Source organism: Salvelinus sp. IW2-2015, linkage group LG1, assembly GCF_002910315.2.
Source record: "Salvelinus sp. IW2-2015 linkage group LG1, ASM291031v2, whole genome shotgun sequence".
Lineage (NCBI taxonomy): Eukaryota > Metazoa > Chordata > Actinopteri > Salmoniformes > Salmonidae > Salvelinus > Salvelinus sp. IW2-2015.
This window is the reverse complement of record NC_036838.1, coordinates 25,408,194-25,536,003: the sequence shown is the minus strand read 5'-3', so window position 1 is coordinate 25,536,003 and position 127,810 is coordinate 25,408,194. Positions and strand designations below refer to the sequence as shown.

Here is a 127,810-nt window from a genome sequence, read left to right as displayed (position 1 = left end):
TGGGAATGAGCGTTGTGCTTAAATACAGCTGTCTGCTCCTCTGGGAATGTAATCCATGTGTATGTGTCTGTGTGTGTGTGCACCTTGCCTTAGCTGTGTAGGGAATATAACCCATGTGTGTGCACCTTGCCTTAGCTGTGTAGGGAATATAACCCATGTGTGTGCACGAGTTCAGCTCAGGGAGAAAGAAAAAGATATTAGCCGCAAAGGAACGATTGTTTCTGCTCTCTGCCCTGTTTAAATTCCATTCATACTGGCCTCTGGACCCTGGCTCTGAGTCAACTGTCTGCAGAGAGGGAGAGAGCGAGAGAGAAAGAGAGCGAGAGAGAGGGGGAGAGGGAGGGAGGGAAGGAGGGAGGGAGGGAGGGATGGAGAGTGGAGAGAGCGAGAGAGACAGAGAGAGAGAGAGAGAGTGGAGAGAGGGAGAGAAAGTGGGAAGGTGGAGGACATTGTGAGTTAAATAGCGAGGGGAGTAAGCGAGTGATAGAGTGAGAGAGGAGGGTAGAGTAAGTGAGAGGGGAGGGTAGAGTAAGTGAGAGGGGAGGGTAGAGTAAGTGAGAGGGTAATAAGAGAAAGAGAGGAGAGAGGGAGAAGAGAAAATAGTAGAAAGAGAGGGCAGAGCAGACTGCATTTCCAGACTGCGAGATAGGTGCATTAGACGGACAATCTACTGAGAGAGTTCAAGAGAGAAAGGAGGGGGATCATGGAGGAGTCAGCAGTGAGGTAGGTCTGTCTTCATTCTGCTCTTGCACTATATATACAAAAGTATGTGGACACCCCTTCAAATTGGTGGATTCGGCTATTTCAGCCACACCAGTTGCTGACAGGTGTATAAAATCGAGCACCCATCCATGCAATCTCCATAGACAAACYTTGGCAGTAGAATGGCCTTACTGAAGAGCTCAGTGACTTTCAACGGGGKACCGTCATAGAGYAGGCTGGAGAGCGTAGATTTAGGAGGACAGGCTCATCGTAACGGTGGGACTGGAATTAATGGAAAGATACTCAAGACAATTATTYCACKATTTAATTTATTCCATCCCAGTCATTACAATGAGCCTGTTCTCCTTMATCTCTGCCCACCAGCCACCKCTGACARAAACACATGTAAACCCCTAATCACCCGGTCACGTACAGTCATGAAGATACTTACATGCATACCTATYCACACTCACACGTCACYGATGCACACACAGACAAAACAAACTGTATCTGTTTGTGATGCAACCGTAGCCACGATAGAGGAGACCACGTGGACTCAATGAGAGAGAGGTGTGTGGGTATCTATGATAAACCAGGTCAGCAGTAGTGAGTGGTAGAGCATGTTAATAGTTGACCAGGTGATTGTGAACTTGCCTCCTATCTAGCTGTTCTGTRCAAGGTTTCCTTTGCTATACCTGCTCTGGCCTTCATGTCAGCAGATATCATGGTAGAGTCTGTGTCCCCAATGTACTACCAACTGTTTTTAGTCGGGACACGGATCTGGTTCTGGATCCGGACCCCCAGTCTGCCTGTTGAGTYCGGCTGGACGAGGTCATCTGTATGGAGATCTTACAGTAATAAAGTGACCAATCAATGGCTAGCGGCCAGTCAATAGCATTTACTGAGTACCAATGGGCTTCAGTACCAAGAATCATTGATCCATTGGTCTTTCCTGGAGATCCATTGTGACCACCCCCTGTCAGACTGACTAGTGATGTTACTGAGGGTGATAAGATAGTTATTCTCCCTGACCTCTTGTTTTTGTGGCTGGGTTCAAAGGTCAAGGGAAGGACTCCTGCCTGACTGAACCTGCTGTGAACCTACGCACAACACGGAGGCACAGACGTGCACAGACACACTCACACCAGTGGAGGTTTGTGCCGTTTAAGATGAGGGAAGATMATATTTTTTGTTTCTATTACAGCATGTTGGATGACTGCCATTCATATTCCATTCACACAGTTCAATGTAACATCGATAGGTTTAGGCTACTACACGATACTAGAATATTCCCTGTACCCATCATGAGGTTGCGGCGACCTAGCCTATGAATGACGTTTACAACGTAGGTGCACAGGTCGAGAACATTTTGAGTAATCAAGGTGACAGACTGTGACACGTTCAATACCACCTTGCACACTCTTGCCTGCATATAGCTGATCTAGGGTGTAATCATTAGTCCAACAGTTGTAAACAAGTATTTCCATTGGACAAATTCAGGTATGTTTATTCCATTTACTTCCATTTAAGAAATGTTTTTCAACAGAATCGGCGCAATGAATACACCCCTGATCACACGCAAACACAGTTCACTTTCATAGCAGCCACATGTAAACAGCTCATTGTATATATAATTCCTTCTTGSATCTATTTACGCGCTCTCCTCCTCTCACCCTTTCCCATTCGCTCGTGGACTTCAGTGCACAACACATCAGTTGTCTGTTACCAGGAAGAAAAAAAAATTCCAAGCCAAACCTTCATATCATGAACGCTAACCACTACACACAGCCTACATTGTTGGCACGTCATAGTCAACATATGTACTAGAACTAACGCGTTAGTAAACCCACTACATTCATATAGTAGTATAGTATGCTTACTTACTTARTTTATTGTGTACTTCATATTTCCTATTCTATTTCTAGTGTTTTTTTTATAGTAATACATTGTTATTGATTATTGCATTGTTGGGTTTTGAGTTTGCAAGAAAGGCATTTCACTGTACTTGTGCATGTGACTAAAACTTAAATCATGCAGTACAGTGTATAGTCAGCAGCAAGCAGTTTAGCAGTTATACTGGCGAGCCCCAGTGGCAATAAATTACTAAAACCAAAAGCTTACCTTGACTTGGAGGAGTTACAGTGTTGGATAGCCATAGCCAGCTAGATAACATTGTATAGTAGTAGTATCCCTCTCTGTTTGAGCCAGGTTTTTGAGTAGGCTAGTAAGTGAAGAAATATATACTACAAAATATCTCTCTCTCTCTCTCTCTCTCTCTCTCTCTCTCTCTCTCTCTCTCTCTCTCCTTCATTTTGGAAGAAATGAGTTTGTTCAAAACTTTTCACCTATTTTCTAAGTACTAGATTCATTCTCTGATCCTTTGATTGGGTGGACAACATGTCAGTTCATGCTGCAAGAGCTCAGATAGGTTGGAGGAATCCTTCGGAAGTTGTCATAATTACTGTGTAAGTCTATGGAAGGGGATGAGAACCATGAGCCTTCTAGGTTTTGTATTGAAGTCAATGTACCCAGAGGAGGACAGAAGCTAGCTGTCCTCCGGCTACACCATGGTGCTACCCCACAGAGTGCTCCTGAGGCTACTGTAGACCTTCATTGCAAAACAGTGAATATGCACTATGGAGGGTGAGAGTGTTTTAGAGGAGTGGGTGAGAGGAGAGGATGAGGGCTCTAGGGGAGGGTTGAGATGGGAAGCTGGGTTGTCAGAGATGAGGGAGGGAGTCTCTCTTCKACCAGGACGTTTTCTTGGCAAACAGAGAGAGGAGACCGGCCTGTTTTTCCTGGAGGAATTCCTCTACTTCAAACAGAGAGAGAGAGAAAGAGCAGGAGAGAGGGAGGGAGAGGGAGAGGGAGAGAGAGAGAAGTAAGGGAAGCGTGTGATAAAGATAAAGCTTAGACTCAGTTCACCCACAATAAAGTTCAAGAAGAGGAAAGGGTGACAGACTTTTGACTTCTCCAYGTGAAACCAGGAATTCATTTTAATTCAGCTCTATTTGCACTGTGCCTCAAGTCATGTATCACTCTATGACTAACAAAGGGCACATGCCTGTTTCCTTCAAAGTGAGGCCAAACACAACAATGGTATAGTACAAAACATATAGGCTGAGAACTGTGAGAAACATAGAAAAGACCAGATTCTATAGGTGGAACCCGTCCTTCTCTCAACCAATCCAGGACAAGTATGGCGTTTGATCTCTACCTTCCTTCTCTTCTATGGGTCAGTGCTCTGCCTGGGACTGTTTGAATGATTTGTTGACAGGTGAACAGGTGAGCAGGAAGCTGACACATGATCACATGTCACTTCCTGTTCAAATCTCACCTGAGGGTTCAGAGAGACATTACACCTGAGCAAGTGGAAGCACACACACACACACACACACACACACCACACACCTCTGTCTCTCTACAGTAGTAGTTAGTCTGTGTATGTGCTGTGTGGGGCTCTCTGGCGTTGTGGCCTCAGTATTCTCGTCTGTGGAGTTAACGAGAGCCTGAGTGTGCCGATGGAGAAGAGAAGTGGAGACAGAGTCAGAGTAGAGAGACGGATGGGGGATTTATGGCCTGGAATGTTCCGGCATGGTCCCTCTTCAGCTGGAATGTACCGCAACGCCCCTTCGTAGCTGGAATGTGTGCTTAACGGGAATATTCCCTCTGCAAAACCGGGAATGGGAGAAAATAATCCAGCCTTTGAGAGTTTTGGGACTTTAAGGTTCCATCTGCCAAATGAGGATTCTGAAATAATTGGTTTTAAAGTTCCAAACCCTCATTGTTTGAATGGTGCCAGCAATTGTTATATTGTATTCTTTTGAACGTAACCACATGAATCGTTATTCAGAGTAATATGTCATAATTTGGATCAAAATGCAGCATAACCTGATAGTGCCAGGCTCTCTCGACTTCTGGCAGGATGTATTAGCTTCCAAGAGAGCATTCTAGAACTTGATTTTGATCGTAGAAGAACTTCATGAGACTGTGTGTGTTCGGATGTCGTAGACAGCGTGGCCTCAGTCTATTGGCTCAGTCTATTGCCTCAGTCTATTGCCTCAGTCTATTGGCTCATCTGGCTCAGTCTATTGGCCTCAGTCTATTGGCCTGAGTCAATGCTGTATGCTGTGTGAAACGGTATGCTGTTGAATCCCTCCTGGAGGCCTGGGACTGGGGTTGGAGAGACGTGTTATGCACTGAGCTCACTGTGGACTGCGGAGGTCAAACAAGGAGCCAGGAAACTTGACGGCTGAAGAGTAGGCTGTCGCTTTGAGGTATTGCTGATATCCCAGTATGTACTTACTATATGATTAGAAAGGTAATCTCTCCATGTACATTATCTATGTCATAAATACATAGATTGTTGAAGTCCCCGTGTAACATTGGAAGCTTGCTATGAGCATTTATTTACTAGCCACTGGGGTTCCCCTTGAAAGAGTTTCCACTGTGAGACGCCACTCATTCAGACCAGTGCCAGAGGAAAGTCACAAAATGCTCACACGCGCGTACGCACGAGCGCACACACCATAGCGCACCCGCACACAATCTTGCATGCACACACACACACACACACACACACCACACACACACACACACACACACACACACCACACACACACACACACACACACACACACACACACACACACACACACACAACACACACACACACACAACAATTGGGCACAAGTGGGTCACGTTTGTTTAAGAGCCTCGCCACTGTGACCAAGCTGATTAGCTAGTGTGGTTGTGTCGGCGCTAGTAGCTAAGCTGTGCTGGATAAGCTTCTAATTGTAAAATGAACAGCAGGGGAATTCCTAAGAGACCCGCAAAATCACTCCTTTGTTTTAGCGCTCACTGAAACACATTGGGTCAGGAGGTTTACACATTTAGATGATGGAGGGGCCAATTTCCTCCAGTTCTATGTGAACGTAATCAGGGAAAGATGCTTCACGCTAGTTAGCCAGGCATTCAGCTCTGGAACAGTGGCCAAAAAAAGGAACCTCTGACTGATGTTATTCACCACAACCTGAGTTCAACTCTGACTCAAAGCAGCTCTATTATAGACTCCCATGCAACATCTAAATATCAAAGCCATTAATGGCTCCGGGAATAGACTTTGTACCAGAGTGGTTTGTGTAACGAGCACAGTGGAGACATTCTGAAGTGAATGTTACCGTTGACCGGTTTCTCTGTATTCATGCTATTTTTTTTTTCATCCTCATCCTCATTCTCATTCCTGGGTTGTTAGCAATGAGTTGAGTGTTCCACATGTTATCAGTGTGTTTGTTCTCTGTGTATCAGTGGCAGTGCAGCAGGCGTCTGGTTTATGTTAGCGGTTAGCTTCTATTGCTAACAGGGACGTTATACACTAATTAGCCTGCCTGAATGCATATCTGGCTGTCTTTAACTAAAGGCCAGGGCCAGGGGCCAGCCTCTCCTCCGAGTCCCCCTATCCTCTCCTCCGCTTCCCCCTAGCTTCTCCTCCGTTTCCCCATCTCTTTTATCCGAGATGGAAGATGCCTGCCTCCTCACTCTAGCTGCTGTTTAATCAGATCTGTTTCTTTCTCTCTTTCTCGCTCTCATCTCCATGTTGACACAGGGCTATAATTGGAAATGGGAGAGATTGAAGGGAGTCGGATATCCTCGTCACCGAGAGGAAGAGGGAGCGGAGCTAAAGAGGAGGCAGATTATATGCAATGTTCCTTTGCAGCCTTCTGATTTAATGTCATGTGGTGTTTAGAGGATGGAGGGATCATATGGTTTAGGTTTGACAGACAACCAACAGAACAGATGACTTGTTGTTGTACGTTCTATTCAGATACAGTATCACAGAGCCAGATACATTTTACAGATTAAAAGCATGTTTAAAACCTCTTAAACGTTAAGTCCCTTATTTTGTGGCCTTTGAGCGGTTCTGGACCAATTCCGACTGACATTTTTGTGTACGGAGCGCTCTGTGAATGGCGCGACATCAATTGCTGTACACTCCGTGAACTCGCTGGTTGRCCCGCTTCGCTCGTCGTTCTTTGCTCTCATCTGAGATGCAGAACGTGAAACCTGACACCTCATTTGCATAGGGACCACCACATCACATTTTCTGGCCWATCCAGACAAAGGATCGATATCCACTGCCTGTGAACCTCGCAGCTCCCCTTACAATGCGGCATATGAAACGGGAGACCCTAGAGATTGCAGCAAAAGCAGCCTCGCTGTGATCTTCTCAGAACCTGAAAAAATACAAAATAATTTKGTCGAATTTAAACAAGACCACGCTCTGCTTAAAGCTGAAGTTGCAACGAGCCAGCAGACATTTGAAGGACAGTGGGCAGAAAATACTCTGTCGTCAGTTATTAATGGTGCCAATTTTGTACTGTCACTAAGTATGATCATATTTATTTTACAGTTATAAGAAATGTGAAATATTATATATGTGAAATGTGAAAATGTAAGTCATTTATTATTTGATTGTTACTATATTTAGAAAGAATTTCAATCATTTCAAGCCCTGTTCCCACAATTTTGTTGAATAGGAAAAAAATATTTTTGTATCATATTTGTACTGTGTTCTTGAGCTTGTGTCTTCAAAAGTGGCTACACCTCAGCAATGTATAACTATTTTTGACCAAAAAGGTGAGATCTTAATCTTTAMGATAGTATAAGCATGACTAGGTATTGTTTATGGCCCTCTAATTACTTTGGGGTATGTCTATTTAGGTGGAAATCGACATTTTTAAATCAACTCCCCTTTGAGTCCGGGAGTACAGTTCATCTGTGAAACTACAGAGTAYACCTTAGCCTTTCACACAGAAAAAGTAGACAGACAAATAATCCTTCCGTCTCGRTGATAGCCAACACGGTCCCAGCGTTATATGAGCTCTTTCTCATTTTCTCTGGCAGTGTGAGTCAGCGCGGTGAATAGGATGGGTCAAAACAGTAAATGTTCATTCCTTCATGGTTCTGTTTTGTCATGATGCTTCCCTCCTCCTCAGCCTCCCTGTCATCTTATCTAGGACCGTCTTGTTAGCTCTGTGAGGAGGTTGACAAACTCCAGCTGCGTTGGTCCAAGGAGTGATTTGTCAAAAACATTCCCAAGCCTGACCCTTATCCCTCTCTTAATCCATCTCTGCTTGTCAGAGATTAGCTAGATCGCTTTGTCTCGGTGGTATGCTGCCTTCCCGCCCCACTAACTAACTGGCCTCTAGATTTAGAGGATGAACTTGACCATTGTTAGCACATTTCTGTGCCCAAATCAAATGGTAAAGTTGTGTTTGAGGATACTGAATCCCTGGGCCTCACTGCTAAACAAGGCAGAAAGCTGCATGTTAGCCAAAACAAGAATGGGTTTCGGCAATGGGTTTCTGGCTGGTGTGTGTGTGTGTGTGTGTGTGTGTGTGTGTGTGTGTGTGTGTGTGTGTGTGTGTGTGTGTGATGGCTGGCATGACCCTGTCAGGGTAGGGCAGCTTAACGGTGGCCTGACTGTCAGGATGTTAGAGGAGGATTCCACTAGATGCTTAGCGAGGTCATCGGACAGACATGATCTGGAGGAGGTGACATACTGTATATAATAGACTGTACATGATGGACTGCTAAACTGATGAATGTCCTTGAATCATAGTGTATTGACAGAACGTGTTATTTAGTATACTTTAATAGACTGACATCACAAACAAAGTTATCTTCTAATCTAATCTTCTCCATTCTATTTGGCATCAAGAAAATAGTCTTCAAATTGTCTGTTTCTCATTTAAGGTTGCTACCCCTCTCTATTAGAAAAATMATCATTATCCGTGGTTATTTTTGCTCCTATCGCTCATTATCTGACATAATTCAGTCAATACTACACATGCGGCATTAATACACTTAATAAAGGATATTATCTGGTAAACCTGACTGCTTTTTGGATACATCTARAGAGACTGGTGTTTGAAGTCCACCTAAGCCATGATAGATTGCTGACTCCTGTACTGTACTGAAATCCAGCCAGTCCACTCCTGTGTTGACGCCGCTCTGCATGCTGCTGGGCCTGCAGTTTAGGAACTCTACCCTCAAGTACACACACACACCACACAATTGAGTTACTCTTGTAATTAGAAAAGTGTGTGTGTGCGTGTGTGTTTTGTATGTCTCTCTCTCTCTGTAGAGAGCAGCTTTCACTGAGTTTGTGAATGCACTGAGTGACACATTAGTCTATGATCTTAATCTAGCTGCCTCCAGAAACACATTGACTGCCGGGAGGGATTTGCATTGATGTTAACATCGCTGATCAATAAAGTTAATTTAGATTAAGGTTTGGTGCTCCAGAGGTTCATCTACTTAGGTCATCAGTAAATGACAATGTCGACGGCGTGTTTGCAGTAGTTTGTTGCTTGTAGGCTACATTTTACACTGTTGGTTAACTCTTTTGAAGGCAGTGTGTGGTCAAAAAAAAAATTTGCTTTAGTACAGGGCTGTTCACTTCCGGTCTTGGAGGGCCGAAACACATCTGTTTTTTGTTTCTACCTGGTAGATCATTCCACTCACCTCGTGTAGCAGGTCGGAATCAGTCTCCTGATTAGAAGGAGGGGATGAAAACCAGAGGTTTGAGCTGTGAATGACAGTCAACCACACACTCCAGGATCCTATTCATTCATAATCCCACTCACTGTTATCGGACCTAGATGGCTTTCAGCTTTCACAGTCATATCATGACAGTAGCAGTCGCAGTAGTGTATCGGATCACTTTCCTCACAGCGTCCCGTTAAAAACACTCTGTCTGACTCACAAAAATGAGATGACACGGATACGTTGCTTGTTATGCTCTGCTCTGGACATCTACAGCTGATACTCTCTCTGAGACAATGGGACAGGAGCCTCGTCTCTCTCTCTCTCTCTCTTCTCTCCCTTCTCTCTCTCTTCTCTCTCTCTCTTCTCTCTCTCTCCCTCTCTCTCCTCTCTCTCTCTCTCTCTCTCTTCTCGCCTCTCTCTCTAAGCAGAGCTGGGTTCTGTTTCAGTCGTGCTGCAGTGGTGCTGATTCAACACTAGAGGGCGCTAGTCTGCTCTAGAATGAGACGGTTCCACTCACTTGGTTAATGTTCCAGTGTTGATATCAAAACCATTGGAATAGGTGAATCATTTCAAAATATGAACAGTTGACACATAGAAAATAGTCTACAACATCTCATGAGCAAGACAATACAGAGTTCGACTTGAACATGGTCGTGTAGTTGCAAACGCCATCTCCCCAGCTAGAGCAGTGTTGCACTACTCTTCTCTCCTGTCCTAGTGTGTAAGTGGATAGTAACCAGGCTGCGGTGCAGACTCACTCACCAGGGATGTTAACATCGGTGCAAACCTCCCAGCAGTTAATGTGTTTCTGTTTCCCTAACAAAAAGGATTTCAAACACCACATAGGAATAGGGTGCCATTTGGACTCTGTTGTCATCTTTAGATCTTCATATCCTCCTGCTATCAGATACAATATTGTGTTGTCTCAGACTTGGCACTCGGCACTCAGCTGCTGCCTCTTATAACTGTTGGCAAGCGGGCTGTGGTCACGTGAATCTTATTTGAATCTCAATGATCTTATCTGCCTGCGTGTGTGTGTGTGGTGTGTGTGTGTGTGTGTGTGTGTGTGTGTGTGTGGGTGTGTTGTGTGTGGTGTGTGTTGTGTGTGTGTGTGTGTGTGGTGTGTGTGTGTGTGTGTGGACTTGTTGCTGTTTGCGAATATATGTGTAGCCTACAACCACGTGTGTGCATACGTGCCTGTTTGTGAGATACTCTTGATGTGAATGTGTGACAAACCAGCAACAGACTAGCCTAGTTCCCCTCCAGCCATAATGAAGTCCCACACTATGAAGTGTTTTGGAATAGATTATATGTTATTCATATGGTCATATTTCTGTCAGCAGTACAGCAATCCCATTAAAGAATCATGCAATTACCATTACTGTATTATAGGCTTGTGTTTGACCATGTCTACTGATGGCGGTAATGTCTGACCCAGCTTACTACAGCAGAATACATTTGGTGCACAGCTCTAATATTTTTGTAGGCCAAATGTCATTTTGAATAAGGTTGCAGTATATGCTATGAAAGCAAACACATCCTCATGTCAGAGCTGGGTAACTGGCTATCTGTTTGTGCTGATTGAATTGATGTCTTATTATTCTGCTGTGCGGCCAATGGCCAGGCAAAATAAAACCTCCAATAGGGGATTGTTTGTGCACTGGCTTTTCATACGTTCATCCGTCATTGAGGGTGAGACTGACGGTCAAATCCTCAACCTCCACAGAGAAAGCCTTCTGTCGAGTGACAAGGAAATCGTAGGATCTCAGAAAGTGATACTGACAGGCAGAAATGTGGTGGCAGATAGTCTCTCTTTCTCTCTKTCMCTCTGTCTCTCTCCATATCTCCCTTTCTCTCTCTGAGGAGACATACACATGTTTGCTATTAGACATTTCATTTCTCTGACAGCAGAACTCCCTTCAGACCTCCGAGGCTATCTGTCATCAGCTTGATTAAGACTCCAACCATGCTATAATAACACACAAACCTGGCCTACACGGACAGGTCTCATTCCCTCTAGTCCTCCTCCTCCTCCTCCTCCTAGAGAGAGAGAGAGAGAGAGAGAGAGAGAGAGAGAGAGAGATCTCTAGACCTGGCATTGAGCCCCCATCCATCTCCCTGGGGATATGATGTCATCAGGGTGCGTCTGATAGATTTACAGCCCTCTGGGCACACGATAATGACCTGTACAGAAAATGCTACATCCATAACCGATACATTACATCCAGATCTGCCGGATCGTGTTTCATGACGCAGTTACGCAACCCTGCAACCTGTTTACCGAGATTAGGGACCGGTTAAAAGCCTGTGATTGGTTGACTTTCTGTGGATTTCTGTTTATTGTTTCARATTGTGGATGGGGCAAGGGGCTGTAAAAACTCGGAGACCAATAAATACCTTGTCACAATGTTTCTCAAGGGATTTTTCAAGGGGATCAGTTTTCTAGGGCAAGTCAGCATGTTATCATCTACAAAAGTAGCATTTCTTGTGCTTGTTATCTGGTAGTGTGTTAGTACTGTAAACGGTGCTTAGCTGTATACTGTTAGTGTATCTTGGTGAGATGCAGTGTGTACATTTATATGTGTTTTTTGAGGCATTTGTTGTCCTGTGATCTGTGCCATGTTGTGATGCTATTGTATATCGCATTACTGTGCTGCCCTGCATTGTGTTGTGTTAATGTGTYATTGGTAATTGTGGGGGTTGTTCCGTGGAAGGTCCAGTAAGGCCCAGTCAGCAGTCTCTGCCCAGGCTTCATTGATCTGTTTGCGGGGAGTCTGAGGCCAGAGAGCCTCAGTCTCCAGAGACCCAGAGATCAATACCCTCAACAGCCTGCTGTCATACATTAGACATGGATACACTCAATACACAATACAACTAAACCCAACACTCCTTCCATCTTTTTTTCTCTCTCTCTCGCTCTCTCTCTCTCTCTCTGGCTCTCTCTCTCTCTCTTTCTCTATGGCTTTCTCTCTGGCTCCCTCTCTCTCTCTCTCTCTCTCTCCCTCCCTCACGCAGTTAAATGGTGGCTTAGTGCAGGGCCGCCCAATTCTGGTTCTGGTTTTCTTCTAATCAACGACTGATTCAGACCTGGTACGCAAGGTGAGTGCAATTTTTTTCAATTGAACCTTTATTAAACTAGGCAAGTCAGTTAAGAACAAATTCTAATTTATAATGACGGCCTACCCCGGGCCAAACCCGGGTGACGCTGGGCCGATTGTGCGCCACCCTATGCGGAATTAACTACCAAGTAGAAACAAAAACCAGAGGTGTTTGTGGTTCAGTCAGCTCCGTGTATCTAATTAAGTAATTGGAGGCCTTGAGGAATATGAGAGGAATTAGGAAGCCTTTTCATGCTGGACTGTACTCTCGTCTTTCTTACACAACCAACCTAATAGGGTATTTTTCATATGTGTGTGCGCGTGCTGGTGGACTTTTATGTCAGTGGAATATTCCCGGAGAGGACCCCTTTAGTGTCCAACTAGTTTGCCTACATCCCCTCAGGTTCACCACAGCAGTGACGTGATCACACCCTGCATAAAGTCATGATAACTAACACTTCCAGGCAGGCCTACATTACATTACTATTCATTTATGTCCCTATTTACCTATCTACACGAAGCCTGCAGCGACTCTTTATGGGTTACATTCAGATAAAATGACCATAAGTCAGATAACATTACAATAGCAAACGGTCTGTTCGGGTCACTGCTGCCTCAGTCCTGCAATAAGGAAATACTGTCATTATTCCTTCATGTAATGCCCAGCATATTATCAGGTTTCAGCAGGGACGGGAAAGGCAGAGTTTTTTTGTATGGAGCTGAGATTTACAGATTTGTACACAGAGATTGCGGTCGTGTCCATGTGGTAATGGATTTAGTCTTACCTCTGGGTAATGTACTGTATGTTGTTCGAGAACGGACGGACAAATTGATTTTTTGCTGCTTCCCTCAAAATAATGTTTTAAATGAATCGTATGCTAGTTACAATGTTTTCGATGTTGGTCTTTGCCAGGTTCTGGGTAATAACATCTACTGGGTAGTCATTACCAAACTTCCTCCTTCTCCTCCTCCTTCTCCTGTCCTCTTCTCTTCTGGTCCCTGGGCCTTCCTGTGTGATGTGGTTCGGGCCGTGGCCATATTAGGAAGGCAGAGTAGATGTTACATCACTCTGCGACAGAGTTTTTACTGGAAATCTTTGTTTACTGAAATGTTTATATGATTCATCATTTGCCRACCGTATCATTAGCACCAGAGCACACAACTCGTAGTTATGTTGTAGGAGTGAGAAGGGAGTTATGCAGTTTCAGGGATTACATGTTTGATAGTCAGAAGGCTAGCTCTGCTCAGTTGTTATCAGAGACTCACTGGCAGATAGAGAGTCTAATGAAGGAGTTTGAGGTTTTGGAACCCGACCGGGTCGCTGCGCCCCTGTGCTGAACGTTTGCCAGCTAACTACCTGCCAACAAGTAGGAGCGATCACAGAATGATCACAGAATGATCAGAGAATGATCACAGAATGATCAGAGAATGATCAGAGAAGGATCAGAGAATGATCAGAGAATGATCAGAGAAGGATCAGAGAAGGATCAGAGAATGATCAGAGAATGATCAGAGAAGGATCAGAGAAGGATCAGAGAATGATCAGAGAAGGATCAGAGAATGATCAGAGAAGGATCAGAGAAGGATCAGAGAATGATCCCAGTGGTCGCAAGACTGTGAACTTGACCGCATGTCCAAACTCTCCCCGCTGGTTCCCTATCAGAGAGCTAGTCTGCCAAGTGACCCGACGCTGGATTAAAACAGACCGCTATGCTTGACTTAAAATAGGTCTTTATAGCAGAGTATTGCAGTACTAGTGAAATAACCCTATGTTAGTTATTGGAACGGGCTTGTAGGTACATGCGTTGATCCTGCACTTAGGCCTACTTCTATTGTTGTACACGTTTTAGTATTAACTTGGATTAAAGTCATTAGCAGTGGTAAGGACTATGAAACTACCTGTACTTACATACAGGTACAACATGATTAAAGCAGTTATTACCTACAGTACGTGAGGTAAAGCATTTCCATTCAGGCTTACACAGTCATGTGTTTTTAATAGATTGCACATGAGTACGGTGAAAGACAGAGGCTGATACTCATCAGAAACTCCAAATGAGCAATTTAACATTTTTGATGAGGAATTCTAAATTGTTAATGAGCAATTCCAAATTCCAAATGAGGAATTACATATTACAAGACCCATTACCCACCCAGCCACCCACCCGGCTCTGACATTCTAATCTGAGGTGCAGTGTAGCTGTAGTTTCTCTACTTCTGTCTACATCTCTGTAGGTTCGACAAGGACTACAATACCCYAAGACCATTCTCCTGCTATATATAAAATGGAGTGATCAAAAATGCATGGAGAAAATCTCTTATAGGCCATTAACTATTCATGAGACTGAATATTCATCAATTCACACTGAGCGAGGAGACACTATTCAAGAAAGCCATTTGACAAAATATAGCATTAATGCTCATATGAATAATTCAATAAGGACATTGAAGATGAATAGAAAAGAAGGGGGAAGCCTTCGTCTCTTTCTCACGCACAAAGAAAATGTGAGACATGTCTGGGTACAACTCAGCATCGACTTGCTTGTAAACATTTAGCATTTGAGAGAGGCTTTGAGAAAGGTATTCAAAGAGTTTGTGAACGGTTGCGAGGTTGACAACAGTATAACTGAAACACAATTATCTATATGAAGAACTAGATAGGAGTAAGAGGAATTATTGCATTTTGAGTTAGAAAGCCAAAACCGCCCACACACACACACACACAAACGCTGACTCAAATTGTACTCTAGGCCTACTGTATACACTCTCTCTCTCTCTTCACCGACTCGCTCCTTGTGTTTGTCTCTGAGTGATAATAGAAGTCTTCCTCCTCCTAAGGCTGCTGTTAACACACTGACCCTCTGGCTGGCCCTGATACTGCACCCTGAGTACTGTGTGTACTCAGTGAGAGAGAAGGGGGGTGTGATTGGAGATACTCAAACATAGTAGAGAAAATACATCCATACAGTGTCCACGCAGTGATTTTTGTGGCACTCTTGTTTTCTTCACAAAAATAATTGACGTTATTTAACTAGCTCTTAAGGTACGGGATTATCCTCTACGTTCGAACACTGTACATGATAGAAGAACAACTGACACGGGTACCCTGCTCCACCCACCCAGCATTGCTACTATATCCTTTGGGTTTTCGCCAGACATCGTTTTGCGTTCAGGCCAAAAAGTTCAATTATGGTCTCATTTGGCCGCAGCACCGTTTGCCACTTGGCCTCGGAATCTACAATGTGCTTTTTGGCAAAGCTCAAACGAGACTTGATGTGGCTTTTTTTGAGGAGTGCTTTTTTTTCTCGCCACCCTCACATAGAAGCCAGATTTGTGGAGCGTTTGTGATATTGTGGTCACATGCACAATCTTTGCCATACAGGCCTGAAGCTCCTTCAAAGTCGCCATTGACTTCTTGGTAGCCTCTCTGATCAGTCTCCTCCTTGCCAGGTCATCCAGTTTGGAGGGACGGCCTGATCRATGCAGGGTCTGAGTGGTGCCATACGCCTCCCACTTCTTAATAATGGTCTTAACTGTGCTCCGTGGGAGAGACAAAGCCTTTGAAATCTTTTTATATCCATCCCCTGACTTGTGCCTTTCCACAACTTTTATCTTCGTCGAACTTTTGAAAGTACTTTTCCGCCATAGTGGATTTTTGCTTTGAATTGCACTACTAAGCAGTGGAGTCCTCTATGAATAACTGGTTTTATTCTGAACTAATCAAAGTCACGACAAGTGATCACAGATGGAAGCCAATTAGCTTGATTTGTGATCTGGAAGGTGGTCGGTTATACCTCAGCAAGTTTGCAATTGCAATTCTAAGGGGGGGGGGGGGGGGGTATTCATTATCCAAATAGGGTATTTAACTGTTTCAATTGTAAATAATCTTCAGAGTTTAAAAAAAGTTTTTTTTCACTTTTCACTTGGATATTGTGGGTTACTGTGTGTACATAAAGCTGGAAAAAMTCACATTTTATGTGTTTTCATCTCAGGCTGTAAGGCAACAAAAGGTGAACATTTTGAAAGAAGGTGGTGACTTTCTATACCCACTGTATATGGAAAYATCTATGTAATTGAAATAAAAGTATAGATCTCAGCCTGGCTTTCTGCATCAATCCCCAATACATCTCTTGTTTCATCTGTGTTGTCACACACACGRGCCCACACGCACTCACACATTAAATACAACCCAGGCAAAGCAGACCGATACATCAGCAACCCAGTCACTTAACTATCTCAGGTTAAGTGTGTGTTACGTAATACAGCGACTTCCTGATAGTAGAACACCTTCAATCCATCAGATTACAAATGTCCAAGCCTCTGCTACCATAGGGAAAAACTGCCATTAGGGACGGATGGTGGACATGAAAAAAGCAATGTCTTACACGGCAAATGGTGACATTCYCTGCATGAAAAGGCACATTTATGGGTCAAACACTCCAGTGSACAAGTCCGAAAATGTACCGTATCTGGAAATTTGCGAGCACGTGTCCAGCAGTGTTTGGCCCTGCACACGTCCCGTAAATCTCTAGTAAAGAACCACTTTTGTGCACAGACGTGTACATGCCCCGAAACAGTTCAGTAAACCACCAGAAACGACCACACAAGTCTACCCACTTACTAGGATACATCTTGAAATTCCAATGCACGTCTTTGACAGTTACATTTTAGTCATTTAGCAGTTGCTCTTATGCAATACATCTCTGTCCATGTCTGCCCACATCTCTCCCATAAATGGCAGTAAATGTCTGTGCACTTGCTCAAGGTTGTGCAAGCTTCGCCCCCCACTGAATGCTAATGATAGTCATTGCTAGCTTGCCTCAGTGGCTGGTATGTTAAAAACATAATTAGGAAAAATGTATGAATGAATTACATTGAATTAGGAATTCATGAATTAATAAATCACTTATTTTTTGGTATTATTATCAATGTCACACAAGTTCCTACACTTTTTCAGAAATAACATTCAAGCACCACTATCACGGTTTTTCCAGCACCCCACAACATACCTATACTAAAATAACTCTTAGTTCCTTGAATAAAACACACAAATAAACTTCTTGAAGGATGACAATTCATTTCATTAGAGCAGGAGAAAGCAGGTAATTGCATCTGCATTTAGGCTAAGCAGGGCCTAAAACAAAACTACATCCCATGAAGCCCTGGGCCAAGCTGGATGACTACTGCCTGTAAGGACCGACACCCGGGATGAGAAGCAGGTACGGGGAGTCAAACATTTAGGAACAGCGTCAGCACACGGGTAAACAAGGACATATGACAATCAATGCAGAAGCAGGGAACAGAGCGTGGAACCAGACAGATATAGGGAAGGTAATGACAGATGTGATTGAATCCCGGTGAGTCTAATAATCGCTGATGCGTGTGATGGTGGGAAGGCAGGTGTGCGTAATGATGATGGCAGGAGTGCGCAATGCTGGGGAGCCTGGCGCCCTCGAGCGCCAGGGGGGAGAGCGGGAGCAGTAATCTGCTCGATTCTTTTCATATGGAGGAATATGAACGAGCCTGTCAAAGATCAACAAAAGTGTTTCCTAAAGAATCAAGCACAGTACTAAAAGGAGTCATCCAGCTTGGTCCAGGGTGAGCCTCCATTGTGTTCAGGGTTGAGAGGTCCGTGGAATATAGGTCGCCTTGATGAAAACTCCCCAGAAATTATCTGTGTGGTGTGGCTTGCCAAGTAGCTCTGTTGTTCTTGACTAAGGGAAGTGAGCACCTCATTCCAGAAGTAGAGGGACTTGACGAACCTCACTGGTTTGTTGTTTTGCAGGCCATCCTCCTAATCMCTCATCAGGTCCATATTAACTCCTCTCCAAATGTCTCTCTCYTCCTCTGCAAGCACTCTTGACCGTGCAACTAGAACCAATAGAATACAGTAAACCAATACATCAGTCTCAAGTCCCACCAACCCCAGATTGATAGTAAKGCAGAATTCCAACCTTTGACCTTTATCACTTGCCTTGATTATWGTTCCCCCGAACAGTGTTTTATATCTTGTGAAATTACTGAGATTATTGGTATTATTGTGAGAGAAAAAAAATTGAATTCTATCCACTAAAGGGACTCTGCATGCCTTTGGCTACATGCACTCGCAGTATCACCCAACAACAACCTACCCAAGGTCGTTATAATCAAACAAGCTACAAGTTTTGTATTTAATACTGTCAGTTCACAGAGCTACAGGCAAGTGGACTATAGTAGGAAACATAATTTTTGCCAAAATGTGTACCAAGCTCATGATTACTGTTATTTTGAGTAAAACAGTCAATTCAGTTCTGAGAAAGAGGCAATTAGTGTTCCAACAAAGTACCATAATTGTGAGATAAGGAACTATGGGGGATAAAGCAGCAACTCTTGATCAGGTGGGTGGAATTCAACGTTTGTTTTCATTGTACTCATCTAGAGTCAAATATATAACTTGAAACATGTAATAGGGCCATGTATGAACTTTGTATTCCAAGGGCCGGGAGTAATACAGGAGTAAACCCAATTAAATAAAACAATCTCTAGAAGAATCTACTTTACTAGCTAATTGCCTTTGCAAAACATTTATGTCCTACCAGGTGTGTATGTATGAGGCATCAGGATTTGAACAGGGTTAGTTAGCTAGTACTGTTAGCTAGTTTATCACTGCAGATGGTGGTGGGCAAAACCCCTAAATTTACACTCTTGTATTATATGGGCAACAGTACAAACAAATTATAGAAGAGGCCTGTGTATTAAATGTAACAAAAACCCATGAACAGCTAGCCAACTACAACATAAACTAAAAGTGGCTAGCTAGTAGGGAGAAATGGTAGCTAACGTTAGCGGTTAGCAATTAGCATGCAACTGTTAGATACAAATTTCATAAAAAGTACACCTAAAAAGTACTAGATTTACTTTTTAGGTGTACTTTTTAGGTGTATACATCAATCAAATTCAATTCAATTCATCAAATTCTTACATCAGCTGATAACCCAGCCTAAAATGCCTAACGGCAAGCAATGCAGGTGTAGAAGCATGGTGGCAAGAAAAAACTCCCTAGAAAGGCTGGAACCTAGGAAGAAACCTAGAGAGGAACCAGGCTATGAGGGGTGGCCAGTCCTCTTCTGGCTGTGCCGGGTGGAGATTATAACAGAACATSGCCAAGATGTTCAAATGTTCATAGATGACCAGCAGGGTCAAATAATAATAATCACAGTGGTTGTAGAGGGTGCAACAGGTCAGCACCTCAGGAGTAAATTTCAGTTAGCTTTTCATAGCCGGTCATTAAGAGTATCTCTCCTGCTGTCCCTAGAGAGTTGAAAACAGCATTTCTGGGACAAGGTAGCACGTCCGGTGAACAGGTCAGGGTTCCATAGCTGCAGGCAGAACAGTTGAAACTGGAGCAGCAGCACGACCAGGTGGACTGGGGACAGCAAGAAGTCACCAGGCCAGGTAGTCCTGAGGCATTGTCCTAGGGCTCAGGTCCTCCGAGAGAGAGAGAAAAAAAGAGAGAGAGAGAGAGACAGAGAGAGAGAGAAATTCACACAGGACACTGGATAAGACCGGAGAAATACTCCAGATATAACAGACTGACCCTAGCCCCCCGACACTTAAAAACCTCTCTGGGATAGGCATCCCGCAAATGATGGATATTAAACATTTAGGAATATACAAGTGTCTTATATCAGCTAAATGCTTAAATTCTTGTTAATCTAACTGCACTGTCCAATTTACAATAGGCTTTACACCAACAGCATGCCATGCAATTGTTTGAGAACGGCGCCCCACATCAAAATATTTTTCCACCAGCACAGGTTACATAAATTCACAAATAGCGATTAAATATTCACTTACRTTTTGAAAATCTTCCTCTGATTTGTCATCCAAAGGGTCCCAGCTACAACATGTAGTGTCGTTTTGTTAGATAAAATCCTTRGATTTGAGTAATCCACTCGTTCAACATGCAGAGAAGGGATTCCAAAAAGCTACCGCTAAACTTTGTTAAAACAAGTCAAAATCCATTTCTATTTAATCCTCAGGTACCCTAAAATGTAATTAAACTATAATATTTCATACGGAAAGAAGTATGTTCAATAGGAAAACAATATTAGCAGGTGCGCGTCCTCTCCGTCGCGCGCGCACAGACTGATTTCCAAGTCTGTATCCCAGTACTAAAACTCATAATTCTTCCTCTTTTGGGAAGAAACAAGCCTAAAATCTTGAACAAAGACAACTGACATCCAGTGGAAGCCATAGGAATTGCATACTGGGAGCTGGATTGAAAATTTTCCCTATAGGTTCTAATGGAAGAGCATGGGCTCTCAAAAAAAAAATACATTTCCGGTTGGTTTTTCTTTGGATTTTCTCCTACCATATCTATTGTGTTATAGTCTCCTACATTATTTTAAAATTTCTACAAACTTCAGAGTGTTTTCTTTCCAATGGTACAAATTATATGCATATCCTGGCTTCAGGGCCTGAGCAACATGCAGTTTACTTTGGGCATGTCAGACTATTTTCTCAGGAAGTTGAGAAAATAGGGGCCTAGCCTTACTATTGCAGCATAAATACTGGAGGCTGAGACAGAGYGGTCGGGAGGCACTGTGGCCACGTCCGACAATACCCCTGGACAGGGCCAAACAGGCAGGATATAACCCCACCCACTTTGCCAAAGCACAGCCCCCACACCACTAGAGGGATATCTTCAACCACCAACTTACTATGCTGAGACAAGSCCGAGTATAGCCCACGAAGATCTCCCCCACGGCACYAYCCCAATGGGGGGGCGCCAACCCGGACAGGAAGATCACMTCAGTGACTCAACCTACTTAAGTGGCGCACCCCTCCTAGGGACGGCATGGAAGAGCACCAGTAAGCCAGTGATTCAGCCCCTGTAATAGGGTTTGAGGCAGAGAATCCCAGTGGAGATTCATTAGTGTTGTTTATATGTACAAACGTTTATAACAGAAATAAAATAATCTGAGACGCCATCTTGTTCTCATGAATTTACATACAAAGTGTGAGCGAGTTTAGCTTGGCTACACTCATATGAATGAGAACATTCATTCATATGAATGAGAACTGGTTTTTCACTCGGTCAAAACACTGTCACGATCGTCGTATTGTGGAAGAGAGGAGGACCAAGGCGCAGCGTGATAACTATACATCTTCTTTAATAAATGAAGACGAAACTAACAAAAGTGCAGACACAGGCAACTTAGACATAGAKAATCACCCACAACCTACCTAATGACTATGGCTGCCTAAATATGGCTCTCAATCAGAGACAACGATAGACAGCTGTCTCTAATTGAGAACCAATCTAGGCAACCATAGACTTACATAAACACCTACAATGAACACAACCCCATGAACTCTACAAACAKCCCCTAYACAATASAAACACCCTAGACGAGACAAAAACACACAAACATCCCCATGTCACACCCTGACCTAACTAAAATAATAAAGAAAACAAAGATAACTAAGGCCAGGGCGTGACAACACTTAAATTAAATTAAACATCAAAATGAGTTTAGATAAACATGTAATCTCTAGACTTTGAAAAGAAACCAAACTATAAATGCTACAAACCTGAAAACAGGATAAATAAGGAGACACAGAGAGTTGGCTTCTTTTCACTGGGCTTCTCTTCCAACAGCTGAGGTAGAGAGGCACCCGCCTGTGAYATTTGAGAGTTTACGTGATGTGCACAGTCCGGATTATTTGAGGTAGATATGTGGATATAACTGGAAATAAATATACAGTAGCAGCAGCTTATGTGATGAGTCCAAAAAAGTTAGTGCAAAAAGGGTCAATGCAGATAGTCTATGTAGCTATTTGGTTAACTATTTATTTAACAATTTAACAGTCTTATAGTTTGGGGTAGAAGCTGTTCAGGGTCCTGTTGGTTCCAGACTTGGTGCACCGGTACCGCTTACCGTGCGGTAGCAGAGAGAACAATCTATGATTTGGGTGGCTGAAGTCTGACAGTTTTTAGGGCTTTCCTCTGACACCGCCTGGTATAGAGGTCCTGCATGGCAGGGGGCTTGGCCCCAGTTATGTAATGGACTGTATGCTCTACCCTCTGTAGCYCCTTGCGATCGGATGCCAAGCAGTGTCCATACCAAGCGGTGATGCAGCCATTCAAGATGCTCTCAATGGTGCCGCTGTAYAACTGAAGCTTGAAGCTCTCYACCTGCTTCACTAAAGCCCCATCGATGTGAATGGGGGCGTGCTCGGGCCTCCATTTCCTGTAGTAGTCCATGATCAGTTCCTTTGTCTTGCTGACGTTGAGGGAGACAAAGGACCTGATCGTATTAATGCATAATTGGGAAGTTACTATCCCAGAAATTCCCTTATCAAGCAAGTGTTCCGGGATGCACAAAAGTGTACAGGAGTCCGCACACTCACATTGGGAAATTCCCAGCCATGACCGTGCATCTTACATTTCACAGGAATAGGCCAGATCTGATTTCACACAGAAATGCTGCTTTCATGCAGTGATTGTGAACTTTTAATATGGCCGCCCCTCCCGGGGCCCTTGGCTCTGTGCTTTTATGCTGAACTTGTCTCTTTGTGAAATATGGATCTAATTATGACACTATGAGTGACAGAGAAGCTACGTCTCTCTATTAGGGGGAGGGAAGGAAAGGAGTGGCTGAGATGGGGAGAAGGGAGAAGAGGAGAGGGTGGGGAAGGGAGGGAGTGGCACTGATGTGCTGTCTGTTATACCTGAATGGCAGACGATGTACGTCCTTTGTTTATCCTCCACTCACTACCCCTCCAGCCGCTGCATCCCCCTCCGCTGTTCCCTGTGGAACAATGCTCATGACTCTCCCTGCCAGACCTACACCAACGCTGGGGATCATTCAGACCTCAATCTGGGGCCCGGCAGGACGCCACATGGGTCTCTGTTATACCGTCTCCCCACTGGGAGAAAACAATAGCGAGGGAGAAGGATGGAAAGATAAAGAGAGAGTGCGGGAGAGATAAAGAGAAGGAGAGAGAGAATGAGAGCGAGATAGACAGCCAGATCCTGGGACTGAATAAGCTGAGCCTTGCAGTTCTGTTAGGCAAGGGAGCATGAGAGAGAGAGTGCAAGAGAGAGAGGAGGGGAGATGCAATGGACAGTGATAGAGAGTGGGTGAGTGTGTGAGAGAGAGAGAGAGGAGAGAGAGAGAGAGAGGCTGGTTACAGCATGCGTTCTCAAGGAGAGAAAGGAGGACAGCAATTACTATATCCAACACCCCTACAGCGACAGCAATAAAGCGGCTTTCTCCTGGCAGTGTGTTAGCTAGCCAGCTGCTCCTCTCTCTTTCACTCTCTCTTTCTACCTCTCTCCATCTCTCTTTCCATCTCTCTCTCCCTCTCTGTCTGTCTCATCTGTTATATGATTGATCCGGTGAAGGATGCTGAAGTTCCGCGCGGACCGGAGGGTGAGGTAGGTAGGGGGACAGCGGAGTAGCCGAGCCTGGGGGGAGGTGGACTGTGCTGGGGCTGGCTGGCAGTGTGTTGGGGAGAGAGAGAACCAGAAGCTGGAGGTCAGAGAGGACTGCAATGCAGTGCTGCTGGAGAGAAAGAACAGGGAATCTATTTTATGGCTTTTATTTGGCAGTTGTGTGAGGAAGGGACTGATACAGTAGATAGGATATGTGTATAGGATTGTGTGTGTGTGTGTGTGTGTGTGTGTGTGTGTGTGTGTGTGTGTGTGTGTGTGTGTGTGTTGTGTGTGTGTGTGTGGTGTGTGTGTGTGTGTGTTGGGGCTATGGCTTGACTTTCATGCTAGTGTGAGTAGCCTAGCAGTAATGGCTAAACATTGCTACCATACGTTTACCCTATATAACGTGAGGGCAGTGATTGGAACTGGTCCATTGTTTTTCAAGTCATTTTGTAGTCCAGTTTGTGGTCATATTAAGGACACTGATGTTACTGTTTAGCCATTTGTTTTTCCAGAAGCAGAAGCAGGCAGCGATGTGGTCTCTCTCTATATAGGTTTGTAGGTTACGCATGAACAGGCATGCTCAGTCGCCGGACCCTCTGAGACCAAGTCCTACATACACGCACACACACGTTTGGACCCCAGGAAGAGTATTGGAAGACTACATAAAAACACACACACAAACACACACACACACACAGGTCAGCAGCAGCTGTCCCAGTGCCCAGGCAGGCTGTAGGTGGTTTGTCAGTGGTTTGTCGGAGGTTTGTTATGGATAGCTGCACACAGGCAGAGGGGTGTGTGTTTTGTCCCTTTGGTGTCAGGAGGTGCATGCCTTCTGCCTGACTGTGCTCTTGGCTGGCCACCATCATCCTCTCTACCTATCACTGTGTGTGTGAGTTTGTTTGTGTATGTGTGTGTGTCAAGTGTGTGTCCAGTGTGTGTGTGTCTGTGTGTGCAAATGAGTATGGTTGTGTGTGTGTGAGAAGGAGGATACACAGACTCTCTGCATGGCAGAGTCTGGGCCAGATGCCACACACATATTATCATCCAGTAGTGCGTAGAGCCAGAGCCAGAGAGAGAGCCAGGCTGTGGGGGTGGAGGTGTTCGGCCCTGCCTTACATAGAGCGTTGTTCTTCAACCTTGGTTCTGGAGACCCCCAGGGTGGCCAGGCTTTTGTTCCAACCCAGCACCAAATCATCTGATTCAATTAATAAACTAATCATCAAGTCGTTGACTAGCTGAATAAGATGTTTTCAGTGCTGGGACAAAAGCCTGCACAAGCTCTGGCCCTAGGAACAGTGCCTTAGTGTAGTGTACGGCAAAAGACTACCATACAGTATGCTGTCTGTCCTCGTTAAAGGGTCAAGGCCCTATCTAGTGATTTAAAACCTGAAACTTGGACCTGATATCTACAACCTAAAATGGTTATTTGGCTGTCCCCATAGGAGGACCCTTTGAAGAACCCTTTGTGGTTCCAGGTAGAACCCGTTTGGGGTCCATGTAAAACCCTTTCCARAGAGGGTCCTACGTGGAACCCAAAATAGTTATACATGGAACCAAAAAGGGTTCTCCTATTGGGACAGCCGAAGAACCCTTTTGGAACTCTTTTGGAACCCTTTTCTCCCAAGAGTATAGTATATCTATAGGTAAGAAGGTTCCGATAAACATCTTTCTGACTTCAGGCCTTTCCTCCTGTCCTAACAATCTTACCATCCCCTCCTTTGATAAGGCCCTGATGTCTGCAGTCTTTCTTTCAGACTAGCAGCAGGGGAATTCCACAGTCAGCTTTGAGCACACTCCTGTATGTTTTGTAAATCCGCTTAAGAAACAGTCCCTGAGATCAAAAGTTTTACACCGTTATCTTTCACTATACAAAGCACTGTCAGTTTAACTCCCGTAATTGTACGTCTATGTGTACCCGATGTGTGTGTGAGCATGTATGTTTTGTCTGTGTATGCATGTGTGATGTGAGTGTGCATAGGTATGCATGTAAGTATCTTCATGACTGTACATGACCGGGTGATTAGGGGTTTACATGTGTTTGTGTCAGTGGTGGCTGGTGGGCAGAGATCAAGGAGAACAGGCTCATTGTAATGGCTGGGATAGAATAAATTAAATTGTGCAATAATTGTCTTGAGTATCTTTCCATTAATTCCAGTCCCACCGTTACGATGAGCCTGTCCTCCTAAATCTACGCCCTCTAGCCTCCTCTGGTTTGTGTTAATGTCAGCGAACCAAGTTGTGTTTGTAATGAATCCAGTCTACAGTGGGGTTGATCAGATGGATTATTGAATATAGTCTAGTARAGCTCTGGTGAGGAGAAGGGGAGGCAGGGTACCACACTGCACCACTCCACCTATAAAACCACAGCTATTTACGACTGGTTAGATTACACTGTGCAGCAGAAACAGGAAAGACGTGCACACACCAGCCCTTGCCTCGGTCCACAGCGGGTGTAAAATCAATAGCAGGGAAGGGACACCGACACACAGATCACAGAAACACTTGTACATCCAGACAAACAGAGAAAGCCACACCACACCACTCCAGGCATGGACCTATTCCCTATATAGTCTGTCTAACTGAGTGCAGACATAATGTTTTAGCGTGCTGTCTGATGGACAGAGGAGCTGAGGGAGAACTCATATTGTGGTGTTGTTTCTTGATCATCTCGATCATCTTGACCATCGTATTGGGGGAGGTGGTTGAATAGGACCCTGATTGACCCCGATGTCATGTTGACCACTCGCCACACACTGATTCTGGATCAGTAACTAATCCCCTCTGTTGATAATGAAACTGTTCTGGTTGCCGAGGTGCTGTGTTGCTGCTGTGATGTCAGGGATCAACAGATCAGCCATCGATCAGCTGCGCTCATCATGTCTGACAGCTTGACAGCATGGATCTCCACCATAATGCCCTTCTCTCTTTCTTTTTCCCCTCTCCTCTCCTCCTCTCCAGCCAAAATGACCCGAGCGGACCAGCTGGACATCCAGTGATCCAGATCCAGCTGAAAGAGACCGGACCGATTCACACCTACATAACGTGAGTGGAACATTAATCTTACTTTTAATACAACCTTACCCTAAGTAAACCTGGACCACTACATGATTACCTGACGTGTGTACAAGCCAATTAAAATCTTATTATAAACTAATCTTAACCTTAAAGGGATAGRTTGAGATTTTGGCAATTCTACTTACCCCGAGTCAGATGAACTCATGGATACCATTTTTATGTCTGCGTGTAGTTTGAAGGACATTGAAGGTCGTTTCCGGAGCACTTGCTAACTAGTGTTAGCGCAATGAATGGAAGTCTATGGGATCAGCTAGCATTAGGGCAATAAGAGTAGAAATAAGGGCTTACTGTCCAAATCTCGGACTATCCCTTTAAACCAACATAACCCTAAWCAGACAGATACACACATATTTGACAAGAGTACAATCCAAACTCAACCTTAATCCAACTTTACCCTAACGTAAACCGAACCGATACACACATACCGGAGTCCTGACGTGACTACCCCCCCCAATCGTAACCTTAATACAACCTTATTTAGTGTTGCTGTATTCAGAAGAATGAACAAAACATCCCATTCACTCAGCTTTACAGCCGACCTGACACTATAGCCTGGCACCAGACAAGAGAACACTTGAGACACATCATTGTGTCATGCAGACAGACGAATGGGCTGTTATATAGGAGAGGAAGAGACAGTGTGTGTGTGAGAGAGGGTACACTCTTAGAAGAAATGGTTCCAAAAGGGTTCCCCCGGCTTTCACCATAGAAGAACCATTTTTGTTTCCAGGGAGAATCCTTTTGGGTTGGTTCTACCTGGAAACAAAATGGGTTCTTCAAAGGGTTCTCCTATTGGGATTGCCAAAGAACCCTTTRAGGTTCTAGATAGCGCCTTTTGTAGAGAGATGGAATATAGTAGCAGGTTTTCACTGAGTCCCTTTGATCACACCTGTCACTATGAGGTTTGTCACACGGTCTCTACACAGGAATGCACYGTGGTGGAAAAAGRACCCAAATGTCATACTTGAGTATCTTARTAATAGAAAATTACTCAAGTAAAAGTGAAAGTCACCCAGTAAAATACTCCTTGAGTAAATGTCTCAATGTACTTGGTTTTAAATATACTTAAGTATCTCAACTAAATGTAATTGCTAATGAACTCAGCGYAAAAAATAAACGTCCCCTCACTGTCAAGTGCGTTTATTTTCAGCAAACTTAACATGTGTAAGTATTTGTATGAACATAACAAGATTCAACAACTGAGACATAAAKTGAACAAGTTCCACAGACATGTGACTAACATAAATGGAATAATGTGTCCCTGAACACAGGGGGGGTCAAAATCAAAAGTAACAGTCAGTATGTGGTGTGGCCACCAGCTGCATTAAGTACTGCAGTGCATCTCCTCCTCATGGACTGCACCAGATWTGCCAGTTCTTMCTGTGAGATGTTACCCCACTCTTCCACCAAGGCACCTGCAAGTTTCTGGACATTTCTGGGGGGAATGGCCCTAGCCCTCACCCTCCGATCCAACAGGTCCCAGACGCTGTCTCTTATACACATCTAGATGTGTATAAGAGACAGGCTCCAAGTCTGCTGGGTCAGTCATGGCCAGTTCGTACTATCATGTTTCAGGTAAGACCCAAATGCAGACTGTGTTGAAGTAACAATGTTTAGTAGAGCAACAGGGACAGGCAAACGACAGGTCAAGGCAGGCAGGTGTTGACCTGTCTCTTATACACATCTAGATGTGTATAAGAGACAGACCTGTACCTGTCCCACAGGTGTGATGTTCGGATGTACCAATCCTGTGCAGGTGTTGTTACACGTGGTCTGCCACTGCAAGGACGATCAGCTGTCCGTCCTGTCTCCCTGTAGCTCTGTCTTAGGCGTCTCACAGTACGGACATTGCAATTTATTTCACTGCCCACATCTGCAGTCCTCATGTCTCCTTGCAGCATGCCTAAGGCACGTTCACGCAGATGAGCAGGGATCCTGGGCATCTTTCTTTTGGTGTTTTTCAGAGTCAGTAGAAAGGCCTCTTTCGTGTCCTAAGTTTTCATAACTGTGACCTTAATTGCCTACCGTATGCAAGCTGTTAGTGTCTTAACCACCGTTCCACAGGTGCATGTTCATTAATTGCTTATGGTACATTGAACAAGCATGGGCAACAGTGTTTAAACCCTTTACAATGAAGATCTGTGAAGGTATTTGTATTTTTACGAATTATCTTTGAAAGACAGGGTCCTGAAAAATGGACATTGCTTTTTTTGCTGAGTTTATATACTTAAGTATTTAGGGATGACCAGGGATGTTCTCTTGATAAGTGCATGAATTTGACAATTTTCCTGTCCTACTAGCCATTCAAAATGTAACGAGTACTTTTGTGTGCCAGGGAAAATGTATGGAGGAAAAAGTACATTATTTTATTTTGGAATGTAATGAAGTAAAAGTAAAAGTTGTCAAAAATATAAATAGTAAAGTACAGAGATCCCCCCCCAAAATTACTTAAGTAGTATTTTAAAGTATTTTTACTTAAGTACTTTACACCACTGGGAATACACAGTGCAATTGTTACAGGAAAGCACTTGAGCTGATGTGGCCCAGCAATCTACTCATATGCAGAGAACTGGGGTCTGCTTACTGTCAAACTGTGTGTGTGCGTTCTGGTTACCCGGGCTTATCCAAAAAGCTGGCACAAGAAAAGACATTAAGGACCATGACATTGAGACCTACACCCCCCATCCCCCTGCTCATACCCCCCACACACACTCACAAAACACTTCATACACTCACACATTGCAACACTGTTTTGATGCTAGCATATGGGATCCAGMCTCCTATTGGATTTTGAGGGTGGTATTATAACATTTATACCAATAATTACACATTCCTGTCAGGAAGATAAATGCCCTGGTGGTGTTAAGACAATACACCCACCCCCTTCGTATTCTGTTTCTCCACCACAATCAATTCTGTATCGAGCTGATGATGCATTGGACATTAATAAGATATGATGGTGCCAGTAAAGAGGCAGGGTTTTACAGCAAGTTATTGTTCAAAGCTACAATATAAAATACTGTAGCTAAACGTTACAATGGGGATATTTACAATATTCAGTATTTACCTTCAGTTTGATAGGGGAGTTGCTCTTTTGCTCTTTTACAGCAAAAACCTGAGGAATAGCTGAAGTGGAAGGGGAATGGTTAAATGATTGAACTGGAAGTAGTTTAAAGGGTTAGGTTGGAAACGTAGTCAGGATACTGCAGTGTGAACACCTCTACTCTCATGTTAATTGTGTTGGAATCTGGGTGAGGAGGGGTGCTGTGGGATTATTTAAAATACTCACACTTGGCGAAAAGGGCCAATATCAGGGGATAACTTTATCYCTATATATCTGGATATGTGACATTTTATTAGATCAAAGGAGTAGACATGCTCTAGATACACATGTTATCACGTTTCCGGTAAGACCCAAATGCAGACTGTGTTGAAGTAACAATGTTTAGTAGAGCAACAGGGACAGGCAAACGACAGGTCAAGGCAGGCAGGTGTTGATAATCCAGAGTAGTGGGGCAAAGGTACAGGACGGCAYGCAGGCTCAGGGTCAGGTCAGCCAGAGGTCGGTAATCTAGCTGAGAGAAAACACCAGTTGACTTGACAAACAAGACGAACTGGCCACAGACAAACAGAGAACACAGGTARAAGTACCCAYGGGATAATGGGGAAGATGGGCGACACCTGGAGMGGGGTGGAGACAAGCACAAGGACAGGTGAAACAGATCAGMGCATGACAGTACCCCCCCCTCTAGGGACGCCACCTGCCGTCCTACTTGGATGCATACCTGGTTGAGCGGGGTGTCAGCATTGGAATTCAGGGATGAGGCCTGGGTCCAGGATGTCCCTCACTGAGACCCAGCACCTCTCCTCCGGGCCATAACCCTCCCAGTCAACCAGGTACTGGAATCCCCTGCCCCGAGGTCGAACCTTCACGAGACGTCTCACCTTGTACTCCGGTTGGCCATTGATGAGACGGGAGAGAGGGGTGGGCCTGGAAACAGGAGACAAAGGGCTGTGAGACATGGGTTTATATCTAGACACATGAAAAGTAGGAAGTATACGGAGGGTACAGGGCAACAGAGGATGAACAGCAGAGGGGCTAATGATTTTGGAGCAGGGGGGAAAGGTCCGGGCCTTACTGTCCGGCTTCCYGGAGTGTAGCCGCGGGGCTATAGTGGTGTGCCAGCGCATCCAGCTTAACATCCTTGGGTACCGGTCGGTGCTGTGGAAGRGAAGTGGCCCGGGCCTTACTGAACCCCTCCCGGAGGTCCTGGTACTCCYCGGGAATGGCGGAGAGGTTCGGGGCAATTTCCACGGCGCTGCTACCAGCCGGGTTACTGAGGGTGCCTCGTAGGCAACCCACGGAATTGGGTGCGTCCAACGTTAGGTCGTGACGTTCGGCCACGTCCTGGAACCATCAGACCGRGAAGCAACTCCTCGTGCTTACCAATGGTGGCTCCTTGGGAGGAGATGGCATTGCGGAGCTGGTCCAAGTCTGCTGGGTCAGTCATGGCCAGTTCGTACTATCATGTTTCAGGTAAGACCCAAATGCAGACTGTGTTGAAGTAACAATGTTTATTACAGCAACAGGGGCAGGCAAACGACAGGTCATGGCAGGCAGGGGTCAATAATCCAGAGTAGTGGGGCAAAGCTACAGGACGGCAGGCAGGCTCAGGGGCAGGCAGGCGGGCTCAGAGTCAGGACAGGCAAGGGTCAAAACCAGGAGGGCGAGAAAAAGAGAGACTGGGGAAAAGCAGGAGCTGAGACAAAATGCTGACCACAGACATAAGTACCCAATGGGAAAGATGAGCAACACCTGGAGTGGGGACAAGCAAAACAGATTAGGGCATGACACATGTCKTTAATTGTACCTTTATTTAACTAGGCAAGTCAGTTAAGAACACATTCTTATTTTCAATMACYGCCTAGGAACYGTGGGTTAACTGGCTTGTTCAGGGGCAGAATGACAGARTTTTACCTTGTCAGCTCAGGGATTTGAACTTGCAACCTTTCGGTTGTTAGRCCAACYCTCTAACCACTAGGCTACCCTGCCACCCCAATTYTATATRTTGAGGTAGAATATTCTCCTTAATGGGACAGTTTCTACATACATACGTCTATTCCGGACCTCAGAAAACTCCCTGCTGCCGTATGAGTCCAGGGAGATATCTGGGGTGAGATCCCTCCAAGACACGCCCCTGATGCGCGTGCACCCGCTTATAAATGTTTTTKCTATTTTAACTCCGGAAAAGGTATGTGTCAACATGCTGACATATCTAAGCCTTTATACTAAGGCATGAACATATCCATGTGTTTTAAAAAATCTATCATTTCTGTAGTTATTACCTGATCTTTATGGATCCGTATAAAAAAAAGAATAATCATAATTTCAATAGATATACTTACATGATATGTAATATTCATCCTCGTARGTCTGATCGAGAATTGGCMAAATCCAACGACTGATCAATGTCCAGCGGCCAAATGATTTGACCTGTTCAGGAGCCGAAYATCATTGTGCTCCTTCACATGAAGGTGACATAACTGAGCACACATGTGCACCATGTTCAGTAGTAGGCTACAAGGCACGGGAAAGTKAACATCGTCATATTTAAACCGAAGCACATCTCTGCTATGTCTGTTTAAAAAATGCAGCATAGCAAATCAAGAGCTCCAATCAGAACACGTTTTCTGTAAAGATGCAAACGCCAATCTTTGCTGAAAAATGCATTTTATTTATTTACTGGAAAATAACAGTTGCATACTCTCAATACCCRTGCCTGCCCTGTTTGTTATGGATGATGGATGGGATCGAAATCTAATCAAATCAAATGTTATTGGTCACGTACACATGGTTAGCAGATGTTATTGTGAGTGTAGCGAAATGCTTGTGCTTCTAGTTGCGACAGTGCAGCAATTTCAACAAGTAATCTAACAATTTCACAAAAACTACCTAATACATGCAAATCTAACTAAACGGATGGAATAAGAATATGTACATATAGATATATGGATGAGCAATGACCGAGCAGCATAGGCAAGATGCAATAGATGGTATAAAATACAGTATACACATATGGGATGAGTAATGCAAGATATGTAAACATCATTATTAAAGTGTTAATGTGGCATTAATAAAGTGACTAGAGATCAATTAGTTAGAGTGACCAATGATTTCAYGTCTGTATGTAGGCAGCAGCCTCTCTGTGTTAGTGATGGCTGTTTAACAGTCTGATGGCCTTGAGATAGAAGCTATTTTTCAGTCTCTAGGTCCCAGTTTTGTGATCARCCACCTCTTTTCAATCTTATGTTGCAAAATTTGAAATTGTGTTTTTTACGTTGGATAAAAGTACAGACTCAGAGCTACAAAATGATATATCATACACGGCAGTTGAAAAGTAATTCTGCTTTGAGAAAATGGCCCTTGAAGAATTTGGTACACCTACTGGAGAACTCTTTAATGTCTATCCACATTCAGCATCATTCCTACCCTCTTAAGCATTTGCCCCCCCCCCCTCCCCCCCATCTCTTTAATGATTTACATGTAAGGCCATGTGCTAAACAGAGTGAGGTAGCGTAGTTCACATATTCATGAAGTACAATAGATGACCGTAATCACCCCCAGACACACCTGGATAACTTGATGGGTCATGTAATCATCTGGCGAAGTAGAATATTTTCTTTTGTTTAGACATGTAGCTAGCCAGCTAAACAATGAACCATAATCCCAAACCATACTACTAGCAATACAGAACTGATTGTCATAGCTAGCCACCATGCATGAAATGCTCTAGTATGAATCTGCATGAATCTAGCTAGCTAACATTAGGCTATAACTAGCAATGCAAATGATTTTCTGAGATACAAATAATATTACTACGCAAATCATACACTTAGCATTAGCTAAGCATAGCTTTAACTTGCAATGAAAATTACTTTCTGACAAAATTAGAAATGTATAATACCTGAAAATATAGCTAGAGTCTTACCCATATAAATGGATGAACGCTTCACGGTAGACTGGAATCCCTTTAAGTAAGACGTCCTGTTTCGTTTCCGGTTTGTTTGAACAGCTTGCTTGGCCCATTGTGTAACYTCACTCRGGTTCACATTGACCATGTGCAATGCCATAAGAATCATCATCTTTCTTCCTCTCTGTCAGATATGCAATCAAACGACAGAATGTTCTCCTTCTCATACTCTGCTTCCACCAGGCATTCCACTGATTTCAAAACTCTGTCAACTTTTTTCAGTGACAACAACACTGTTGGCCGCCGTTTCTTCTGCATCYCTGTTGTCAGAAGACTCTACAATGTCTGGTTCAATGAACATGCTTTTACATAAGTCAGGGATTTCCTCATCATCTGATTAATTTTCAGAGTCAGAGAGAGTCCTCCAGAAAGTAGTCCATCACAACCTTTTCCCACTGATCTTTGTCAATAGCGCCTGATAAATTCCTGCAAGAATGTTGTTGAGAGCAGTAGCAACACTTTTGCAGTTCTCCATGTCTACTATCCAGTATCTTTCAAAAWGGCTGCAATAGCAAGYARTATCTACACATGTTATAGACGGAAGCATGCTACATGACAGACCAATCAGAACTCATCTCTCGGGAAATGTCCAGCCCATCCAGTAMCTRAACCAATCATGGCTAGTGGGAAGGTTCCTGWCTTTTCCTGTGGCTTGGTGCGGCAGGTAGCCTAGTGGTTAGAGCYTTGGACTTGTAACCAAAAGGTTGCAAGATCAAATCCTCYAGCTGGCAAGGTAAAAATCTATRGTTTTCCCCCTGAACAAGGCAGTTAACCCACTGTTCCTAGGCCGTCATTGAAAATAATAATTTGTTCTTAGCTGACTTGCCTAGTTAAATAAAGGTCAAATATAAACCAACTAGGCTCGTAATTTAACAGTTGTATTCATTTTTACAGATGGCATACACGTTTGTTATTAAGGCACATGAAAGTTCACATGTTCCAGAAGGCATTTCCCCCCCAAAAGACATACAGTACAAATAAAATGAAATAAATGAACGTAAATAAACTCTCCTGTGAAGTAGTGACCTGCGACACAGGCCTAGCTTCCTGAAACGGGTCACATATTTTTACATCTGATCAACACCGCTGCCCTCAATGGCCTCGCAGTTCATCGCCAACTAACAAGTSAGATGATTACTGCACAAGTTTTTTTTAAATTGCACATACAGTTCACCTACAAATCAAATACAGTGCCATTATGCAATTATATTGACAATATATCACCCAACTCCRCARTCCCTCATCATCRTCMCCACTTKTTCATCCTCCCTACTCCCTCTCCAAACAGTATGTTGCGAAATATGTCTCYTTCCGTTATGACGTTGGCAAGGTATGTTCAATATTACAATACAACATTACAAGTAACATAATAACTGATGCGCTCRACAACGAATCCACAAGTGGGCAGAGCTATGCAGGACAAATTAATGCACAGGCCAATGCAATGGTCATGATAAGGCCAAGGCAGCTGGTCATGGCTAGAAGGAATCCAGCTTTAGTCAAATTAACATCAGATTTGACTTTCCGTAGCAGGTTAGGAGAACTTACGCAGCATGTTAGGAGAATGAACGTAGCAGGTTAGGAGAATGAGGTTAAGGTTGGGAATAGGGTTAGGGTTAGCTTAAAAATGCAAATTCTACTTTGATGTTAATTTGACAAAGCTGCATTCCTTCGAGCCATGACCAGGCCAACTTCAAAGGATACATAAGCTAATATTTCTTTGACACCATTAGCATTAGCATTGTTTTACAGAACTAATGGAAAAATGTAACAACATAAGCACAATTGAGTATAACACCATAAAGATGATGATATCAGTACCTCTAGGAATACACACAGAATACATTATGCTCCATACATAAATATGGTGTGCTACAGTATAAATACACTACATGACCAAAACGATGTGGACACCTGCTCGTCAAAAATCTCATTGCAAAATCATGAGCATTAATATAGAGTTGGTCCCCACTTTGCTGATACAACAGCCTCCACTCTTCTGGGAAGGCTTTCCAGTAGATGCTGGAACATTGCTGCGAGGACTTGCTTCCATTTATCCACAAGAGCATTAGTGAGGTCGGGCACTGATGTTGGGCAATTAGGCCTGGCTTGCAGTCAGGGTTCCAATTCATCCCAAAGGTGTTCGATGGGATTGATATCAGGGCTCTGTGCAGGCTTGTCAAGTTCTTCCACACCGATCTTGACAAACCATTTCTGTATGGACCCCGCTTTGTGCACGGGGACATTGTCATGCTGAAACAGGAAAGGGCCTTCCTCAAACTGTTGCCACAAAGATGGAAGCACAGAATCATCTTGAATGTCATTGTATGCTGTAGCGTTAAGATTTCCCTTCACTGGAACTAAGGGGCCTGAACCATGAAAAACAGCSCCAGATCATTATTCCTCCTCCACCAAACCTTACAGTTGGCACTATGCATTGGGGCATCCGCCAAACCCACATTCATCTGTCGGACTGCCAGATGGGGAAGCTTGATTCATCACTCCAGAGAACATGTTTCCACTGCTCCAGAGTCCAATGGAGGCGAGTTTTACACCACTCCAGCCGACGCTTGGCATTGCGCATGGTGATCTTAGGCTTGTGTGCAGCTGTTCGGCCATGGAAACCCATTTAATGAATCTCCCGACGAACAGTTATTGTGCTGACGTTGCTTCCAGAGGCAGTTTTGAACTCAGTAGTGATTGTTGCATCCGAGGGCAAATGATTTTTACGCGCTTCAGCACTCGGCGGTCCCGTTCTGTGAGCTTGTTCTGTGAGCCTACCACTTAATTGAAGGCAGAAGTCGGGAGGTTGAAGTACAAAAAGTGATGAGCCATCATCAGCAAATTAGCTGATCAAGGTATCAAGCTCATTGAGAAACTCTCCAAGGGCAGCTGGTGGGCGATAGATGACAACAACATTAAGCTTGAGTGGACAAGTGACAGTGACCGCATGGAATTCAAATGAGGAGATGGACAGGTGAATGAGGGAGAAACAAGGATATCTCCACTTGGGATAAATGAGCAGCCCTGTGCCATCATCAAGATGACCAAATGCTCTCCAACTATAAGGGAATACTTAGTCAGATTAAGAGAGAGCAGCTGGAGTATATGATTCCTGTATATGTTGTTGTTTTTGTGACTTTTTCTGTGCATCAGAGCTTCCGGTTTGTTTGTGTCTGCATCATGTGCATGGGCATATTTATGTACAGATGCTATTAAAAAGGAATCACACGTTAGCTTTGCTAACCTTGCTTATGCAAATAATCATGCTCTGCTCCCAATTACTGTACTTCCAAAGCCTACTGGACCAGAGAAAATGAGGGGATGGGGAGAAAGTGAGATATAGGAAAAGAGAAAGATGGAGGGAGTAAGAGAATGTGATTGAGGAAGAAAGAGGTCAAGATCATGCGCAATAGAGATAGAAAGAGAGATGGGGCTATAGAGAGAGAGAGACAGAGGAGGAAGCTGGAGGAAGGAAAATAAACCGAGAGAGGAACAGAGGGCAGGATTGGAGGTGAGTAAAAGAGATAGATAGAAAGAGAGAGAAAAAGGGAGGAGATAGTACAATTCATCCCTCCTGCTCGTCAGTGGATCAATATCTAACAGGGTGGGCAGAGCAGAGCAGGACTTGGCGAGGCAGGGAGAGACAGAGCATGCCTTTATAGAGACATCAATAACTGGATCACTGAACACACAACACAGGGCTCGGCAGGAGCAGAGAAGGAGCAGAGGAAAGGAGAGAAGTCTTAGTCATTCTCCCTCTTTTCCTCCTCTCTCTCTCTCTCTCTCTCTCTCTCTCTCTCTCTCTCTCTCTCTCTCTCTCTCTCTCTCTCTCTCTCTCTCTCTCTTTATTCCCTCTCCTCTTCACTCTAAAAGCATTTGAGCATCAAGGGTCATTTTTGACACTCCAACCTTAACCAGGCGGTCTCAAAGATAATGTGTTATTAACGTTGAGTGTATAAGTCACTGAATCTATCTCTCTGTCTCTGTCTCTCTGTGTAGGAGCTGTGATTTGGAGATGAATGGGAATGTAGGAGGTGGAGGACCTGTGAGTTCACCCAGCGACATTAACTGCAACTCCAACAGCACCACCATGGTATCAGACCTATCCTCCCCAGAGTCTCAGACCCAGTCCCAGCCCTTCACACCACGGGTCAGTACACACACACACACCCACGCAAGCATGCACGCAGGCAAGCACACCTCACGACACCGTTACACCTCACTACACCACACACCACATCATGGTTTTATGACAGATTCAGTGATGCAGAGAGGTCCATTTTGTTCTCTCATCTTCCCTCTCCCCCTCTCTCCTTCCCTCGTTTCTTCTCCAGGCATCTCGTACTCCAAAGAAAGCTGCTACGTTTGGGAAGCGTTCTAACTCCATGAGGAGGAACCCTAAAGCTGTAGTAGCTAAGCAGGGCTGGCTATACAAACAGGTAATTCAGCTCTATACACTATTCTGCATCAGCAGGATGCACTTTCCTTTATGCCTAGTGGTTTTAAGGGTTTTAGGCTCGGTTTCTGTATAAGAACTTTGTGGTCAACTGCTGATGTAAAAAGGGCTCTATAAATAAATATGAGTCAAATGCCCCATAATACCCCATAAATATCTCATAACTAGGACCAGATATACTCTTCTTCCAGTATTGCCATTCTTCTCTACATTTTTCAGTTCAATATTTCCTTGTCTCTCCCATTTGTTTTGATCCAGTATGTCTCAGACACTTACTTTGTTTTGGTCCAGTGTCGCTTTCCCTCTCGCGCTGTTTAGGTCTCATTGAATTTGTCTTCCTGTCTTTTACATAGCGCGGTATTTCTCACACTGTTTAAGTCCAGTTTTTGTGTCACCCCTGAAGTTATTTGGTCCAGTCTAAACTGTTGTGTCTACTCTCCATTTCACTGTGTGTTTTTAGTCCGCTTGTCAGTGTCTCCCTTTAGGCCAGTCAAACCCATCTCAATATGTGTTTCTCTCTGTCTCCCTGTAGGCCAGCAGTGGAGTGAAACAGTGGAACAAGCGATGGTTTGTCCTGACTGACCGATGCCTGTTCTACTACAAAGGTAGGTTACTGTCATAGTATTGCCTTCTTTCTTTAAGTTCTCTTTTCTTTTTTTGATAACCCATCGCCACCCTTCATTGGAGGACATCTTTATCATTCCGCTTTATTCTACTGCATTTCATTGTATGCTTTAGTCAGAAAGGGTTTTCCTTCGTTCTTGACACACTGTTTCTCTTCTCTTGTCTTCTTTTGTGTTTGTGTGGTAGTGTGCTATGTTGTTTTGTCAGCAGGTAGAATTCACAGTAACTGACAGATCCGGTTGTTCAACCATGTTTTGGCTACATCCCAATATACTCCATCTTGTTTTCAGACAGACKGTTTTTTTTGTGTGGACGAGATTGGTCAACCTTGTCCAACAATATCTGCAAAGCAGATAGGCATCCACATATACAGTTGAAGTCGGAAGTTTACATACACTATAGCCAAATACATTTAAACTCAGTTTTTCACAATTCCTGACATTTATTCCTAGTAAAAATTCCCTGTCTTAGGTCAGTTAGGATCACCACTTTATTTTAAGAATGTGAAATGTCAGAATAATAGTAGAGAGAATGATTTATTTCAGCTTTATTTCTTTCATCACAATCCCAGTGGGTCAGTAGTTTACATACACTCAATTAGTATTTGGTAGTATTGCCTTTAAATTGTTTAACTTGGGTCAAATGTTTCGGGTAGCCTTCCACAAGCTTCCCACAATAAGCTATGGCCCATTCCTCCTGAAAGAGCTGGTGTAACAGAGTCAGGTTTGTAGGCTCGCACACACTTTTTCAGTTCTGCCCACACATTTTCGAAAGGATTGAGTTCAGGGCTTAGTGATGGCCACTACAGTACCTTGACTTTGTTGTCCTTAAGCCATTTTGCCACAACTTTGAAAGTATGCTTGGTGTCATTGTCCATTTGGAAGACCCATTTGCGACCAAGCTTTAACTTCCTGACTGATGTCTTGAGATGTTGCTTCAATATATCCACATAATTTTCCTGCTTCATGATGCCTATTATTTTGTGAAGTGCACCAATCCCTCCTGCAGCAAAGGACCCCCACATCATGATGCTGCCACCCCCATGCTTCACGGTTGGGATGGTGTTCTTCGGCTTGCAAGGCTCCCCAATCTTCCTCCAAACATAATGATGGTCATTATGGCCAAACAGTTCTATTTTGTTTCATCAGACCAGAGGACATTTCTCCAAAAAGTATGATCTTTGTCCCCATGTGCAYTTGCAAACCGTAGTCTGGCTTTTTTAGGGCGGTTTTGGAGCAGTGGCTTCTTCCTTGCTGAGCGGCCTTTCAGGTTATGTCTATATAGGACTCGTTTTACTGAGGATATAGATGCTTTMGTACCTGTTTCCTCCAGCATCTTCACAATGTCCTTTGCTGTTGTTCTGGGATTGATTTGAACTTTTTGCACCAAAGTAAGTTCATCTCTAGGAGACAGAACGCGTCTCCTTCCTGAGCGGTATGACGGCTGCGTGGTCCCATGGTGTTTATACTTGCGTACTATTGATTGTACGATGAACGTGGTACCTTCAGTCGTTTGGAAATTGCTCCCAAGGATMAASCAGACTTGTYGAGYTCWACAAWTTTRTTTCTGAGGTSTTGGCTGATTTCTTRTGATTTTCCCATGATGTCAAGCAAAGAGGCACTGAGTTTGAAGGTTGGTATTGAAATCCATCCACAGGTACACCTCCAATTGACTCAAATTATGTAAATTAGCCTATCAGAAGCTTCTAAAGCCATGACGTAATTTTCTGGAATTTTCCAAGCTGTTTAAAGGCACAGTCATCTTAGTGTATGTAAACTTCTGACCCACTGGAATTGTGATACAGTGAATTATAAGTGAAATAATCTGTCTGTAAACAACACAACAATTACTTGTGTCATGCACAAAYTAGATGTCCTAACTGACTTGCCAAAACGATAACAAGAKATTTGTGCAGTGGTTGGAAAACGAGTTTTAATGACTCCAACCTAAGTGTATTTAAACTTCCGACTTCAACTGTACATACATGGGGTTGACTTAACTAAATATTTACAGTCATATTTTACAGTATGTATACATTTTCTATGTAACCTTTTATTTGATCCAGGAAGTTCCACAGAGGCATGGGTAGCGTCTCAGCTGGCATTGTATTCCCTACATAAAGCCCTTTTAAACAGAGCCCCTTTGTGGCTAGAATCTGTTTTTCAATGGAAACCTGGCCAAGACACCTCACTACACCTGCTACCTCTGTCTCTCTCTCAGAGTCCTACTCTGGGGATTTGTTTGCTTGTATCTGCTTTGGAAACTGGAAAGCTTTGTTCCCTCCTTGGCTTGGTTGTCATGTCATAGGCTGGTGTCACATTTTTGTGTTTTTTTAGCTACAGTACATGATGTAATGTCAGTGTGTTCTGTTGGCAGAGTGGAGGGCTGTGGGTCTGGTGCACGTCACCACTATGTCAGTAGGACTGTTGACTTGTTCAAGGTGCTTTAATACCACACAGTGTCTCTACTCTCCTCCATGCCAAGTCCCCGAATCTTTGTGGTCTTCATCTGTCATCCTCTGAGCCACAGCCAGGAGTGGAGAATAAACAATGTGGCATTTGAATATGTCACACGGCTTGAGGTATCTTCTTAGAGTTTGATGTACGAGCTACAGTAAGTGTGTGGGTTTATGTGTGGCTCTGTGTACATATAGAAGTGTGAGAGGGTCATTGTGGTATGTGGTGAGAAATGTTTTACAAAAGACTTGAGTACGTTGGGCCATGTCAACAATCTATAGAGATTGATATTTAACGCATGCACACACACACGCACACACGCACATGCGTGTGCATACATGCACGTGCACACATATACACACACACACACACACACACGCACACACTCCTTATACAGCACAGTCTCTCCATCAGGGCAGCATTGAAGGTGACTCACATCGACTGCACACTACTCTAGAAGACGGAATTCTGAGAGTGTCGAGGTTGTCTCTTTCTCTTAATGTGACAGATGTTCAGTCTGTCATTCCCGCTGGTCCACCTGCAGCCCTCTGCTACCCAAACAACCCACGGCCAGGGAGAATGACGACTTACAAGATGAAGAAGAAAGAAGATGATGATAATTGTCTCTCCCCCCCCTTCCCCTCTCTTTCTCTCTCTCTACTCTCTAAGTCCCTGACCTTCAGGTCCTGTCTGCCATATATGAAGGGAAAGGGGATACCAAGTCAGTCGCACAACCAAATGCATGGAATTGAAATGTGTCTTCAGCATTTAACCCAACCCCTCTGATAGCAGAATAGACAACAGTCCTTCTCCAGCACCAAAAAGTGTCATGACATTCAGTGACATTCACTCTTGTAGCCTAAATTATTGGATGCAGTTTGCTGACAAATTTAACTTTTTTGTCAAAAGAAAAGATGGGACACCTGAAAAGGGGKTGAAATATGGAACGCAAATACAGCYGTGTCTGTCCTGAGCTCATCGAGCTGTTTCAAGTTCAGTAGCGGGCTGGACCCAGTTGATAATGTTGCAAGTTCACTAGCGGGCTGGATCCAGTCGATACAATGTTGCAAATTTGCTGGCGAAAGACAGACAGATAGAAAGGCAGACTGGCAGAGTAGAGAGATTAACGCGATTGAAAGACCCTGAACTAACTGTCACTGGTTTAAACCTTGAGAGGCGGGGGTGCTTGTTTAATTTGGAATAAGCTTTTATTTTAATATTTACCACTGTAGCTGTCTCTTATACACATCTAGATGTGTATAAGAGACAGGTGTGTGTGTGTGTGTGTGTGTGTGTGTGTGTGAGTTACTCTTGTTTCTCGGAAATCATGCACACAATGTATAATTGGACAAAATATTTAAGAACAGGTCATCATTTCATGGAGTATATGAATGAAGAAACCACATAGAAAAAGTGATAAGCAAGTTAGGTAAAAAAGAAGAAGATTTTCACCAAGTCAAATGAATTTATTGAGATAGAGGTTTCATGATGCTTGTATCTAAACCGAAGTTGATAATTTTAAGATTGTTTTGTACTTGTACACCAGTTGGGGTCTCTATAAGCTTRAATATGAGGTCCTAAACCTAGCATGAAAGTGCATCCTTGTAGCTGTGTGGGATAATATAGTCCAAATGTGTTTGCCTTGGGGTAAGTTGAGCCCATTGTTGCGCCAATGGCAAGTTGAGCAAATTGAAGTGTTTTCTTCCCAGTCGTAATGCAAGGCATTATCGCTAGCATATGAAGTAACAACAGGGTCTGGCCTATTTTAAAAGTGGTAAGAAAAGTACAAATTGTTTGTTAGGTGTTAAGCCTGTGTTAAAAGATGCTTAAAAGACAAAAAGCGATTGTGATTGTGTTGAAATGTGTTTTAAAAAGGTAGTGGTATTATTTCYTTCAGMACAAAAATMTGTGAGCAGCTTAACTTACCCTGTCCCGRGGCTCAACTTACCCCACACCCGCGGTAAACTGTGCCAAGAGACCACTTTRTTTGGACAAGCTATGTTTTCAAAACTGTAATGTTTACATGAATTCMGAWTATTTCCAGGGATACACAACATCCTGAGATATACACTAAGTGTACAAAACAWTAGGAACAGCTTCCTAATATTGAGTTGTTTCCCCCTTTGCCCTCAAGAACAGCCTCAATATGCTGGGGTATGAACTACAAGGTGTCTAAAGCTTTCCACAGGGATGCTGGTCCATGTTGACTCCAATGCTTCCCACGGTTGTGTCAAGTTGGCTGGATGTCCTTAGGGTGATGGACCATTCTTGACACACACCTGTGTCAAGATCTGCAGCGTTGCAGTTCTTGACACACTCAAATCGTTGCGTCTGGCACCTAGTACCATACCCCGGTTCAAAGGCACTTAAATATTTTGTACACAATCCATGTCTCAATTTTCTCAATGCCTAAGAAAAATCTTCTTTCACCTGTCTCCTCCACTTCATCTACACTGATTGATGGTAGCATCAATAAGGGGTCATAGCTTTATCCTGGATTCACCGGGTCAGTCTGTCATGGAAAGAACAGGTGTTCCTAATGTTTTGTATACTCAGTGTATGTACGTATCTTTGTTAGAAAATAATATTATATTTCCCTTAACGGAGGGATGCTGAAGGTAAAAAATGGCTCAACTTACCCCACTCTACCCTATTGAAACCACTCAAACACACAGCTTCCTAGTCCTGAGAGAGAGAGTGAACTCCAGGTTCTTTGGGTTCAAAGTGATTTTGTCGGTGAATCTACCAGTATTCTGTGAGCTACAGGATGCAACTAGGGGTTTAATTCCCAGTTTCCCCTGTAGTTAACCTGGAATTGCTCCTTTTATAAAACACTCCACTCCATTCCCTCTCCCGTACGCAGAGATGCAAATCCAACCTGAATAAGGACGTATTGAAAGCAAAGCAGAGAAATTAAATGATAAGAATAGAACCGAACAATCAGAAAACGCCCCCACYGGAATTGGAGCTTTGCAGCTTCTAAGAATCTTTCATATTGGAATGTTCCGGTTGCTCTGTGATTCAATAGCTCAGTGTGAAGCGACGGCCAAATTCACGTCGAGCAATATTCACAAACTGGCCCCAGGGCCCCGCTTGCTTTTCTATCATTTCTCCATTTCCTTTTCTTTCCTTTTCTTCCCCCTTTCTCTCCTTCTGGTCACAGTGATTCCTCTCTCTGGATTTCACACACGTCTGATGGGATGTTTTCGTCTCCCTCCCTTTTCTCCCAGCTGTGTCGTGGAAAAAAGAGAGGGAGGAAGGGAGCATGTCTGACTGTGCGATTTACTGCCACGATCACCATGCCAGCAAGGAGAGAGGGGCAAAAAGATGCTAAGGTCTTTTGTTGTTGGGACTTGGGGGTGACATTGTCAAAGCATGTAGGCTGTCCTGCCCAGGGGGGGTGGAGTAGTTGCTCTATACATGGAGATTAGGAGTGTGTATCCAAGTCCCCAGTTCTTGTAAGTGCTCAGCCAGGGATTCGAACTAGCAACTTTGCAGCTACAGTTCTGCAGCTCTAACTTCTAGCCTACATACCACCCCCATCTCCAAAGTATCATAAAACATCCCAAATATCCAATTCCCAACAGAGCAAAATACCTGACTGCCTAAATGCCATCCACCCACCGCCACAACACACACACACACACACCCACACACACCCACAACACACACACACACACACACACACACACACACACACACCCACACACACACACACACACCACACACACACCACACGCACACGCACACACACACAAAGGTGAGGGCGTGTGTGTGGTGTCAACAAAGAGTCAGACGGCCCTAAAATGAGTCAGAATGAGGTGACATTTCACAGTCATTATAGGCAACTTGCTTCTTCGAACTGTTTGTGCTAGCATGAGTGTCTTCAGGAGTGTGTGTTTTCAGAGGTGTGTTTGCTGTGTGTTTTGCCTCTCCCAGCGTCTCTGTGTCTCTGGATGGGCACGGCGTTTGTTGGTGAACACTGGATGCTCTGGCCACAGGTTTCACAATCACAACTCTGTTTCTTCTCACCAGTCTTCTCCTTAGAATTATTTTGAGACGACTTTGAAAGGCTGTTTGCAATAAATCACATTGTTTCTTATTACATCCGTTATTAATGTGCGACTATGTTTGTATGATGCAGTAATTTAATACAACTTGATAGCCTATATAAGATTTTCAGTTGTGGGTAGAACTGTTTGAGAATGAACAGATTTTTGCAAATACAGAACAAAGATACAGGTCAAGTTTGAATTTGTTTGACAGAAAGAGGAGTGGCTATTTACCTGTCTGTGTGTTGCAGAAACCCTGCTCTCTGATTGGTGGAGAGAGGGCAGGTACAGTTAGCTTAAGGCCAGTATTCAGGATTCCAGCAACACTGAGTCACATGGGCTGATCGCTATCAACACACACACACAACACACACACACACACCACACACACACACACACACACACACACACACACACACACACACACACACACACACACACACACACACACCACACACACACACACACACACACACACCACACACACACACACACACACACACACACACACAGCACACACCACACACACACACAGCAAATAGTACTGTATGATTGCACAAACACAGCTCGCCTCCCCCATCCCTCCTCTCAGTCTCTCCCTCCTCCCTCTCTTTCTCTATTTCGCTCTCTCTCAAACACACGTGTGCTCTGCAACAGAGGAAGGCTCTTACATCTACGCAGTACAGCTCTGCTTAGAGAGATAGAGCGAGAGAGGGATCAGCCCGAGAGCGAGAGAGAACGAGAGAAGGATCAGCCTAGAGAGTGAGCAAGAGAGCCAGGCAGAGCGAGAAAGAGGGAGCGAGAGAGAGAGATAGAGGGAACGAGGGAGAGAGAGATGAGGGCAGCAGCTACTACTGTGGACTCCCTGTCAGCCTCATCGCCAGCCCTCGAAATTGTCATCATCTGCTCCATTATTTAATCAGCACAAGTGCCGCTCTCGCACTCCTCTTTCTTCCCCAGCGCTCCGCTCCTTTAAAAAAAAAATATCTGACCGCCGTTGGATTTTACGCGAGTGTGTGTGTGTGAGAGAGAGAGAGAGAGTGTGTGTGAGAGTGTGTCACTTGTCACTGGACTTCTGGACCAAAATTGATATTTCCCCTACAGTGGGACGTGGGTGTTGTTCCAGGGATGTTCAATGGTAGTGCTCACTAAGCCAGCTACAGCTGCAGCTACCACTAGAGGAGTTTGCAAACTGCGACACCAGACTGTGCGTTTACTATTCACCCCTCTTTACTTACTGTAGGTGTGGACCCTTTCTGTTATAATAGATCTCTRGCGCGTTTTTTTCAAAGATGTGATTTTTTTGTTGATTTTGATCCCAATCTTTATTCTTTCTCTCTCTTTTTTTCCTCTTCCTCCTATCCAGACGAGAAGGAGGAAGGAGTGTTGGGAAGTCTTCCTCTGCTCAGCTTTCGGATCGGAGAAGTGCAGGTGTTGGATAACATCAGCCGCAAGCACGCCTTTAAGGTCAGTACCCTCTAGGGCTAAGTATGATGATGATGACGATGATGATGATGATGACAATGATGGTGAATATGATGACAATGATGGTGAATATGATGACAATGATGGTGATTATGATGACACTGATGGTGATTATGATGACAATGATGGTGATTATGATGACAATGATGGTGATTATGATGACAATGACGATGAAGCAATGTTATGATGATGAAGCAATATTTTTTGGGGACTTCTTGAGTTTTCAAGAGGTGGGGGATAACATTTGGGGCAGGTGGTCAGTGAGGCGAGAGGGAGAATGACCTTTAGGAGAGTGAATATTGGGTGGTTTGAGAGGATACAGTAGCTAAACAAGTACAATGAGTACTGAGTGTACAAAACATTAGGCACATGACATAGCTGATTAATGTCACCTGTTAAATCCACTCCAGTCAGTMTAGYTAAAAGTGAAGAAAGCATGTTGAAGAAGGATTTTTTTAGCCTTGAGACAGTTGAGACATGGATTGTGTACGTGTGCCATTCAGAGGGTGTATGGGCAAGACAACATATTTAAGTGCCTTTGAACGGGGTATGGTAGTAGGTGCCAGGTGCACCGGTTTGAGTGTGTCAAGAACTGCAATGTTGCTGTMTTTTTTTACMCTCAACATTTCCCCGTGTTTATCAAGAATGGTCCACCACCCAAAGGACATCCAGCCAACTTGACACAACTGTGGGAAGCATTGGAGTCAACATTGGCCAGCATCCCTGTGGAACGCTTTTGACACCATTTAGAGTACATGCCCTGACGAATTAAGGCTGTTCTGAGGGCAAAAATGGATGTTACTCAATATTAGGAACATGTTCCTAACGTTTTGTACACTTAGTCTATATGATGGTCACCCTGGACAGAGATAGCTGATGTAATTGGGGCCATTGAAATACTCTATCCAGGAATCGGGATTGATGTTTTCGGGGGGGTTAGATGCTGGGGGGGACATGTGATCGCCACTCACACAACCCAGTGACAAGCAGTGACATTAGGGGACAATGGGGGATAGTGGGGAATAAGCAGAGATGTCTGGCAGCATGTCAAAACCAAACTCCTATATTTACTGTGTGTTGGTGTGTGTGCACGCCCGTGTGTACATGCACATGCATGTGTGTGTGATTAGAGAGAGAGAGAGTGCGAGTGTGTGTTTGCTCAGACTGTACTTTGCACCGAAGTGCTCATGAATAAATAGAATGGCGAAAGAGAGGGAGACAAACACAAACGGCATGAGAGAGAGAGAGAGAGAGTGAAAGAGAYAAGGAGAGAAAGAGAAGGGGAAGGAGAGAGAGTGTCCTGTCACAGTGTGTTCCTCCCCGGTCTTCCAGGCAGTAGCTGAGGGATGGTCAGGAGAGAACAGTCTTACATAAACCCCTACCTAGCGCCACGTCACAATATCAGCGTGATATATAATATCACGTTCATTCATATGATTTATTTAACACAGCCAATGCATGTTAATCACCATCTCAGAATTTGGCACTGCAGTACCAGCTGAAGCCATTTCCCAACATAGTCCCTGTCAGTAGACGTATGTCACAAATCAACAAATCCTCTCTAGTACCATAAACGAAAAGGATTCCAGATGTATCGCCATAAAAGCGCAATCGCTGTCAAGCTAGAACGCATCTTTGGATTTACAAACAAACTGTCTGTTTCAGAAAAGGTGACGCAATACCGTTTTGCAATATTSCACAATTAGGTAAATCTCTTCTTGAAATATTTGGATTACCTGGTCTCATTTGTGTTCGGTGGTTAAGACAATGTGTGGGTTGTACAGTACGTGTATTGCAGTGTTTCTTTGTTGATAGCGTTGCTGTGTGCCATTGGTTGTTGACCCAGCGTCTCTGTGTGTCGGTGTTGATGCGAGACCTGTTGTGACAGCAGCGGTGACATGGCATTTGCCTGACAGTTCTACGAAGCAGTAGACTATGTACTGTATACCAGCAGCCCGTAACACTGGCTCCTCTGTAGACTGTCATATGTCTATGGGCATGGTTTCAAAGGCAAATAGCAGTAGAAGAAGAAACAGGCAAAATAAAGACATGTACCTTTTCACAAGTGATTTCCAAATATCTCGAACGGTCGCCCCCAGCGTGAGTTGCTTTATGCACGTGATGTCAGAATGCACCCACTGTTCCTAAATGGGATTGTTACGCAACAGAAACAGTTCAACACCAGTAAATGTTTCAATGACATGTGTCCAAAAGCCTTTCAGAGACAGTACAGGGGAAACACAATGTTCTTACTTACTGACACAGTATTCTAGGTAGCCTATTCAGCTGTGTTGTTATGGTGGTGGTGGTGGTGGTGCTGGCCAGTAAAAGGTTATTAGTCTCCTCCCCTCCATGCTGTTATCCTGCTGCCTGGTGTTGATTGTACAGGGAAGAGGTGTGAGCGTGAYACCGTATGAGTCATGAGGATGGAGCAGAGCAGCCAGAGGTTTCCAGAGACCTTTAGTCTTCCAGTTATTTACAGTGTAGACTGGACCTGGAAGTGATGCGTAGGTCTACAAAATGCTGTTCGTGGTTATGGTGTTATAACACTGAACATGCTTTTTTTTTTTGACGTTGAAGACCTTCTTGTGCTTTATTGTTTCGTTGTGGTTCGTCTTGTAATGTTTCAGGGAGGTGACTCTCATTATTAGCTAGGTATTCGGGGTAAGATTGTAGACAGTACGTTGGGTTATTAATATACTGTATGGCACAATGTTTAAGTATAGGAGAGTGTGAGGCCAGGTATGCAGGTCTAAGTGTTGTGTGGGAGACAGACGGACAGTACAGGTATGTCATGGTGTTTGCGTGTTCTCAGTACTAATACAGGGTGGTGATCTGGTCTGATTTTGTTCTGGCTGTTGTTAGCGGAGGGAGGCGAGATTTTGTTTCTGGGCTGGCCCCTCTCGTCTTGTCTGGTGGGGCCCCTCTGGGCTGAGGAGGGGAGYAGACGGGACAGGATGGAAGTCGAGTTTGAGCACGCTCCTGGAGCCTCGGGCTGGGATTCCTGTCGAACTCCTTCTTTATGACACCTGTCATTTCAAAAAGAGACCAATGAGAGAGAGGTAGGGTGCGGAGGGGAGAGGGGAGAGGGGAGTGGAGACTCTAAACTACATTTTCACTTTTGATTATAAGATGACGTTTCAGAGGTGGACTGCTTTGACTTTACTTTTCACTACCGACACACTTTCTTTTTCATGAAGGCATGAATGCTTCATTAAATGCTTCATGGAAATTGTGTAAGCTCTAACACTTTGGATATGACTGTTGTTTTGCTGTGAGCTCCAAACCGAGAGAGCAGCCTGGGTCTGTTGTTCCAACTTGACCGTACCTGCAGGTTCACTCAGTACAGGCTGAGGTAACAGAAACAGAGGTGTAGTTGGAACCTGGAATATACCTTATTTATGATCGTGGTCACCCAGCCATTACAACACTATCTACAGTATCTTGGTTCATCCCTATCTTACCACACTTGGTTCAACCCTGCATGGTTTAGACTTGTAAAAGGCTATAATGTCTAACAGACACCTCTCAGCTCACAGCCTTTTTCAAAGCAGCCTTTTCCCTCCCTTGAATTGAAGTCAATTATTAAACGAGAACACTTGGCCGGGGTGTGGTGTGTGTGTACGGTGTGTATGACTGGTTAACTAGTGTCTTAAGACTGAGTTACAGCTAGATGTGTATTTGTGTGTGTGTGTATGGTTTTTCTTGAGCTTCTTATGTGAAGGTTGTATAATATACAGTACTTGCTTAATCTTGTTGCCACCAGTGAGGCTGCATTGCGTTCTCGTTTGTGTGGTGAGTGTGTGTGTGTGTGTGTGTGTGTTTGTGTGTGAGACCATACATGCACACCCCCAGGGAGTGCACTAGTTATTCAACCCCATGGTGAGAGTAAATCTCATGGTCCATACCACCCTCACTCAGAGGGGTGTCACCTGAGTGTGAGATATTCCCATGTCAAATATTCTCACGGATTATGCATTCTGCCGTGGAAGTGCTTACGTGTCTATGTGTTATGGGAGGGAGAGAGAGAGAGAGAGACACACAATCTCTCAGTCAATCTCTTGTAATATTTACAATMCCCTCAGAATGTATTCCCACCTCTTTAATATTTCCACATTTTCTTGTGTTACAGCCTGATTTTAAAATGGATTAAATTGCGTTGTTGTGTCACTGATCTACACAGAATATCCCATAATGTCAAAGTGGAATTTTGTTGGTTGAATTTTTGACAAATTAATACAAAATGTCAAGCTGAAATGTCTTGATGTCAATAAGTATTCAACCCRMTTGTTATGGCAAGCCTAAATAAGTTTGGAAGTAAAAATGTCCTGATCAATTCACATAATAAGTTGCATGGACTCATTAAGTATTCAATAATAGTGGTTAGCATGATTTTTGACTGACTACCCCATCTCTGTACCCTACACATGTTTGGGGTAAATCCAATACAACACATCACTGAATACCACTYTTCATATTTTCAAYCATGGAGGTGGCTGCATCATATTATGGGTATGCTTGTCATCGGCAAGGACTAGGGAGTTTCTTAGGATAAAAAGAAACGGAATACAGCTATACGCAAAGGCACAATTCTAGAGGAAAKCTTGGTTCAGTCTGCTTTCCAGCAGATACTGGGAAACAAAAACACAAGGCAAACTCTACACTGGAATTCCTTACCAAGATGACATTAAATGCTCCTTTGTGGSCAAGTCACCGTTTTGACTTATATCGGCTTGAGAATCAATGGCAAGACTTGAAAATGGCTGRCTAGCAATGATCAACAATCAACTTGACAGAGCTTGAAGAATTTWGAAAAAAATTATGGGGGAAAAATGTACAATCCAGGTTTGCAAAGCACTTAGAGACTTACCCAGAAATACTCACAGCTGTAATCACTGCCAAAGGTGCGTCTACAAAGTATTGACTCAGGGGTGTGAATACTTATGTAAATGAGATATTTCTGTATTTATTTAAAAAAAAAGATATATGTATATTCCCCTTTCTCTAATCACTATTATTTATTTGTGACTTTTATTGTTGATTTTATTATCTCAGTGGCCTTGTCATTTTACTAAAGCTTGAGCGAGAGAGAGAGAGAATATAGGCCAATATCCACTAATAATAAAAACTCAAAAAAGAGCAATTAAGTTTGGGAAACATCTAAAATACAGTGACCCCCCTCTCATATCATTACCACGCCCTGCAATGCCAAGAGCTGAGCAAAGAAAATAGTCCCCTCATCCAGCTGGTCCTGGGGCTGAGTTCACAAACCTGTTCTACTAACACACTGAAGCCTCAGGACCAGAACATCCAATCAATCAGAATAAACCAAATTACAACACAGTCAAAACAAAACTACATTGCTAGAGAGTGTCATTTTCCCAAATTTGAAACCCTTATTCAAGGTTTCAAAGAGCTCTCTGATGGATGAAAAGGAGTGCATCAGAGCTGAGTATTGTGTCCTGGGTTGGGGAGCGTTGAGTCAGGAGCGGGTTACGGGTATAGAGAGGTGTGGTCATTAAACGGTGGTTTTAGAAATTGTTCTCTATGTGTTTTTTTTATATTCTTTGGCTGTGCATGAAGATTGAGGGACAGTTAGAATGCTGGACCAGTAACCAATCAATCTGTCACATGTCTCTCATGCTTTAAACGTGACATGTGGAATATAGGGTATCGCGAGTGGGCTGTATTAGTGGGGGAAGGGTGATGTGGTTTATTGTAATGCAGGCTTATAGTAGATACTTGCTGTTATGTATGGCGTATATATTTATTACCTGTTCTTCCACATTGACCCTTTGAGGGAGTTAAATTTACTGTAGAGATGTTTTGATATTTAATCGTTGTGGATATTTTAGTATTCGATTTTTCCGTTTTATCAGTTCATATAGTTTGCTTTCAATGAGTATTCTTTCATGTATTATTAGTATGTTGATTGTAATGCTATTTATGATTTTGCTTTATAAAAGGTTTACTCGTATGGTTGATATTTAGAACTTCCATAGTAGCGTTTTTATACTAGAATAGCCAATAGATTCAGGGATAATGCTGATATGGGAAAATCAATTTATACTGGATTTGGGGGTGTTTTTGTCGTTGCCCTGCAAGAGTGTCATTGACGCGAGGAGAAGAGGAGCTAAAGGGTGGAAAGAGAGAGTGAGAGTGGCTGAAGAAGGAGCGTTCTGGAGACAAGATGAAGTGAAGGAGGTGTGGATAGATGTTTTTGTTCAGTATGGGGAAGGAAGGGAGACGGGGAGAGAGAGGTCGATAGTAACGGAATTCGAGGCAATTGGAAGAGACTAAGGCCGAGAGCGCATATGTTCAAGAATAGAATAGATTGATGTAGGTGAGAATAGACGGCGCAGAATAAACTTGGTGGTGGAGAAGCGCTTTACAGAGTAGGAGATAGCGTAGGAAGGAGTAAGACAAGAGAACTGGTGAGTGAGAGGACCTTGGGAACGAGGGCTAGAACGAGAGTGAATATAGCTGTGAGTAACAGGACGTGGAGAGTGAGGCAAACGCATGAGGACGTAGGAGTGGTTTATTCTGGATGTGGGATCCGTAGCCTCGATAGAGATATAGTGATTATAGGTAGCTAGGGCGTAGGAGACCTTAGCAGTTGGAAGTTACGAGCATGGCGCAGTTGATATTAAGGCTGTAGAAGCGCTGAAGTAAGGACCTGCGCATTTCGAGCTGGAAGTTAGATACAACGAGGTTATGTAGATAAAGAGCATATGTACGCGGGGTAGCAGGCGCATAAGCATGAGAGCTTTAGACAGACTGTTGAGAGGTCAGACGCCTAGAGAGCTGGGGTAGAAACCTCGTAGGATGGGAGCAGAAGCGCCGATTATTTTTCTTGCTCCTAGATGTGTAGTGTCTAGTGGTGCAGACACAGATCTCTTTGAATGTGCTGTTGTTATTCAGTACCTCAGTCGTTTCAGGCGGGGTCGTTTAAAGTGCTCAATTTGAGTGCGAAAACTATACTACTTTGGACGATCACAAGAGATTGTTTCATTAACACGAATTTGTTTAGTGTAAGGTCGAAATATCGACACCGAGCGTTTGAGATTTTCACGCACTTTCAAGTGTTGGTGTATGTTATAGTACCAGTTGGCTCATTTCACGACATGTTCGACAATGGGTAGAGCGTTCTTGCAACCCAGCCGTTATACATCGGCGCCATGTGGGCAAATAAGATTTAATTTGAAATGGGTAGTGCCAAGTTGCAGTTCGAGCAATAAAACCCTTGCCTCTGCTTTCTCGAAAATGGAAAGAAGTAGAGACTACAAGCACAAACTGCGCTCATATTTCAAGCTACTCTGATGTGTACGCAGATGCGCCTTGACAGACATTACATAAGATGACTTAGAGAGTTGAACATCTGGCAGGGATACGTCGCTCCATAATTCAGTAACATAACTGGGGTCGGAGAGTCTAGTTATCAATGCGTGGCTACAGCGAGTAGGCCTAAGTTCAAGGGTTTAACATTTCTTTATGCAAATCATTGCTTACGAGTATATCTCATGATGATAGTAGTCTTGTTTTGAGGAAGTACATGTGATCTAAGTCGAATAAGGGTAATATGTTGTGTAACGTGTATTAATTGTTTGACATACACAGTATATAATTTATCTTAGATTACTAGAATATTCATGCGCCTCGCTATGGGTGTGCAGCCGTGTTAAAACAGAAGGGTGGGGGAGGGGGGGCTATATCCCAATCCCATTTGATTAAATTAAAAAAGACTGTGTTTTCATTAGGAGTTATCGAAAAAAAAAAAGGAAAATAGCTGGCAATGCAAATGAGAAACACTGATAGAAAATATAAGGGGCCTAGGGGATAATATTGGATCAGGCACTTAAGCTGCTGTCAGAAAACACATCTCGCGCCTATTACATAAGCTGTCTAGCCGTCATCCTATTGGTCCCGTAGACATGGGGGGCTGGGTGAAGTTATAGCAGGCTCACCGTGTTTGGGCCTTTTTTTCTTTTTGGTTTTTCGTGTCCAGCCAGCTTCATACGCTGTAAATAGTATTTTAGGGGGATAAATTGGGAAAAAATATATTATATCTTTCAGCGGATGTTGTTATGATTGGGTCTACTACATATTCCATCCACACAATTCAGTTGGATTGGATCTCTCACATTAAAGGAATTTGCATAAGTGTAGACATTTTTGGGTAGAGGAAATCGACAGAGTGACTCTCTATACATTTGTTTGTAAGCACGATTTTTCCACTAGATAACCGCCACCCAGCATTCCCCATTCTCTTGACAACAGATGCTGCTTGGCCCGCGTTGGGAGAAGTAATATAGGCGAATATTTTACAGCGCAATCACACACCACTGGCCGGGGTAAGTAATACTGTGAACACTATAATGCCACTACTTACCTGCGGCACTCATATATAATTCTCATGGCCATAATTTCTGAAAACTCTCACAATGGGCAGATCGTAAATTAATAGCATAGGAAATCCATTTGTATGTATTCTATTGATACGGTTATTATTTGGCTGTATGTGTGAGCGTGTTGAAAGAGACTCCGTGGAGCTAATGTTTGGTGTTCGTCCTCGGTCCGCGGATCTCGGACACGCTATAGTCGATCTTTGTTTTTGATTTTGGCACAGAGTCTGACAGAATCTGAGTCAACTGGTCTGCATATCTCATTCAAGTTATTGCCCACCGTACTCCTCCTGCAGGCCTTAACCAAACGACAACGCTACTGGCTTTACACACACAGTCACATCACGAACGCACTACCACCACACAACACGCATGGGCACGCGCAGCAGCGCACACACTCGCTAGTATATATCATATAAGGTTGCAGGGTTACATTAACTATGATAGATTCTGTTACAGTAGTAACAATTCATTAGGTGGATCTAATAATCACATCACTCATCTGGGCCCTATACATACTTCCTAAACTGAGTTGCCGGGCAGCAAGGAAGAGGATTTGGCTGGGGAATCATGCTAATTACGAGGCCAGAGAGATAAGTATATGTGTTAATGGTTGGGCGAGAACGCAATTGAATGGTATCCTTAACATAACTCTGGAATGAGCCTACAGGAGTTTAAGACATCTCGTTCTGTATTTACATTCATTGCCCAGCCTATATTGGGGATGCGCTTGTGTCTCCGATAGAGGCGATCCTCACTAGCCTCTCGCGCTGGATATTTCTGTGGCACAGAACTCGTTCAGTGCCGAAACATCCATGTAATAGCTGTATATGATACTGAGGCTCGTAGCGCATTACTCCCCATGTGCTTTGTTTGTTGGGCTCCCTTTCACACACTGTTTTTCAGGCTACCTCCATTACCTGGCACCTGTGCGGTTGAGCCATGTCTGGAACGGAGCACTTCGGAAATCTCGGTGTATGGGACGGTGTCGACTCAGAAATGTAGCATTTTATATGTTCATGCGATGGAGGAGGACGCTTCTTTATAGTATGCACGGAAGTTGAAATGGTGAGGCATTGCGCTCCATGACTGCTGGCGGTTCTTCCTCTTGCCAATGTATGTGCTCTGAGTCAGTCCGATTATGGCATTAGAGATAGTTGGTGGCACTCCGCACATCCGGCGGCGCTTGCTGTTGTCATGGTTCTTTCATGAACTTGGGGTGCCACGCACACACAACCAGAAGGCCTGGAACAGCTGGCAGGATCTGCAGAATTAATTAGAAAATAAGAATGTATTGTTGACTTACATTGGTCGTAACCATTTTAAACAATGAATCTCTAGGTGTGAGGAAATGGGCGCCGGTTTTTCGCTGTACATGAATTTTCTGGGGGGAGCCCCAGCATGAATGCAGTAGACAGTGGGTTTGTTCGCAGCACAGCAGAGATATTGGCCTTTAAGATCTGATTAAATAATAAAGTGGAATCAGTGTGTGACATATTACTGGCTGGAAACATAATGCTGACAGGATCACGTAACAGCATGTGGGTACGGAGCGTCTAGTAACACCAATACACTTACTTAGGCTACAGTGCGCAAAATTAGTTATTCCTCACTGTGTTTGTAGAATCCACTCAGTGTGCTGTAATCCCATCACTCCGGATCAGAAGGTCGCTGTTAAATCCCTGTGTTCGTAATCCCATCTACTCCGGATCAGAGGTCGCCTGTTAAATCCTGTGTTTCGTAATCCCAGTGTGTGTAATCCCATCCCTCCATCGGATCATGAGCGTGTTAAATCCCTGTGTTCGTAATCCCAGTGTGGGTGTAATCCCATCACTCCGGATCAGAAGGTTGCGGTGTCCAATCCAGTGGTAGACGCTTGTTTATTTTTATTACGTTTAACCCAATCCCCAAACCTTAACCTTACCTTAACCATTCAGAATGATGCCTTAAATTCAACATTTTAACACCTATCCAAAACCTTAGCATGATAGCACTACCGATTTGAACTCCATTAAGGCACTAATGCTTAGTTAGCATTGGCTTTTAAAACGACCTCTAACTTCCTTCACACTGGACACGAGGCGGTGCAAATGGTATCCACGAGTTGAATGTGACGCTGAGGAGTCGATTTTGGCAAAAATCACTGAATTATCCTTTACTTCTCAAAATGTGATGTTTCAGAGCAAATTCTAAATGTAACATTTGTAGAAAAGGAACGATGTTGAGCAGGAGGTGCAACCCGGGTGTGGAGAAAACCTACTTGACGTTTGGGAAGAAGTGCAAAAACGTGTAATTCTGCTGTGAGAATGTGAGAGTCACACACACACACACACCACAACACACAACACACACACACACACCACACACCACACACCACCACACACACACACACACACCACCACACACAACACCACACACACACCACACCCACACACACACCACCACACAACACACCACACAACACAAGCCCAGAACAGATATTGTGCTTCCACAGTGAGACTGTGTCAGTGTTAAGGTATCCAGTGGGATGGTGCTGTGCTGTTGTCATCAGCTGGTTTAGATAGGTTTATGTAGTCTTTTTATGAGGAAAACATTCCGTGTTCTCTGAGGTGAGAGAGGGGTCATTCCCAGCCCAGGACATACTCTAGATACGCCAGACATACACTACCAGTTCAAAAGTTTGGGGTCACTTAGAAATGTCCTTGTTTGTGAAAGAAAAACACATTTTTTGTCCATTAAAATAACATCAAATTGATCAGAAATACACTGTAGACATTMTTAATGTTGTAAAGGACTATTGTAGCTGGAAACGYCAGATTTTTTTATGGAATGTCTACATAGGCGTACAGAGGCCCATTATCAGCAACCATCACTCCTGTGTTCCAATGGCACGTTGCGTTAGCTAATCCAAGTTTATCATTTTAAAAGGCTAATTGACCATTAGAAAACCTTTTGCAATTATGGTAGCTTGTCAGGCTATTATTGTTCTGAGAAATGAAGGCTAWTCCATGTGAGAAATTGCTAAGAAACTGAAGATCTCGTACAAAGCTGTGTACTACTCCCTTCACTGAACAGCGCAAACTGGCTCTAACCAGAATAGAAAGAGGAGTGGGAGGCCCCGGTGCACAATTGAGCAAGAGGACAAGTACATTAGTGTCTAGTTTGAGAAACAGACACTTCACAAGTCCTCAACTGGCAGCTTCATTAAATAGTACCCGCAAAACACCAGTCTCAACGTCAACAGTGAAGAGATGACTCTGGGATGCTGGCTTTCTAGGCAGAGTTGCAAGGAAAAGCCATACAGTATCTCAGACTGGCCAATAACTAGAAAAGATTAAGATGTGCAAAAGAACACAGACACTGGACAGAGGAACTCTGCCTAGAAGGCCAGCATCCCGGAGCCGCCTCTTCACTGTTGACGTTGAGACTGCTCAGTTGTGCACCACGGCCTCCCACTTATTTTTTCTATTCTGTTTAGAGACACACAAATCTGCCGTTTCCAGCTACAATAGCCATTTACAACATTAACAATGTCTACACCTTATTTTTGATAAATTTGATGCTATTTTAATGGACAAGAAATGTGCTTTTCTTTCAAAAACAGGGACATTTCTGAACCCCAAACTTTTGAACGGTAGTGTATGTATGCAGGGTATGAATATGGTGAACATTCACTCATTTAGAGATATGCAGGGCATTCATATTGAGRGTCCAGTGTTGCAGCAGGCAGGGGTGTAGACACCCAGAGTGTTTTGTATTACAGCGGGACATAGACGCCAGGAATATATGTTGTAGAGCGAGCCCATGTTGTATTAATCTAGAGAGCTGTGCATTGTAGCGGGACTTCGATATAGATATGTAGGATCATGTGTTGTAGTCCCTTACGTAAYAAAACACATGAATTTCACGTGATCACATATGAAGTGTTCCAAAAACACGTTTTCATGTGATCACATGTGATCTCATGTGAAGGTAATGTGATAACGGGACAACATGTAAAGCAACATGTGATAACATGAAACTACACGTGAAAACGTGATCGCGTGAAATTTCTACTCATTTGAAATATTGTGATTTTCCACGTGAAATCCTGTGGTTTTTCTGTAAGTGATATGCTTGGCCTGGCTCTCTCTTTTTCTACCTCCCTTGTTGCAGTCCCATACTCCCTTTCCCACCAGCCTGCCCAACCTCTGATTGTATGTGTTTGTAAAGTAAGTTTGGATGGTTGTCTTTTTTGCGTGTCTTTCCTCCCTTCGAGTCCCACACTCCTCTTATCACCATTCTTCCTCTCTCTCTCCCTCTCCCCATGCRACCCTCTCACTCTCTCTCTATTTCTCRCTCTCRGTCTCCGCCTCCCTTCATCATCTGCCCTCTTCCCAGCTTGGTGTGGTTTCCCAGGGTCAGGGTTGTAGGGTTGTTTATTGCGTTACCTTGTACTCAGCCTGGGAGCAACACGTGTGTTCTATCTGTGTCTGTTTGTCTGTCTGTCTGCTTGTCTGTCTACCATGGATGCTCTCCAAGACACACACACACACATAGGGACATACGCATGTGCACACACACACGCACACACATACACGCACACACACAGGAACARYCACACACACACASYKACARYCACACACACACACACACACACACACACACACACACACACACACACACACACACACACACACACACACACACACACACACACACACACTTCCATACACTTTGGTACGGTGCAGGGAAGTTACAAGTTACACTATTACAAATCATCCCAGCTCATGTGTTGGAGTGGTGGGATGACTGTCTGTGACTTGCCATAGCCACGGCAAGTAGGGGTGCTGAGGGTGCTGCACTACCCCCTGAGAAACATGTAACAATAATAAAAATACAAAAATCACAAAAGTAGTGCACTTGGCATTTACTACTATTAACGGAATGAATTAAAGGTTTGTTGTGCGGGCAAAATGTATTTTTCAGCATCTCTCCTTTGGCAAAAAAGATAATCGTATAATTAAGAACAGCATCTCGCWGGATTCAATAGTTGGAATTGTAAGAGTTGTTGCCATGTCCCTTTCTCTGTGATTGTCATTCTAATGGAATCTAGAAAGAACAAAACCCTGTCCTCWAGCATTTACATCAAAATGTGCAAATGAGCAAAGACCCTAAACATCCACATAAAATCAAATATTTTTCTTAATAAAATAACATGGAAGAAGAACAATGGACAATACAGTAATTGAGTACATGGAGGRGTCAAGTGGTGTGTGATGATATGATATGATGCTGTGGCTCAGTTAGTAGAGCATGGCACTTGCAATGCTAGGGTTGTGGGTTTGATTCCCACTTGGCACCAGTAAAAAAACATATGAAAATTATTGCTCTGGATAAGAGCATTTACTAAAATGGAAAAATAATGAATATGACATTTCAGCTTTAAGTTACATTTGCAAAGTATTTCAAGAAACTAGAAAACATATATCAAGCAATTATCAGACTGAAGTTACAAATGCTGGCAAACACAWTTAGTAAAAATAAATTTAAAAAAAAGTAGTGCACTGGGCCTTTCCTAGTCCTGTATCAGCGGACCAATATAGTAGTCTTCAGTGCGTCACAGCACCCCCATCCCCAAACTACTTCCCACGGCTATGCTGCTTGCTCTGTGACACCCAGACAGACACACAGGAGAGAGAGAGAGAGAGACTATCAGCAACAGCAGACTCCAACACTCAGTGAAAACAATGTCCTGAGCAAACCCCCAAAAATTGCGTTCTACCAAAATACCGTACGACAGACCACGTATACACCATACACACATTTATTGGCAACCAAACCAACCAAAACAAAAACAAAGTATTCTCATCAAATCAAATCAAACTTTATTTGTCACACSCGCGGAATACAACACGTGTAGACTTTACCGTGAAATGCTTACTTACAACAGTGCAGTTCAAGAAGAGTTAAGAAAATATTGACCAAGTAGACTAAAATAAAAAGTAATAATAAAAAGTAACACAATAAGAATAACAATAACAKGGCTATATACAGGGGGCACCGGTACCAAGTCAGTGTGCTGGGGTACAGGTTAGTTTGTACATGTAGGTGGGGGTGAAGTGACTATGCATAGGTAATAYACAGCGAGTAGCAGCAGTGTACAAAAGAGAGGAGGGGTTGTCAATGTTAATTGTCCAGTGGCAATTTTATTAATTGTTCAGCAGTCTTATGGCTTATGGTAGAAGCTGTTGAGGAGCCTTTTGGTCCTGGACTTGACTCTCCGCTACCGCTTGCCGTGCGGTAGCAGAGAAAACAGTCTATTACTTGGATGACTGGAGTCTCTGACAACTTTATGGGCTTTCCTATTGTATAGTTCCTGGATGACAGGGAGCTTGGCCCCAGTGATGTACTGGGCCATTCGCACTACCCTCTGTAGCACCTTACGGTCAGATGCCGAGCAGTTGCCGTACCAGGCGGTGATGCAACCGGTCAGGATGCTCTCYGTGGTGCAGCTGTAGAAACTTTTGAGGATCTGAGGATCCATGCCAAATCTCTTCAGTCTCCGTAGGGGGAAAATGTTTTATCGTGCCCTCTTCACGACTGTCTTGGAATGTTTGGAACGTGATAGTTCATTGGTGATGTGGACACCAAGGAACTTGAAACTCTCGACCCGCTCCCCTACAGCCCCGTCGATGTCAATGGGGGCCTGTTCGGCCCGCCTTTTCCTGTAGTCCACGATCAGCTCCTTTGTCTTGCTCACATTGAGGGAGAGGTTGCTGTCCTGGCACCACACTGCCAGTTCTCTGACCTCCTCCCTATAGGCCATTTCACCGTTGTCGGTGATCAGGCCTACCACTGTTGTGTCGTCAGCAAACTTAATGATGGTGTTGGAGTCGTGTTTGGCCATGCAGTCGTGGGTGAACAGGGAATACAGGAGGGGAATAAGTACACACCCCTGAGGGGCCCCAGTGTTAAGGATCAGCGTGGCAGACGTGTTGTTGCCTACTCTTACCACCTGGGGGCAGCCCATCAGGAAGTTCAGGATCCAGTTGCAGAGGGAGGTGTTTAGTACCAGAGTCCTTAGCTTAGTGATGAGCTTCTTGGGCACTATGGTGTTGAACGCTGAGCTGTAGTCAATGAACAGCATTCTCACATAAGTGTTCCTTRTGTCCAAGTGAGAAAAGGCATTGTGGAGTGCGATTGAGATTGAGTCATCTGTGGATCTGTCTGGGCGGTATGCGAAATGGAGTGGGTCTAGGGTGTCCGGGAGGATGCTGTTGATGTGAGCCATGACCAGCCATTCAAAGCACTTCATGGCTACCGACGTGAGTGCCACGGTGCGGTAATCATTTAGACAGGTTACCTTCACTTCCTTGGCACAGGGACTATGGTGGTCTGCTTGAAACATGTTGGTATTACAGACTCTGTCAGGGAGAGGTTGAAAATGTTAGTGACACTTGACAGTTGGTCCGCGCATGCTTTGAGTACACGTCCTGGTAATCCATCTGGCCCAGCGGCTTTGTGAATGTTGACCTGTTTAAACTTCCCTTTTACGGGATCATTTTCCTAAACAACCGCTGAATTGCAGGGCGCAAAATATTACTAAAAATATTTATAACCATGCAATCACGAGAACAGCCGCTGCTCTCGTGCGCATGCTGCAGTGTTGCTGCCTCGAAGTGAGCAATAAAGGCATTTAGCTCGTCTGTAGGCTTGCCTCACTGGGCAGCTCGCATCGGTTTCCCTTTGTGTCCGTAAACAGTTTTCAAGCCCTGCCACATCCAACGACGTCAGAGCCGGTGTAGTAATGATTCAATCTTAGTCCTGTATTGAACCTTTGCTTGTTAATGGTTTGTCTAAGGGCATAGCGGATATCTTAGAAGCGTTCCTGGATTAGTCTCTGCGCTCTTTGAAAGTGTCATTTCTAGCCTTTAGCTCGATGCGATGTGCTTGTAATCCATGGCTTTGTTGGGATATGTACGTACAGTCACTGTGGGGAACGTTGTCGAGCACTTATTGATGAAGCTGATGACTGAGGTGTGTACTCAATGCCATTGGATGAATCCCAGATATTTTCCAGTCTGTGCTAGCAAACAGTCCTGTAGTGTAGCATCCACGTCATTTGACCCACTCCGTATTGAGCGAGTCACTAGTACTTCCTGCTTTTGTTTTTGCTTGTAAACAGGAATCAGGAGGAAAGATTTCTGGTCAGATTTTCCAAAAGGAGGGCGGGGGAGAGCTTTGTTATGTACTCTGTGTGTTGAGTAAGGGTGGTTTAGGTATGTTTTTTTTGCGTCTGAGTTGCACTTGCGTGACATTGGTTCCGCCCTGCATAAAGTCCCCGGGCACTAGGAGCGCCAACTTCTGCTGGTGAGCATTTTTCTTTTTGCTTATGGCCTTATAGAAGTTGGTTGAGAGCGGTCTTAGTGCCAAGCTTCATTCTGTGGTGGTAAATAGATGGCTACGATAAATAGATGAGAACTCTCTGGTAGATAGTGTGGTCACAGCTTATCATAAGGTACTCTACCTCAGGGAGAATACTCCGAACTTCTTTTAATATTAGACATTGCGCACGCTGTTATGACAACAATAGCACACACCCCACCCCTTGTCTTACCAGAAGAGTAGCATCTCTGTTCTGCCGGAACATGGAAAATCCCGCTGCTCTATCTTGTCTGTATCGTCGTCAGCCAGTCTCGGTGAAACATAAGATGTCCCGTTGTAGGATAATTTTAAATCGTAGGTCATCAATTTTATTTTCCAATGATTGCACGTTAGCAAAGAAGGAACGGATGGCAGTGGGGTTTACTCGCTCGCCTACAAGATTTCTCAAAAGGCTGCCTGATCTGTGGCCCCTTTTCCTGCAATTTTTTTTCACGCAAAAAGGAGTGGATCTGGCCTGTTTCAGTGGGAAGTTAAAGCAGATATCCTCCTTCGTCGGACTCGTTAAAGGAAAAAGTTTTTCAGTCCGCGTGAATAATCGCTGTTTCTGATGTCAGAAGTTATTTCGGTTATAAGAGAGGTAGCAGCAAACATTATGTACACAATAAGTTTAAAAAAAAATAAGTTACACAACCAAATAACAATAAGCAAACACAACAAACAAATACAAATAGGCACTTGTTTGGGAAGAATGTAAAATGAAAAAAAAAATGTAAAATGTCAGGCATGTCTTCGGCGCCATTATGTTCATGCTTTGTTGAATTAAAAGATATGACTTTTGACAAAATTTGACATGAGGTTTGCTTGATGGAATTTCTCCCCCAACACAAATTGATGGAAAGCAGTGTTGGGGGGGGGGGGGGGGGACGACGACATATGACAACAAACACACGGATTTCTTTCCTCAGGGCCATGGGGTTGAAGAGGGATGCAGCTTGAGCCCCACCCTCTTCAACATTTATATCAATGAATTGGCAAGGGCATTAGAGCATTCAGCAGCACCCGGCCTCACCCTACTGGACTCAGAAATCAAATGTCTACTGTTTGCAGATGATCTGATGCTTCTGTCCCCAAACCAAGGAGGGCCTACAGCAGCATCTAGATATTAGGCACAGATTAGGTCAGACTTGGGCCCTGACAGTGAAAATGATTTAGACAAAAATAATGGTGTTCCAGAAAAGGTCCAGTAGACAGGACAACAAATACACATTTTATCTCGACACTGWTGCCCTAGAGCACACAAAGAAACATCAACACCTCACCTGGGGCGGCAGGTAGCCTAGTGGTTAGAGCGTTGGGCCAGTAACCGAAAGGTTGCTCAATSAAATCCTAGAGTTGACACAATCTGTTGTTCTGGCCCTGAACAAGGCAGTTAACCCACTGTTCCTAGGCAGTCATTGTAAATAATAATTTGTTCTTAACTTACTTGCCTAGTTAAAGATTTTTTTWWAATTACTTCCACAAGGCTGTGCATGATTTGGGAGACAAGTCAAGAAGGGCCTTCTACTCTTTCAAAAGGAACATAAAACTTGACATCCCAATTAGAATCTTGCTAAAAATACTTCAGTCCGTTATAGAACCCATTGCCCTCTATGGTTGTGAGGTCTGGGGTCCACTCACTAATCAAGAATTTGCAAAATGGGACAAACCCATTTGAGACTGTGCATGCAGAGTTCTGTAAAAATATACGTTATACTATACTTGCTAATTATCAAAATCCAGAAAATAGCTGTTAACTTCCTTTTAGGTGGTTGTACAATTTATGCTTACACATTCCATCACAAAGCCTTCATCTATAGAGAGATTAACCTAGGGAAGATTCCCCTCAGCCAGCTGGTTCTGAGGCACACTGCCCACAAAATGAGGTGGAAACTGAGCTGCACTTCTTAACCATCTGACAAATGTATGAACACCTTAGAGATGCATATTTCCCACAGACCACACAAACCGACAAAGAATTTGATAACAAATCAAACATTGATAAACTCCCATATCTGTTAGGCAAAATACCACAGTGTGCAATCACATTAGCAAGATATGTGGTCCGTTGCCATGAGAAAAAGGCAACCAGAACAAACAACATAAGGTAAATACACAGAGAGAGAGAGAGAGAGAGAGAGAGAGAGAGAGAGAGAGAGAGAGAGAGAGAGAGAGAGAGAGAGAGAGAGAAAATACCACAGTGTGCAATCACAGCAGCAAGATATGTGGTCCGTTGCCATGAGAAAAAGGCAACCAGAACAAACAACATAATGTAAATACAGAGAGAGAGAGAGAGAGAGAGAGAGAGAGAGAGAGAGAGAGAGAGGAACAGAGGTAGAGAGAGGCAAGGGTCGGATGGACGAGGGGGAAGAAGGAGGGGTAGACGACGAGAGGCAGGGAGGGGGGGGGAGCGGAGGAGGCCCAGAGCATAACAGGAAGCGTATCTGTAAGAGAGGGAGATGGGGGGGGAGGAAGGGGGGGACAGGATAATAGAAGAGAAAGGTTCAAAGAAATGGGATGGAAATAATGAGGAGAGGGAGGAAAGGAGAGAGGGGGCATGTTTGCCGTTTTAACGGTTGAGAACATCTGCACTCGTCTGGCACATCTGTCCGTTCCCTGTTCGTCATTCCCGTTGCCTCCTGCACAGTGTTCAATGGAGCGAGGGAGCGAGCAGTATTCCATGAACACCAGTTACACCCATGACCAGTGTCTATTACACTGTAATCCTTATACACCCCTCTCCTTTCTCTATTCATCGCTCAGCTCTCCTCACTCCCGATCCCCCTCCATGCGGAGCCCAGGGACAGCAGATAATCACACATCTTCAATCCAGATTTATGTTACCAATGACCTGCATCCCTTATAACAGCTAGAATAAAAGAGAGAGAAAAAGTAGAAAGCGAGAGATCTCGTAAGTAAAAGCCAAATTGGATTTATACCCCAAAACATTGTACGACCGATCATATTTACACCRTACACACCCTGATTGATAAACATGTACACCAAAACCAGACATTTATGCGTGCTTTATCAACTTCCAAAAAGCATTTGATTCTATTTGGCATACAGGACTGTTCTAKAAAGTTATTAAAKGTGGGGCGGGGCTTTCGCTAGGTTTGCAATATGAGCCCAGCGGCCTTCAATATTTACATCAACGATATGGCCACTATTCTAGAAAYATCCTCAGCGTGTGGTGTTAGCCTCCACAATTCAGTGGTTAAATGCCTGCTTTTCGCAGATGACCTGTGCCTTCCTGTCATCCACAGCATGTGGCCTACAGCAGAGCCTGGACCTGCTGGAGCAGTACTGCCAGACCTGGGCCCTGGCAGTAAACCCCCCCCAAAATTATGATTTTCCAGAGAAGATCCAGATCTCAGGGAAATTGACCAGAGTTCTCAATTAGTACAACATATAAAGAGTACTGCACACACTACAATTACTTTAAAAAAAGGGTCTTAACTGGACACAGTGAATGAACTGAGAGAGAAAGCACACAGGGCATTCTATGCCATTGAAAACAAACTCAAATTGAAATACCTATTCAAATTTGGCTAAAACGAATTGAATGTGTCATTGAATCAATTGCATTTTACGGCAGCGAGGTGTGAGGTCCACTTGCAAAATAAGATTTCACACCATTGAACCCCTGCATGCAGTTCTGTAAGATTCTCCTACATGTCCAGAGGAAAACTACAGCATGCAGGGCAAAGTTAGTCCAATATCCACTAATAATAAAAACTCAAAAAAGAGCAATTAAGTTTGGTAAACATCTAAAATACAGTGACCCCCTCTCATATCATTACTAAGCTCTGCAATGCCAAGAGCTGYGKAAAGAAAAGAGCTCCCTCATTCAGCTGGTCCTGGGGCTGAGTTCACAAACCTGTTCTACTAACACACGGAAGCCTCAGGACCAGAACATCCAATCAATGAAAATAAATCAAATTATTACACAGTCAAAACAAAACTGCAATACCTATTGGGAAACACAAGCACAAGGACACAGCAAAATGCAGTGCTATCTGGCCCTAAATCGACAGMACCCCAAGGCAAACTATTTGACCATGGTTACTGATCAAAACCTTTGAAGACCTTGACAAAATATAGGCTCGATGAGCACAGCCTTGCCATTGAGAAAGGTAGACACAGGAAAACCCGTCTCCCTGTAGAGGAAAGGCTGTGCAACCACTGCACCACAGCATAACCCAAGACAGAGCTGCATTTCCTGACAAAACGTAAAAAATATAAAAATTAGAGAGACAGAGGGAAGAGAGAGATGAGGCTATTAAGAAGGGTAAGAGGGCATTATTTTTAATACATTTACAGCATTATCTTAATATTCAACCCATAATACTGTAATAATGTATGTCCCTTTGCCCTCAGAACAGCCTCAATTAGTCTGGGCATGGCTGATGTTGACTCCAATGCTTTCCACAGTTGTGTCAAGTTGGCTGGATGTCCTTTGGGTGGTGGACCATTCTTGATACACACAGGAAACAGTTGAGCGTCAAAAACCCAACAGCGGTGCAATTCTGGACACAAACCGGTGCGCCTGGCACCTACTACCATAACCCGTTCAAAGGCATTTAAATATTTTGTCTTGCCCATTCACCCTGAATAACACACAATCCATGTCTCAATTGTGTCATGGCATACAAATCATTATTTAACCTGTCTCCTCTCCTTCATCTACGCTGATTGAAGTGGATTTAACAAGTGACATCAATAAGGGATCATAGCATTCACCTGTATTCACCTGGTCAGCCTGTCATTGAATGAGCAGGTGTTATTCATGTTTTGTATACTCGGTATATAAGGTATACCCTACTGGTTCTGACGCTACTGTTACTATGGTATTGCCATGGCTTGCATCAGTATCCTCTCTTCAGTGGGAGGTCCCCTAGCACTCGCCAACGTGCACTCTCCACCCCGGCACGCAAAGACGTCGATGGCATCAAGTTTGCTACCTAGAAATGATAAGGACACACATAAACACATYCACGCGCGCAAGCACACACACARACACACACACCAAACGATGTCTGGGTTGCCTATCTCTTCTCACCAGGCACCGATGAGGCACTGTTGTCTAGGTCCAGGTTATAATTAACCGCCCTAGGATAAATATAGAACTTCAGAAACAACAACCTGACAGAAACACTCACATCACAGGCACACACACAAGTATGCACACACACTGAGAAGAGAGGATGAGAAGAAGGAGAAAAGAACGATAAGGGAGGATGGCTTGGATACAGGCATTGGTCATCATGGCTATGTAATTGGCTTCAGTGAATCACTAGGCCTGGGAGAGACACTGGTCTTGCGGTGGTCTTTGACAAGCGTGACTCACAGCTGGGTACTGATTTATATCAGTAGACTAGGGATGGGCAACTTTGATGTGGATGGGGGCCACACAACAATCTGAACTCATGAGGGGCCGCAGTGGCTCGCAGGTCTGTGTACCCACATCCATTACCACAAATGCTGTCAGAGCCGGCCCTAGCCTTTCAGGGGCCCTATGGAACATTTTGTTAGTGGGCCCTCGAGCCCACCAACAATAGTCAGAAGGCCAGCATCCCAGAATCGCCTCTTCACTGTTAACGTTGAGACTGGTGTTTTGCGGGTACTATTTAATGAAGCTGCCAGTTGAGGACTTGTGAGGCGTCTGTTTCTCAAACTAGACACTAATGTACTTGTCCTCTTGCTCAGTTGTGCACCGCGGCCTCCCACTTCTCTTTCTATTCTGGTTAGAGCCAGTTTGCGCTGTTCTGTGAAGGGAGTAGTACACAGCATTGTACGAGATCTTCCGTTTCTTGGCAATTTCTCGCATGGAATAACCTTAATTTCTCAGAACAAGAATAGACTGACGAGTTTCAGAAGAAAGGTCTTTGTTTCTGGCCATTTTGAGCCTCTAATCGAACCCACAATTGCTGATGCTCCAGATACTCAACTTGTCGATAGAAGGCCAGTTGTATTGCTTCTTTAATTAGCACAACAGTTTTCAGCTGTGCTAACATAATTGCCAAAAGGTTTTCTATTGATCAATTAGCCTTTAAAAGTGATAAACTTGGATTAGCTATTACAATGTGCCATTAGAACACAGGAGTGATGGTTGCTGATAATGGGCCTCTCGACGCCTTTGTAGATATTCCATAAAAAATCTGCCGTTTCCAGCTACAGTATTCATTTCCAACATTAACAATGTCTACTCTGTATTTCTGATCAATTTGATGTTATTTTAATGGACAAAATATGTGCTTTTCTTTCAAAAACAAGGACATTTCTAAGTGACCCCAAACTTTTGAATGGTATTGTGTGTATATATATGAATGTTTTATTATTATTATTTTTAAAATGTATCCTCTGGCCTACAAAAGGGGGACCTCTGCAGCATGAGGCCCACGAGCTACAAGTCGCCCATCCCTGCATTAGACATTTTTTTGACTAGTATTACTGTTGTAATTTTTTTTTACCTCTTTGATATTTAATTGCAGTGTTGAGAGGTTGCAATTAAGCAGTTCATTGCACAGTTTACATCCCTCTGGGTCCTGTGCATATGATGAATAAACGTTGATTCGGTTGGAATRTTTGTACAAATATTGAATATGATTATTTTGAATATCATACCTGATATACTATCTAATTGACTAGCTACTGTTTCTATAATAAAGGGTATTTTGCTGCAGTTCCTAGACCAAACTGTACAATATATAAATCATGCAAATCAACAACTGCCAAGTGGCGCCCTGTCGACTTCAATCTAAGTAATGGCTGTTGCTAGCTAGTATGAGCTGCCGTGCCATGGCCCTTATAGTGAATGAGTCACAACACAACACAAGAGGGAGTGTTATTCTCCTCAACACTGACTCTGGGGTGAGATCTGCCCCAGGTGTGTAGTGGATCCTGGTGAACATGCACACACACAAACACACACACACACACGCACGGCTCATTGTCTCACCTGTGTGAGTGTGTGCAGGACCGGTTTTGCCACTGTGTGATTTGKGCAACAGTTTGAGATCCCATACACCTGGACTTATTGTTTTGTCCTGGTGAGGCAGTTGACGTGATGAATTAAAGGACTAGAGAGCTGACTTTATCTAGCCAGGTCGTCCATTTGAGATTAAAACCTCTTTTGTTTTCTTCCTGTTGTTGTTTTGACTTTAATGATGTACAATAACAATTCAGACAAGATTTTATAGATAAAATAGCAGAGAAACCAGCTCTGAAACAATCAGTCAGGCTGTCAAGCTATAACAGCCAGTAGTGTTCTATGTCCTGGGACTAGAATTGCGTTGTTGTCCTTTGGTCTGTGTTTTTAATAGCTCTTTTAAAGATTGTGTTGTGTGTGCGACGTGTGTGTGTGTGTGTGTGTGTGTGTGTGTGTGTGTGTGTGTGTGTGCGCTGTGTGTGTGTAGTACTGGGCGTGTGTGATGTGTGTGTGTGCCGTGTGTGTCTCAGCACTCCCCATCCCCAGTCTTTCCTTCCGGCTGGTGTGGAGTTGCTCTGATCACAGGCAGACTGCTAATGTGCTGACAGAAGGACCGAGAGCTGAAAAGGTTGTTATAGCTCAGACACACACTGGCCTCAGAGACAACTTGGCCAACTTGGTTTTAGAATCAGAATATTAATGTACGACATGTTGGCTCTCTGCTCCAAGACAGTTAGGCTACATTCTAGTTAGAATACAAATGAGAATGTTGTTGTCGTGATTGGTATTTGGTGCAAGCATGGAAGCTAGTTTGCTAGCCACTGTCCTGCATAATGTCTCTATAGGCCTCCTGTGCTCTGTCGAACACTAGTTGGCTGCYGCCACTGCTCAATACTTCTGTCTCATACTGTATCTCCTTTTGCTCAGAGAGTAGTTCTCMGTGTTGACCGTTGTTGACCGTTGTTGACTGTGTTCTCCCCACTGACTAACCGTCTATAGAGGCACAAGGTGTCCGGAGGTCTTTCACTAGGAAGACTAATTACCTTTAAGTCAACGATTGAGCAAATCAACGCTTTAGGTTTGCTTTACCTTCTACTGGTAAGGATGTATGCTGTGTACCACCGTGTGTGTTCTCACACTACTCCCTACTTACGGTGCCTCGTTAGGCACTCCCTGTCTCCCTATGTTGGACTGCTGCCAGCCAATACCGTGTACCAAGACGCGGTATTTCTCACATGCGTGCCGAATACTTAGGGATTTCTAGTTGAGGAGTTTGTCAGGTGGGACTTGGGGAAAGATAGAGCAGGGGAGAGGATGYGTTTCTCTCAGGACTTCCTGATTAGGGTTATTCCTTGTTGTCTTGMATTGCTGTCTTTGGGGGCTTTGGGTTGCATGGTTTAAACCTCCACTGTAGTCAGGGACAATGGACCTTCGACATAGTGCTTTATCTATTAATATGTTCCTGTGTGTTATATTGTCTAATCTGTACTGTGTCGAAGACGACTGGGGTCATGTAGGACCAGTGAACACCTGTCCAATGTCTATATGTAGCTGGCAGAATGTGTACTACTAGCCGCCACGTTTTGGACAAAGTGCATCGAAATAGACCGTTTGATGGCTCAACTTCCTTGCACCCCTTTAAGTGCACATCACACTTGTTTCCGCACACCTGTGCCKTCTTGGCTCAGTAACAGATCATCGTTGTCTCATTCCTCTCCGTTGACTAGTGACGCAACATGATTGTGCACAATGAAGTTTTTACACACTTCTCAAAAAGCTGATATGCCTCTACTGCCCTCATGTGGCAGATMAGGGAAATTACGGTGTTAACCCCGTTACGTTTACATTTTGCTGTGTAGATTAGAATGACCTGTGAGCTGGCTGACCAAGCACAGTGGCACCAGGGAAGAGAAAGGACATGAATGTATTTTCTCATTATTAACCAGTATTTCTTTCAGGATACCAGTGCTTGCAGGATATTTGTGGGTCCTTGAGTTTCACAGACATATAAGACTGTAGGTCTCACTGCACCCTTACCTCGCTCTAGGATCCTCACCCATCCCCTTGCCTACCTTTACCCTCTGGGTACCCCACCAATCAATGTGCTCTGACCTCTGAACGTTGACCTTTATAACCTTCTGACCCTTACCGATCTCTCCTCTCCTCCCTCTCACCCCGACCTGTGAGGACCCCTGAGCATAGCTGTCCTCCATTGTGCCTGTGTAGAGTTCCTCAGATGATCTTGTTTCATGTAGGTAGTATTCACCCTTTATTCACCCTTTCTCTTCACCTCCTCCCAACTGCATGGTTCCTCTGCTCACTGCATGGCGTTGGTGACTAACTGTTACAGAGTGACACACTGGATTCACCTTGTTGGTTTTACTGTCAAGCGTCTGTAGACGGAGTGACTGTTTTTAAACTGCGTGCTAACGGTCTTGTTTRGACATTGCAGCCAGCATTGTAGGCAAGGCGCGATTGAACGATCTACAAATCGCCTCGCATCATGAACAACAACTTATTGTTACTTGTAGATCAGTCAGTCAGTCACAATCTACCCACAATGCATTACGGATTTGATCAAAGCCATTGACTGAGTTCTAAATGGCTTCATTGATATGACCATCCTTCACTGCTGCGGTGCCATTCTCAAGGCTGGATATTCACCACTAACCTGAGCTATTTTCTGACTGCTCTAAACTGGCTGTGGTTTGCATGCTCTAACTACTCACCAATATATCAGTCAATGAAACAGTTTGTGCAGTATATGCTGATAACTGAAACTAAATACAGCTGTTTAATCATTCTCCAACATACTAGTAATACTGTGTATGAAAGGTTTGTTGGCCATTGACAATTATTCAAGGCAACATTAAAATGCATGCATTTTTATATGCATGCGTTTGAGACCTGTGTGTGTGATTTTGCTTAAAATGCATGAAAGTGTGTGATGATGCTGCTGCTGATGGTGATGTTTCACGTGAGGAAGGCTCTGTCCAACGCTGTGTCTTCTCTCTGTCTGTTCCAGGTTTGGTACGAGGAAGAGGAGGAAGGTGAGATTAAGGGCAACGTTGTGTTCTGCCTGCAGGCTGAACACGCAGGAACACGCACCTACTACTTCAGCGCTGAGACTGCCGAGGAACAGGAGGAGTGGATCGACGCTATGAACGAGGCTGCACACGTCCAGATACAGCCTGCGCAGAGGTCCACACAAGCACACACACACACACATGCATGTACGCACACACACGCGCACGCAAGCACGCGCGTACACACACTTTCTAACTCTGTCCCTTCCCCACAGGACCACCAACTCCGAGGCCACCACGCCCACAGCGGAACTCCATGGTAACACCTTGGTAACCAAAGGACCTGAACCACACACCCAGACACACACACACATCGAGGACAACGGCCAGACGACTGACCTCCTAGACCCAGAGCGCGGATCACGAGAACCCGCACATCACAAGGTCAACGGGGTCGACGCCATGGAAACGCCCCCTCCCTCCACCAGCCACTCAGAAAAGGAGGGGAGGATGGGGGGAGAGAGAGGGGAGAGGGGGGAGAGAGGAGTGCTTGGACCTGGGGGTGCACCCCGTCACCAGCCCAATGGGTGGGGCCCCTACGGCCCCCCAAACCATGGAAACGGACCACCCCAGGGTAACGGGCGGCCACCCCTGGTACCTCCAGAGGGAGGGATGAGAGAGGGGATGAGAGAGGGGAGGGAGGTGAGGGAGCAGCCTGAGAATGTGGTGCTGAGACGGGGTTTCGTGCCACGGACAAACCCTGAGAGACAGGCCCAGAGGAAGAGCTCCATGACCCAGCTACAGCAGTGGGTCAACCAGCGCAGAGTCATAGCTGTACAGGAGGACTTGAACAGGTGAGACCGACAGAGGTAGAGAGAGAGAGAGAGGTAGAGAGAGAGGTAGAGGTAGAGGGAGAGGGAGAGGGAGAGGGAGAGGGAGAGGGAGAGAGAGAGAGAAACAGTAACCTGGGGAAGGTTTTCTGTAGTATTATCAATGTAAGAGTTCTAAACTTCCTTAATAAGCACAATGTCTTGAGTTAAAGCCAAATTGGATTTATGCCAAAACATCGCACAACTGATCATATTTACACCCTACACACCCTGATAGATAAACATTTCCACCAAAATAATACCAAAATATACGCTTGCTTTATCGACTTCCAAAAAGCATTTGATTCTATTTGGCATACAGGACTGTTCTACAAAGTTATTGAAAGTGGTGTAGGGGGTAAAACATATGACATAATTAAATCAATGTATACTGGCAATACGTGCAGCATTAAAATTGGTAAGAAAATAACAGAAATCTTTAACCAGGGGCGGGGCCTTCGCCAGGGTTGCAATCTGAGCCCTGCACTCTTCAATATTTACATTAACGAATTGGCCACTATTCTAGAAAAATCCTCAGCCCCTGGTGTTAGTCTCCACAATTCAGAAGTTAAATGCCTACTCTTCTCAGATGACCTATGCCTGCTGTCACCCACAGCACATGGCCTACAGCAGAGCCTGGACCTGCTAGAGCAGTACTGCCAGACCTGGGCCCAATTAAGTTTTAGAAACATCTCAAATACAGTGACCCCCTCTCATATCATTACCAAGCCCTGCAATTCCAAGAGCTGAGCAAAGAAAAMAGTCCCCTCATCCAGCTGGTCCTGGGGCTGAGTTCACAAACCTGTTCTACTAACACACTGAAGCCTCAGGACCAGAACATCCAATCAATCAGAATAAACCAAATTACAACACAGTCAAAACAAAACTACATTGCTTATTGGGAAACACAAAGCAAAATGCAGTGCTATCTGGCCGTAAATCGACAGTACACCGTGGCTAACTTTTTGACCATGGTTACTGATCAAAACCTTAGAAAAACCTTGACAAAGTACAGGCTCAGTGAGCACAGCCTTGCCATTGAGAAGGGTAGACACAGGAAAACCTGGCTCCCTGTAGAGGAAAGGCTGTGCAACCACTGCACAACAGCAGAACCTGAGACGGAGCTGCATTTCCTGACAAAATGTCAAAAATATAAAACAATTAGAGAGTGTCATTTTCCCAAATTTGAAACCCTTATTCAAGGTTTCAAAGACCTCTCTGATGAGGATAGGCTATTCGTCCTGTTGGGGGAGGACGCAGAGAGCTGTGGGTTGGTAGCGTACTACATTGCTGCATGCCATAAGTTGAGGGACTGTGTCTGACAGACCAATCAACCTGCACATGTACTCTACTGTATGCTTATTGTTATTGTTGAATGTATGGTTATTTTGACCTTGGTTATTGTTGTTACTGTTGTCCTGTTGACAATTTTGATTCTCATTTTTTTTAATATATATTTTTTTATATTGTAAATATCCAAAATAAGCGTTTGGCAATATGTACATTGTTACGTCATGCCAATAAAGCGAATTGAATTGAATTGAATTGAGAGAGAGGGGGAGAGAGAGAGGACGAATAAGAGAAAGTGAGATTAAGGGAGTGGTAGAGCGAAGGTGAGAGGAGCAAACACTTGTTTATATTTTTGTGTCTACAACTACATGTTTTCCCTTCAACCGTCTCTCTCTCGCTCTCTTCCCCCAGTCCATCTCATTACTACACAGTGAACCGTGGCGTACCAGCTGACTACTACAGCGTCTACAGTAGCGTGGGGGGCGGTCCTGGCTACGTGGAGGAGTACCCCTTCTACCCTCCAGGCGTACGTCCTGACAGCATCTGCTCCGTGTCAGCCGTGGGCTACGACCGCATGGGCCCCCCTCGCTGGACCAACGATGAGAAGAGACGCTCACTGCGTGACGGGCCTCTCTACGGACCCCCGCCCCCCCGAGACCCATACGGCCCCAAACCCAGCCCTGCCTATTACGACCAGATGGATGCAGCCCAGACCGCCATGAGGCGTCTGTCCATCCAACCTAGGTCTAGGTCCGTTCCCAGGTCCCCCTCCTCGTCCACGGGTGGTCCCTACTCTCCCAGCCCCCATAGCTTTGCCTCGCCTATCTGCTCACCCTCGGCCCGGTTTGACAGAGGACCAGGCAGGCTACGGGAGGATGTGATCTATGCTGACCCCTCTGTGTATGGACTGAGGAGATCACTGAGCTCTGCCCAAGGTGAGAGAGGGGAGAGGGTGTGTGTGTGTATTTGTGTGTGTGTGGGGGAGAGGGTGTTGGTGTACAGTATGTGTGTATGTGGTGTGTGTGTGTGTGTGTGTGTGTGTGTGTGTGTGTGTGTGTGTGGTGTGTTGTGTGTGTGTGTGTGTGTGTGTGTGTGTGTGTGTGTGTGTGTGTGTGTGTGTGTGTGTTGTGGTGTGTGTGTGTGGTGTGTGCGTGTGTGTCTCAGCACTCCCATGTGGTGTGTGTTTTCAGTCAGGAGTCAGGCTGTTAAGGATGAAGATTTGTTTGTGTTGCTAGGCCAAAATCATAGTGATCCCAGAACATCCTGGTTATTTATCTTATTTCAGTATGATTACCCTGGAGACAGGAGGTCGCTAAGCCAAGGAATGTACCACTACAACTACCCTGCCTCCCCCTCTCTACACAGCAAAATGGTATGTCCTCCCACAGAATGTTACACTGTCAAGAGATACAGACCAATGAGTCCAATGTCAAGTTTGGGAGACACTTGGCTAGAGTACTCACACACACTTTCACACACCTACACACTCACTTGGCGGGGATAAGGTCCTCGGCAGCTACCTCTGCTTAAAATGTAACCAGCATCTAAAGGTATGCTATAGCTGTGCTTTCCTGTTGTATCTGGTTTGAGTTCTTATGTCTGTCCTCCCTGTCTCCACTATCTCGCTGTCTCTTTTTCTTTCATTCTTGGTCTCTCTCTTTCTTTATTTCTGTCTGTCTCTCTCTCTCTCTCTCTCTCTCTCCCTCTTACACTCTCTCTGTCTGTCTCTGCGTCTGCTGGTGCCACTGATGCTGCTGCTACTGGTTTCACTGGTGTCTCTGGTACTGGGTCTGTCCTTGTCCTTTTCACTGTTGCTGCTTATGCTGCTCTATTAGGAGGACATTTTAGACCTGCAGCTCCAGAGAAACCTGGAGTACCTCGATCAACAGGTACGTACCGTAGGCATCTCTGGACACACCTCTACCCCTGCACAGGAACACTCACACGCCAAACAAAATCGGACCGTTTAATACATTCTACGTCCCACATTTCGTTGATTCAGTCAGTTTGTGCCCAGTGGGAAAGCTTTGTAAACTTACTGAGTACAGAGAAGAAGTCGTGAGAAATTGAGAAGAGTGACATTCTGATCGTCCATAAACTGTTGGTTATATTAAACCCCATCGCATAGTGTGGTTGACAGCATTTGTGTTGACAATGTTTGCCACATTGTTTAGATGTATTGTCACGTGGAAGATTGTCCATGTTGTCAACTCTGCCACCTGCTAAACACCTGTTTCTCACGAACACAGTCCACATTCACTCCCACTGTCTTACCTTCTTTCCCCCGTCTCAATGTCACTGACTGCTTACACCTTATAACAATGACCAGTTCATAGTGCTACAGTATACACACTATTTCAGATCACTGTAGCACAGTATTGGAACTATTTGTTGGACATTGCACACAAACAGATATGTGTCTCTTCGATGTATCCAATTTCATTCTCAAATGTAAGTAATAAAAATAAAAATAAACTAGTCAGGGATTATTACTGCTAGACGTCAGGCTCCTGTCATTACTGTGGCAACCAGGAGAATGATGGGCAGTGTGTTTTGCCCCAGGTGACCGGGAGAGATCACGTTATCGGCATGGTAACCAGAATGGTGGAGCGATCCTCCCCTAGAGCAAAGCTCTTCTCACAAGTAAGAGAGGAGAGAGTGTCCCAGAGAGACAGGCTTCAGCTAGACCCACAGCCCCCCAAAACAATGGTTTTRCAAATGATTTTCCACCTAAAGCCTTTGAACTTTTCATATAAGTAAAGAATAATGTAAAGAATAATGTTTCTAACCATGACCCAGTCATATGCCATAACCCAAAGGAAAGCAGTTCCAGCCCACTATTTGTAAAACACTGCTCCACAAAGACTCCCACACCCTCACACTATCCCCCTCCTCAAAGACGAATAATAAGACACATGTATCTATGCAATAAGACCAGTAAATGCACTTGCCTTGTAGCCACAGGCTTTCTGCTTTCAGAGTGTAACTAAGCTTGTGCTTGTGCTCTTTCCATAGAGGTCAGCTACTGCCCCCTTCAGGGCTTTTCTAGTCACCAGTGATTTAGGCTAGGAGGCTCAGCTGTTGTCTAGACAGAATCAAGGTGAAGGATTCCCCCCTGACTCCACAGTCTCTCCTAAGGTCTATACAGCCAAGCCTAAGCCTGCCTCTCCCTCCTCTCTCCAGTACCCTACTCTAGCATGTGGATGTTAGACGCTAGGCTCTCTTCTAGCTTTCGGTTTCTTTGTCCAACCAATTCGATGGCGATTTTAGTTATCCATTTTGCTTCACCGTGCAGTGTTGTATGTGTCTTTGTTAAGTTCCTTTGTTTTTCCATCTGTGTTCTATGCCATATCCTYTCTTGTGCTGTAGCCTTATTGTGTCTTGTTGCGTCACAACAACCGGCCCTCTTCTGCGTGCCCCTCTGTCTTCACTGCGATGTCATATCCTTCTTCACATACTATCCAATCACAGTGCTCCATAAGGACATGGACAACCTGGATATGACCTTTGATCTTTTGACAGAGGGGTTTAGCATTCCAGCTCACCCTGTCGGCTCTTACTGCTCGATGCTGTAAACATCACAGTTTTATTTATGCTTTTTTAAAGTTATTGATTTGTTATTATTATGATCTTATGTGTCTAGTATATCAGTATTAATAGTGATTCAATATAAATTGTCCTGTGCAGTAGTGATGTCATATGTACAGTATGTACTATGCACATCGTATGGTACAGTGTCTTACACTTATTCTGTTTGGTTCTACGCTATTGATAAAGTGTTGTGTGCAGCCACATGGATCTGGGCCATTCCAATTGCTCACTCTGGCTGCGAGTTGTTTTTCAAACCCTTGATCTATGAAGAATTTGTTTGAATAAGGGTTCTGGTTGATATAATGTAAGTATTAAGAATGAGTCCTGCCTCTGTTTTCCAGGTGCCTCCGTTCCATGACCCATACAGGGAGCTTCACCCCACACTGAAACTCAACGAGATTGAGACCAGCGTAAGGCCACATCCCTCCATCTAACCATCCTCTCTCCTCCTCTCTTAAACAATCCACCTTCAGAAACKATCCTCTCCCCTGCAAACACACTTCCTCCAATGTCTGTCTCTCTCTCTCTCTCTCGTTCTCTCTCTCTCTCTCTCCTCTGCTAGAAACTCTTGGGTCGTCTATGTGAGCAGAACAGGTTTCTAAAGGACCAGGAGGCAGTTGTTCACAGGCTGAGAATGGACAAGGTACTGCACGAAATACAAAGTTGCTAAAGAAAGTAAACATAAAAGACCACCCCTTGGTAAAGACCTAGCGTTCCTCTTCCCCTGTCCTAACCTTAACCATTATCAAGTGAGAATGCAAAACTGACCCAAGGTCAGCATTTAAGGGCAACGTCARCCTACTCCCCAACCATTGCCTGACATGTCCCCTGTTACCTGCTGTTCCCAGGACAGCCTAGAGGGAGCGCTGGTGGCCACACATCAGGAGATGGAGCTGTACCGGGGTCAGCCGCTGGTTGCAGACAAACTACAGCTGAAGAAGGAGACYCTGCAGAACCAGCTCATCAACATCAGAGGAGAACTCTCCCAGGCATCCAGCGTAAGACACATACAGGAGATTATAGCAATCTATGATAATCCAMAGTGATCCATTATATGTACTGTAATCTAAATTTGATGAGTAAATCAAGGAGATCCTTTCAAGGTATCCTGTGAAAGAGACATGGAGCATAACCCATTTCTCTAAATCTAAAATATGATCATCRATTTGTAATCTATAACATCTGATCACCATCAGATGACAACTCTCCTACTCCAATGTGATAGATACTGTATAGTCAATGGATTCAACATACAGTCAGGGTTTTTCACGCATAGGAAAKAAACGCATGTGCCCACCACCTAAGCCCCTTTTTGATCTAGGAAAAACCTTCATAGTTCCAGGTCCTGAGTGTCTGCTCTATCCCCTGCTGTCCCCAGGCTCTGACCACCACACGGATGGAGTTTGAAGCTCTGGAGGACGAGGTCAACGCTATCCATGGGGACCTGTGGGAGCAGCTCAACGCAGGCGGGCAGGTACACGGACYCCCTCTCTCCATCAGGACCCCAAACTGGTCATCTACTCTGTGATCCACCTAAATCTTCAGCGTTTTTCTTGTGGCGTGTTTTTAGCCAGTCACCAATTGAACACTGAATTTGAAGCCTAGAAATGAAATGACTAGAATGGAACTGATCCTATAATCACCTGCTCATAAACCCACCTGTATGGTTCCATTCTAGCTTCTAGGGCTTTTCTTTGGCTGTTTTCCAGTTACCACAGTGTTATCCTAGGTTGCTAATAGCTGAGCGGAAACCTTCCTTCTAATCAATAATTTAAAAYGCATATGAATCGCTCATCAATAAGAAATGAACACAATAAAAATGTTCATCATGTTCTATTTATCATTGTGTAGTCAACCTGCCCCATTAAACACCTGACTCTCCCTCCTTTCCATGGAATGTAACCTGGCTCATGGTGGTGAACTGTGAAGAGACTGCCTATAAGAGTGCAGTGTCTGTGACCCACTCACTAACACYGTCGTATTCACTAGGAACGAAATGGACGCAAACGGGCCGAAACTGGGAGAGAGACCCTGAACTTGTCCAATAAAAATGCATGTTTTCATTTTCTGTTGCGAAATGTTTTGCTACAGTGTGCACTAATCAATGCAACCCTGTTGTTTTCAAAAGACACTAAGGCTACCTGGTGTCACTCTCTCACACTACTCTGGTCTTATAACTGAGCCACCGACTGTAACTCCTGCATCACTCACTAACTTGTTTTCTAACAGAAGACTTTATAATGACAAAAATAAGTTATTAACAAGCTATTAGTCAGTAGTATACTTAAAATGTTCTTCTCTAACATTTTCCTCTCCTCTATCCTTCTCGTATCACCTTTCCTTCCCTCGTCTTGTGTCCACCCCCTTACTCTCCTTGGTCAGAGTGAGATGGTCCATAGACACATTCAGAAGGAGTTCTGGAGAGTTCAGGAAGTGTGGGAGGGACTCCACAAGAGCAACCTTTCCAGAGGCACAGACACAGCCAAACACAGGGGTACGCATCACCTCACAACAACATAACATACACTATAGTCTTACACACATATTACACACAGTAATTGCCACTCCAACACAAGATGGTTTTCGAATAAATTATTAAATATGAGTATTTGGATGAACAGTATGCTACATGCATATCTAACTTCCTTCTCTCTTTTTTTTGTATCAATCTCTCCTCTCTTTTTTTGATTACGCAATTCTCTTTCTTGTCCTTTCCTCTCCTCTTCTCTCATGTCCCCCATCTCCCTTTTCCCTCTCTCCCACAGTGGCCAGTGGGGCATCAGGTTCCTTTAGCACCAATAGTCCTGCCAGTCCCCTGAGTTCAGTAAGCCTCACCAGTCCACTCAGCCCCTTCTCCCCAGTGCCCGGCTCCCAGGCTTCCCCCACCAAACAGCTGGGTCCGGAGGTAAGCACCAGCCCTTCCTACCACCCACGCAACTACCCAAACACCAACCTGGGTCCCCACCTGTGTCGTCAACCTAACACCCACCTGAGTCCTCAACCTAACACCCAGCCAGATCAAAGTGTTCAACTAGGTCCTGAATCCAACACCCAACTAGGTGCTGATCCAAATAGACTAGGGTCTGAGCCAAAAACCCACCCCGGTCCTCAGCCTAACATCCACCTCGGTCCTGACCCAAACACAAAATACCCCCATATACACTCTTTATCTCACACCCAGTCCAGGTCTCTCAGTCCTGAAACACAGTACCAAATCCTGTACTTAGCCACCCAGTCCCGTCCCAAACTTAAATCCCTACTTAACACCCAAACAAGTTCTGAGCCAAATAGACACCCTGGTCTTGAACCAAATGTCCACCCTGGTCCTGAGCCAAACTCCCACCCTTGCACTAGCCAAGCCAACCAGCTTGCCACTGTAGAGAGTACAGACACCCAGCAACATGCACAACCATACACCTCCCAAGCCAACCAGCATGACCTTAGAGACACCGAAGACACCCAACCAAACACCAGCCCCAACCCCAACCCCACCCACAGCACCAGCCAAGTCAATCAGCCTGCCAATATGGACAGTACACATCTAGAGCCACACAGCCACCGAGCCAGCTCTGGAGTTCCACTCCTCCATGTAGACAGCCATAGCTTTACCCACTCACCCACCCACCCTGCCAAACTAACCAATCAGCAAGCACCTACTGGCAGTAACCCCAGCCACCAACACACCCAGCTAGCCAATGAGCTTTCCCCTCAGCCGAAACAGCAAGCCATTGGCTACAGGAAAGATGTTCTCCCAGACCCACCTTCCTACCGAGCTAGCTACCCTGCCTTCCTCAGACATCCACCTCAGCGCACCCACCTGACTGTCCCTGAGACCCAGTACTCYTCTTCCCGCCAAAACTCCTGTCTGGTTAGCCAACTAGCCTGTAGCCATACTCCAGATCCACATAAACACTCCCTACCACCTCACCCCAGGTCCAGAGTTCTCAGTACTGAAACACAGTACCGGGTACTCTGCTTAGCCACTCAGTCCCGGGAACAATCCCAAGGACGATCTCGCTCATGTACCCGCACTCGCCCGCTCACCTTCCCCAACAACCAGCTAGATGTTAGCGACGGTGCTTACCCTACACCCCACACCCCGATACCACCACACACTCATCCAAACAACAGGCCTTAGGTCAGAGTGTACAGGAAGACCCATRTCTAGACCTGGCGGACTGTACAGTGCCACAACTGCAGCAGTTGTAGCCCACACCAGACAGACTTGACACAACAACAGTTATAATGTGATGTTGTACTATGTTATGATGATGCAGCTTATATTACTGTGTATTGCCAATAGTAAAAAGCAAAGCTGGGGGTTTGAAACAGAATGTGTTATGCTTTCTGGGGAAAYGTTGAGGCTGAAGGTGACTAATGGTCCTAGTCAGTTAATAAAGTTAAATTTRCGTGTCCAGCAGGCTCAGGGAATCCTCACTGAAGGATATTCCCAGGAAAKAGGAAAGTCAGGAGTTTGCAACCTSCATAACACATAGTTAAATCATTCTATAAAGTGCCATTTRAACATCAATGACTTCTTTCACTGCCGGGGAAAAAAAACTTGCTCTGAAGTTCGTGCAGCGCTGTTATTGACCAGGGCGCACGTACACATTTTCCTTTCATCTCAAATCTAAAGAGCATGACCTGGTTAGGACAGCCAGACTGCCTGCATGTGTGTCCACCAGGCAACAGAGAGCCTTCACATCTCTCCTGATCCACTTTGCTGTGATTCAGTTAGAGGAAGTTAGGATGACAGGTTATTTCAAGTGTTCTGCGTAATCCCCGGCCAACTACACAGACACACATTATTTATACAAACAMAATTGGGAGGTGGAGCGGAAATGTGGCAATGTGGAAATGTTCTCCTGTTTCTTCACGGCGTCACTCACTATGTAGAACATGGCACTCAGTGGTGTAGGTCTGTGGGATACACAAAGTGCCKGGCAGACCGTCCGTTCGGTTCCGCACCTCTGACCAATCAGGGCGTTGCGTTTTCATCCATCGTATCTGTGGTTGGATGGCCGTGTGATATAGTCCTGATCTACAGCATAATGTAGTAGCAGCTTACAAAAGTTTAGCTTCGTATAGCTCCGCTGGGCCTCCCCCTCCCAACTCCAGTCCTTCAGGGTCAAAGTGTCTGCTGGTCTTCTTTCCTCTATGGTGCTTAATCAATCAATAGATTCATTAATTGATAACAAGGAATATGATAGGCCAAGAAATCCCCTCGGCGGGTTTCCCAGGTCCATATCAGCTGATTGATTAAAAGTGAGGGATGTAGTTCAGACGATACTGAGGCACTGGGGACGGATCCTCCTGTTTTAGTATAAAACCCTGAAGCCTGTAGTGCTCTGCCTTCCTCTGGCTCTCAGCCAACTCTCTCTTTCTCTCTGTCGGGGAATMGAGTTCATAATGCCGCTGACGTGTGAGTTATGGTGCGGAAAGAGCAGACAACAGCAGTTGATTTTGTGAATCATATAATCCTACGTGTCATCTGTGTTGCGTAATGACTGTAACTGTTTACAGTGTCTGTAAAATGCTGGTGCTACTTTCTATCTTTGTTTTTCCAATTCAGCAGCAATCAGTGGTCTGTATCAGTACTACTAATATGATTAGAATGCATCAGTGTGTGCATTCACGCTAGCTCTCAGTCCAGGCATCTCATTGGACACCTGTGACCCTTCACCCCTGAAGTTCTTGGGGTCGGGGCTCCATTCCTCAAATCGTCCCATGATCCTCTCTGCTCTGCACTCTGCCTGGCTTTTGTCACTCCTCCTGATGCACAGCGCTCTCTCTTCCTCCTCCTCCCTTCCTCCTCCATCCTTCCTTCCTTCCTTCCCTCTCTTCCTCTCCTTCTCCTTCCCTCCTTCTCGTGGCTGTAGGACATTGGCCCGCCACGGCCACCACTTCCCAAATCCTACTGCCCCCTGGAATCGCCCCCCTCCATCCCCCCTCTGCCATTTGACAGCTCCGCTTGGCCACGCAGCCTGGGCCTGGAGGAAGGTTACCTTGACGACGAAGAGTCCCACGGCAGAAAGGTATTTGGTGACGGGAGGGTGGGAGGGAGTTACCATCCCTGCCATGCCCCCTGGCCACGCCCCATGGCCACGCCCCCAAGCAGGTATATGTCCATAACCACTGATTCAGGGACAGATTTATTTTCATACCCCTACTGGGTAAAGTAAGGATAAGCGGTATAATAAACTGATCCTAGATCTGTGGTTAAGGCAACTTCTACCTCAAGCGCAGTTGTTACCTGTCCTTGAAGCCATCACTGTCTTCCCCAAAACGCTCCCGAACTCCTAAAGCTTTTTCATTCCTCATCACCCAATCCCTCCACCATACACTCTCACACCTCTCCGTCTGTTCTAGTGCTTCACTACTCATGGCTCTTATTCCACCATCTCTTCCTTCTTTSTCTCGCTCTCCATCTCGGCCTGTATCCTTTCTCCAAAAGCACCAGCACTAGAAATGATTATTCTCCTCAGTGACACTGGTCTCACCTTAGTATGCTCTTACACATTGGACAACAGCTGTCAATCAATCACTTTCTATGGTTGATACTGCAAACTCTTCATGCATTTAACAGCACAATTGGTTCCTGTGTGGCCAACAATATATTCGTCAGTAGACCAGTAATTAATCAAACAAGTTCTAAAGCAACAATATCAAACAAAAATGAAAACACAATGCAGTGTTTTAAATATAATCTAACAAATCATTCTAGTGTACTGGGTGCTTCTGAATGCTACGGCTAAGCTAAGGGCGAGTTGCAGGTTCCCATAGGAACGCTAAGGTTGTGGTTTCTTTACCATGTTGTCTGTGTGTCAGTTGGTGTAGTGATGTGGTAGTAATGTGACTGTGCTAGTCCCTGTGCTAGTGCTGTGTCTGTGCTGTAGTGTGTAGACCGTACGCTTCCGCTTATGCCGGATCTATTTCCAACCATTGAGCTCTGGAATCTGCCACTATATCTGTCAATAACCCCATCATTACTGTCCACACTAATGCATATTATGTAATGCATTCTGTGTTTGTGTAACCATATGGCAAATGGCTACCTGCGTAGCTGGGTATGATGCTATTGCCTGAACAGTGCCAACACTCTCCTGGTGTGTAAAGCTCTTACTTTTGATTGGGTGATGATTCATTAGCTCCTCCTCGTGTTCTGTGTTGCAGCAAAAGTATGGTTACCGACAGGATGTGTCGCCGGGAGAACGGACCAATAGCAACGAAGCTCAGGAGCTGGATCAGGATCGACAGGCCAACATGAATAAAGGTACAGGAAGCAATGGAGCCTGAGTAATGAAGTTCTGGTTTGTCAGTCTGCATAGGCAGCAATGATTCACACATTGTAGTCTACTGCTTGTGGCCTTTGTGGGTAAACGTGTAATACTACCTTGCATTTAAACTAGCAGAGTTATACAATCTCTATGGCGCCAACAAGGGGAGTTCTATTTCAGTTCACTAAACCTGTACTGGAGCTACTGTGAAATGTTTTAATTAATATTACATATGACTTCTTTCGCAAATGCATTTCTGATCTAATCCCCAACTGTTAGATAATGCTAAACCTAAAAAAGAGAAGGCTCCCCACAGACTCGGAATGAAATCCACTTCAAATGTCAAACCAAATCTAATAGAAGATTAAATGACATCATAATCYAGTGTATATTACTGCTAGCACAAAAATACAATTAGATTACTAATACGGTCCTCATGACTAGCTGTAACTTATAAAAGCCAATTGTTTACAGAATAATAGATTGGATTGTAGCCCCCATGACTCATCCTCTGTGTGGATGTGTCCCAAATGTCATCCTATTCCCTACATAGCGCKCTACTTTTGACCAGCGACTATATAGGAAATAGGGTGCCATTTGGGATGCACCYTGTCCTCCTCTGACATGCTGTTTGTCTGTCCCCTGACCAGTGGGGATTGTTCCTCCCAGAACTAAGTCTCCCATGGAGGACCAGGGCCACTCCTATGACCATGGAATCACCCGACGCAACGGAAAGGTGCCCAATGGAATCTCCAGGGTAGGCAGCATGCCGGAGAGGGCATTATGGAACTCAGGAAGCTTACATGCTATGTGGATGATGTGATATGATCAATAGACATGATGTATTGTAACTATATTATGATATTTTACCGATTGATGGTGCCTTTATGTTGTGGGCCTACGTCTGGTGTATTGAAGGGTGCAATCAAATTGATCCTTTAAAGATCTTGACATTTGATGTTATATTCCATTGTCATTCCCTCCATCATAATTTCCATGTCATTCCTGCGTCATAGGAGCGCCCGAAGAGTGCAGTGTTCCCTGCTGAGGTGAAGTCCAAGATGAGCATTGAGGAGCAGAACGAGCGTATCCGTAGGAACCAGAGCAGCTCTGTCAGGGACAAGAGACGRAGCCTGAACCTGGGTAGCCAGGCAGGCAACAACTACAGAGTGGTAGGCTCTCATAACTATTTACATATACACACTGTATACATTGATAGCCAGCCACCAAGAATATGTACTGCACGTTGAAATGTAACTTGAGTAGGATCCAATATATTGTTCTGGCTAGAGGTATTCTCGGGTCTAAAAAGTTGGACCCGGCCACGGACAGACCTGAGGACAATTCAGACCCGGACCTGAACGGACRCGGTATTTTTTTTAAGGGGGATCTGGACCCGAACGGACCCGAGAACCATCAAACCTGGACCTGAATGGACCCGAAGACAACCAGACCTAGACCTGAGTGACAAAAAAATTATGTTTTTCAGCCAATTTGCTCTTCTTATTTATGAATAGGTTTTTATATGTTGGCTAGGCCTTCTAAATGACAATAKATTCACCTTATTAGTGTAAAATAAATATGCAATAGGCCATGCTGAGCTGTGGTCAGGTACATTCAGTTCCACACGGGTCTATCAYCTGTAGTTGCATAGACCCYAAAKCCGYTGAAAATCAAACAGGATCCGATCCGGACCAGAGGAAAAGTATTCGGGTTTGGGTGGACCCATGAAGACCTCTAGTTCTGGCCCCTTGGCTGTCTCTCCTGGCCATGATGATTGGCTGAGCCTTTGGTACGGCCTCCCAGTCTCTTTCCTAAATGTTTATCTCTGTGCGTGTCCAGGTGAAGCGGAGGCTAACAGCCCATGAGGTGGACATCAAGGACCTGGAGGCTGCAGTACGGGGCGGGGGTTTGCAGGAATCACCCCGGGAGGAGATTGCTCGCCTCAGACGGTTACAGATGGAACCTGACCACTACGACCTGGACATCAGCAAAGAGGTGAGACACACTCTGGAAACCAAAACAGTGTGAAAAAATCCTTATGTGACTATGATCCAGTCGTGAAATGATATCCCAGCAAATATGACCCCATTGGCCCCATGTGTGTATTTTGGTGGGGAAGGTGGGCAGGGGTTAGCCCACACAAAGTACTCACCAAGCCCGCACCAGCCCAACACGGTCTAGCCCAGAATTGGCTAGCCCACACCAAACCTAGCACAGGCTAGCCCACACCAAGCCCAGCACAGGCTAGCCCACACCAAGCCCAGCACGGGCCAGCCCACTACTTAATAATGTAGAAGTGGGGGATAATTTGAATATTCAGGGACATGGTTTGCAAATACCCCAATTCACGTTGTTTAGTTAAAAAATTATACAAGATAAAAATTGCTGACACCATTCAAACCAATCAGAGTTCGTAATTTTAAAGCCAATTGTCTCAGAATCACCTTTTTTCAGCTAGAACCTTATAGTTCCAAGGTGACTAACGTTGTGTGAAGGATTGGGAGACAGGCGCAGGAATGGGTAATATGGGTTTTATTGCCCCAAATTACATTGTGCCATATAAAGGCATGGGGACAAAGACCAAACAAACATGTATACAAAACACAGGGTTGAAACCCGAACAAAAGTGRGCGGAGTACCTCGAATACATACACGGGAAGAGAACCGAAAACAAAGGAGCACAATGATACACCACAGGACGAGACCTGTAATCATATATGCACAATTTGCACGGCACAAAAGCCAAAACAACACAGCACAGGTACTCACAGGCACAACGGACATGGAAACAATAATCGATAGCCCAATGATAAAACAAAGGTCACATTTATACAAATACAATCAGTGAGGAATATGAACCAGGTGTGCGTAATGACACACTTCAGTGCCTAGAGGCCGGTGACGTAGACCTCCGAAACTGGTGCACGGAATGAGCAAGAGTACCGGAGGGAGGGATCCGTGACAGTGACACTTTATTTTTGTGCAACCATTACTGAGAGTGCCATTCCAGTTTAAGTGTTCTGTTGTATAATGTAAAACATATATTTTTTTATCCCCATTTTCGTGATATCCAATTACGATCTTGTCTCATCGCTGCAACTCCCCAACGGGCTTTGGAGAGGCAAAGGTTGAGTCACATGTCCTCCGAAACATGACCCGCCTAACCGCGCTTCTTAACACCTTCCCACTTAACCCAGAAGCCACCCGCACCAATGTGTCGGAGGAAATCAATCAAGCCTTGAATCAAACCCAGGTTTGCTGTGATGCAACTCCTTCAAGACTTTTGGAAAAGCATTCCAGGTGAAGCTGGTTGAGAGAATGCCAACAGTGTGCAAAGCTGTCATCAAGGCAAATGATGGCTACTTTGAAGGATCTAAAATCTATTTGATTTGTTTAACACTTTCACTATGTAATATTTTTTTATTTTGTATAATGCCAATGATAAAGTCTGTACAGTTGACATATTAGGAACTTGAATTTTCTCTTGTAAAAATAATAACACACAGTACTGGTCAAAAGTTTGGACACACCTACTCATTCCAGGGTTTTTCTTTATTTTTACCATTTTCAAAATCCAAATMTATTTTATATTTGAGATTCTTCAAAGTGGCCYCTCTTTTCCTTGATAACAGCTTTGCACACTCTTGGTATCCTCTCAACSAGCTTCATGAGGTAGACACCTMGAATGCATTTCAATTCACCTTTTCACYCGTACCAACAAATGGGTGAGATCATTCTACAGTGGTCCCTGGAGTGTATGCTCAAACCGMTTTGATAAGAATGCTTATTTAGAACATCCAGTTTCGATTGACGCAACAGYCAGCATTTGAGCTAGCCACACAGTATTTTCACAGAAACATTTTGCACAAACACAGTCCTTACAAAGTTATGTCCTGAATGTGACGAGTTGATTTTTGGATGCAATGTTCAGACATTCACAGAAGTATCTACAGCATAACACAATCATCCAAACCAGAAAATGTAAGCTACATTAGTCCTAGCGCTAACTGAGGAAATATTAACGTTACACAAGCGGTCATATTTAGATAACTCTCGGCTGACAGAAACAACAATYTGAATTAGCTAACAGCAATTACTATTCACAATGAATCACATCACAGGTGAGCTCAACATTGATTGAAATAGTTGAGTAAAATGCTTTCTAGAAATCGAAAAGTAATCCGATGATGGGTAGTTTGTGTGCACCGCCATGTTTGTTTTTCACGTCAACCAAAGATAATWAGAGAAGACAAGATGAGTTTGGTCTGTTTGCAGTATGCTTGTTGAAGGGGGTGTGTCGTCTATGATCATTCWCTTCCCTTCATTCAGTTCCGTAAGTTTACCCAAAAGATGAGTGAACCATTCCTTCCCCTCATTATAACATCTTTGGTCTGACAGACATTTACGTGACACCCAGAAGGCATTGTTTAATGTCAACAAACATGGTGCCACACCTAGCTGGCAAATAGCTTAGCATTAGCTAATTACAATCAGTACCACCTTCAAAAAAGTATTTTACATACATCATAGGTGTCCATTACAATCTATGCAATAATTGGAATGCATTATTTGTCATCAGTACTTGGAAACATGTGAATAAAATTGTAAATACATTATGCTCCATACACACATACATACTATGCTACAGTAGATGCGACAACACGATATATGGAAAATAAGGCACTTACTTTGATAGGATGTCCAAGGTTATTGTGTGTAAGGAAAACAACAAGGCAGGCAATGCGAGCGCCAGCAAAACTGCTGGTGAAGTTCGAGGGCTCTCCTCGAAYAGAGAAATTTGACCGGCTCAGTAAAGCCTCAAACATAAATTGTTTGCAACTCTGAAATGGGATAATTCTATGTGAATTAATGAGGAGGCGGAACACACCTCAATTCAAATTGTTATTAGAAAATACAACTTGTTCGAAAATAATTTGAAATTGACAAGTTGAAACATAGCCTATAGATAATTAGCAGGCAGCGTGTCTTGGTTTGAGGGCAGCGCAGGTTACCTGTCCTGTTGCGTAGCAATCCCATTTTGGAACAGTGAGTGCATTCTGACATCACATGCATAAAACAACTCACTCTGGGGCGACCTTTAAAGAAGTGTGGAACTCACATATGAAAATTGTAAGAGGTGTGCCTTGTTAAAAGTTAATTTGTGCAATTTCTTTCCTTCTTAATGCATTTGAGCCAATCAGTTGTGTTGTGACAAGGTAGGGGTGGTATACAGAAAATATGCCAATTTGGTAAAAGACCAAGTCCATATTATGGKAAGAACAGCTCAAATAAGCAAAGAGAAATGACAATCCATCATTACTTTAAGACACGAAGCTCAGTCAAACCGGAACATTTCAAGAACTTTTAAACTTTCTTCAAGTTCAGTCACAAACACCATCAAGCGTTATAATGAAACTGGCTCTCATGAGGACTGGCCACAGGAAAGGAAGACCCAGAGTTACCTATGCTGCAGAGGATAAGTTCATTGGCGTTACCAGACTCAGAAATTGCAGCCCAATAAATGCTTCACAGAATTCAAGTAACAGACACATCTGAACATCAACTGTTGAGTGGACACTGCGTGAATCAGGTCTTCATAGTTGAATTGCTGCAAAGAAACCACTACTAAAAGACACCAATAATAATAASAGACTTGCTTGGGCCAAGAAACACGAACAATGGCCATTAGACCGGTGGAAATCTGTCCTTTGATCTGATGAGTCCAAGTTTGCGATTTTTGGTTCCAACTGCTGTGTCTTTGTGAGATGCAGAGTAGGTGAACAGATGATCTTTGTATGTGTAGTCCCCACCCTGAAGCATGGAGGAAGAGGTGTGATGGTGTGGGGGTGCTTTGCTGGTGACACTGTCTGTAATTTTTTTAGAATTCAAGGCACACTTAACCAGCATGGCTACCACAGCGTTCTGCAGTGATACSCCATCCCATCTGGTTTGCGCTTGTGGGACTATCATTTGTTTTTCAACAGGACAATGACCCAACACACCTCCAGGCTGTGTAAGGGCTATTTGACKAAGAAGGAMAGTGATGGYGTGCTGCATCAGATTAACTYGCCTCCACAAGCACCCGACCTCAACCCAATTGATGGTTTGGGATAAGTTGGACCGCAGAGTTTTTACATTTTTTATTTCATTTACAAAAGCGACCTGGTCAAGATAAAGTAAAGCAGTGCGACAAAAAAAACAACACAGAGTTAGTTACACATGGGATAAACACACYTACAGTCAATAACACAATAGAACATCTGTATAAAGTGTGTGCAAATGAAGTAAGGAGGTAAGGCAATAAATAGGCCATAGTGGTGAAGTAATTACAATTTATCACTTACCACTGGAGTGATAGATGTGCAGATGAGGATGTGCAAGTAGAAAAACTGGTGTGCAAAAGATCAGAAAAAAATATATATATGGGGACGAGGTAGGTAGTTGGTTGAATGGGCTATTTACAGATGGCCTCTGTACAGCGGTAGCAATCGGTAAACTGCTCTGACAGCCGATGCTTGATGTTATTGAGGGAGATATAAGTCTCCAGCTTCAGGGATTTTTGCAATTCGTTCCAGTCATTGGCAGCAGAGAACTGGAAGGAAAGGTGGCCAAAGCAGGTGTTGGCTTTGGGGATGATCAGTGAGATATACCTGCTGGAACACGTGTTACGGGTGGGTGTTGCTATGTTGACCAGTGAGCTGAGATAAGGCACATCTTTATATAGCAAAGACTTATAGATGACCTGGAGCCAGTGGGTTTGGCGACGAATATGAAGCGAGGACCAGCCAAAGAGAGCATARAGGTCACAATGGTGGGTAGTATYTGGGGCTTTGGTGACAAAACGGATGGCACTGTGATAGACTGCGTCCAATTTTCTCAGTAGAGTGTTGGACGTTATTTTGTAAAGGACATCGCCGAACTCAAGGATRGGCAGGATAGTCAGTTTTAAGAGGGTATGTTTGGCAGCATGAGTGGAYGAGGCTCTGTTGTGAAATAGGAAGATTTATTTTGGACCTGAATGGACTTATTTTTGGATTGGAGATGCTTAATATGAGTCTGGAAGGAGAGTTTACAGTCTATCCAGACACTTAGGTATTTGTAGTTGTCCAGATAACAGATAACTATTGAATTCGGAAGTTTACATACACTTAGGTTGGAGTCATTAAAACTTGTTTTTCAACCACTCCACAAATGTCTTGTTATRGTTTTGGCAAGTCAGTTAGGACATCTACTTTGTTCATGACACAAGTAATTTTTGTGTTGTTTACAGACAGATTATTTCACTTATAATTCACTGTATCACAATTCCAGGGGGTCAGAAGTTTACATACACTTAGTTGACTGTGCCTTTAAARAGCTTGGAAAYTTACAGAAAATAATTGAATGGCCTTAGAAGCTTCTGACAGGCTAATTGACATKATTTGAGTCAAATTGGAGGTGTACCTGTGGATGTATTCCAAGGCCTACCTTCAAACTCAGTGCATCTTTGCTTGACATCATGGGAAAATCAAAAGAAATCAGCCAAGACCTCAGAAAAAATATTGTTGACCTCTACAAGTCTGGTTCATCCTTGGGAGCAATTTCCAAACGCCTGAAGGTACCATGTTCATCTGTACAAACAATAGTATGCAAGTATATACACCATGGGACCACGCAGCCGTCAAACCCTCAGCACTGCGATAGCATTTGTGCCTAACCGCTGCGCCCTCGGGAGCTTATGTAATATGTTTTTATTTGTAATGCCAATGATAAAGTCTGTACAGTTGACATATTAGGAACTTGAATTTTCTCTTGTAAAATAATAACAACACAGTACTGGTCAAAAGTTTGGAGCACACTACTCATTCCAGGGTTTTTCTTATATTTTTACCATTTTCAAAAATCCAAATTTATTTTATATTTGAGATTCTTCAAAGTGGCGCGCTTCTTCCTTGATAACAGCTTTGCACCGCTCTTGGTATCCCTCTCACCAGCTTCATGAGGTAGACACCTGGAATGCATTCAATTCACCTTTTCCGCGTACCAACAAATGGGTGAGATCATTCTACAAGTGGTCCCTGGAGTGTATGCTCAAACCGTTTTGATAAGAATGCTATTTAGAACATCCAGTTCGATTGACGCACCAGGCAGCATTTGAGCTAGCCACACAGTATTTTCACCAGAAACATTTTGCACAAACACAAGTCCTTACAAAGTTATGTCCTGAATGTGACGATTTGATTTTGTGGATGCAATGTTAGCACATTCACAAAGGCAACATCATAACACATCATCCAAACCAGAAAATGTAAGTACATTAGTCCTAGCGCTAACTGGAGGAAATATTGACGTTACAACAAGCGGTCATATTTATAGATCACTCTCGGCTGACAGAAACAACAATGTGAATTAGCTAACAGCAATTACTATTCACAATGAATCACATCACAGGGGAGCTCAACATTGATTGAAATAGTTGAGTAAAATGCTTTCTAGAAATCGAAAAGTAATCGATGATGGGTAGTTTGTGTGCACCGCCATGTTTGTTTTTCACGGTCAACCAAAGAATATAAGAGAAGACAAGATGAGGTTTTGGTCTGTTTGCAGTATGCTTGTTGAAGGGGGTGTGTCGTCTATGATCATTCTCTTCCCTTCATTCAGTTCCGTAAGTTTACCCAAAAGATGAGTGAACCATTCGCTTCCCTCATTATACAATCTTTTGGTCCTGACAGACATTTACGTGAACACCCAGAAGGCATTGTTAAATGTCAAAAACATGTGCCACACCTAGCTGGCAAATAGCTTAGCATTAGTAATTACAAATCAGTACCACCTTCAAAAAGTATTTTACATACATCATAGGTGTCCATTACAATCTATGCAATAATTGGATGCATTATTTGTCATCAGTACTTGGAAACATGTGAATAAAATTGTAAATACATTATCTCCATACACACATACATACTATGCTACAGTAGATGCGACAACACGATATATATGGAAAATAAGGCACTTACTTTGATAGGAATGTCCAAGGTTATTGTGTGTAAGGAAAACAAACAAGGCAGGCAATGCGAGCGCCAGCAAAACTGCTGGTGAAGTTCGAGGGCTCTCCTCGAAGAGAGAATATTTGACCGGCTCAGTAAAGCCTCAAACATAAATTGTTTGCAACTCTGAAATGGGATAATTCTATGTGAATTAATGAGGAGGCGGAACAACCTCACATTCAAATTGTTATTAGAAAATACAACTTGTTCGAAAATAATTTGAAATTGCAAGTTGAAACATAGCCTATAGATAACAAAGGCAGCGTGTCTTGGTTTGAGGGCAGCGCAGGTTACCTGTCCTGTTGCGTAGCAATCCCATTTTGGAACAGTGAGTGCATTCTGACATCACATGCATAAAACAACTCACTCTGGGGCGACCCTTTAAAGAAGTGTGGAACTCACATATGAAAATTGTAAGAGTGTGGCCTTGTTAAAAGTTAATTTGTGCAATTGCGGAGGCTAACAGCCCATGAGGTGGACATCAAGGACCTGGAGGCTGCAGTACGGGGCGGGGGTTTGCAGGAATCACCCCGGGAGGAGATTGCTCGCCTCAGACGGTTACAGATGGAACCTGACCACTACGACCTGGACATCAGCAAAGAGGTGAGACACACTCTGGAAACCAAAACAGTGTGAAAAAATCCTTATGTGACTATGATCCAGTCGTGAAATGATATCCCAGCAAATATGACCCCATTGGCCCCATGTGTGTATTTTGGTGGGGAAGGTGGGCAGGGGTTAGCCCACACAAAGTACTCACCAAGCCCGCACCAGCCCAACACGGTCTAGCCCAGAATTGGCTAGCCCACACCAAACCTAGCACAGGCTAGCCCACACCAAGCCCAGCACAGGCTAGCCCACACCAAGCCCAGCACGGGCCAGCCCACTACTTAATAATGTAGAAGTGGGGGATAATTTGAATATTCAGGGACATGGTTTGCAAATACCCCAATTCACGTTGTTTAGTTAAAAAATTATACAAGATAAAAATTGCTGACACCATTCAAACCAATCAGAGTTCGTAATTTTAAAGCCAATTGTCTCAGAATCACCTTTTTTCAGCTAGAACCTTATAGTTCCAAGGTGACTAACGTTGTGTGAAGGATTGGGAGACAGGCGCAGGAATGGGTAATATGGGTTTTATTGCCCCAAATTACATTGTGCCATATAAAGGCATGGGGACAAAGACCAAACAAACATGTATACAAAACACAGGGTTGAAACCCGAACAAAAGTGTGCGGAGTACCTCGAATACATACACGGGAAGAGAACCGAAAACAAAGGAGCACAATGATACACCACAGGACGAGACCTGTAATCATATATGCACAATTTGCACGGCACAAAAGCCAAAACAACACAGCACAGGTACTCACAGGCACAACGGACATGGAAACAATAATCGATAGCCCAATGATAAAACAAAGGTCACATTTATACAAATACAATCAGTGAGGAATATGAACCAGGTGTGCGTAATGACACACTTCAGTGCCTAGAGGCCGGTGACGTAGACCTCCGAAACTGGTGCACGGAATGAGCAAGAGTACCGGAGGGAGGGATCCGTGACAGTGACACTTTATTTTTGTGCAACCATTACTGAGAGTGCCATTCCAGTTTAAGTGTTCTGTTGTATAATGTAAAACATATATTTTTTTATCCCCATTTTCGTGATATCCAATTACGATCTTGTCTCATCGCTGCAACTCCCCAACGGGCTTTGGAGAGGCAAAGGTTGAGTCACATGTCCTCCGAAACATGACCCGCCTAACCGCGCTTCTTAACACCTTCCCACTTAACCCAGAAGCCACCCGCACCAATGTGTCGGAGGAAATCAATCAAGCCTTGAATCAAACCCAGGTTTGCTGTGATGCAACTCCTTCAAGACTTTTGGAAAAGCATTCCAGGTGAAGCTGGTTGAGAGAATGCCAACAGTGTGCAAAGCTGTCATCAAGGCAAATGATGGCTACTTTGAAGGATCTAAAATCTATTTGATTTGTTTAACACTTTTTTGGTTACTACATGATTCCATGTGTGTTATTTCATAGTTTTGATGTCTTCACCATTATTCTACATTGTAGAAAATAGTAAAAAAATTAAGAAAAACCTTTGAATGAGTAGGTGTGTATCCAAACTTTTGACTGGTACTGTATATACAGTGCATTCGGAAAGTTTTCAGACCCCTTGACTTTTTCCACATTTTGTTAGCCTTTTTCTAAAATTGATTAAAATAGTATTTTTTTCTCATCAATCTACACACAATACCACATAATGACAAAGCAGAAATACGTTTTTAGACTGAAATATGACATTTACATAAGTATTCAGACCTTTTACTCATTACTTTGTCGAGGCACTTTTGGTAGCGATAACAGCCATAAGTCTTCTTGGGTATGGCGCTACAAGCTTGGTGCACCTGTATTTGGGGAGTTCTCCCATTCTTCTCTGCAGATTCTCTCAAGCTCTGTCAGGTTGGATGGGGAGCGTCTCTGCACAGCTATTTTCAGATCTCTTCAGTGATGTTCAATCGGGTTCAAGTCTGGACCCTGGCTGGGCCACTCAAGGACATTTAGAGACTTGTCCCGAAGCCACTCCTGCATTGTCTTGGCTGTGTGAACTMAACAAAAATATAAATGCAACATGTAAAGTATTGGTCCCATTTTTCATGAGCTGAAATTAAAGATTTCAGAAATGTTCCATACGCACAAAAAGAGTATTTCTCAAAAARGTTGGTGCACAAATGTGTTTATGTCTCTGTGAGTGAGCATTTCTCCTTTGCCAAGCTAATCTATCCACGTGACAGTTGTGGCATATCAAGAAGCTGTTTAAACAGCATGATCATTACACAGGTGCACCTTGTGCTGGGGACGATATAAGGCCACTCTAAAATGTGCAGTTTTGTCACACAACACAATGCCACAAATGTCTCAAGTTTTGAGGGATCTTGCAATTGGCATGCTGACTGCAAGAACGTCCAACAGAGCTGTTGCCAGATAATTGAATGTTAATTTCTCTACCATAAGCCACCGCCAAAGTCATTGGCAGTCCATCCAACTGGCCTCACAACCGCAGACCACGTGTATCCACGCCAGTCCATGACCTGCACATCCTGCTTCTTAGGGGTGGGCTTATTTCAGGCAAAGTGAGYGCTGCCCTTGGAGCAAACTACCTTGGTGCCAATATGGAGCCGATGAGCAAAGGTGCATCGGCACAATGTGGGCAGTCTACATGGGTCCAGTGTTTTAACCCTCATTTGTTTGCTGGGAAAAGATTAGCTTATTTCAAGCAAAGTGAAGGCTGCCCTCACAAGATATGGGCTGCCCACACTGGGACACACTGGGGCAATGCCTTGGGAGCCAATGTGGATTCGATGAGGAAAGGCACATGGGCCCAATGTGGGCAGCCTGCTTGAGGCCAATATTTTAGCCCGCATTGTGTTAATCTGGACATGTTTTCTGGGTTAGTGCTTAATGCAAAGTTAATGAAACACTTGTTAACAGCCTGAATCGATTTCAGTAACACTTCATTCTGTAGTTCTGTCTCAGATGGTAATTGTTTTATATTTCAAAATGACGTGGTAACTGCTAGGTTTTATATGAACATTAAACTCTCGAGCAAGAGTTGAAAGCTTCCTKAAAACTTGATACATTTGTGGCATTGTGTTGTGTGACAAAACAGCTAATTTTAGAGTGTCCTTTTATTGTCCCCAGCGCAAGGTACATCTGTGTAATGATCATGCTGTTTAATGAGCTTCTTGATATGCCACACTTGTCAGGTGGATGGATTATCTTGGCCAAGGAGAAATGCTCACTAACAGGGATGTAAACAAATTTGTGCACAACATTTTAGAGAAATATGCTTTTTGTGCGTATGGAACATTTCTGGGATCTTTTATTTCAGCTCATGAAAAATGGGACCAACACTTTACATGTTGCATTTTATATTTAGTTCAGTATAAATGGCCCATAAAGTAAAKGGTTACAAAACCTCTGATATGTGTGGTGTCCTCAGCTTTGTGCTCCAGACAAGGTTCTGATCCCGGAGCGCTACCTGCATGTGGAGCCCAACACTCCTCTCAGCCCAGAGGAGCAGAAGGAGAAACAGAAGAAAGTAGAGAGGATCAAGACTCTCATTGCCAAATCAAAGTAAGTACAGACACCACAAACTACTGTCCAACACACCTCTGACTCACACATACGTACAGTAGTGTATTTACTCATATTTTGGCTAAACTTCCTCTCCGCTCCATCTTCTTTTTCACATAAGTGTTATGAAATGCCACATGTTCTGTATTAAAAGTTATAATTTAATCTCCTTTCTCTTGCTCTCTTTGTCACACTTTCTCCCTCCCCTCTCTCCCCTGCCACCTCTCCCTCCAGTCTCCAGAATGTGGTTCCCCTATTGGACGGTCCTACTGAGGGGGGCGGTCGTCATCACCATGGCAACCCAGAGCAAAAAATCCAGGAGCAGGAGAAGAGGATCGAGATCTCCTGTGCTCTGGCCGCCGAGGCCTCGCGACGCTCCCGCCTGCTCTCCGGTGAGGACGCCTCAGCTGCCTGCCGCTTCACTGCCACCACCCCGACCACCCTGTCACCACGGTTACTGCCTTCACAGTTACCGTTGCCCACCCCGACCGTGGCCCTGTCGCCCCCCTGCCACTGAGGAGACCCCCAGAGATGACAGGCGATGTGTTGCTGAAACACCTCCCCCTTCCTCCAAAACCCCTTCCCTCCTCCCCTCTATGACACACATTTCCTCTACCAATCACTGAAATGATCAATCCCTCTCCTGTTTGCAACACACTCAACACTCAACATCAATGACAGCTTTTTAGGGGTTAAATTGGAGGTGAACATAGTGGAACTGCRTTGTTCGAAAGAAAAATATTTTGATAAAATATATACAGTAATTTTTGGGGGAAAAGTTTCTAAGGCCCAGTTTCATGAAGAATAAAATCCCAATATAACCCCTAGTTACATCTCACTGTCAAATGTCTGCAAAATATCCGCTGCTTAAACCCAGCCAACCACACTCCTTCACTCCCTCATTGTCTGCTGTACTGCAATATACTCCACTATCCACTGTCCACTACTCAACCACTACCTAACCCAAGCCAACCACACCCTCAGTTCCTCACCATGTGCAGTAGTGTACACCTGGGGTGTACTCACTAGAATCCAAATGAAGCAAATGGGATGAAACGGGGAGGGACCTACCTGAATTTGTCTAATARGAAACTCACGTTATCTTTGCGGTACATTTTCCATTACAAAACATTTTGCTAGAGGTTGTGACACAGTGCATTAATGAAGAAAAAAAACTGGTCACAGTTACACTCATTGCTATTCAAGGATCTGTATCCGCTCCTACAAAAAGGGTTCATAAACCTTGTCATTTCACAGGGCATCCCAAGACAATGCCACATGTTACCTGTCCCTGTCCCCAGAACAATAGATTAACAGAGATATGATCAACTCAGATGAACCAAGATTTAGAATATGTAATGTCGCCATGTGACCATGATGTTAATCTTCCATTGAGAAATCCAAATAAGAATGGCATTGTTGTGGAAAGTATGGTGCCAGCAGGGAAGATAGTTTCACTAGTCCACTTCTGTCCATGGGATGCACGTTTGACCACAATATTGTTTTGGACATTCGTTTTAGGACTCACGCCCAACTGAGTATTCTTCTCAATGCATTCTCAATTGATGCTGATGAAGATTTTTATCTAAAGTGCATTACAGGTGCTTGGAAACACGATGACGTATCAAAAGTTGGCAAATAATGAGTATGACAACCTTTTGTCATGTTGCCAGATTGCCTTTAGATGCAGTAGCACTTTATCCAGCTAGCTAAGACTGGGGGGACAGCATCGGATTGTAGCTAGCTAACATTAGCATTGCAGCATTTGATGAATTTAGTTAGCTAATGGCAACATTTCCATTCCTTTAAAGTACATTTAACGACATCATAATGATGAAAAAGTTGTTTCCTACTAATTATTTGCCTACTTTAGCAATGTCATCATATTTCCAGGCCACTATAGTGTACTTTAGATGAAGCATTCCTTAGCCCCTCTTCGGTGACTGGACACCAGGAGCGGTTTGCACCAGTTGTGCATAAAAAAGTTGGTCTTAAATACTAGTTCGGCGTAGATATGTCCGACTTTGGTAACAGGATTTACACTTGTTGCAACCCCCCCCCCCCCCACCAAAAAAATAAACTAGTCGTAGCTAAATCCGGCATGAGCAATGCGCGTTCATTAGATGCTTCATAATGATGGTTGCTAGGCAGCGCCAGTTACTAGGCTGTTACCGTCCTTGTGGCCGTTCTAAACTTTGCGAGGCATGTCCCATCACTTCGCAAAGCCCACCACTATGCATGCGCGTTTTCTTAACCACAACTGGCTGGATGAATTAATAATGGCTGTGGGAATGAATATCACTGAATTACAAAAATATTGGAGTAAAGTATGCTAACGCCATTGAAGGCATGTATCATATTGTAATGAAACAGGCAGGGAGCAGGCATCGAACCCTCGACCTTCAAGCCCGAAATCCAGCGCGCAATCGACTTTGCCCCAAAAGCATGTTAATGCGGCAGAGTCGATATCCGCGTTTATAAACCCAGGGTCGTTACACTATTATTGCTTACTGAAATTAAGTCATCCAACTGTTTTAAATACTTTAAAGCAATAGCCGTGTGTGGTCAACTATAATTTCAACAACGTTATGATTGGGACAGTGTTATCACGCTGCATTGAGACAAGACTCGTATTGATAAATCAATAAATATAATATTTTTGTTTTCACGGAATCTCCATTTTGATATTTGGTTACAATTAGGCTGGGAAAATGTTTGCGGAATTGAGGTGAATGTTTTCATGATGATAATCTTTAGTCTAGTTTGCTCGTCAAACAGTGTTYTCAGAACATTTTGCTAGCATGTTATGTAGCCTACGGTAGCCCAGTATAACAGGTGGATTAATTTGCCAAGGCTATATCCCGACTAAAAGCCCTTGACTTGTCTGATAATCAATCAATGTGATTTTGTTTCAAACAATCTCCGTCTATATAGTTGGTTGTTTGATCTCTGGCTGGGCAAKTTAGTGGAGGTGGCAGCTTATCTATTATACTGAACAAAAATATAAACACGACATACAACAATCTCAAAGATTTTACTGAGTTACAGTTAATATATGGAAATCAGTCAATTGTAATACATGATTTATGCCCTAATGTATGGATTTCACATGACTGGGCAGGGGCACAGCCATGGGTGGACCTTGGAGTGGTTATGGCCCACCCACTTGAGAGCCAGATCAACCCACTGGGGAGCCAGGCCCAGCCAATCAGGATTCGTTTTTCCCCACAAAAGGGCTTTATTACAGACAGAAATACATTTTAGAGTGGCCTTTTATTGTCCCCAGCAAAAGGTGCACCTGTGTAATGATCATGCTATTTCATCAGCTTCTTGATATGGATTATCTTGACAAAGGATAAAATGCTCACTAACAGGGAAGTAAACAAATGTGTGCACAAAATGTATGCAAAATAAGCTTTTTGTGGATAATGTAAAATGTTTGGTATCTTTTATTTCAGCTCATGAAACATGGGACCAACACTTTACATGCTGCATTTATATTTTTGTTTCGTGTAGATTGATAATAACTGCTCAGATACATTTAGCATTATAATGTAGCATAAATCAAGTGTATTATTTTGCTATTGACTCGCGCATAGGAAACTCGAAAAGCCTGCGGAGGTTCTGAAATATGAACACGAGAGTCACATTCTTTTGAAAATATAGATTGCTATCATTTTCTGTTCATATCGTTAAAGAAGATCTAAGAATATCTAGTCTAATACCCTACACCTGCTCCCTACTAGGCGTAGAATCTATGTCCAGGAGTAGCTCACAGAAGAACTTACGCCAAGGTGGTCCAACAGGTAGAATTTTTAGGTCCTGCATAGAGCAGACGTAGGTCCTGCTTAATTCAGACGTAGAGTTGCGACCCACTTAGGGAAAGGGGAATACCTAGTCAGTTGTACAACTGAATGCATTCAACTGAAATGGTCTTCCGCATTTAACCCAACCCCTCTGAATCAGAGAGGTACGGGAGGCTGCCATAATCAACATCCATGTCTTCGGTGCCCGGGAAACAGTGGGATAACTGCCTTGCTCAGGGGCAGAACGACTGATTTTTACCTGGTCAGCTCAGGGTTTCGATCCAGCAACCTTCGGTTACTGGCCCAACGCTCTAACCACTAGGCTACCTGCCCGCCCAACTGGAGCAACCGCCCCAGTAGCCCTTTGGGCACCAATATGGTGGAGGAATCTTAAGAACTTTCATAACAATGGCATGACGCGACTGAGTGATGGAGGTGCAATCCATGAGTAGTGAGATCGACAGAGTTTCCGTTTGCTGAAAACTACAGCACAATTTCTCACTGCTTACTACATATCACTATCTCTGTCTCTACCCTACCCACAACCAACCACATATCACTTATGCATAGTCATCACAGATTATGATAATGGGAAATTGAACATAAACTTGTCAATGTAAAGTGATGAGCTGAAGGAAAACAAATCTGTTTTTTTTATCAAGTCTTATAGGACTGTTAAGTATTCAATCATACTGTGTGCTGCCTGCTGTCAGTCGCGGTCATTACATGGTCATAAAACCATACCTTTGAGCATGCGTCACCCTTGACTGGACAGATACTGTTATTGTCCAGCTGCACAGAGTTCAGTACGAACCAGGTATCTGTTACGCTGCTGGTGCCAGATAGCAGACTTTGTTTTATCTTGCGTCCAGAAAAGCACTTTGCATTATGTTCAACCATATTATCTTTAGAGTCATAATATCCGATCCACATATATTCTGCAAGTTTACCTACAATTTGTTACTGACCTTCATGCTTTCTGTCGTTACAAGTATTTACTTTGTAAATGTAATCTAGATAACAGCTGTTCAAACTGTTTAATTTTCTAAAGTGTTCTGAATGTGTGTAGCCAAACTCCAGATCCAGGTGTAACAAGTTTATCCTAGCAACATTCTCTTGCTTCCTCAGTACAAAGCTATACAGGCTTAGCACCATATCCCTACAGATGTATCCCCACAAGCATAACCATATCCTGTTATGCTTGTGGGGTGGAGTGAGTGCACAGTCCTCCCTGTTGTAGCTGCCTCAACCCTTTATTATTGCTTTACACCTTCATGTTTTGCTATTTGTTTTGCTCGTTCTCACSTCACACCCCCATTCCATTCCAGCCCAGTGCGCCCCCAGCCCCCCCGCCTCCCCGACCAACCTGGCCCCTCCCCCGTCCTCCACCGACTTCTCCGACTCCGTTCACATCATGAAGGTGTGAGTCTGTGAAGGTGAGTCCCCGCCCACCCACCACACCTGCAACCCACCCCCCTCCCTCCCTCCTCTCCCCCTCTCTGGTCCCCTCCTCCTACCTCACCCCCCCTCCTTCACCTCTCCTGGTTTGGGCAGGCCTCTTAGTTTTTCACTCATGTGATGTCTTGACCAATGGCAGCAAGTGGAAATTGTATTGCTATCTGCTTTACTCAATTGTTTTATTAACTGGAAAATAGTTCCGAATGCTCTCAATGAACTGTGCTAACACAATATTTATGTTTTCTATACCGAAATAACCGTACGACAATCGTATATTACTACCAGTCCTTGTCCACGTACTGTACACATTTCAAGGGACAGAAACGATTAACCAGTAAAATATCCCTTGAGGATTTGTGGAGGCCTCCCCCTGAAGTCGGGATTATCTGTCTCTCAGTTTGTGCTGATGTAGGACACGGAGAGGAAGTGAGACTGAAGTGTTGCTGTTAGAGAGAGTGAAGACAGCTGACTCAGATGTGAAGTTATCTACCCTGTACTTGTACACAGGGTTAAATTAGTACTGCTAAGCAGGGGCAATTCAGGATGGGGCCTCTGCCATGGACCAGTCAATTTAGAGCCATATTCTTTGAATGAAGCCAGGTTACCACGTCCAACACATACTCAGCAATAAATACCAATAATGATAAACTGCTGTTTCAGACTTTGTAGCTAATAGCTATCGCGTTAAACTAATAGGAGGATCACGCTTCCTGTCAGCACCATTTGGACAAGCGGGGATCAAATCTCAGATCGTTTTTGTCATTTTTTATTTGCTTATGTGCTTGGTTATGACCATAATCCTTACTAAGAACACGGTCCTGTCATTCCTGGACAAAAACGTACACCTCACAAACGATCCTGATTTACTTCCCTGCATTGTGTTTGACAAAAACAACTTGAGATATTGGCAAAAACATCTTGAGATATCCGCCTTACTTTTAAACATTGGTAGGGTCACACATGGCCCTTCCCAAAACCCAGGTGCACAAATTGAATGCAGACTTGCACAAATGGCACAACAATGCAATACTTTATAAGAGCTTGAYGTCCTTGGGTAGTATCTTCAGTTCCAACCTAATGTCTTTCTGCTTGACTGACGGTGTTCAGGGTCTGTTGTCTGCATACTCACAACAAACAAAGTTTTATTCTAAATGTATTAAATAAAGCGGCGGTCACACTTCAATGACTTTCTATTACCATTCTTGTTGTTTTCAAGCTGATGTTAGTTAATCAAATCAAATTATATTGGTCACGTACATATGGTTACCAGATGTTAATGTGAGTGTAGCGAAATGCTTGTGCTTCTAGTTCCGTCAGAGCAGTAATATCTAACAAGTAAAGTTGTATCTTGTGAAAAGCACCATTGTGGACTTGTTGTACCCAAATTGCAACCATGCAGAGTATGTTCAGTGGACAATTACTCAAGTCGACATTGCACTGCAGCTTTCTCAGCCTTGTCGTAACATCTATTGAGTCCCCTCAATAACCACTCTTAAACATAACAGGGGCACATCCTGTACTCAACGACAGGATCCTCAGCAGTGATTGGTACAAACTGGCCTGGAGTTGTCCTGTGGTCAAATAAGCATTTAGAGAGTCACACAAACAAATAGCAGAAAGGGAACTCATCTGAGTCTGGAAACATTTCCTTTCTCTGCTTTCAATTTTCATTGTGTCTTTGTTTGAGTGTTTTGTAAAAGTGAGTTTTACTGGGATTAAAGTATGTTTTCTCTCTTTCATCTCTCTCTCTTTCATCTCTAGCTCAAGCTCTGGCTGCCGTCAAGTTTGACGGAGCGTCCTTCTGAGGATCCACTGGAATATAAAGAAAATGCCCAAAGAAACTGGTTATATTTACAAACTGGTTAATCTCCCAGACCACCTGCCCGCCGGTGTATAAACCCAAATGACCTCCACAACAACACAACCGGAAACATGAAGCTGTCACAGGAAGTTTGGGAAGTTGACCACCTGAGGACTTTTTCAAGGCAAACAGACTATGATGGAGGCCCACACCTCCCAACAGGAGGGGGCCTATAACGGCACCCTCCACTCTCTCTCTATCATTCACCACACTTACACAATTCTTCTTAGTCTAGGCCTGGCAGAAAATAGCTTCTCTATAAGGGCAGGTAACGCAAACTAAACAAATGCAAATAAAACACAATGCTGTAATTTTTTCACTATTTTGGCGATGATGCGTTTGACACAGCATTTGATACTACTAAGCTAGCCAGAAACCAGAGGGTGTATACAGCACTCAAACATGCTCTCCTCCATGCTACACTGACAGTGGGACTGTTTCGACAGTTTTCTCCGTTACTCAGCTCAGGAAAGGTGTATGCTATAGAGAGATTAGAAGGACCACAGAGACTAGAAGCCCAGGACAGTAGAGTTCTGTGACTGAACGGTTCAGGAGGGGACTTATCGTACGTGATGCACGGATCTCTGTTAAGATGAAGAGGGATTAGGACTGCCGGAGCTGGACTTCAGGAAGAGGGACTGGGGAGTGAGAGCTTCTTATTGGTGCAGAGAGCAGTAGAACCAATCAGAGGCTGATGTTACAGTGTAACAGGAAATGGTCACAGAGGAGGAGGCGGACAGATGGTAGTTCAAGAGCCATAAAGAGAGATATGAGCGGGAACAGTAACATAACACAGGGTTTCCCAAACTCGATCCTGGGGCCCCCCTGGGTGGACGTTTTGGTTTTTGCCCTAGCACTACACTGCTGATTCAGGATCGAGTTTGGGGAAACCCTGACACAACAGGAAATGGCCTCTTCAGAGCAATGTAGTTTTGTCTCTGATTGGCCCCCAGGTCATTGTTTCAAACTCAGTTAAACAGGCCTTGACCTTCGACTTCCTGGCGTCGTCTTCAGAGGCCATTAGTGGGAGAGCTGTACTGTATGAAAGCACCCCCCCCCCTCCCCCCTCCACTCAATCCAGTGGTCGCAGGACACTGGTGTACAGCAGTGTTTGCATGAGTCTCCCTTCGATTCCTTCCAACACCTCTCATCCCAGGTGAGGAACACAACTATTGAACACCTAACCCACTGTGACGCCTGCCTCCCAACCCTTTCTCCAGGCTAGGCTACACCCCCTCTGTCCCCTTTCCCGTCCTACACCCAGGGCTGGCTGGGACCTATATGCGTATGTGTGTGACTGCCTGCAGGAAGACCTATCCTGCCTCACTCTGAAACCACTGTTAGTTCTCTGGTAACTGTGTGTCTTGATGTGAGTACAGCCCACACACCATTGGCATTAAAGCCATTGGACTCCTCTTAGTTCTCTCACTGCTATAAGACCTTACTTCAGTGGTACAGTATGTCAATAGATACATGTGTAGATAAAATCTCTCTATATCTACATTTATATATATATATACAGTACAGTATATAGTATGTGGAAAGACGTCAGTAAAAGAAGTGACCTTAGAATAAGTCTGCTAGTTGAAACACTTGTTTGTGTTAAGATGGGCCAGCAACTTGCATCACAGCCAACTTACAGTGTGTACATATCAGAAAGCTAAATGCATCCTACATGTATCATATCGCTAATATTATACAGTGCTATGTTGAAGACCGAACCTTTTTAGCATATAGAGGTCGTTTATTCTGATCAATACGTTTTTACCTGTCAAAATACATCTAATTATTTTTCTATGAAGCGTCACTTCTAACGTGATCAACCACTTTGGGTGAGACAGATAGATAGACACAGAAATATATAGACATATTGCTGTRCTGGTCAGGGTCGGAGGAACTCATATATTATACACATATATGACAAGTCACTCCACATTCTAAGTGGAGGATGTATCGTGGTGCAGTTATGTGCAACATACTCGTCCTCCTCCTGTCCTCTAATATAAGTTGCTGACCCATCCTTTGCATTTTGGCTGTCTCTTAATAAGGAACATTTGTTTGTCAGTCGATCACTGTTTAGTGTCTCCAGATTTAACCTGTGGCCTCTGAAAGCGCAGTCCTTTTTTATTTCTGTCTTCATTCCTCCCTCACAATCCACTCATCTCTCCTTCTCTGTCTTTTTTCCCCCCATTCCATTCGTTTCTCCCCCTTTGTCATATTGGCTCAGAGGCAATGCTGTGTCTGTATAAGAAGATATCTTTCTTCAGACTCAAGCCACCGTGTTTGAAGGCAAGTTAAACATTTGTGTACACAAAGCAGATTATAAAAATAAAAAAAAGTCTGAAGAAAATAGTTATATTTTTTGCTTGTTTGAGAAAGGGACAACTAAGGTCAAAAGATGCAGTACATATTTTTTTAGACTCATGGGTATTTGATGACTAAAATAAGGTTTCAGCCGACAGGTTACATTTTTAGCATGTAATCAGGAATGTTTTGCGTTTTTCACAATATTGGGGGAAAATGATTATTGCTCAAATATTTTTTTAATTTGCTTTTAAGATGTGTCTTGAAGGCCCTGGTTTAAAGATGATTTTGAAAATATTGGTATTTTTGGAACAATTGGCCTCATATGTGTTGAGAAACACAAAACAGCCAAATACGGGGTGTCCAATATTTGATAAAAAATGTAGCATTTATGGCTAATAATGATGTGGAAAGATTTAGCACATTGGTCTATGTACATATTTCCCATTTCAACTACGRATATCTTAATAATAACATCAACTGTTGCTATTTTGGCGAAAATACACAAAATGCTTGAACTATGCAAATAAAAAAGTAAAAAATCATATGCTTGCTTTAGGAAAACCTTCTTGCAATAAAGTGAATGTATACAAATATATACAGTATGTGTTTCTCTTTAGATGTTTTCGGAATATTCCGCCGTACTTTCTAAGAAAAATTATAATCATAAATCATTGATATTATTACCGTTATTGTTTTGATCATGTTATTGATGTTGAGTATCACTGCCAAAATAATTATACTACTGATCATCATACTTTCTGTCTGTTATATTAATAGACCTTTACTGACAATATCATAAGGACTCATATTATATCATATGGACTCTTATATTATATCATAAGGACTCTTATATTATATCATATGGACTTTGTTATATTCTATTCTATGTGTTTGTCTGGATAAATAAACCTGAAGATATCATGTAGACTTTGAAGACTGACTGGATGTGTGGAAAACACAGTATGAAATCAACTGTCATTTGACTTTCAGTATTCCTCTGAAAAAATGTATTCTGTGTCTCGTACACATTTGACTGAAAGATGATCACAATGGAGACCCGAGTTCGGAGGTTAGAGGTCAAACCCATCATTGACATGGTGAAATTATGGGGCTCGCATGGAGGAACACTTTCTGAACTGTGCTATATGGTCAACAATAATGGACTTCATAGGTAACTCATTTACAACCTCCAATAAAGTATATTTGAATTATTATAAAGTAAAGCTATCATCTGTTTGTTCTTACTGGCATGGGTAGCCTAGTGGTAGCGTTTGGCAAACTCCAACTTTTAAACTTCTATTGAAAGATCACAGTTTTATATCTGGCAACAACAACAAATAAATCCCCCAAATAATGTTATTGTCAAAGAAATGTGTTGAAAACACATAGATTAGTATGCCAAACTCTGTTTAGTGGCAGTCCAAACACCAATACTAGCATCCTAAATTGTCCGCCATTTGAGTATGAGAAAAATAGTATGTCACATTTCAATGTCATAATCATTTTGGCTTCTCATGTAGTATGAATGCATTGTAAACCTTTGTGGAATTTCACACCCACAGTGCATTCAAACCTGCTTTAGTAGGATTTGAAGTTAACTGAGCTTGCTGTTGTTGAGCGGCAACTTCATATTTAWCCTAGCAAGCCAGTTATATATCCGAATCCGTAGCAAAGTAGTACGCTACGGCCGTGGCATACTGCATACTTTTTACTAAACATTACGTAATAAATAGTACGTGACGATGAGTACATACTATGCAGTTTAAGTATGTAGTACGCTAGTATGGGAATTCGGATGCTGCTTGTGGCTCTGAGTATTGGGTGGTCTTTGGACTACTGGTAATAACCCAAGCCTTCCTCAAGAGGGCACTATACATAAACATCCCAATCACCTTGATTCAATCAACAGTTCACACAGAGCTCTCTCTCCCTCACTCTGTCTGTCTGTCTTCATGCGTCTGCATGCCTCTCCCACACAGAGAGAGAGAGAGCGAGTACTAAGTGAGCTTCCACACTGTGAACAAAGACAGTCCTGCTGCTTTGCCAATATTTGTCCTTTGTAGGGAGACCACCTGCCTTTTGCCTGCTTCATTACTCAAAAACAGGTTGAGATGGGGTTAAACTCTCTGGGGTCTGTGTATGCTCCAATGTATGCTGGATATCTTGTTTCTTGTAAGACCATGTGGTTCCTGTAGCCTCTTGGAAAATATTATAACCATGCCATAACAATCCCACAGAGTCTGTGAAAACAGTGAATTTATTGATCATGATAGAGAGAAGAGTCTCTCAGACAATCCAATCAGATGACAAGCCTCCAGACAAATTAAGGTTATTGTGTAACCCCTGTTCTCTGATAATAAAAGTGAGACTTCTCACTAGTGGGATTCACCAGAATCTCTAAGCAGCTCAAATAACTAATCATGCACGTCTTTCGGAGACAGACAGGGCAAGTGGAGAATGAGGGAGCCCCTCCCCTTATACTGAACAGCCACTCGCCTGCCCTCTGATCATTATCAAGCATAACAAACATCCTCACAGTCTTGCGAATTAGAGAATGTGGTGAGATGTCTCACTCATAATATCTGAACACTTGGGTTGAGCAAGTAACCTTCAGTTCTCTTTCAATTATTTGTTTTGACATATCACTAGCGGGATATGGCCAACTCACYTATCGCAGATGCTCTCCGATAGTAGGTACTCATCGTCGCATYCTATTTATGATGTAATGTTTAGTAAAAAGTATGCAGACCTCAGGCTCTACAGAGGCTGTAATCCCTTGCTATTATAGGCCAATAAACTGTAATAGCTTCCACAATCCAATGTGATAACCGTTGATAAGATAGGGGTCTCCCCTTGCAGGGAGGGACCCAGGACACAAAGAGTTTGTTGCTCTTGCGCAAAGCTCTCCCAAATGTTTTATTTGTATTTATTTTATTTAACCTTTATTTAACCAGGCAAGTCAGTTAAGAACAAATTCTTATTTACAATAACGGCCTACCCCAGCCAAACCCAGACGACGCTGGGCCAATTGTGCACCGCCCAATGAGAATCCCAATCACGGCCGGATGTGATACTTGTAATTAAAGTACTGTATATGCGCAACGTGAGTACTGGACACAAATGGTGTAGCCACTCCCCTTCCATAGAAGGCAAAGGCGGCAGGAGGAAAGCCACATGCTCCAAGTTGAGACAATTGTAATTATCGCTAACCTTAGGCATTCCCAGGCAAACCAGTAAAGTGGTCTTAAAGGAGAGATACAGCATTTTATCTCCACACTTTCCTTTGTTTTATAGGGTACCAGTCAAAAGTTTGGACACACCTACTCATTCAAGGGTTTTTCTTTATTTTTACTATTTTCTACATTGTAGAATAATAGTGAAGACATCAAAACTCTGAAATAACACATATGGAATCAAGTAGTAACCAAAAAAGTGTTAAACAAATCAAAATATATTCTAAATTTTTGATTCTTCAAAGTAGCTTGATGACAGCTTTGCACTGTGAATGTTTACATGGTGTGTTCAATAGAGACATGAAAACATATAATTGTTTGTGTGTCATTAGTTTAAGCAGACTGTGTTTGTCTATTGTTGTCACATAGATGAAGATCAGATCAAATTTTATGACCAATTTATGCAGTCATAAAGTCCAGGTAATTCCAAAATGGTTCACATACTTTTTCTTGCCACTATATACAGTACACACACACACACACACTGCGGAATCCGACATTGTTTGTCCTAATATTTCTTCATTCCATTCTTTTACTTTGTGTGTATTTGTGTGTATTCTTTTAGATATTACTGTTTGTTGGAGCTAGGAACACAAGCATATTGTTACATCCGCAATAACATCTGCTAAATATGTGTATGCTACAAATACAGGTTAGGGTTGAAAATGAGGCTGTACTCCTGTGAATATATGCTTAGTGATGAGAAGACCCAGTATTGTTTAGCCGACYACAGACTCACGCCATTTGAGTAGCACAAGATATCACGCTGCGCGACTGCTGAACCATCTCATTCAACACACACACACAGGCCACCACAAGTTGGTAAACACGAGTCACGCTCAAATCAAATTTAAATTGGTCACATACACAAATTCAGCAGATGTTATTGCGGGTGTCGAGAAGTGCTTGTGTTCCTAGCTCCAATAGTGAGCTGCAACAGGATATGAGATGCCTGCATACGCACTATCTACAAGCATGCATGATAATGCATATAAACTTGCTTGCTGCTATCCTAAAATGATGTGCCATCGTACTGCAATGCTCCAGCAGATGCTGTGAAAGGGATAGCTAGTGTTGCCCTCTAAGCCACCACAACCTCACTGTGTGCTCTTGCAATAACAATGAGAGCACCCATGCCATAACGACTATGTGCAGGTGATGCAGAACATAACAGCCAATGCATGAATAAGCACAACATTCACCTAGGTGATGTATACGGAGCCTAACCAGCACCTGCTCCCACGATGCAACATTGGCAGCCATGCCATTATGCATACTGAGTGTAGAAAATAAAGCTAAGCAATCAGCTAACACCTGAATGTGCGAGCATTCACCACAGCATTGCGAGTTGCAGCTTAGTAATGTTTATATGTCTTGCATTACTCATCTCATATGTATATACTGTATTCTATCCTATTCTACTGTATCTAAGTCTATGCCGCTCTGACATTGCTCGCCCAATATTTAGATATTCTTAATTCCGTTCCTTTACTTTAGATTTGTGTGTATTGTTGTGAAAATGTTAGATATTACTGTTAGATATTACTGCACTGTTAGAGCTAGAAACAAAAGCATTTCGCAACACCCACAATAACATCTGCTAAACACGTGTGTGGGACAAATAAAATTCGATTTGATTTGATTTGACTATTGAACACATATACTCTGATTGCTCAGAGCAGAAACCAGCAAAGTGTAGCTATACAAGCGCACTAATCCAAACTAGTCTGCAAGGTAAATGTAATMCGTTCTATCATTAAACTGTGTAAGGGAATAGGTTCTAAGAATAATAACCATAGACATAATGATTTGTACTACATTTGAGGTGTGACTGCTGCTGCACCTCACTCTAACTAATGTGACTGGTATGACCCTTAAAATATTGGCTATCAATGATAGTATGCATTAATTCAGCGTTCTCATGAGCTGCGCAGTGATAACTARCGATATTGGTGCTGCAATAAACAATAAAAGTCTGCATAGAAACTGAAATACTATCAAATCACCATGACAKACACTTACTGTATATCAATGCATAGCCTGTATGCTAGCGTAGCATAGGTTACTTTCTCCTTGTATGACGGGGGATGATTCCCCATGATGGGGTGTGTTCACTGTTGCGCCAAATCTGCCCAAAAGCTGTTATTGGGAACAACGAGAAGGCTATATGATGGGCTACTCTCGAGGTTAATTCTACTTAGCTAGCTAGTTTGTAGCCGGCTATTGACTGACAACAGTAGAGCAGCAACACTGTTGATCCTCGCAATCAATGGCATCCCCCCAGCACCCAAACATTGCAACATCATCATATTCATCGACGCAGCGAGCAATCACAAAGAAAATATTATATCAGAACACAGTAGCATAGCGAGAAACATCTAATTGCACAATGTCAATGCAGAAAAGGAAGCCATCGCATAGTAGCAGTAGCAGCATACGGCAGCAGGATGAGTGAGCAGACCTGGTCTGCTTAAATAGACTGCCAAAAGATTGGTACTCAAATCAAATGTTATATGTCACATGCTGAATACAACCTTACTTACAAACCCTTAACCAAAGAAAATATTAGCATTTGTTTTTACTAAAATACAAAAATAAAACGAAAATAACAAAAAAATGTAACAAAGAAATAACAAATACGAAGCTATATATAGGGGGTACCGGTACCAGTGTGCGGTGGTACAGGTTAGTCAAGGTAATTGAGGTAATATGTACATGTAGGTAGGGCTAAAGTGACTATGCATAAATAATAAACAGTGAGTAGCAGCAGTGTAAAAAAGGGGGTCAATGCAAATGTATAGGGCCTTCCTCTGACATCGTCCGGTATAGAGGACCTGGATGGCAGGAATCTTGGCCCCAGTGATGTACTGGGCCGTATGCACTACCCTCTGTAGCGCCTTGCGGATGGATGCCGAGCAGTTGTCATACCAAGAGGTGATGCAACCAGTCAGGATGCTCTCGATGGTGCAGCTGTATACATTTTTTGAGGATCTGAGGACACATGCCAAATCTTTTCAGTCTTCTGTGGAGGGATAGGGAATTGTCGTGCCCTCTTCACGACTGCCTTGGTGTGTTTGGACCATGTTCATTTGTTAGTGATGTGGATGCCAAGGACCTTGAAGCTTTTCCACCCGCTCCACTACAGTCCCGTCAATGTGAATGGGAGCATATTCTGCCCCCCTTTTCCTGTAGTCCACGATCAGCACTTTTTGTCTTGCTCACGTTAAGGGAGAGGTTGTTGTCCTGGCACCACACTGCCAGGTCTCTGACCTCCTCCTTGTAGGTTCTCATCGTTGTCTGTGATAAGGCCTACCACCATTGTATCGTCGGCAAATGTAATGATGGTGTTGGAGTCGTGCGTGGCCACACAGGTGTTCCTTTTGTCCAGGTGGTAAAGGGCAGTGTGGAGTGCAATGGAGATTGCGTCATCTGTGGATCTGTTGGGGCGGTATGCGAATTGTAGTGGCTTTAGGGTTTCTGGGATGATGTGAGTCATGAACTGGTGTTGATGTAAGCCATGAACAGCAATTTCAAAGCACTTCATGGCTACAGACGTGAGTGCTATGGGGCGGTCGTCATTTAGGAAGGTTACCATGGCGTTCTTGGGCAACAGGGACTATGGTGGTCTACTTAAAACATGTAGGTATTACAGACTCGGTCAAGGATATGTTGAAAAAGACACTTGCCAGTTGGTCAGTGCATGCTCTGAGTACACGTCCTGGTAATCCGTCTAGCCCTGTGGCCTTGTGAATGTCAACCTGTTTAAAGGTCTTACTCACATCGGCTACGGAGAGCGTGATTACCCAGTCATGCGGAACAGCTGGTACTCTCATGCATGGTTCAGTGTTGCTTGCTTTGAAGCGAGCATAGAAGGTATTTAGCTCATTTTGTATGCTTGCATCACTAGGCAGCTCCCGGCTGGTTTTCCCTTTGTAATAGTTTGCAAGCCTTGAGCTTCAGAGCCATTGTAGTAGTATTCAATCTTAGACCTGTAACGATGCATTGCCGTTTTGATGGTTCGTCGAGGCCATAGCGGGATTTCTTATAAGCGTCTGGATTAGGTTCCAGCTTCTTGAAAGCAGCAGCTCTAGCCTTTAGCTCAGTGCTGATGTTGCCTGTAATCCATGACTTCTCGTTAGGATATGTACGTACTATCACTGTGGGGACGATATCGACAATGCACTTATTGATGAAGCCGGCGACTGATGTGTTATTCTCCTCAACGCCATCGGATGAATCCCAGAACATTTTCCAGTCTGTGCTACCAAAACAGTCCTGTAGCTTAGCATCTGCGTCATCAGACCAATTCCGTATTGAGCGAATCACTGATACTTCCTGCATTAGTTTTTGCTTGTAAGCAGGAATCATGAGGATAGAATTATGGTAAGATTTGCCAAATTAAGGGGAGGGAGAGCTTTGTACGCATCTCTATGTGTTAAGTAAAGGTGGTCAAGAGTTGTTTTTCCTCTGGTTGCACATGTGACATGCTGGTAGAATTTAGGTAAAACTGATTTATGTTTTCCTGTATTAAAGTTCCCGGACACTAGGATCGCCGCTTCTGGGTGAGAATTCTCTTGTTTGCTTATGGCCTTCTACAGCTCGTTGAGTGCAGTCTTAATGCCTGCATCGGTTTGTGGTGGTAAACAGACAGCTATGAAAAATATAGATGAAAACTCTATCTACTGTGGTCTACAGCTTACCATGAGGTACTCTCCCTCAGGCGAGCAAAACCTAGAGACTTCCTTAATATTAGAGATCGCACACCAGCTGTTGTTGACAGATAAACACAGACCACCACCCCTCGTCTTACCGGACCTTGCTGTTCTGTCTTGCCGATGCATGTAAAACTCAGCCAACTGTATGTTATCCATGTCCTCGTTCAGAATATCACGATTGGTTTTGAGCCCGTAAAACGGCAGCCATCCCCTCCGGTGACATTCTGTAGGAATCGGAATGAGCCAATTGGCTTTCAACAAACTGCCCACCCAAGAAAAAGCTTCAAACTGTAACCAGTGCCTGCAACCTGGTTCAGGTTATCAGCCAACCTACCATGGTAGTTACAAACAGCGCAGGAATGAAATCATCAACATTTATTGATCACATCTTTACTAATGCTGCAGAAATTAGCTTGAAAGCAGTATCCAGATCCATTGGATGTAGTGATCACAATATAGTAGCCATATCTAGGAAAACCAAAGATCCAATGGCTGGGCCTAATATAGTGTATAAGAGGTGTCATGACGTGGCCCTCTTTGGTTATGGTTTGGTGCCTTCCCCCTCTCTCCTCTCCTACACCCAGATTCTGTTATCTCAGGTCGTAAATTCCTGGAGGAGACTCTCTCCCTCTGGCCATGCAGAAAGAGACACATAGAGAGAGAGAGTTTCACAGTAGAACAAATTTACTTCTTCTACATCACAGAACTTGAGAACTGAACAATATGCATGTTTTGGAGAATGTGTAAACGGTCGGTGGTGAAGTCAGCTATGACCCGGTCCATTTTGTTTCATGTTTTTGACCTCATGAAAGACAATACAGCCACATTACCATAACTCTGTTTATATAGGTGCCTCCGTTATCAGGTTTGCGTCTAATTATTGTATAAAATGAATGAGTAAAGATGAAACTATTTGTGAAGTTATGTAATGCTATGTTAAATCGTTAATGTGAGAGAATTGTATTCCCTTTAAAGTTTAACTAAGTAATTGGCCCGCCCCCATAAGCATAGACATGATCCAACTTGTAAGTCGCTCTGGATAAGAGCGTCTGCTAAATGACTTAAATGTAAATGTAAATCTGTCTCATGGGACAGCCCTTTTCTACTGTTACGAATAAAACCCCCACCTGAAGAAATCCTCTTCAGACCATGCATACCTCGGTCAGCTGAGGGMGCGAAGGTTGAGTAGAGACAACAAAAACCTCAGTATAAGCTAAGGTTGTAATGGCTGTTGAATTCCTAACCATACCACGTGGAGCATTGGCTACACGGGTGGAAATGGTTAAACTCTGAGACTATCGATACCGACAGAATAAGAGCAAATCTTCGATACTAATTACTAGTCTGCAGCTAGAAATTATGTCAACCTGACATACGAAGACCGACAACCTCCGAAACATCTATTCTATAAGAACATTTCTGAATGGTACTCTGAAGTATGCATTCTAACCACGAAAGACTCCAGGGAAGCAGAGAGACGCTTGGATGAACTTTCCAACAGAAAGACGGACGATTCCAACAGACATCATGACGACACAGTGAGGGTAAATATATATTGCTTGTAATTATTCCCAAATGAGTGAGCATTCATGTGCAAAGGATTAGCATTTCAATTAATATAATTATCAACCATGTAGTGACTCATTTTTGTCTTTCCCGCTCTTCTCAGTCCACACCCACTTTCCTTTGTCCGCCAAGCCATCATATCAACTTAGCCCACTAGGGAACCTCCCCTATCATTTCCTTGTAACTATATCTACTTTGTTTGATTATGCATTTCTGTAATTATTTAGTTAGTTAGTAAATAAATTATTAAGACAATTAGCGTATGGATGATTCATAATAAAGGCTGGGTTCGTGAAGAATAATTAATTAATTAGAAGACTAATTGATCAGATAATAAAATATCTGAAGAGCTATATTAGGAAAATTATAACTTTGTAATCTGAAGATTTTCCTTGGTGCCCCAAATTCCTAGTTAATTACATTTACATTATTAGTTTAGTCACGTAGTAATAATTACAGAGAATTGATTTGATAAAATAACAGTCTTCAATTTAATGATGCCAAAAACACAACAGAGGTCATACATTGCGTTTTGTAGTGATTTCTATTTTGTTGATGTAAAGAGTATTTGTWGGTCCGTGGTGTGTAATGGGGAATAAACAGACGCTGCACTTGACACATTTATGAAATTGCTTATTCCAGTTACTAATAAGCATGCACCCATTAAGAAAATGACTGTAAAAACTGTTAAATCCCCATGGATTGATGAGGAATTGAAAAAATGTATGGTTGAGAGYGATGAGGCAAAAGGAATGACAAATAAGTCTGGCTGCAAACTTATTGCAAATTGAGAAATCATGTGACTAAACTGAATAAAAAGTAGAAGAAACTACACTATGAAACAAAGATATAATCAAATAAAGAATGATAGTAAAAAGCTTTGGAGCGCCATAAATGAAAAATGTATGGTTGAGAGGGATGAGGCAAAAGGAATGACAAATAAGTCTGGCTGCAAACTTATTGCAAATTGAGAAATCATGTGACTAAACTGAATAAAAAGTAGAAGAAACTACACTATGAAACAAAGATATAATCAAATAAAGAATGATAGTAAAAAGCTTTGGAGCGCCATAAATGAAAAAGGCTCCATCAGCTCCATCATTTATTGAATCAGAGAATAGAACCTATTCTCACTTCACAACACCAACTGATATTGCCAACTACTTCAATGATTTTTTCATTGGCAAGATTAGCGAATTTAGGCATGACATGCCAGCAACAAATGCTGACACTACACACTTTAGTATATCTGACGCAAATTATGAAAGACTAACATTGTAATTTTAAATTCCGTTAGTGTGGAAGAAGTGAAAAAATAATTGTTGTCTGACAACTTGGATGGAAAATTACTGAGGATAATAGRGGATGATATTGCCACTTCTATCTGCCATATTTTCAATTTAAGCCTACTAGAAAGTGTGTGCCCCCAGGCTTGGAGGGAAGCAAAAGTCATTCCTCTACCTAAGAATAGTAAAGCCCCCTTTTCTGGCTTAAATAGCCAACCAATCAGCCTGTTACCGACCCTTAGTAAACTTTTGYAAAAAAWTTGTGTTTGACCAGATATAATGCTATTTTACAGTAAACAAATTGAAAAACTTTCAGCATGCTTATATAGAAGGACATTCAACAAGCACAACACTTACACAAATGACTGATGATTGGCTGAGCGAAATTGATAATACAATGATTGTGGGGGCTGTTTTTTTAGACTTCAGTGCGGCTTTTGACATTATCAATCATAGTCTGCTGCTGGCAAAACTTGATTAATAGTTACCTGTCTAACAGAACACAGAGGGTGTTCTTTAATGGAAGCCTCTCCAACATAATCCAGGTAGAATCAGGAATTCCCCAAGGCAGCTGTTTAGGCCCATGACTTTTTTCAATCTTTACTAACGAATTGCCACTAGCTTTGAGGAAAGCCAGAGTGTCTATGTATGCGGATGACTCAACACTATACATGTCAGCTACTACAGCGACTGAAATGACTGCAACACTTAACAAAGAATTGCAGTTAGTTTCAGAGTGGGTGACAAGGAATAAGTTGGTCCTAAATATTTATAAAACTAAAAGCATTGTATTTGGGACATATCATTCACTAAACCCTAAACCTCAACAAAATGTTGTAATAAATAATATGGAAATTGAGCAAGTTGAGGTGACTAAACTGCTTGGAGTTACCCTAGATTGTAAACTGTCATGGTCAAAACATATTGATACAACAATTASCTAWGATGGGGAGAAGTATCTCCATGATAAGGCACTGTTTTACCTTCTTGACAGCACTGTCAACAAGGCAGGTTCTACAGGCCCTAGTGTTGTCGCACCTGGACTACTGTTCAGTCGTTTTGTCAGGTGCCACAAAAAAGGACTAAGGAAAATTACAATTGGTTCACAACAGGGCAGCATGGCTGGCCCTTGGATGTACACAGAGAGCTAATATTAATAATATGCATGTCAATCTCTCCTGGCTCAAAGTAGAGGAGAGATTGCCTCTATCAATGCTTGTATTTATGAGAGGTATTGACATGCTGAATACACCGAGTTGTCATTTTGAACTACTGGCACACAGCTTAGGCACCCATGCATACCCCACAAGACATGCCACAAGAGGTCTCTTCCCCTTCCCCAAGTCCAAAACAACATGGAACTCTATTCTACATCAAGTAACTCATGCAAGCAGTAAAATTAGATTTAAAAATGGATAAAAATACACCTTATGGAACAGCGGTGACTGTAAAGAAGCACAGACATAAGAACAGACATATGCATACACACACAATAACATACGCATTATACACACACATACACATGGATTTTGTACTGTACATTGGTTCCTCCTTTAAAAGTTGCGAAATACTGCGGTACACCTTGCGTGCTCTCGCAGCATTCTGTGGCACGTCATTTAATTGTCAGCCATTTTTTCTGTTACTGCAAGTTAGTGCTTGTTTGACCACCAGAGGGCATCTTTGAGAAGCATTTGATAGTCTTCCATATTGGCATTACCAGAGAAGTGGAGGGAACACGGTTTACCGGGGTTCAATTCCCCGATGGGGAGGAAATAGTAGGCTGTACTTGTAGATAAGTTATAAATAATAAGTTAACTGATTCCATATGTGTTATTTCATAGTTGTGATGTATTCACTATTATTCTACAATGTAGAAAATAATACAAATAAAGGAAAATCCTGGGATGAGTAGGTGTGTCCAAACTTTTGACTGGTACTTGCTTAATTCATTTGAATATATAATATTATGCTGTTTCTATTCCATGAAAATGAAAAACCCTCTGGGTTTCTGTGAGGATGGAATGGAAAATATGGCGCTGTACAACGTGACACTCATAAATTCAGAGCATTGTCAGATTTTCAGTTTGTAAATTCAGACAGTTTCTTTCTCACGTTGTAGGGTTGATTGGAGCGTTCTGGCCTTACAACAGCAGTCAAGCACCCAAGCTAACGTTGGCTAGTTTGCTAGCTACTTCCAGACAAATGAGAGAACACTCTGACCATTTTACTCACCCTAGCAGAGCTGGTTAGGCAGTTTTCATGTTAACCAGAGCGTTGGTGGTGCTGGAAACAATTTAATTATGCTTTTTTGCAGATGTTTACTGACACCGGCCATATTCAACGGGTGTTTAGCACTCATAAATTCATTATTCTGCGCTCTGGTACTCAGGTGACAGTGCTCTGAAATTGGTGTAGATAGCCAGAGCGAATTTACGAAAGCACCCGAATGTCCATTGAGAACGCACAATGACTATATCATTTCGCTGAGGTAAGAATGACGGGAATAATCAAGTCAATAAACGTTGGGTAGTTGGATAGCCTATAGTAATATACTGTAAAGTTTGATGAATAACTGCTAACGTTAGGTAGAGAGCTAACATACCGGTACATACTGCTGTCATGATATGCTATGTGGTTCGTAAAGACAGCGTTAGCTAACACATTGTCAGCCAACATAACGTGTAAGGTAACTTATTTGAAAAGTCATTACTTTATTACATTGAGTAGCAAGCTACCGCGAGGACGCACTCTATCGGCTCTGCGACTTGAGCATGCTTTTGGTGCACAGTCGATAGCGCACTGGACTTTGGCCAAGAAGGTTCAGGGTTCAAAACCTGCTCTCTGCTTGTTTCATTTGAAGTTGTGCACAATTATCAGTTTATTATTTGGTTTATATTGCCCATTCATTGTCAGTTAGAGACACAGTAGTGCATTGGGACCCAAAAGGGTGTCAGCAGTCTTTGTTCAAGGCTTGTTTCAGGCTTGTAACTTCAAAAACGAATAAGAAATATCAGTTTTAGTAGAACGACACAGTCTTGGAAATTCGTATTTGCGCGTCATGAAGACATTACGTACCTGTTTCCTATTGAACATACTTCTTTCCGTAAGAAATATTATAGTTTGATTACATTTTAGGGTATCTGAGGAGTAAATAGAAATGTATTTTGACATGTTCAAACAAAGTTTAGGGGTAGATTTTCAGGTTCCACATTCATCTTCTGCACATCTATCACTCCAGTGTTTAATTGTTAAATCGTAATATTTTCGCCACTATGGCCTATTTATTCCCTTACCTCCCTAATCTTACTTTATTTTCACAAACTGTATATAGACTTTTCTATTGTGTTATTGACTGTACGTTTGTTTATCCCATGTGTAACTCTGTGTTGTTTGTGTCGCACTGCTTTGCTCTATCTTGGCCAGGTCACAGTTGTAAATGAGAACTTGTTCTCAACTGGCCTACCTGGTAAAATAAAGGTGAAATAAATGTAAAAAATGAAAAAGGAGGTGAAATGCAAATTTTACCTTGGATCATTAACTCTGGGACTACTACATCTCTATCTGTATTTCAATGTAAAGCATCTCTTTAATAATACTTCCTGTTGACCCGACCAAGTGACCTCTCACCTATGATCATGCTGTGTCTTCTGTGTCAGCCAGTTCAGATGCGGGAGGGGTTCACCAACACAGCTGATATAACCTAGAGGATTTAGGGAGAAGGGGGAGAGGGATGAAGTGAAGGAGAGAGACTGTTATTGTGTGTGTGTGGTCTCACCTGGTGTCCACACTAAGTGGCTACAGAGTACTTTATGCTGAAAAACACATGAGGACAGACAATAGAAGATAATGTCATTATTAGACATAAATACCACTTGAAGCTTGATGATGACTTGATCATTTGAATCAGGTGTGTAGTGCTAAGGCAAAAACACAAATGTGCACAGGTGTTTGGAGCATTCCTATATGCCACAGCTGGTGAGGTGTCAGGTTCGCCTCTGTACTTAAAGGGTGAAAATTCCAACTCTCTGTGAAATGCTGTAGATCTGCCCGCAGACGAGGTAGGAAGACATATCCTACACAGAAGAGGTGGATAGAATTCGACAGGTCAAGGTATCCTTCTTCCTCCAAACTGTGAATGTGAGACAGGTTCCATGTACAACAAGACAGGCAGAGAGGAAGAGAGAAAAAACACAGTTTAATTACCTCTGGTTATGGACACTTTTGCCAGCAATAAAGCTTCCACGGCCTGTTCCTCGGACAGTGAACATCTGGCAATATCAACATGTTCGACCGCTTGATCAGCTCGCACTCTGAAAGTAAAGAAAATAGCTTCTTTTTTTGTAGATATGAAAACAATAACTGACATATGACCATTCAATCAAAAGCAGCAGAGGTCATTTTCAGGATACGTCAATACAGCACAGAAAGCTTAACACCAGACCGGTATTGTGGTTGTTCATTAGGTGATGGGAAATATGCAATATGAATACAAAATAATATACTTACCTGTTATATCTTGAAAAAAAGCATTGGAATTAAAGTGAAATGTTTAACCTATTAACCTGCTTCATTATTTATGTATTACCAGTTGATGGAGAACAACTCCAATTTCATACATCATTGAACATTTGTCTACGAATAAGGTAAAATAAAAAAGTTAGAAAAGCTTCTTAGATTTGATGGAGACATTATACATCTTAGTACCTCATCAATTTATGATTTGTATCAATGTGGAATAGAGACGGGAGTGGGAACAGACTATTTTTGCAGAGATATGCAACGAAGCTGGATCGTTCTGGCAATTATACCTGCACCATCTACACATTGCAAAGACTGCCTAACTCTTCGGCATTGTACTGTACATAATGGCCCATTGCTCTGAGACTTCCTTTGACCATCCTCAAGCCTGCATGGGGCATCCTTGCCTTAATGGCGCTGACTTTCTGGTCTAACTCTTCATCTGACAGACATATTGTGTTCTTTCATCCTTCTGTAAATAAAGGCTAACTGTTACACCGGCATGAAATATGATTATATATCTTTATTTATTTTTGCATTTTTTTTCACCTTTATTTAACCAGGTAGGCCAGTTGAGAACAAGTTCTCATTTACAACTGTGACCTGGCCAAGATAGAGCAAAGCAGTGCGACAAAAACACAGAGTTACACAAACAAACGTACAGTCAATAACACAATGGAAAAATATATGTACAGTGTGCATATGTAGAAGAGTAGAGAGGTAAGGCAATAAATAGGCCAAAGAGGCAAAATAATTACAATTATTCTGAATACTCCTAATGATTATGATGACTGACAGTGTTAAAAAAACAAGGCTTAATCATGCTCTCTCTCTATCCATCTGTCTCTCGTCTGCAGGTATGTTCTGATGTGAGAGAGGAAGCCAGTCCCGTCATCGCCACCTCACCCACTTTTAAGATAACCTTTGGGCCAACTGGGGGCCCAAGGCTGGTTAAGAGACACCGCTAGAGACACTGTAATTGTGATGAACTGAGAGGATATTAGGGGTGGTAAACACTGTTGAAGTGTATAATTGTAATACATACATGCAGACACAGCATCATTCAAAGAATGGAGTTTGATACACCTGGTATTGGATATGACTGAAAAAGAATGTCTCACAGAGATTCATACCTGAACCACACATTTATTTGCCAAGGAGGGGTACATGATCAGTGTATATATTCAATGTACAGGCTACAATGCGATGATCTRATGCTTGGTAATAACTACAGTACATGTATATAGGACTTGCATCCTTGGCAGAACAAAGTTATATATTCTACTCAATCTATAGGCTACATTAATGCCATTCAAACTTGAAGTTGATACAACAACTATGATATCTGAGGTTCAAAGATTGGTACATACTGTAGCTAGCTACACATCCATAGGCATACKGTTATTTTTATCCTCCACTACACAYTAAGCAAGTAAATAGTTAGCCAGCTATGTTACTTCAGCTGCATTGCACAGCAAGGCAAGCTTACACAATTGTACATTCAATTTGCAGTAAATGCCTTAGCTAGCTAGATTCTTTACATCCACTGTTTCCCAAGACGACAGCCTGGTTTGCTGGTTTTCTCAGGAGTCCCTTAAACATTAAACAACACAAATTACAATGTCATACTCATGTCATTACACAAGCTAGCTAGCTGGCTAATGTTAGCTGGTCTGCTAACTTGCTAAATATCGATTTTCATGAATTAACTTTGCACAATCGTTTGTCTCTACATTAACTAACATATTCCTCTCAGTTGTACATTTTTTAGCTTGACTCATTATGACGTTATAACTACTTACATTTGCTTCCCCCGTAATATTTTGTCAGCCATCTTTGCTGAAGAAAGTCACCAGGGACGGAGGGCTCGCGTCAAATTCGTCAATGGAACCACTCGATATGATTGGTCATATAAAAACCTTGGGACCCAAATGCATAATGAGTGCTCTAACTCCCCCTTGTGYTGGTCTGGAGCAATGAAGCCATGACGCTGGGTACCTCTAAGTCCRGCGGTGTAAGCTCGCAACTTTTAAAGGAGGAACCACTGTATATATGTGGTTGTGGTGGAGTAGGGGCCTGAGGGCACACAGTCTATGAATGTATTGTAATGTTTTTAAAATTGTATAAACTGCCTTAATTTTGCTGGACCCCAGGAAGAGTAAAACAAAACTTAGAGTCTTAGTTGTAAAATAGTTGCAATTGAGCTGAATATACTAACAGAAAGCTGAGACTTTCTTCTCTTTGACAGAGACAAGGGGACAACGCTTCCACATGTGTGTTTTTCCTGCAATTGCATTTTGAAATGTTATACGATTAGAATGCATTCTTCTCTTGAGAACATGGGGGAGAGGAGAGTGGCTCACTTGTGCCCATAGGCGACATTGTTGCCTGTGATGTCTGGTGAGGACCTGCCTTACAACAGGCCTACAYGCCCTCAGCCCAGCCTCTCAGCCTATTGCGGACAGTCTGAGCACTGATGGAGGGATTGTGCGTTCCTGGTGTAACTCGGGCAGTTGTTGTTGCCATCCTGTATCTGTCCCACAGGTGTGATGTTCGGATGTACCGATCCTGTGCAGGTGTTGTTACATGTGGTCTGCCACCGCGAGGACGATCAGCTGTCCGTCCTGTCTCCCTGTAGCGCTGTCTTAGGCGTCTCACAGTACGGACATTGCAATTTATTTCACTGGCCACATCTGCAGTCCTCATGCCTCTTTGCAGCATGCCTAAGGCACATTCATGCAGATGAGCAGGGACCCTGGGCATCTTTCTTTTGGCATTTTTCAGAGTCAGTAGAAAGGCCTCTTTATGTGCCTAAGTTTTCATAACTGTGACCTTAATTGCCTACTGTCTGTAAGCTGTCAGTGCTTAACGACCGTTCCACAGGTGTATGTTCATTGATTGTTTATGGTTCATTGAACAAGCATGGGAAACAGTGTTAAAATGAAGATCTGTGAAGTCATTTGATTTTTACGAATTATCTTTGAAAGACAGGGTCCTGAAAAAGGGGCGTTACTTAGCTCTGATAAGAGAAAACGGAGGATGGATCAACAACATTGAGTTACTATATAATACTAACCTCATTGACAGAGTAAAAAGAAGGAAGCATGTTTGCAACAAGCCACTAAGGTAATAC

At 43.4% G+C, this 127,810-nt stretch overlaps 1 protein-coding gene and 1 long non-coding RNA gene across 2 annotated transcripts; both read left to right on the top strand.

The window, feature by feature from the left end:
• Positions 1 to 422: 422 nt before the first annotated feature.
• On the top strand, positions 423 to 7,005 carry LOC111963560 (uncharacterized). The gene is made up of 3 exons (XR_002877260.2): positions 423 to 723; positions 1,762 to 1,855; positions 6,308 to 7,005. It is a non-coding gene; the product is annotated as an uncharacterized lncRNA (long non-coding RNA).
• A 16,233-nt stretch (positions 7,006 to 23,238) lies between these two features.
• LOC111963554 (pleckstrin homology domain-containing family A member 6) lies at positions 23,239 to 109,954 on the top strand. The gene is made up of 27 exons (XM_070443459.1): positions 23,239 to 23,775; positions 26,737 to 26,820; positions 37,887 to 38,037; positions 38,222 to 38,326; positions 38,876 to 38,948; positions 46,842 to 46,942; positions 73,722 to 73,897; positions 73,998 to 74,576; positions 76,293 to 76,833; positions 77,167 to 77,253; positions 77,717 to 77,770; positions 78,444 to 78,524; positions 79,814 to 79,882; positions 80,035 to 80,115; positions 80,321 to 80,470; positions 80,851 to 80,946; positions 81,855 to 81,966; positions 82,238 to 82,377; positions 85,352 to 85,507; positions 86,646 to 86,745; positions 87,400 to 87,506; positions 87,766 to 87,921; positions 88,592 to 88,747; positions 99,794 to 99,927; positions 100,162 to 100,319; positions 105,062 to 105,169; positions 106,953 to 109,954. The coding sequence occupies exons 1-26, from the start codon at positions 23,744 to 23,746 to the stop codon at positions 105,157 to 105,159; spliced, it is 3,777 nt and encodes a 1,258-aa protein (XP_070299560.1). The 5' UTR covers positions 23,239 to 23,743; the 3' UTR covers positions 105,160 to 105,169; positions 106,953 to 109,954.
• The last annotated feature ends 17,856 nt before the right edge of the window (positions 109,955 to 127,810 follow it).